We start from the raw sequence: 144179 nt of genomic DNA on the forward strand, positions 1-144179 counted from the left end.
CATTCCCATTCTAATGCCCAACCAAGAAGAAAACTTGGTGGCCACCTTCCACCTTCCTCTATCTTCTCTCCACTGCCTAGTCCAGCCTCCCACTCTCTCTAGGACCAGCCCTGAGTCGTTTGGGGGTTAACAGAGACCAAACACTTGGAAGCTATTGATCAAATGAATTAAAATATGCTTCCCAGAATTCCCCACTTATCCCCCCACACCCCTCCTCACACATACACAAAGAAAGGTCCAACTCTTTGAACAAAGGTTGCACTTGCAAAAAGCTTCTTCAGTCTTGGAGAAACAGACTTTTTCATTGAGCTCTCCCCTGCACTTAAAACAGAAGCCAGTAGAAAAGACCAACCTGAAGCAGAAGGATCTCACACTCCCTCTCCACCTTCCACCAGAAGGAGAGAACCCCCAGGTCCCAACCCATCTGGGCCCTGGAGACTCAATCTTCTTCTCAGCTCTCTCCATGGGACCTGAAGATTGGCAGGTCTGGGAAGAAGGGAGATGGGGAGTGTGAAGACCTCCCAGTGGTTGGGGAAAGGGGAAGCGCAATGGATGAGTGAATTTCACATCTGGCTAGCCTCTTTCCTCGAAGAACCAAGCTAGAAAGAGCGTGGAGAAGGGATGGGGAAGGGAAAGTGGATGAGGACTGCTCTTATTATGCTGGGAAACCTCAGTTTCACTGTAGAGTGAGGCCTCTGACACGTCTCTGATCTCTCTCTCTCTCATTTGTGAGCAAACAGAGTTCTCAAAGGAAGTGGTAACTGAACGATGTGGGATACTTTGAAAGCAGGCCTTCACCCTCCATCTCCAGGGGCTCCGCGGCCGCCTCCTCCCCGCTGTCTGAGCGCTGCCTCTCGGGCGCAGTAGCTGAGCTCCCAGAGTGGGACGGTCCTAGATCTTCATTGGGCGCCCCTTTCTCATCTCTCTGGCTCTGACTCCTCTTGGGGTGCTTAGTTCAAGGCTAGACAGCCTAGAAGACACCCACCAAGTGTGGGTGGGGAAGAAGCAGAGCAAGGGCAGTCCGACCCGATCTGCAGCCACACTCCTTGTCCTCTGGGTGAAACTGCAGACGGCACAGCGCTGGGAGGACACAAGGGCCACAGGGCGGGAGCTGTCCGTGGTTCTGGCCGGCGTTGACCCGTGGGTATTTAAGGGTTGGGGCAGCCCGCCTACCTTCTGCTAAACCGCAGGGAGGAGGAGTCGGGGGCTGCAGAACCTGGATTGGTTTTAATTAACCCACGCGCAGGCAAGGTCTGAGAGCCGCGTTTCTGCGCCCTTTGCAGCGCAAATCACTGCTGGAGAGAATCTGAAGGTTTCTTTTCGGGTTCTCCGTCAGTGCCATTTCTCTTTGAGGACTTAAAAAACTTTATTCGGATATGTCTCATGTTTTCTTTTCTCCTATTCCCCAGAATTTATCCACCACCGCCTCAGTTCTCTCCAGTTCTCTCCCCTGCCCCATAAGCAAATCTAGGCGGAAAAGCGCAAGGTGAGCGCTGCAGTAGCCAAATGGTCATTCCCAGCTTCACTCCTGATCTCTAAGCAGTCCTGCTGGCCTTGGGGATTCTGAGGCAAACTGGGGATGGGACTGGTTTTAAACCCACCGTCCCCGCCTGTATGTTGACGGGATGCCACTGTAAGTTCATCAAATATAAACTAAATTTTTGGAACGATGAGGGTTGAATCTCTTGAAATGAATGGAGCATGTTTCTGGTTCCAGCTAAGCTGGTTCTAAGCCAGGACTGATGCGTGGAAGGCGCTCCTTTTCAGGTTGGAGCGTTCCTGGGGAGGGAAGAGAAAAGGAGGTCGAGGAATCCAGCGGTGCTTAGGCAGAAAGACTAATATCCTAAATCAACTCCACAGGGTGGAGCAATAGAGGTTCTGCTGCATCGCCCTTGCAGTAATCATTTTAATGTGTCTAGTCTTTCACTAAGCCCAAATAAAATAGTTATTTTATTTTCAAATAAAAACTTGTGCAATTAAGCCCAAAAAGTGCAATAATTTAAGTTTTAAAACCTTGTATATTAATGGATTATCTTTCCCCCTCGTCAAACTACACACCTGGTGGCAGATTTTGGCAACTTTTTTTCTACAATCCTTTAATGAGTGGGGATGGAGCAATATTCCTGGGGCAATAGGCTGCTTTCTTTCACTTCCTCATGTTTGAAGGACTGGTTTGTCTTGCCCTATTTTGCAAGAATTTTTTATTCTGCCTCCAAATTGGCTTTTTCTGTAGGCTGCAATGTGCTCAAAGGGTGAAATGGCCACAGTGCCAGTGACTTTTGTGTTAAAAATTGTTCTCCACTTCTTGCTCCTGGAAACACAAAAAGCCTCCCAGATCTCACCAAAATTACCTTAAAATTGGGCAGCAAAGTGAAGTCATGCTTTCTTGTGCTGGTTCCTTAGTAAAACAACCTGTCTGTAGCATGATCTATTTTTTTTTAAATCAATGTTGTTTATGTTAATGTGTTAACTATTTCATAAAGCGTGCACTGCACAACACCCCCAGCTGAAAGAAGTGTCTTAATCTGTTCTCGCTGCTAAAAGGAACTGCCTGAGACTGGGTGATTTATGGAGGAAAGAGATTTAATTGACTCACAGTTCCGCATGGCTGGGGAGGACTCAGGAAATTAACAATCATGGCAGAAGGGGAAACAAACGCATCCTTCTTCACATGGTGGAAGAAGAAAGAAGTGCAGAGCAAAGTGGGGGAAAACCTGTTATAAAACTATTAGATTTCATGAGAACTCACTCACTATCATGGGAACAGCATGGGGGAACTGCCCCCATGATCTAATCACCTTCCATGAGATCCCTCCCCCAACTTGTGGGGATTACAATTTGGACTCAAAATGTGATTTGGTCAGGGACACAGAGACAGATCATTTCAAGAAATGTCTTTAGCAATAAAGCAAATGCTGACTTTTTGAAGGTTATGATCTACAAGTCTGGTAATGCTGCAGCTCCATGAGAGAAAGGAGGCTGCAAAATGAAGAACGATGTCAGAAAGGAGGGTGAAAGAATGAAGGTCTATTGCCTTAAGCTTCAGTGGGAAATTTCAATTTCAATCTCTAAAGTTGCCATTTTCAAGATAATTTTAGTTTCAAGTTGATGCAAATTTTATTATTTTATTGTTCATAACACATGCACATGTGTGTACATGTATGTGTGTGTGTGTGCATGTGCAGTGTTTGTTGAAAGGTTTAAATTCTACTTTAATTAAAATTCTTTTCTCAACTGGAAGCTTCTCTACAGTTGTCATCTCTTTGGAAAGAGTGGTCAATTGGGATTATGTTGCTGGACCAAGATGATCAGAGTAATAATAACCAACACTTATTAGAGCCCATTTGTGCTTTAAATAAGAATAATAAATATTTAAAATTGTTAGATAATATTGGAAGTGATTGAGAGCTTCCATATACACAATATGTTGTTCGATCTTTGTGACAACCTTATAAGATAGACATGCATCTTCTCCACCTTACAGATAAAAAATTGAGACTTGGGGAGATTAAGAGTCTATTTAAGTAGGTTCAGCTTGATGGAAAAACTGCCATTTGAATTGGGATCACCAGAGCAGTCTCCTGAAAGATGCTACATCTTTCTATCTCTATCCCAAATTGTAACATGTAGGAGTGTACTGCTTTTCAAAAAAAAATGGTAACTGATTTTTGTCTGTGTAAAATGTAAGACATTGGACATTGTCATTAAGGAGATAAATGACACACTTTTTCATTCTGTCTTTATGCAGCCAAAATTTATTCAAAGTTTCCTGTAAGCAAAATAATTGTCATAATCTTGTTTCCTGGTCTTTATACAAACTCATTCTCTTTCCGTGCCTGACTCTTGCTCCATAAAAAGATAGGTTTTCAGCCAGGCATGTTGGTTCCCAGCACTTTGGGAGGCGGAGGTGGGTGGATTACCTGAGGTCAGGAGTTCTAGACCAGCCTGACCAACATGGTGAAACCTCATCTCTACTAAATACAAAAAATTAGCCAGGAGTCATGGCACATACCAGCTACTTGGGTGGCTGAAGCAGGAGAATCATTTTAACCTGGGAGGCAGAGGTTTCAGTGAGACAAGATCGCACCACTGCACTGCAGCCTGGGCAATAAGAGCTAGACTCTGTCTCAAATAAATAAATAAATAAAGGCTTTCAGGATTACCACCCACTTCCCTGCCCTCAGTACTGGCAACAAATGTGGGTGCTGTCCTCGGTGCTAAGAATCTCCGCTCTGGAAGGCATGGATAGTCTGCTACTCTCTCTTTTTGCCCCAGGCTGAAGGGCTTGTCTTAGAAGGCACTTCACAGTCACAAAACCTCTATTGTGTAATTTCAGGCTGCACTCCATGCAGGAAAATTAGTAGTTATTTTTCACAAGAGTGACTTCAAAGACAGCCTCCTGCCTCCTTGGCTTTCCCAAGGACATTCTAGGAACAGAAAGTTTGGGAAAGTTTCTGCTTCCTCCTTTTTCACTCTCAAACTTGATTTATTTTGTTAGGCCAAGGAAACAGAGTTTATCTATCTTCTCAGATATGGGGAAGGTGGGCAGAAGCAGTATTTGGGTGCTGCCAGAGCTGGGAAGCCTTTCTAGACCAACAGTTACCTTTTGCAAGCAAAGTAGTTGTTCCAAGCTAATTTTTTGCTTTGGGATTATTCTGATGCCTGGTGACTCTCTAATGAACAGCTTTAAAATGTGTTCTACTCCAATATATGGCAGGGTGGGTCTTAGGGAAAGGGCCAGCTGATCTGTGCCTTTGCTGATGAAGTCCTCAACTTAGCCCTATCTATGGCCTCTGAGAGGTCGGAGGAATGGAGGGGAGTGGTGATAGAATGAATGACTTCTCAAAGAAATCCACACTTTTGAAAAGAGAGACATGAGGGAGAGACTCAAAGTTACAAATGAACATACATCTTAGTCCTTCCTTTCTAAATCCAAATTCCATCCTCCCCAGACCCCTCACAAGGAAAGATAAAAATTATCCCTTTGACACAACTCATTCACTTACCTTACATTTGCAGGGTAAGATTGTGGGACAAGACAGGTCCAGCTAACATTTGTTTGAGAACCCGTTGGGATAAAGAGACCTCAAAGAGGACTAAGTTTCTTTCTTTTAGCATAGATATTCCTTAATTTATGTCTGCCTCTAGGAATAGTAAATTAAAGGCATCCAAAGTATAGACAAATTTTAATAACGTCAATGAAAGATACTGATACACTTACTTCCTCTGGACATCATGTACCACCTAAGAATGATCTAAAGAAAAATAAGCACTGCAGTTCAAGCTTAATTGCTATTTATCTTTTATTCATTTAGGCAAATTAAAAAATTAACAGGCTGTAATGATTTCTTTAGTAATGTTTTCTTTTCTGGGAAACTTAAGAATCCCATCTCTCAGAGAAGAATATCTTTTTAAAAGAAAGTTTTAAAATTCACAAATACAAACTGTATATACTTATGGTGTATAATGTGGTGTGTATATATATATATATGTGCAATACATATATGCATATACATATATGTGCACACACATTATAAAATGATTAAATCAAGGTAATTAGCATATCCATCATGTAACATATTTATATTTTTGGGGAGTGAGAACATTAAAATCTACTCTTAGCAACTTTCAAGTTTCAAGCAATTTTACTTTTGAAACTTCACAGGAAATCTATTAAAAGGCAGTGACCATCTGTGTGTGTGTGTGTGTGTGTGTGTGCTTATGTGTATGTGTGTTTGTGTGTTGAGGTTGCATGCACACTTTACTGGGAAGAAGATACTTTAAACATATTTTTAATCTTTCCTTTGCAAAATACATTTTTATATACTTTCTTTTTTTTTTTTTTTTTTTTTTTTTTTTTTTTTGAGACGGAGTCTCGCTCTGTCACCCAGGCTGGAGTGCAGTGGCGCAATCTCGGCTCACTGCAAGCTCCGCCTCCCGGGTTCACGCCATTCTCCTGCCTCAGCCTCTCCGAGTAGCTGGGACTACAGGCGCCCGCCACCACGCCCGGCTAATTTTTATATACTTTCTTAATTTTGTTTCCTCGATGATTTTTTTTTTTTTTTTTGCAAATGTTAAGAGAAATCACTAAATGCTTTCTGAGCATTTCAGCCTGACTATGGACAACTGTGAAGTTTCACTGGTATAATTTTTTATCTTATCTTTATTTATCAACAAACATTTATTAAGCACTTACCATAGCGCAGTTATTATCCAAGCAGCATAAATACAAACTAGCCATAATCCAGTCTAAACTGGATATAAGGGGTAATATCTTTCTTTTAAAAAAAATGCAATTTTGTCTGGGCATGGTAGCTCACACTTGTAATCCCAGCACTTTGGGAGGCTGAGGCTGGTGAGCCAGTTGAGGTCAGGAGTTCAAGACCAGCCTGGCCAACATGGAGAAGCCCGTCTCTACTAAAAGTACAAAAATTAGCCAGGTGTGGCAGTGCATGCCTGTAATCCCAGCTACTTGGGAGGCTGAGGCAGGAGAATCGCTTAAGCCCAGGAAGCTGAGGTTGCAGTGAGTCGAGATCATGCCACTGCACTCCAGCCTGGGCAACAGAGCAAGACTCCGTCTCAAAAAAAAAATCACAATTTTGACTAATTTATAAATTTTCAATAACTTTTAGAAGAAAAAATTACAAATTTAGTTGTTTCTAAACTTTTCTTACACAATAGTTTATTTGTGATAAACAATCTTCACTACCTTCCTTGTGATGCAGCTCACTCAACAATTGTTTTAAAATAAATTATTGAGCATCTGTTATGTGCTAGGTGCTAACGGTTTCAGAGGTGAAAATAAAGTCAAGGTTTCTGTTTTTATAAAGCTGACATTTTATTGGTGGATTTTTTGAAACACAACAAAATTATATAACTTAGAAACCTACAGTTAAAATTCAGATTCCTACTTTCGGAAACTTATTAAACATCAATACCATGCACTTGGAATTTTTTATGTATTCATTTTGATTATACTCAGCAAGATCATCTGTCAGTAAAGACTGATACTATTTCTAAAATATTGCTCACTTACTAGAAATTAAACAAATAAAAACACTTACATACTGGAAATTTATTAAATCCCATTGCTATAGACTGGGCTTTTATATGTGGATAAAAAAGAGCTAAGAACTGAGTAGCACATTACCAAAACTACAAATATTATCCTGCATTCAGTATGTAACTTCCTGTGAAAATCATAACTTAACCAAAACTTCGCCTCCAAGCTCATTAAAACATCTTTACTGGACTAAAACTCACTCTTCAATATTGTCAAAAATATTATCTAATATTTAAGTTCCAGAGTCAATAATTAACTTTTCATGTGAAATAAAGAAACATCAGAATAATCCCTTTGCAGGGATTGTTTTGTGTTTATAGTAACACCAGAGAAAAAAGTCCATTTTCACTTTTAAAATCAGTGGGTTCTACAAAGGCATAAACATAGATACAGGCATAAAATTCCAACTTCAAAACAATGAAACTTCAGACACATTCAGTAAATTCCTCTTTCCTCCCAGCTGGCATATGTAAGCAGATATTGTAACACCCCATTAGTGGATCAGGGATAGCTATATAAAGACACATGTGAAGATTTGAATCATATTTCAAGGCTGCAATGGTCCTTGGTTTATAAAGTTTAACTCCCTCATTGTTAGAGTGACACTGAGGTCTAAAGAAGGGAAACAGCTTATCCACATTGATATCATTGGCAGTGGCAGACTGACCACCACGAGTCAGGTTTTCTCAAACTGAATGTACCTGATAGAATTTGGCTATGAATAATAAAAAAAAATTGGGGTACTTAAAAATACAGGTCTCTGGGCCTTATCTTCAGAGATTCAAATTGGGTGGAGCTGGGAAGGTACCCAGAATTTGCTGTTGATGATACTACAGCTGTTCTGAGAACTAAACTCAAAGAAACACTATGCAAATTCTTTAAGACTTAACTATTTCCAAAATAAAATGTAAAGTAGTATGAGAATTTCAAATCATAGCTTCAAAAACATTGTTTTTTTTCTCCCCACTGCTTCTCAGATATTCATGTTTTCATGGCAAACACACAATCAACAAAAGTCAAAGTCCGTTGACTGTCCAGGCATGACTTTGAGTGTCACAAGGAGCCCCTGCAAAAGGTTGGAGATATGAGCCTCTGGCCATCTTCTCATGTTACAAAATTATCTAGCTAATGTATTTTTAAGGCAGTGAGAGGAATATTTCATTCCAGGAAATAACTGAAACAGTGAAATTGTTTAAACTACTAATGTTTTATTACTAATACAAATACAAATTTCACATTTATACAGATTTGCTTTTCAATAATGTATTTACTTATTTATTCAGTGAACATTTCCTGAATATCTACCAACCAAGCCTTTAGTCAACATCTGCTGCATCATAAATGTCTTCAAAGTGTTTCCCAAAACAGACCTGATAATTAATTGGAAAATGATACTGGAAGTTATGGGGATTAGGTGCCGAGTTTTATTACCTTATACAGCAGTATTTATGATTACAATAAAACATACAAAAATGTTTTTATATTAATATAATACTAAAGAAGTTCAATTCTTGTAACTATGTTAATGGGCTTCTGACTTAAAGAAAATTTACTTAGGTACAATAACAAAGTAGTAATTGGAATCATAGTTAACTCAAATAGAAAATAAACTTCATAGGTTACGATTTATATTAAGCCCAATAATTCAATTCTAATGACAGTCTTGTGTTTTACATTTAGCCTTATATGCTCCCTTATGAATTCTCTGCAAAGCATATATGAAGCTTGAATGAAGCAGGTCCCAAATTTTAATTAACCTTGATGAAATGTGACAGATTACTGATTTAACTCAATTGAGAGTATGGGATTATCATCTCTAAATCAAAGATGACCTCAAAAGATTTACCATTATGCTTTTGAGTCTGTACTCATATCCTGTCATTTCAGATTATTTTGACTTATTTGTTGTTTCTCCATCTTGTTCTAAAAAGGATTTAAGGCTGTTATTTCAAATTAAGGTTTGCTTTTCAGACTTTTTCTGATGAAAGAAACAGTTGGATCTCCATCAACAGATTCACAGTTGACAGACCAAGTTCTGTCCATGGCTTCACTTTATTTTCTGGAGGGCACTGCAAAGGATTCCAATTTCACCTACAAAGAAAAACACCATCAAAATGGGCCACTTATATAATAAAAAACACTCTTCAAGTGTCCACAATGCAAAGCACTAGGAGATAAGTGGGCTTCTTGGATAAGCTGGATGCCACCCCAACTTTCAAGGAGCTTACAGCCTCATTATGGCATAAGTACTTGCATGTTTTAGAAAATGCCAGAGCCATTAATGTCATCAGCATCCCTTTTCCATAGGTCACTTCCCAGGGAAGGACTTAACAGGTCTCTCCCCAGGCAAATCATTAGCTGTTCCATTTCTCTTTTACATTACCATCTACAGATGCTTCAAGAAGCGAAATCATTGAACCTAATAGTATGGTTCACACAAAACTCTAGTGTCAGAATCACTTGAGGTCTATAAACTCCCAAGAGTTATCACAAATTTGGTAAATTTAGCCTTGGCTATGACTCAAAGCTATTAATTTTTAGATAGCTTTTCATTTGATTCTGATGCACATTCAAATTTTAGAATCTACGGTCTAAGCAGATAACTCAGTCTAGATGGCAAGATCTCTGGATGAAGGTGTGATGCAGCCTTCCATTTATGCCATGTCTTCACATACCAAGTAAATGAGATTGGAAAGGAGAATATTTTAAACATAAAGAACTGCATGGGCAAGGGTTAGGAGTCAGGAAAGAGCACAAGAACTAAAAATTGATCAGTGTTGCTGGAAGAGAGTATGAAGGGCTAGAGAGATAATCAGGTGATAAATGAGGTAACCCTGTGATATTCTTAAGAGAAATTATTATAATATTCTCATTAGGAAGGAAGAGTGGAAGGCCAACAGATGAACCACTGGACAGCTTATAAAGTGGATAGAACCAGGCAGAGTGATGCCAACTGGACACTTTGCATAGAAGGGATGGAGAGGCAAAGGAGAAAAAGGAACATGGCAGTGACAGGCCAAGTGTGGAAAGGTGGAATGATGGTGGGAGGTGGAGTAGAATCTAGGAAGATCAAAGGAAAAAGGACACAAGGGTAATTCTGACCTTTTTGTCAAGTTCTTCTCCATCAATGAACCTATGGCTTACATGGAGGTGCTTTTCTCCTTAATTAAATATTTCAATAAATTTATTATTTTTCCTGTGGCGATGGTAGGGAAAGACAGTCTTCTATTACTGAGAAACCGAGTGGCCTCGTAAGGTATAAGTTACTTACTGTTAATGGAATCAGCCAAAATCTTAAGCTGCTGGGTATTGTCCAAGACTTCAATCCTTTGGGTGTATGGGTCGTAGCGAACTGAGAAGGGCCGAGGGATTGTGGCAGCAAAGTTCCTAAGACCAAAACCACAGGCTTGAGTGAAGGGCACCATTTGGAGAAAAGTAATCTTAAGAGAGTTCTCAGTGGCATTTTACTTCTCTTTTAGGAACACGGACACCTCCCTATAGCAGGGTCTTCAACAGTCAGGGTTGAGGGGGGGAATGGAGTTTTAGTGAGTCTTCTTGGGAAGCCTTTGTGTGTGTGTATGTGTATGTACAAACACATATATCCACATATTTATTTAGTCACCTAGCTCCAAGAAGACAGAGATAGCTTACAATGAAAGCGCTGAATACAATAAAGCCACAAACTCCTATCATTAAATAAAATCAAGAGTAAGTAAAATGTAGCTAAAGAATGCTATATAGAGGAAAAAAAGCTCTGAAATGCTTGACAATCAATGCAGAGGGAAATAGCTCTCAACTGGTGAAGAAAGCACTATGTTAATAATGAAATTTAACATTGATGAAGTACCTTCTATGTACCAAGAACTATGTTAAGTTCTAACTGCCCAATGCTCTTTACAAATATCCTTCCTTATTTAACCTTCACAAAAACCTTAGGAGAAAGTCACCATTACTATACCCATTTTATGGATGAGGAAACAGGCTTGGGAAGGCTACGTGACTACTAAGGCCATACTGTCAGTAAGTTATGCAGCTGGGAAGGAACCCAGGCAGTCTGACTCTGGCCTGGACCCTTTGCTTTTGTGCCTTCCCAGTGCCTTACTCCTGGATCTGGGAGAAATCCACCATGAGGGCCTCTAAGAGGGACATCATGCAATACCATTAACAAGATGTTGCAAAGTAACCACAGATTTCTAAGTTGCCCTCTGGTGAACTTATAAGCTGCTGTACTGAAAATACAATGTTACAGGAGACAGTAGGGACCTCCAAGTTTGGCAAGAGTGGCTCCCCATGTTCCAAGTCAAGCTGCCTGGGCTGAAACCTGCCTCTGTCTATTATGGCCCTTGTGACCATGGACACAGGGGACCACTCTTCTGTACCCCAATTTCCTCTGTAAAATTGGGGCAATAATAGTACCTGCCCCAGGGGGTTGCAGCAAATGCTGTTATACTATGGAGTGAGTGCCCCATGAGTGTCAGTTGCTATCTTTCATGAAGAACAAATGGCCAAGTATATATTTCCACCTCTTCTTCTCTGAAAGGAGCTGTCTCAGCCCAGCTGGTGGCATGAGCCATGTGTTTTTTTTTTTTTTTTTTTTTATTATACTTTAGGGTTTTAGGGTACATGTGCACAATGTGCAGGTTTGTTACATATGTATCCATGTGCCATGTTGATTTCCTGCACCCATTAATTCGTCATTTAGCATTAGGTGTATCTCCTAATGCTGTCCCTCCCCCTTCCCCCCACCCCACAACAGTCCCCGGAGCGTGATGTTCCCCTTCCTGTGTCCATGAGTTCTCATTGTTCAATTCCCACCTATGAGTGAGAACATGCGGTGTTTGGTTTTTTGTCCTTGCGATAGTTTACTGAGAACGATGTTTTCCAGTTTCATCCATGTCCCTACAAAGGACACGAACTCATCATTTTTTATGGCTGCATAGTATTCCATGGTGTATATGTGCCACATTTTCTTAATCCAGTCTATCGTTGTTGGACATTTGGGTTGGTTCCAACTCTTTGCTATTGTGAATAGTGCCGCAATAAACATACGTGTGCATGTGTCTTTATAGCAGCATGATTTATAGTCCTTTGGGTATATACCCAGTAATGGGATGGCTGGGTCAAATGGTATTTCTAGATCGAGATCCCTGAGGAATCGCCACACTGACTTCCACAATGGTTGAACTAGTTTACAGTCCCACCAACAGTGTAAAAGTGTTCCTATTTCTCCACATCCTCTCCAGCACCTGTTGTTTCCTGATTTTTTAATGATGGCCATTCTAACTGGTGTGAGATGGTATCTCACTGTGGTTTTGATTTGCATTTCTCTGATGGCCAGTGATGAGGAGCATTTCTTCATGTGTTTTTTGGCTGCATAAATGTCTTCTTTTGAGAAGTGTCTGTTCATGTCCTCTGCCCACTTTTTGATGGGGTTGTTTGTTTTTTTCTTGTAAATTTGTTTGAGTTCATTGTAGATTCTGGATATTAGCCCTTTGTCAGATGAGTAGGTTGCAAAAATTTTCTCCCATTGTGTAGGTTGCCTGTTCACTCTGATGATAGTTTCTTTTGCTGTGCAGAAGCTCTTTAGTTTAATGAGATCCCATTTGTCGATTTTGGCTTTTGATGCCATTGCTTTTGGTGTTTTAGACATGAAGTCCTTGCCCACGCCTATGTCCTGAATGGTATTGCCTAGGTTTTCTTGTAGGATTTTAATGGTTTTAGGTCTAACATATAAGTCTTTAATCCATCTTGAATTAATTTTTGTATAAGGTGTAAGGAAGGGATCCAGTTGCAGCTTTCTACATATGGCTAGCCAGTTTTCCCAGCACCATTTATTAAATAGGGAATCCTTTCCCCATTTCTTGTTTTTGTCAGGTTTGTCAAAGATCAGATAGTTGTAGCTATGCGGCATCATTTCTGAGGGCTCTGTTCTGTTCCATTGATCTATGTCTCTGTTGTGGTACCAGTACCATGCTGTTTTGGTTACTGTAGCCTTGTAGTATAGTTTAAAGTCAGGTAGCGTGATGCCTCCAGCTTTGTTCTTTTGGCTTAGGATTGACTTGGCGATGCGGGCTCTTTTTTGGTTCCATATGAACTTTAAAGTAGTTTTTTCCAATTCTGTGAAGAAAGTCATTGGTAGCTTGATGGGGATGGCATTGAATCTATAAATTAGCTTGGGCAGTATGGCCATTTTCACGATATTGATTCTTCCAACCCATGAGCATGGAATGTTCTTCCATTTGTTTGTATCCTCTTTTATTTCATTGAGCAGTGGTTTGTAGTTCTCCTTGAAGAGGTCCTTCACGTCCCTTGTAAGTTGGATTCCTAGGTATTTTATTCTCTTTGAAGCAATTGTGAATGGGAGTTCACTCATGATTTGGCTCTCTGTTTGTCTGTTATTGGTGTACAAGAATGCTTGTGATTTTTGTACATTAATTTTGTATCCTGAGACTTTGCTGAAGTTGCTAATCAGCTTAAGGAGATTTTGGGCTGAGACAATGGGGTTTTCTAGATATACAATCATGTCATCTGCAAACAGGGACAATTTGACTTCCTCTTTTCCTAATTGAATACCCTTTATTTCCTTCTCTTGCCTGATTGCTCTGGCCAGAACTTCCAGCACTATGTTGAATAGTAGCGGTGAGAGAGGGCATCCCTGTCTTGTGCCAGTTTTCAGAGGGAATGCTTCCAGTTTTTGCCCATTCAGTATGATATTGGCTGTGGGTTTGTCGTAGATAGCTCTTATTATTTTGAGATACGTCCCATCAATACCTAATTTATTGAGAGTTTTTAGCATGAAGGGTTGTTGAATTTTGTCAAAGGCCTTTTCTGCATCTATTGAGATAATCATGTGGTTTTTGTCTTTGGTTCTGTTTATATGCTGGATTACATTTATTGATTTGCGTATGTTGAACCAGCCTTGCATCCCAGGGATGAAGCCCACTTGATCATGGTGGATAAGCTTTTTGATGTGCTGCTGGATTCGGTTTGCCAGTATTTTATTGAGGATTTTTGCATCAATGTTCATCAAGGATATTGGTCTGAAATTCTCTTTTTTGGTTATGTCTCTGCCAGGTTTTGGTATCAGGACGATGCTGGCTTCGTAAAATGTGTTAGGGAGGATTCCCTCTTTTTCTATCGATTGGAATAGTTTCAGAAGGAATGGTACCAGTTCCTCCTTGTACCTCTGGTAGAATTCAGCTGTGAATCCATCAGGTCCTGGACTCTTTTTGGTTGGTAAGCTATTGATTATTGCCACAATTTCAGAACCTGTTATTGGTCTATTCAGAGATTCAACTTCTTCCTGGTTTAGTCTTGGGAGGGTGTATTTGTCGAGGAATTTATCCATTTCTTCCAGATTTTCTAGTTTATTTGCATAGAGGTGTTTGTAGTATTCTCTGATGGTAGATTGTATTTCTGTGGGATCGGTGGTGATATCCCCTTTTTCATTTTTTATTGCATCTATTTGATTCTTCTCTCTTTTCTTCTTTATTAGTCTTGCTAGCGGTCCATCAATTTTGTTGATCTTTTCAAAAAACCAGCTCCTAGATTCATTAATTTTTTGAAGGGTTTTTTGTGTCTCTATTTCCTTCAGTTCTGCTCTGATTTTAGTTATTTCTAGCCTTCTGCTAGCTTTTGAATGTGTTTGCTCTTGCTTTTCTAGTTCTTTTAATTGTGATGTTAGGGTGTCAATTTTGGATCTTTCCTGCTTTCTCTTGTGGGCATTTAGTGCTATAAATTTCCCTCTACACACTGCTTTGAACGTGTCCCAGAGATTCTGGTATGTTGTGTCTTTGTTCTCGTTGGTTTCAAAGAACATCTTTATTTCTGCCTTCATTTCATTATGTACCCAATAGTCATTCAGGAGCAGGTTGTTCAGTTTCCATGTAGTTGAGCGGTTTTGACTGAGTTTCTTAATCCTGAGTTCTAGTTTGATTGCACTGTGGTCTGAGAGACAGTTTGTTATAATCTCTGTTCTTTTACATTTGCTGAGAAGAGCTTTACTTCCAACTATGTGGTCAATTTTGGAATAGGTGTGGTGTGGTGCTGAAAAAAATGTATATTCTGTTGATTTGGGGTGGAGAGTTCTGTAGATGTCTATTAGGTCCACTTTATGTAGAGCTGAGTTCAATTCCTGGATATCCTTGTTAACTTTCTGTCTCGTTGATCTGTCTAATGCTGACAGTGGGGTGTTAAAATCTCCCATTATTATTGTGTGGGAGTTTAAGTCCCTTTGTAGGTCACTGAGGACTTGCTTTATGAATCTGGGTGCTCCTGTGTTGGGTGCATATATATTTAGGATAGTTAGCTCTTCTTGTTGAATTGATCCCTTTACCATTATGTAATGGCCTTCTTTGTCTCTTTTGATCTTTGTTGGTTTAAAGTCTATTTTATCAGAGACTAGGATTGCAACCCCTGCCTTTTTTTGTTTTCCAGTTGCTTGATAGATCTTCCTCCATCCCTTTATTTTGAGTCTATGTGTGTCTCTGCACGTGAGATGGGTTTCCTGAATACAGCACACTGATGGGTCCTGACTCCTTATCCAGTTTGCCAGTCTGTGTCTTTTGATTGGAGCATTTAGCCCATTTACATTTAACGTTAATATTGTTATGTGTGAATCTGATCCTGTCATTATGATGTTAGTTGGTTATTTTGCTCATTAGTTGCTATAGTTTCTTCCTAGCCTCGATGGTCTTTACAATTTGGCATGTTTTTGCAGGGGCTGGTACCGGTTGTTCCTTTCCATGTTTAGTGCTTCCTTCAGGAGCTCTTTTAGGGCAGGCCTGGTGGTGACAAAATCACTCAGCGTTTGCTTGTCTGTAAAGTATTTTATTTCTCCTTCACTTATGAAGCTTAGTTTGGCGGGATAGGAAATTCTGGGTTGAAAATTCTTTTCTTTAAGAATGTTGAATATCGGCCCCCACTCTCTTCTGGCTTGTAGAGTTTCTGCTGAGAGATCAGCTGTTAGTCTGATGGGCTTCCCTTTGTGGGTAACCCGACCTTTCTCTCTGGCTGCCCTTAACATTTTTTCCTTCATTTCCACTTTGGTGAATCTGACAATTATGTGTCTTGGAGTTGCCCTTCTCGAGGAGTATCTTTGTGGCGTTCTCTGTATTTCCTGAATCTGAATGCTGGCCTGCCTTGCTAGATTGGGGAAGTTCTCCTGGATAATATCTTGCAGAGTGTTTTCCAACTTGGTTCCATTCTCCCCGTCATTTTCAGGTACACCAATCAGACGTAGGTTTGGTCTTTTCACATAGTCCCAAATTTCTTGGAGGCTTTGTTCATTTCTTTTTATTCTTTTTTCTCTAAACTTCCCTTCTCTCTTCATTTCATTCATTTCATCTTCTATCAGCGATACCCTTTCTTCCAGTTGATCGCATCTGCTACTGAGGCTTCTGCATTCTTCGCGTAGTTCTCGAAACTTGGCTTTCAGCTCCATCATCTCCTTTAAGCCCTTCTCTCCATTGGTTATTCTAGTTATCCATTCTTCTAATTTTTTTTCAAAGTTTTTAACTTCTTTGCTATTGTTTTGAATTTCCTCTCGTAGCTCAGAGTAGTTTGATCGTCTGAAGCCTTCTTCTCTCAACTCATCAAAGTCATCCTCCATCCAGCTTTGTTCCGTTGCTGGTGAGGAACTGCGTTCCTTTGGAGGAGGAGAGGTGCTCTGTTTTTTAGAGTTTCCAGTTTTTTTGGTCTGTTTTTTCCCCATCTTTGTGGTTTTGTCTACTTTTTGTCTTCGATGATGGTGATGTACAGATGGGTTTTTGGTGTGGATGCCCTTTCTGTTTGTTAATTTTCCTTCTACCAGACAAGACCCTCAGCTGCAGGTCTGTTGGAGTTTACTAGAGGTCCACTCCAGACCCTGTTTGGCTGGGTGTCAGCAGCGGTGGCTGCAGAACAGCGGATTTTCGTGAGACCACAAATTCAGCTGTCTGATAGTTCCTCTGAAAGTTTTGTCTCAGAGGAGTACCCGGTTGAATGAGGTGTCAGTCTGTCCCACTGGGGGGGTGCCTCCCAGTTAGGCTGCTCAGGGGTGAGGGACCCACTTTAGGAGGCAGTCTGTCCGTTCTCAGATCTCCAGCTGCGTGCTGGGAGAACCACTACTCTCTTCAAAGCTGTCAGTCAGACAGGGACATTTAAGGCTGTGGAGGTTCTCGCTGAGTTTTTGGTTGTCTGTGCCCTGCCCCCAGAGGTGGAGCCTACAGAGGCAGGCGGGCCTCCTTGAGCTGTGGTGGGCTCCACCCAGTTCGAGCTTCCTGGCTGCTTTGTTTACCTAAGCAAGCCTGGGCAATGGCGGGCGCCCCTCCCCCAGCCTCGTTGCTGCCTTGCAGCGTGATCTCAGACTGCTGTGCTAGCAATCAGCAAGACTCTGTGGGCATAGGACCCTCCGAGCCAGGTGCGGGACACAATCTCCTAGTGTGCCGTTTTCCAGGCCCGTTGGAAAAGCGCAGTATTAGGACGGGACTGACCCGATATTCCAGGTGCCGTCTGTTTTCCCTTTCTTTGACTAGGAAAGGGAACTCCCTGACCCCTTGCGCTTCCCGAGTGAGGCAATGCCTCGCCCTGCTTCGGCTCGCGCACAGTGCGCTTCACCGACTGTCCTGAACCCACTGTTAGGCACTCCCTAGTGAGATGAAACCGGTACCTCAAGCAGAAATGCAGAAATCACCCGTCTTCTGTGTCGCTGGGGCTGGGAGCTGGAGACCGGAGCTGTTCCTATTCGGCCATCTTGGCTCCACCCCCATCAAGATATGAGCCATGTGTTACACATCTGTGATTTTGCCTGCTCTGCACCTCTTCCTCCTTCTTCCCATAAAACAGCTCGTTTTTGCTTTGGGTGATTTACCCCTATGCCACTAGGTGCATATCAGTCCAGAAGTCAGTATTCGGTGCCAGCCCTCCTCTGGCAAGGAGTTAGCATGTGAACCATGCTCAGCCAATCACATCTCTGTCTACAACTTGAATCTTGAAACTCCAAGTGGTTAGAATTGGTTTCTCTTGGCTGGGATGCTTTGAGGGAATCCAAAGGGATGTGAAGATGCTTTGTTTTGAACCCTGTTCTTTAGCATTCTCTGATTCTCTGAGCCACTTCTCAGCAGAGAGGGGTTTTCATGGTTGTTTCCCTTGAGGCCTCGGTACTGACAGGCCTGTGTCCTGGCAAGCTTTTCCCTGCTGGGCTGGGACTGATCACTTGCTGGTTAGAGAGTTGTCTCCAGGAGGGCCCATCCAAATGTGATCTTGGTATGACAGGGTGCTCATCAGCACTGCCTCTAAGCCCCAGTGCCTGGGTCCAAATCTTGGGTCTTGGAGGGAGAGGGGGATGATGCTGGAAGGAGGCTAGGCCCCCAGTTTAGGAGAGAACTAAAACAGCAGAGCCAAAAGGACTTGAGAGCTCTGGACAGAGCTGGAGAAATAGTCATTTTAGGCCAAACCAAGTGGATTTGTGGGCCAGCATTTTACCTTTAATTATCTAAAGATATTAGACATAAATTAAGGAATATCTATTTTAAAAAAAAGAAACGTAGTCCTCTTTGAAGTCTCTTTATTCCAAAGGGTTCTCAAACAAATGTTAGCTGGACCTGTCTTGTCCCACAATCTTACCTTGCAAATGGAAGGTAAGTGAATGAGCTGTCAAAGGGATAATTTTTACCTTTCTTTGTGAGGGGTCTGGGGAGGATGGAATTTGGATTTAGAAAGGAAAGACTAAGATGTATGTTCATTTATGTCTTTGACTTTCTCCCTTATGTCTCTCTTTTCTCCCTCATGTCTCTCTTTTCAAAAGTGTGTATTTCTTTGAGAAGTCATTTATTCTATCACCACTCCCCTCCATTCCTCTGACCTCTCAGAGGCCACAGATAGGGTTGAAAGCTAACATACCCAGCTTCATAGACTCCCAAAGGCCTGTATGTACCATGCCTGTCATCCATCACTGATAAGATTTTTTTAAGTGGTAACGTACAGTGAGTATTAGGATATTCATGTCCAGGTGGACCCCCTGCCCTGTCTGTCTCCTGCTTGGGTGCAGGGACTGTGCATTCAGAGGCCCAACAGTCTCAGAGTCCCAGCACCACTCCATCAGCCTCTTGCTGAACTGCCTCTGACATTAATGCCTTCACCAATTATTTATTGAGTGCTTACTCTGTGTCAGGTATTGTTCCAGGGGCTGGAGGAAAAACAGAAAATAGAAAGAACAAAATTTCTACCCTCGTGGAGCTTACCTTATATAATATATTACAAGTTAATAAGTATTACAGAAGCACTGGTGGCAGGGATGAGTAGAAATAAGTTGGTTAGAGAAAGACATATAGAGATTAAATTTGGGAAAAGATACAAATGAGGAAGCATGTTTTGTAGATGTTTGGGAGAAGAAAGTGAAGAAAGGACTTCCTAGGTTATAAGACTTCTTTGATTTTGTGGGGAGACTTCTGTGGCCATTCTGTATGCAGGAGCGTTCAGTATCTTAACTTGGTGGTTGCGTTGAATAGGGACCAGGTGGCAGGGGTGTGTGCAAAGGTCAGCATGCCCAACTTTCCAACAGAGAATGGAAGAAAAGGAGGGTGGAGAACATGTGAGAGAAACTGTCTATGGTACAAAGTTGCTGTAGGCATTGGAATCCACTCTCCTGGCCAACCACCCACAGATGAGTGGCACCAGTCAGGAGTCCCCCAGAGCTAGTGGCTCACCTTTGTCACCACCTCACCTTACTTTCTCCTTGGCATCATTAAAACTCTCCGCCACGTAATACAGGGGCTGGAACTCCGTGACACTGTAACTTTGGATGGCTGTCTTCTCCAGCTCAAGGGGGAGGAGCTTTGGCTTGTCTGATAAGCAGTACTGTAGGCCCCAAGTGAAAAGTTATTATCACTGTTAAATCAGGATCAGTATTCCCTGCTGCATCCCATAGGCCATTTGTGCCCCTTCTCTCCTCTCACCCCGATTCCTTCTACATCACAGCCCAAATGCAGTGAGCCAAATTACTTTGCACATACTAGGTTCTACCCTTCATAGCTCATCTAAAACCTACAGCCAAGGGAGAAAGGAGTAATTCATTCCAATTACTTTCAAGTAAGGTGGTCAATAGATGACGTGGGAGCCAACCACACTTTCTGGCATGTGTTTGCATACTCACAAGGCTGCATGCATAGGTCAGCCTTGGAATCAGGAGGCCCCTTCTCCCCAGAGATATGTGTACTTGCAATTCCATTTCTATCTGTAACACCCACAGCCATAATCAAATCATAGCTGCTAAGGTACCAATCACTAGAAAATGAGTTCCCAGGTTGCATGTCAAAATGGTTACAAATAGGGTTTCAACAATATTGAAAGCAAAATGATGGTTTTCTGTACCCATCACTTTTAAATCCATCCTTGGTTCCTGTTAAGGTCATACCTGTAATTCACCAAAGGATGACAGGAGCCCAGCACCATATGCCTTTATGGAGTCTCCTTGTTTGCAGAGCCCAAACTCCACAGTAAACCAGTAAATCTGGAATGGAAAGTCAATCTGAGAGCACACTCTGTGATGATTAATTTTATGTGTCACCTTAACTGGATGAAGGGATGCCTGGATAGATAGTAAAGCATTATTTTGGGGTGTGTCTATGAGGGTGTTTCTGGAGGGGATTGGCATGTGAGTCAGTGGACTGAGTGGAGAAGATCTTTCCTCAATGTGGGCGGGAACCACCCAATGGGCTGGAATCCCAGATGGAAGAAAAAGGCAGAGGAAAGCCACATTCGTATTCTATCTCTCTTGGAACCAGGACACCCTGTTTCTCCTGCCCTTGGACATCAGAACTCCAGGCTCTCCGGCCTTTGGACTCTGGGACTCGCACCCAACCACCACCCAGGGGTTCTCAGGCCTTTGGTCTCAGACTGAGAGTTATACCATCAACTTCCATGGTTCTGAGGCTTTTGAACTTTGACTAATCTACACCGCTGACTTTTCAGGTTCTCCAGCTTGCAGGCAGCATATCGTGGGACCTCTCAGCCTCAATAACTGTGTAAGCCAATTCCCCTAATAAGTCCCCTCTCAGATTTCCCGCTCTCTCTCTCTCTCTCTCTCTCTCTACATATATATATATCTCACTGGTTCTTTCTCTCTGGGGATCTTTGACTAGTACACACCCCAAAGAAGGAGAAGGCAGCAACTGCCCCAGTGCCATGGACAGGATTGCCCAGGTAGAAGCCTGTGCAGGTTTGTTCTCTGAATCAGCATGACCTGTGATCACGTCTCTGTGTCTTGTGTCTCACTCTATCTAGTCACCTATTGAATCGAGTGTTGGCTGAATGTAAAGCACGTTGGAAAATATCAGGAGGTACTAAGAATCCCCAAAAGGAGGCCCCCAACAATTTGTTCTCTATATGACAGGAACTCCTCCATCTCTTTTGTTTTTTTCTCTGTGGTGTCAACTAGACTGAGATGTTCCTCAGATGCTCTGAAGCTGGTAGAGCTCATCAGGCACAATAGTGGGAGGTAGCAGATTAAGTAGTGGTAGAATCAATGAGGAGATTATCCCATCATCCGTGCTAAACTTGGGGATGTTTTTGAAGTCAACTACTGCATTTATCTCCCCAAATAACCAAGTATTTTTCTTTCAATAACTGACAGTTCGATATGTCCTAGAGAGTTGGCCCGAAAAAAAAGAATATTGGGGTTCTGGGGCTAAGAGGAACCCAGAGCTCAGTTAGCTGCTGGAGACAGTCACAGTTTTGGAGAATTAGGGGTAGGTTATTCGTTACATCTGTTTATTGGACTAGAAAATGTTAAACCTGGGAGGGCTGTCAGAGCTCAGTCAGTCTGACTTCCTCACATACAGGTGAGGAGTCTTCAGCCCAGGAAGGTAAGGCAACATGCATGTAGTTACACAGCAAATTAAGGGCAGCAAGAATCCAGGACTGTTCCCCAACCAATCAGTAACATTTTGTCAATCAGTAACAATTTTTTAGAGAAGTCAAATTGGTGATAAGTCATTTTAATATTGTTATGGCAGATAACATGATGCTTTGAGTTCCAAGTTTATTTTCTTTGTAGAAATAAGAAATTCTATCCAGCTCTGTAACTTCTTTGAAAGCCGCTCCTTGTGTCTCTGTAGCCTCTGGCATTTAAAAACTCATGTTCATAAAAATTTAAATCATTCAATTTAAACAGTTAAATTTTTAGTTGCTTTTGAGATGGGCAAGATATGAGCTATTGCATCCCATTTTTAGAGATGAGGAAGAAAAAGCCACTTGTTCAGGGCCTAAAAGCAGCTGTCAGTGAGGAAATAACCTTCTGGGAGATTTTAGCCTTTCTGATGGAACGAGTTCATAATCTTCTAAACTGATATATCTTAATAATAGATTTGCACTCATTGGCAGTCCATAATTCAATTATAAATGTTTATTTTTCAACTTCCAGGACAGGAAATGTGGCTAGTGGCTGGGGTGGGATGTACTAAAATTAGAAACGAGTATGAAGAAAAGAAATCACCTGCTATGCAGAATTGCTGCTTCTATAGCCCCAGTGGACAAGTGTCATCAGATATACTCAGGAGAGGAAAGTGTTCAGCAAGAAGGGGAAAGCCCACCCCCATTTCTCCCTCATGTCTGAGAAAGAAAAGATCCTAATGTATGCTCTGGTGTGAAAAGTAGAGATGTAAACATTCCATGTTCGAAGCTCTGGATCCAGATTACTTCATACACACACTTTATGCCAAGGGTTTTCAAGGGCTACTATTATAGCCTGTTGGTGGGTTCAAGATACTGCTTAAAATTTAAGAGATGTAAACATCTGCAGGTAGCTGATTTCAAAATCAAATTTATTAAGGAGAAATCTATCAAAATGTGAAGTTTCACTTGTGCAAATGTAACCCACTACATTCTGATTTTTTTCCCCAGATAAACCTGGCTTCCAGGGGAGTAGGAAAGTTTCAAAGACCTGAGGGCCATAGCCTATAGCACTCCCACCATCCACCCAGGGAGAGAAGGGACTTACCGTGGCGAGCTTTTCAATGTACTCATCAGGTGCACCCAGAGAGGCAAGGCCAATTTCCTGTAATTGGGGGAAAACAGAGTCACTGGAGTAGCTGGTGTCTGGCCGTCTTTAAGCTTCACCCACAGAACCAACCTGGTACTTGGCCATAAAAAGGTGATGGATGGCCAGATGCCTTCAGAACAGCCCACATAGACCCTGAGTGTGGTGTCAAGTCTTTCCTGCCCATATGTTATAGAATCGCAGATCTCCAGGGCAGGGGGACATTTTCACTCTCACTTGGCCCTTTGTTTTCACTTTATAAGTGAGGAAATTGAGGCACAGAGAAGGGAAGTGACTTGCTCATGGTCACAGGGTCGGTTAGTATCTAAATCTTCTTCTCTTGACTCCAGCTCAGTGATTATTCATCAGCAGAACATTCCTGGAGTGTTAAATGAGTCTTAATCATGTACCCTGGAAACATCACAGGAGAACTGCAGATAAGTGGTGACATTGGTCCAGGCATATATATAGCTGGAGAGTCTAACACGTCATAGATTAATTCTTACCACAGCTTCTGTTGCAGAATTCCTCTACTGTCTCTTTGTCTCTTTTACAGCACTTACTGCAGCCTGCCTTGTGTGTTTGTGTCTTTCCTACTGTATACATTAATTCATTCTCAAAATATTCATTAAGTTCATTCGATGTGCCAGGCAGTGTATAAAATCAGTAAAGATATCTTGTGAATTTTAGTGGAGACAGACAATAAATAATGAACATGTACATAACTATGTTAGAAGAATATAAGTTCTTTGGAAAGAAGAAACAAAAGGAGAAATAAGCAAGAGGGACTAAGAGCTCCAGGGGATCGAGGGGAGACTTCGACTTTAAATAGGGTTCCAGGGTAAGCATCATTGAGAAGGGGATATTTGAGCAGACTTGAAGGAAGTGGGGTTGTTGGTTATACTGACATCTGAGGGAAGCACACTGTTGACCAAGCATATAGCCAGTGCAAAAGCTTGTATTTCTTTCCCAAGAAAAGGCAATGTTGTTTGGGTCAAGAAACAGGGAGGAACCAATGTGGCTGGAGAAGAATTAGTGAGGGGGCAGTGGTAGGTGATATCAAAGAGGGATCCAGAGCCAGATCATGTAGAATATTTTTAGATGTTTTAGGGCTTGAGTTTTTCCTTTCAGTGAAACGGGAGCCATTGCAGGGTAATGAGCAGATAGATGGTCATGATCTCACTTGTGTTATCAAGCACTCCTTCTGGCTGCTATGTGAGAATACATGGTAGGAGTTGAGGGTAGAGGCAGGACACCAAGAGACGGTAGGGGTTGAGGGTAGAGAAGGACACCAGGAGACTGGAGGGTAGACAGGGAACCAGGAGACTGAAGGGGTTGAGGGTAGACAGGACACCAGGACACTGGAGAGGTGGAGGGTAGACAGGTCACCAGGAGACTGGAGAGGCTGAGTGTAGACGGGACACCAAGACACTGGAGAGGATGAAAGTAAACAGGACACCAGGACACTGGAGAGGCTGAGTGTGGACAGAACACATGGACACTGGAGAGGCTGAGTGTGGACGGGACACCAGGACACTGGAGAGGTTGAGGGTAAACGGGACACCAGGGGACTGGAGGTGGCCAGGGTAGAGACCACTAGAGGGGGCCGGTGAGGAGGCTACCGCCGTCACCGGGATGAGAAATGATAGTGGCTGAGACCAAATTGGTAGCAGTAGACATAATTGAAATGGTCAGACTCTACACATATTTTGAAGGTAGAACACACAGGATTTTCTGAAAGATTGGTTGTGGGCTTAAGAGAGAAAGGAGTTGGTAATGTCCCAAAGTGCTTATGGTTTGATCAGATGGAAGGGCGGAGTTCCTATGAACTGATGTAGAAAAAGCTGTGCTGGCGAAGGTTTGAGAAGGAAGATCCAGAACTCAGTTTTGGACAGGATGATAGAGATGTCTTATAGACATCCAAGGGGAGATGTTGAATAGGCAGTTCAATATGTAAGTCTGAATTTGGGGATGGAAGTCTTGGCTGCAGATGTAAAAATGTGTCCATCATCAGAGTAGCGATGGTATTTAAAGCCATGAAATTGAGTGAGATCACCAGAGGAGTGGGTTTAGACAGAGATGAAGACTATGATTAGACCCACTTTGAAGCAAGAAGCTACATGGTCTGCATCTCTATATCACTCCCTGGGCCAAGTCCAGAGCCTGGTTCGGATTAGGCTTATAAAATACTTTCTGATTTAGAGTGAACCAAATTCAAATTCTTGGCCTGGATCTGCTCTCGAAATTCAACTAGAAACCACTGATAAATCCAAGACCAAAATGGCGCCTTGTTCTCTTAGTCACCATTCTTTTTTTTTTTTTTGAGTCGGAGTCTCGCTCTGTCACCCAGGCTGGAGTGCAGTGGCGCAATCTCGGCTCACTGCAAGCTCCACCTCCCGGGTTCACGCCATTCTCCTGCCTCAGCCTCTCCGAGTAGCTGGGACTACAGGCGCCCGCCACCACGCCCGGCTTATTTTTTTTGTATTTTTAGTAGAGACAGGGTTTCACCGTGGTCTCGATCTCCTGACCTCGTGATCCGCCCGCCTCGGCCTCCCAAAGTGCTGGGATAGTCACCATTCTTCATGAGCCTAGAGCTTGCCTACAACAAGGGGGGGCCCAACATTCCCTGTGCTCCAGCCCCACTCCATCCTGTACTATAGTGGGAAGCAAGTCCTGCCTCTGATCAAAAAGGAATGTTCTCAGGAAACTTTCAACATGACTCGCTGTCTTGGAACTGTCCAGATCAAAGTTGGAACCATGTGACACTGATGCCCCAGGAGCTCCTGTTTGTTGACTTGAGCAACTGTCCACTCTTCTGTGGGGTTCCCCAAAGTGGAAATGGCTTAAGGAGGACTACCAGTTAGCATCTGACTTTGTAAACTAGCTTCTGGTGGTAAGAATAAAAGGTTCCTATTCTTCAAAGAAAAATCTGATTCTTTTTTGGCCATAGTAACAAATCCAGATTTTAAAACTGTCCCAAGCAATCAAAGATATCTTGGCAGCAGTAACCACACTTCTGAATGTCATTGGTGATGCTTCTACAGTTAAAGTTCAATTAATCCCTAAACACTTCCACTTCCAAAAGTCCAATGATCTTTGAACTCCATAATTCCCCAAACCTCACATAAAAGTAATTTTTCCTTTTGTTTAGAGAGGCTACATTTTACAAGTACAGTTTTCCCTCACTTAGCAAGCAATAAATTCCACATTTTGTTTGTTTGTTTCAAATATTTAGTGGTAGCTTCTTTATTTGAGAGTGGGAATGTTTATTTCTTCCAGCTGAGGGAAAATGCCCATTAAATTCACACACAATCCCATTATTCTGAAATCCCAGTACTTGGCTCAGAATTTGCTCATAGGTCATTCCATTTGATCCTCATGCTTCTTTGTGAGGAAGATGGCTGGTGGAGAGGGCTTCCGACTGATCCACATTTATTAAAACTGAAGCACAGGGTGGCTGATAATGTAACCCCAGGTCACACAGCTGGTTAGTGGCAGGGTTGGAGCCTCGGTACATCAGAACACCATTCAACCTTCTTATGATCTCAGCTACCAAACCATGGTTTTAGGCTGCCTCTCAGTGCCTGGAGAGAATTAGTAGCATTATTTTACTCAGCCCAAAACTTTCTCTTTTGGACAGGTGTGGTGGCTCTTGCCTGTAATCTTAGCACTTTGGAAGGCTGAGGTGGGAGAATTGAGGCCAAGAGTTTGAGGTCAGCCTGGGCAACACAGTGAGACTCTGTCTCTACAAAAATTAAAAAAATCAGCCAGGCATGAAAGCTTGTGTTTGTAGTCCCAGCCACTCAGGAGGCTGAGGTGGGAGGATTGCTTGAGCCCAGAAGTCTGAGGCTGCAGTGAACCATGATTATACCACTGCACTCCAGTCCAGCCTGGGTGACAGAGTGAGACCTTGCCTTAAAAAAAAAAAAAAAAAAAGAAAAAGAAAAAGAAAAGCTTTTGAGCTTGTTAACCACTGTGAAAGATGAATGAAATTCTAGGTTGCAGGGTTGCAGCTTTGATGATGGTGATAAGATATTCAGCTCATTTTTTTTTCTTTGTTAACTCTAAGTCAGGGTATCAGCATTGGATTCTTGGCAAATGTCACCTCACTTAATTCAAGCGTATACACAAATAACTGCCTGGCAAGGTAGAAAGTTGCAACGGCCCTGAAAATGTGAGGGGAATGTACTAAGAGATTGGAAGAAGGTGAGGTATTTCCTGCATGGGAATCAGGAAGGCTTTCATGGATGAAAGGCTCTAGCAGGAAAAATGAGATTAGTACATTGAAGAATGCTTGATCTCCAAAATGGGTATTTAGCTTCCCAGAACTACACACCCATTTCAGGTGGGATCATAGAACTGTACCTGGTTTCCACTCTTGCAGAGGGCATGAGGGCCCCTCCCTGGGCTCAGCTCATTTGAGAAATTCAGGTCACAGACCTATAATTAGAAGGCTAAAAAATCCATTCCTTACCTGGGAAAACTGGGCAAAGCTGCGATCTGAAAACAAGGGCACATGTCCCAACAGCTCATGGCAGATGTCACTGAAAGACAGAAAGCACAGAGAGCTTGGAGGGGAGGAGGTTTAAGCCAAGGCAGACTCAGTCTTTCTACGTAAGGAATGGGCAGAAAGAAAGGACATAACTCTTTCAGGCTTATGATCTATCACCCAGGAATAAGTGATATGCAGAGGTTGGGATCAGAAAAGGCAAGGTACAAGATAAAAAGAAGAAAAGGAAGGAAAAAAAAGAGACAGGTACAGGGCAGGGTACAGCAGCCAAGGGTCTTAAGAGTATGACCAGTAGGGTACAGGGCAGAAGAGCTAATATTCCTGTGGACATGCTCCCATATGCCTAAGTGAGCTATGAGTCATGAACACTTCTCATCCTGTCTTCTCCCTGGTATTGACTTCCCTGGGCAGATACAATATGCTCAGCGATTCCACTGGGAACTAAAACAAAAACAGTGCTGCTCTTCTCTTAGTCTGGAGGTGGACAGCAGTGAGGGAAGAAAACCTACATTTATTTAACACTTTATGTTCTCTGTCCATTTGGGACAGGTCTGTTTGGATTTGTAGCAATGAACTTTATGGGCAAGGAAAAACAATTTTGGATGTTCTAAAAATTTTTTATAAGTTGCATAAATTTTATCAGACTAAGGGGATAACGAAACACCCAAGTAAGAAGCATAATGGCTGCAATTCTCTACCGCTACCCAATACACAATCTAGGCAAAGAAAGATAAGAGTAATCTAGATGTATACTTAGGAGCTATTGAGATAGCTTGGCTGACACCCATTCCTGTTCTCATTTGCAACTTCGTAGCTTTGACTTTGGAACTTGATTGGGATCTCTCATTCTCACTGCCAAGGGAGTTCTGAATTATTGGATCACAGGATGCCCAAATCTCCAATCAGTCTGGTCTATCCACTTGGATGGAGCAAATCTCCAGGATAGATGAGTTGTTTTTAGTAATACCAGCAAACAATCTAGACAACTAGTCCTGTGGACCAGCCAGCAATGAACCCAAACCTCATTCCTGCAGCAGGAAAAGATGGCGCTCATTGTGCCTGGCAACTGGTAGCTGGAGGACAGTACTCACGGTTCAGGGGTATACATGGGCTTGGATCCATGTCTGATGTACTGTGTGCAGTGGAAGACTCGGAAGGCCAGGCCACCCAAGAAATCCCGAGAGGAAAGCAGGCCAGCCACAGGTCGAAGGCGGAAACCAGTGCAAGCTGGGATGCAAAGAAGAAAGAAAACTCAAAGCTCATCACCACTGAGTCAGAGGCACTAGGAGACCTTCAGGTAGTGGAGTAGTACACATAACTGCCCAGGGACATAGGCTTTGACAGTAGGCAGACTTGGCTTCAGATGTCTGCCTCACTGCTTTCTAGCTAGGTGATCTGGATCAAGTAAATTCCCATTTCTGAGCCTCAATTTCCTCATCTGCATAATGTGGATAGATACTTCTTAGAGATGTTCCAAGAATAAAAAGAGCTAATGAACACAAAGTACTTAGCACAGAGCCTAGCACACTGGAAACATGCAATAAATTTAGCTTTCATTACCATTTGTTAGGGTGGAACAATTATTCCCTACTTGTCCTGCTTCTAGAGTGAAGAGGGTATTTGTACCTCATTTCCCAGAAGGGAAGAGTATGGATAGAGTGCTTCCAGCTTCTGTACTGCACCTCACACAGTCCACCCCATGAGTAGCAGTGACCTGTCTGACTGGAGCATTTGGGAAGAGAACATGAATATTGTCAATTTAACTCTTTCTGTACTGTCCTTTCTCTCTTGATTGCTCACACAGGACCTCATTCCAGTCTGCTCTTGGCCATGCAATGGACTATGCTCCATGAATTGGCAGGTAAGTTTACCTAATTAAGGGGTAAAATATTAGCAAGTCCATTTGTGTGCACATCTATGTCACATTCTCTAAATCGCTCAATTTTAAAGCTGACCTCTGATCACCATCTCTATGGTTCCTCTACCTGTCTCTCAATTTGTTCCAAACTTTGGAGGATAAGGACAATGACAGTGATAATGGTAATAATAGCTAACACTATATATGACCTACTGTATGTAAGACACTCTTTTAAGCTACTTTAGATATGCTACTAATCCCCACAATAGCCCTATGAAGTAGACACTTTTATTATGCCCACTTTACAGATGGGAAAGCTGAGACAGATATGTTAAAGGTTTTATTCAAGGTCACAGCCACAGGCAATCTAGCTCAAAGTCTGTTCTCTTAATTACTATTATGTAGCTTCTCAACTGCAAGTATTACTGTTTTATTATTCTTATTATTGGCCATGGCAATGGAAGTAATTAGCTACAGAAGTCTTTGAGATCCCTTTGCCTCTTGCCCCCATGTTCTCTGTGTCTTCAGGCTGAAGCACACTCTGCTTGGACCCTTACTCCATTCTTTATCTAAGAAGCAAAGACTTTCTAATGGAAGGGACCCAAAAGGTCATCTAGCTCACCCCTAAACTGTCTGGGCTACATCTTCCCTTCCTGCCAAGTAATTTCCCTGGCTCATTGCCCCCACAGTGGTCCATCTCTGCACAGCTCTGATATATAGAAAATTTTGTAACCTGTAGTCTGTCTCCCCACTTCTGCTTATTCTACCTGCCACACAGTAGGTATTCAATATGTGCTAGTTCATTATTTTGTTTTTGCTAAATTACCATCCTCTTGGCAGAAAGAATAACACCCATTTCACCTGGATATACTGTACAGAGAGGCTTGCGACTCAATGTACTTATCTATTGAGCTACTCAATTTCAATTCAGTCCAAATTCACTGAATACCTGCTGTATATGCAAGACTGTGCTGGTTGTTTTCATATGCAGCACCTTACTTCATTCTCATAATTTCCCTATGGGAAAAGCTAAAGAGTTGATACAGTGTCCATTTGACAGATGACAAAACTGAGGCAGGTTTACTCAGCTGGAGAGGATCGAAGGCAGGATTCATACTAGATGCACAGACTCAGAGCTCAGGGCTCTTGGCACCATCCCCGAAAATAGCACATTTCTTACACAAACACACACTCCTAACTCATAACACAGCAGGAACTACAGGGCAAAAAAACAAACAAACAAAAAAACAAACAAACAAAAAAAAACAAACAAAAAAACTCAGTGAAGCGCCTTGGGCTTTAAGTGTGAAAGAAAATACTTTTCAGGGACAGGTACACAGCAAAATCCACAGCCTCAGGTGTTTGATTGAATGAAAGTGGATAAACACAGTAGAGGCTGGAGGGAAGGCAGAGTGCAGTGAAACTGAGTTCTTCCTGGAGGAATCAACCTGCATTTCTACAAGCACATGCTTTCATACTTGCCTCCACATACTTGTCTTTCCCTTCCCTCTCCTCTGCCTCAATCCTCCCCCAACTTTCTGCAGGGCCATTGACCCTGATGTGGACTTACTCTGCAGGAATTGAGAAACGTCTTCCAGCTGGGGAATGTTATCTTCGTGGAAGCCACAGTACTTTTCAAGAAGTGGAAAAATGTGATTGTACTCATAGCAAGCATGGGTTTTATACAAGGATTTCAGAGTCTTGAACACCGTGCCCCATGTTTTCTTTTCTTCCTCCATGTATTCCACTCGAGGGATTGGCTGCCCACTAGAATACAGGCACAAAATAGGTGTCTCAAGCAGGGCAGGGGCACAGCAGAATGCGGGTTAGGTTAGCAGAGGGAGTCGGGGACCAGAACCTGTGAGCTGCCATCACTTGCTACAGTGAATTTCATACATTATTTGAAAGAGAAAAATTCCACATCTTGATATAGGAAACATTATTGTTTTGATTTCCCACATGAAAGAGTGATTTGGTTAAGCAATGATACAGGCTGAAATGAGGATTTGCTCTCACTTTCAGGAAATCACTTGGTTTTTCTACTCTTCTAATTCTCTAATTGCTTACCTAGGGTAGAAATTCACTTACCTGCATGGGCAAGTCAGGTATCACAAAGTTGTAAAGTTGCAGAGATTGGCAATAAGGAGAATGGGGGCTGGCAGGAGAATACATTCCCTTTCTAAACCAGGGCATCTAAGTTCAGTTAAAGCAACACAGTGTATTTTTATGGTGTTAACTAAAGCAATTATACCAGTGGGCTAAACTGGATTTAATATGTAGGCCACGAATCTGAGATCCCCTTTGTTTGGTAGGCATGCACTTATTGGACTTGATATTTCTGCTCCTGGGAAGTTATAAAGGTATCTAAATACATGCTAAGTAAGATTACACATTGTATACATATATCAAAACATCATGTTGTACACCATAAATATGTACAATTTTTGTCAATTAAAAAACTAAATAAATAAGTTCTAGATCAAGGACAATAAATAAATATTGGAACAAAGGAGAGAAAATAAATATATAAATCCATGCTAAGGTATAAAATGCCTTATACCTTCTCTACACTGAGCTTGTTCAAGTACATATGCCAGGCCGCATAGATCCTGAATCTCTTGGGGAAGGGAAGGCTCACGTATCTGGATTCTAGTAAGCTCCCCAGGTGACTCTGATGCACACTATAGTTTAAAAGTCATTATTTTTAAAAGTCTGGGGAGCTCGAACTGGGTGGAGCCCACCACACTCAAGGAGGCCTGCCTGCCTCTGTAAACTCCACCTCTGGGGGCAGCGCATAGCCAAACAAAAGGCAGCAGAAACCTCTGCAGACTTAAATGTCCCTGTCTGACAGCTTTGAAGAGAGTAGTGGTTCTCCCAGCATGGAGTTTGAGATCTGAGAACAGACAGACTGCCTTCTCAAGTGGGTCCCTGACACCCGAGTAGCCTAACTGGGAGGCACCCCCCCGTAGGGGCAGACTGACACCTCACATGGCCAGGTACCCCTCTGAGACGAAGCTTCCAGAGGAATGATCAGGCAGCAATATTTGCTGTTCAGCAATATTCACTGTTCTGCAGCCTCCGCTGCTGATACCCAGGCAAACAGGGTCTGGAGTGGACCTCCAGCCAACTCCAACAGACCTGCAACTGAGGGTCCTGACTGTTAGAAGGAAAACTAGCAAACAGAAGGGACATCTACACCAAAACCCCATCTGTACGTCACCATCATCAAAGACCAAAGGTAGATAAAACCACAAAGATGGGGAAAAAACAGAGCAGAAAAGCTGAAAATTCTAAAAATCCAAGCACCTCTCCACCTCCAAAGGAACACAGCTCCTCGCCAGCAATGTAACAAAGCTGGACAGAGAATGACTTTGACGAGTTGAGAGAAGAAGGCTTCAGACAATAAAACTTCTCTGAGCTAAAGGAGGAAGTTCAAACCCATCACAAAGAAGCTAAAAACGTTGAAAAAAGATTAGATGAATGGCTAACTAGAATAAACACTGTAGAGAAGTCCTTAAATGACCTGATGGAGCTGAAAACCATGGCACAAGAACTACGGGACAAATGCACAAGCTTCAGTAGCCGATTCAATCAACTGGAAGAAAGGGTATCAGTGATAGAAGATCAAATGAATGCAATGAAGTGAGAAGTTAAGAGAAAAAAGAGTAAAAAGAAACAAACAAAGCCTCCAAGAAATATGGGACTATGTGAAAAGACCAAATCTACGTCTGATGGGTGTACCTGAAAGTGACAGAGAGAATGGAGCCAAGTTGGAAAACACACTTCAGGATATTATCCAGGAGAACTTCCCCAACCTAGGAAGGCAGGCCACCATTCAAATTCAGGAAATACAGAGAATGCTACAAAGATATTCCTCGAGAAGAGCAACTCCAAGACACATAATTGTCAGATTCACCAAAGTTGAAATGAAGGAAAAAATGTTAAGGGCAGCCAGAGAGAAAGGTCGGGTTACCCACAAAGGGAAGCCCATCAGAGTAACAGCTGACCTCTCGGCGGAAACTCTACAAGCCAGAAGAGAGTGGGGGCCAATATTCAACATTCTTAAAGAAAAGAAATTTCAACTCAGAATTTCATATCCAGCCAAACTAAGCTTCACAAGTGAGGGAGAAATAAAATCCTTTACAGACAAGCAAATGCTGAGAGATTTTGTCACCACCAGGCCTGCCCTAAAAGAGCTCCTGAAGGAAGCACTAAACATGGAAAGGAACAACCGGTACCAGCCACTGCAAAAACATGCCAAATTGTAAAGACCATTGATTCTGGGAAGAAACTGCATCAACTAATGAGCAAAATAACCAGCTAACATGATAATGACAGGATCGAATTCACACATAACAATATTAACCTTAAATGTAAATGGGCTAAATGCTCCATTTAAAAGACACAGACTGGCAAATTGGATAAAGAGTCAAGACCCATCAGTGTGCTGTATTCAAGAGACCCATCTCATGTGCAGAGACACACATAGGCCCAAAATAAAGGGATGGAGGAAGATCTACCCAGCAACTGGAAAACAAAAAAAGGCAGGGGTTGCAATCCTAGCCTCTGAGAAAACAGACTTTAAACCAACAAAGATCAAAAGAGACAAAGAAGGTCATTACATAATGGTAAAGGGATCAACTCAACAAGAAGAGCTAACTATCCTAAATATATATGCACCCAATACAGGAGCACCCAGATTCATAAAGCAAGTTCTTAGAGACCTACAAAGAGACTTAGACTCCCACACAATAGTAATGGAAGAACTTAACACCCCACTGTCAACATTAGACAGATCAACAAGAAAGAAAGTTAAAAAAGATATTCAGGAATTGAACTCAGCTCTGCACCAAGCAGACCTAATAGACATCGACAGAACTCTTTACCCAAAATCAACAGAATATACATTCTTCTCACCACATTGCACTTATTCCAAAATTGACCACATAGTTGGAAGTAAGGCACTCCTCAGCAAACGTAAAAGAACAGAAATTATAACAAACTCTCTCTCAGACCACAGTGCAATCAAACTAGAACTCAGGATTAAGAAACTCACTCAAAACCACTCAAATACATGGAAACTGAACAACCTGCTCCTGAATGACTACTGCGTACATAACGAAATGAAGGCAGAAATAAAGATGTTCTTTGAAACCAGTGAGAACAAAGACACAACATACCAGAATCTCTGGGACACATTTAAAGCTGTGAGTAGAGGGAAATTTATAGCACTAAATGCCCACGAGAGAAAGCAGGAAAGATCTAAAATTGACACCCTAACATCACAATTGAAAGAACTAGAGAAGCAAGAGCAAACACATTCAAAAGCCAGCAGAAGGCAAGAAATAACTGAGATCAGAGCAGAACTGAAGGAGATAGAGACACAAAAAAACCTTCAAAAATCAATGAATCCAGGAGTTGGTTTTTTGAAAAGATCAACAAAATCGATAGACTGATAGCAAAACTAATAAAGAAAAAAGAGAGAAGAATTAAATAGACACAATAAAAAATGATAAAGGGGATATCACCACCGATCTCACAGAAATACAAACTACCACCAGAGAATACTATAAACACCTCTATGCAAATAAACTAGAAAATCTAGAAGAAATAGATAAATTCCTGGACACATACACCCTACCAAGACTAAACTAGGAAGAAGTTGAATCCCCAAATAGACCAATAACAGGCTCTGAAATTGAGGCAATAATTAACAGACTACCCATCAAAAAAAGTCCAGGACCAGATGGATTCACAGCTGAATTCTACCAGAGGTACTAGGAGGAGCTTGTACCATTCCTTCTGAAATTATTCCAATCAACAGAAAAAGAGGGAATCCCCCCTAACTCATTTTATGAGGCAAGCATCATCCTGATACCAAAGCCTGGCAGAGACACAACAAAAAAGAGAATTTTAGACAAATATACCTGATGAACATCGATGCAAAAATAATAAAATACTGGCAAACTGAATCCAGCAGCACATCAAAAAGCTTATCCACCACAGTCAAGTAGGCTTCATCCCTGGGATGCAAGCCTGGTTCAACATACACAAATCAATAAATGTAATCCAGCATATAAATAGAACCAAAGACAAAAACCACATAATCATCTCAACAGATGCAGAAAAGGCCTTTGACAAAATTCAACAGCCTTCATGCTAAAAACTCTCAATAAATTAGGTATTGATGGGATGTATCTCAAAATATTAAGAGCTATTTATGATAAACCCATAGCCAATATCATACCGAATGGGCAAAAACTGGAAGCATTCTCTTTGAAAACTGGCACAAGACAGGGATGCCCTCTCTCACTACTCCTATTCAACATAGTGTTGAAAGTTCTGGACAGGGCAATCAGGCAGGAGAAAAAAATAAAGGGTATTCAGTTAGGAAAAGAGGAAGTCAAATTGTCCCTGTTTGCAGATGACATGATTGTATATTTAGAAAACCCCATCGTCTCAGCCCAAAATCTCCTTAAGCTGATAAACAACTTCAGCAAAGTCTCAGGATACAAAATCAATGTGCAAAAATCACAAGCATTCTTATACACCAATCACAGACAAACAGAGAGCCAAATCATGAGTGAACTCCCATTCACAATTGCTTCAAAGACAATAAAATACCTAGGAATCCAACTCACAAGGGATGTGAAGGACCTCTTCAAGGAGAACTACAAACCACTGTACAACGAAATAAAAGAGGATACAAACAAATGGAAGAACATTCCATGCTCATGGATAGGAAGAATCAATATCGTGAAAATGGCCATACTGCCCAAGATAATTTATAGATTTAATGCCATCCCCATGAAGCTACCAATGACTTTCTTCACAGAATTGGAAAAAACTACTTTAAAGCTCATATGGAATCAAAAAATAGCCTGCATTGCCAAGACAATCCTAAGGCAAAAGAACAAAGATGGAGGCATATGCTACCTGACTTCAAACTATACTACAAGGCTACAGTAACCAAAACAGTATGGTACTGGTACCAAAACAGAGATATAGACCAATGGAACAGTACAGAGCCCTCATTAATAATACCACACATCTACAACCATCTGATCTTTGACAAACCAGACAAAAACAAGAAACGGGGAAAGGATTCCCTATTTAATAAATGGTGCTGGGAAAACTGGCTAGCCATATGTAGAAAGCTGAAACTGGATCCCTTCCTTACACCTTATACAAAAATCAATTCAAGATGGATTAAAGACTTAAATGTTAGACCTAAAACCATAAAAACCCTAGAATAAAACTTAGGCAATACCATTCAGGACATAGGCATGGGCAAGTGCTTCATATCTAAACACCAAAAGCAACGGCAACAAAAGCCACAATTGACAAATGGGATCTAATTAAACTAAAGAGCTTCTGCACAGCAAAAGAAACTACCATCGGAGTGAACAGGCAACTTACAGAATGGGAGAAAATGTTTGCACTCTACTGATCTGACAAAGGGCTAATATCCAGAATCTACAAAGAACTCAAACAAATTTACAAGAAAAAAACAACCTCATAAAAAAATGGGCGACGGATATGAACAGACACTTCTCAAAAGAAGACATTTATGCAGCCAACAGACACATGAAAAAATGCTCATCATCGCTGGCCATCAGAGAAATGCAAATCAAAACCACAATGAGATACCATCTCACACCAGTTAGAATGGCCATCATTAAAAAGTCAGGAAACAACAGGTGCTGGAGAGGATATGGAGAAATAGGAACACTTTCACACTGTTGGTGGGACTGTAAACTGGTTCAACCATCGTGGAAGACAGTGTGGCAATTCTTCAAGGATCCAGAACTAGAAATACCATTTGACCCAGTCATCCCATTACTGGGTATATACCCAAAGGATTATAAATCATGCTGTTATAAAGACACATGCACACGTATGTTTATTGTGGCACTATTCACAATAGTAAAGACTTGGAACCAACCCAAATGTCCATCAATGACAGACTGGATTAAGAAAATTTGGCACATATACACCGTGGAATACTATGCAGCCATAAAAAAGGATGAGTTCATGTCCTTTGTAGGGACATGCATGAAGCTGGAAACCATCATTCTCAGCAAACTATCGCAAGGACAGAAAACCAAACAGCACATGTTCTCACTCATAGGTGGGAATTGAACAATGAGAATACTTGAACACAGGAAGGGGAACATCACACACCGGGGCCTATCGTGGGGTCAGGGGAGTGGGGAGGGATAGCATTAGGAGATATACCTAATGTAAATGACGAGTTAATGGGTGCAGCACACTAACATGGCACATGTGTACATATGTAAGAAACCTGCACGTTGTGCACATGTACCCTAGAACTTAAAGGATATATATATATTAAAAAAAAACAGTGTGGCAATTCCTCAAAGACCTAAAAACAGAAATACCATTTGACCCGGCAATCCCATTATGAGGTACATACCCAAAGGAATATAAATCATTCTATCATAAAGACACATGCACGCATATGTTCACTGCAGCACTATTCACAATAGCAAACACATGGAATCAACTTCGATGCCCATCAATGGTGGAATGGATAAAGAAAATGTTGTACATATACACCACGGAATACTATGCAGCCATAAAAAATGACATCATGTCCTTTGCAGGAACATGGGTGGAGCTGGAGGCCATTATCCTTAGCAAACTAATGGAAGAGAAAACAAAAGACCACATGTTCTCACTTGTAAGTGGGAGCTAAATGGTGAGAACATATAGACACATAGAGGGGAACAACACACACTGGGGCCTATTGAAGGGTGGAGGGTGGGAGGAGGGAGAGGATCAGGAAAAATAACTAATGGGTACTAGGCTTAATACCTGAGTGATGAAATAGTCTGTACAACAAAACCCCATGACACAAGTTAACCTATATGTAGATACCTGCCCATGTACCCTTGAACTTAAAATGAAAGCTAGATTAAAGACTTAAAAAAAAGTACTTTTTAAAACCACCTTGGAATGAACTGTGTTCTGAACAGCACAAACAGATGTAAACCAAACAAAGCCTGACTTCAAAGACCAGTGACCGTTCCCTAGGCTGCAGGCCTATTTCTTTAACACGAACACAGAGTCTGGGACAAAGTGAGACTGTTTATCTCAGAATTATGGATCATCATTAGGCTCCAGATTAGGTCTTTCTTGCCCTTTCAGAATTGTCCCTCATCCAAACACATTAGAGCACAGTCTTTGTTATTGTCTACAGACGAGTGACAGGGATTAGGCAAAAAGATAGCATTTTGCTTAAGTATTGAAAGCCAGACAAGTTCAGAAGGTCTTGTGGTAGCCAGCAATGATGGTGAAAAAAAAAAAAAAAATCAGGTAAGCTCTTGCCCAAGAACGCGCCATTATCGAGACTAAGCACTGATACAGGAGACGAACAGACTTTGGAAACAGAGACTGTTCAATCCTTGGCCCTGCCATTCCCTAGCTGTATCAGCTCAGGCAATTTAGTAAACCTCTCTGAGCCTCAATCTGTGCAGCTGCTACGTGGGCTAAACATAAGTAACTATTTATATGGTGTGGATAAATTTAAGTCTAATACTACGTATAAATTACCTAGTATTAGTACTGACAAATCCTAACAATTGGATAATTGATCATTACCATTATGACTGATTCTCATTTTAAAAGAAAGGCATCTGTTATTCCTGCAACAAATTTCAAGAGATGGTAACATCCTGAGCACCAAGATGTTCTGCTGGTTGACACCTGCTGTTCTAGGAACTCAACATGTGTTCCCCATTCATCAGTAAAGCACCTTTCTCCCCTCTCAGTCTGTGAGGTTCAGGTGAGGAGAGACTCCACTCCTACCTTCAGAAGTGGGCATATGACCAGGCTAAGCCAATTGAAATCCCTCATTCTCCTGCATTGTGCCTGGCTGAGAGATGGGCCTATGTCCTAATCAGAGTCAGTGGACTCAATGCCAGCACTGTGGTTGACTTTGTTGGAAATAGACAGGACCTCTAATTGAGATGGGGCATCAGCCTAGAGGTGCTAGGTTCCCTCTCCAAGAGAAATGAGGCCAATGTGTGAAAGCAAGGCCAAAGCAAAGGACACTAGAGTCAGAGAGGCAAATAATGAGACACTGAATCCTGGACCTGCCTGAGCCTAAACTACCCCCCTTAAACTCTTCATTTATAGTATCCAGTAGAGCTCTCCTTTATGTTTGAGTTGTTTTGCAGCTGAAATATAAGCTCCTATGATCCATTTTATCTATTCCTAGATAAAACTTAAAAGCCCAACCTCCACTCCAGTAATATCATCAAACCCTGCTGTAGCAGCCTTCTAGATGGTTCTAGACACAATTCCTGGCTCTCCAATTCACTATTTTGAATCTTTACTCTTATATGGTCTCTTGGATTCATTCATTCATTCAACAAATGTTAATTGAGCACTGCGACAAAACAGTCAATTACCCCTGCCCTCATGGAGTCCACATTTCTAGTAGAGGCAGACAGAAAGCCAACACAACTCCGTTAGATGGTGATAAATGCTATAGAGAAAAAAAGGGCAAAGGTATAGGGAGTTTCAGAGTGGGGTTTCAATTTTACATAGGGTGTAGAGAGGGCATGGCTGAGAAGGTGACATCTAAATGAAAACCTGAGGAGATGAGGCCTCGGTGCTTCACTCTGGAGTCTCCCGTTTAGCTTGAACATAACTATTTGAGATTCTGATTCTGCTTTTCTGCAGGTTAATCTGATTAGCACCAGTCCCTGAAGTCTAAAGCAGTGACAGCTGTATCCCCTTTATGCAGTTATTGGGGCTGCTCATCCCAAGCTTGATAGCAGTGGGTCAGCAGTCACTGCTTTCCTGGGAAAAGCAGGAGAATCTCAATTCTAACTCTGCCGCTTCCTAACTGAGTGAGACCTTGGTCAATTTTTAAAAAGCAAAATCACAAATGAAAGCACAAAAATGTTAAAAATGTGACACTAATCTGACCATGTAGAGGACACATGTTGACAAAATGAGGGTAGAAACAGAAAGGTGGAGTGTTGCCTTGTTTGACCTCAGTTGGAGATACACACCTCAGTAGAATCAAATTTTTTCTCCTCTCTGTGCAAGTCTGGGAATGACTGTGAAAGTGTACAGTGAGTATCGATTTTGGGGTCACAAATACACTTAACAAGTAGGCAAATTCACAAAATAGAATCTGCAAAAAAAAAAAACAAAGATGAACTATACTAGACCCTGAAGTAAGAGTCTATTTTGAAGAAGAAAGACTTGGTAAAAACAGCACCGAAAGCTTAAATGAGATGAGATAAAGTAAAGTCTGAAATAGGCTTTGAATTTTTTAAAAAGGCGAGCCCTTTACTAGCTACATGACCTTCGGCACATCAGTTAGTTAATCATGTGGGATTCATCTATAAAAGGTGAGAAATTGACTAAAAAATTTTAACGTACTTCTGAGAGTCCAGCCATCTATAGATGATTTTCAATAACCAATTTAACTGATTAACATCCAGGATTGTGAGGTGATTCACCAATTTCACTCTTCTTCATAAGGTTTCACATTTCTATGAGAAGGAGGCTGAGGAGGATCTGTCTCTGCTCTCCCCAAATCCCAGCAACCCAGAAGTAAGTGAGTGTACTTTCTAAGCACCTCCTCCTTGATTATATGAAGTGCGGTCTCTAGGCTCTAGGAGTCCCCAGACACTCAGAAGAGTGGCTAAAAATACCCTTAGAATTCAACAAACCTGAGTTTAAAACCTGATTATGTCACATACTAGCTACATGATGTTGGCAACTTACTTAGCCTTTGTAAGCTTTGATTTCCCCATCTGAAAAATGAGAAGTTATTATTATTGAGGCTAAACAAAATGATATATACAAAGCATTCACCAAAGCCCCCAGACACATAGCAAGAAGATAATAAGTATGATCTGTTATTGCTGACTATCTGAAGGGCTCTTGCCTGTACCCGCTTTGATGGTGTCCACCTGACTGTGCTGGGGCAAAGGTGGGGTCAGGAGAGGGAGGTCACCGTCTTCTGTGAATCCTGCTCAGCAGGATCCAAGGCCCAGGTGGGCTTAGATCTGACTAAAGACAGCACATTTTTGAATCCTTCTACTACCAAAACTCATTCAGAAAAAAACTTTCTCTCTTTTTCTGGAGGTTTTTCCATGTTGAAAGTAACTTTGTATTCAGTATAGAAAAGCCCATCATCTTCTCCATCTCCCTGAGATTCTATCAAAGCTGTCAAAGTACTATGCCATGAGCATTCTGGACAAATTTTACGTTTCTTCTTGTGCATGTCTTTTCTTAGTCCCTTAACTCAGTAACAGCACTTGTCAAAATACTAAGTTTCCCATGGTGGCATTTCTGTAATTCCTTAAGACTCAAAGGAGCAAAGCTGTTGTCTTCTCAAACATGTTTGATATTTGCATTTCCTTTTGGCTAAAATAGGGTAGGGGAGGAACACAGAACCACAGACAGGAAAAAAAAGAAAAAATCCTAAAATTGTCCTTCACAGCTGGGTCAGATCAGATAAAAGTAGAAAGCTGAAGTTTGGCTGGCCTGAAATCTTGAATGATTCATTATTTCAGTAAAGCAGCCAGCTCCTTCTTGAATGTAAATGATTCTCTTTTTCCTTCTTCCCTGTTTAATGTAGAGAAGACCGGAGGCTGTTTTATTCAGGACCAAGGCCTTTTCTAATTACTGCAGACACCACTGCGTAATTAGACAACAAAGCTTGGGAGAGAGCAGGGCCCCATCACAGTGGGTAATTTTGTTTTGTCTAGCAGCAATCGTTTTTTATCGTGTGTTATTAAAGGGAGGGTTTAAACACACCCACACACACACATACACGCACGCACGTGAACACATGCACACACAGAAGGCAGGACTCTTCATGCTGGTATCTTCCATCCTCAACTGGATGAGGGCAAGGGAGAAGCAGGCTGGGGGTGTGTTTTTCTCTCTTCCCCCCCAGCAAGCAAGGCAGACTTACTGGCGGTAGTTGTAGGCAATGTCAGCAAACTGCTTCCGTCTTGCACGGTACACAGGATCTTTAAAACCCTAGGAGAAAAGAGACACCTGATTTTTCAAGGCTTCATAGGAAGAGGTCTGGTACCTTTATGAATGCTTTGAATGGGGGCTCTCAAGCCATGACAGTGCATGTCTCCTTCCCTTGGTTATACTCTAAAACTAAAGTCTCAGTTAAACTTAGCTCTCCTATCAGATATTGTGAGTGACACCTTATTAATAACTCCTTTGATTTAGCATGAGTCTCCTTCCTGTGGATTCCAATGTGCATGATCTGTTCTTAAAGAAACCTCATCTACAGCATATCTGACTGACACACTTGCTAAATTAGGCAAAGTTCACAGGATGGATGTCTATGATGAAGATATACAATATCCATTTAATTCCTGATTAAGGTTTGTGTCTAGCTCTACCTTTTAATTTCTTGATAGACAAGCAGGCACTTGCTTATTGCTCTTGCAATTTTTAAAAATACCATTGATTAAATACATACTATGTGCCAGTTTGTGAGTACTAGGAATTGATTTTACATATAATTCTCACAACAAACTTGCAAGTTTGACGAGTATGATTATCCTGTTCTTTCCGGAATAAATGGTGGTTCAGAGAAGTGGAGCCATAGTGAAGGTGAGGCTGGGATTTGGATCACCATCAGTAATTGTCAGCGTTTACAATCTGGCAGGGGCCTAGCTAACTGAGAGTCTGTCTCAGGACCTAAAAAGGATGATAATGGCATCTCCTCTGAAGCTGACTCACAGGCAGCCTTTTCCCAATGATTTGTAAGCAGCACATTTCCGAGTGAAAAGAGGCTAAGTGTGTCTTTGAGTGTTTGGGGTGGAAATGGGATTCCAACTGATTGAAAGACAATTTTCCAAAAACAGTTGATTGCAGTCTAAATTTTGGTAAGACAAGAGACTGATGTCATTTCCGTAGAACTCTGCTGTGGTTCTTCCAAGCCTTTCCCAGTAAGCCATGCCATCCACCACTTTAGCGCACAATGTCTCTGCTCCACTGTCCCTCCAAACCAAGGCAGTAGTGAATTCAAAACAAAAGCTTATATCACAGAGTGTAATGTTTAAGGAGCCTTTTAAAAAGAGAAATATTCCCTGATTTTTAGATATTGTTTTTGTTTTGGTTGCTTGATTGGTTGAATTTCTGTTTTGGGAGAGTTCGCTCTCTCTCTCTCTCTCTCTCTCTATATATATATATATATATATATGTATATATATACATATATACACATATATATACATATATACATATATGTATATATACGTATATATATACATATATACATATATGTATATATATACGTATATATATACATATATACATATATGTATATATATACGTATATATATACATATATACATATATGTATATATATACGTATATATATACATATATACACCTATATATACATATATACATATATATACATATATACATATATATACATACATATATATACACATACAGATATATATATATATACACATACATATATATATATATATATACACATACATATATATATATATATATATATATATATATATATCAGGGCCTACCAGTAATTGTAAAGACACAGGGGACAATGTAATATAATGTAATTTCTTCTGAGAATCTGTGGCATTGATTCTGGCACACAGGAAAAAACTACAGACACTTGCTGGAAGAAAGGAAGGGAGGGAGGAAAGGAGTTAATTAGTTTATTTCCTGGAATATATTTTGAAAAATAGAAACATCCAAATGTTTCACACTTGAAAAGTGAAGTAAAACTACTACACATTTTTTTTTACTCCAAAGCTAAATCCCAGATAAATAATGTGATTACTCTGTGTAGAAAAGATTTTATAACATGGTTATTAAAAAGTATAACTCTTCCTTTCCCTAGAGCACTGAATGGTTTTTAATCATTAATTACAGATTAGAAAGCTTAGGAATCTGAGGACTTAAAACTACTGTTGTGCCTCGTTTCTATTGGGTGAAGATAAGTTGGTTTGAGGTGATGTGGTTAAAAAAAAATAAAACTGGGCACCATGATTTACTTTGCAAACATCAATAACACACCATTTTAGACACCTGTCTACTGGACTAAACAAAGAACATTTATTTGTCCACATCTCCATACTCGGGGCTCAAAATAAAAAGGTAATATTGGTCAGTCATTAAGGTTTGATTGTTATGGTCATTCTCACTTGCCCTTCTTATTTAATAGTAGTGAATAGCTTTTCTCCAGGCCCTAAGGATAATATGTAGACTTTTGACCCTGTAAGGCACCTTGGAGAAAGGTCCATTTCTATATTTTGGTCTAGACTTGAAGAATATAAAGCCCATGGAGCTATTTGCCTAAAGGCCCTGAACTATAGAACTAGCACCTCCATTTGGATTTTGTGGTCCTGCCTAGGCTGGCAAGTTGAGATTTGAGCACTGAAGTAGGAATCCAGGAAGAAAAGAGAATTCCTTCAATCTGTGGATTTCCACTTCATCATGCTGCTTCTAGGAATGAGATATCCATGAACAGTTCTTACCCCCATTTGCCTTTATTGTTTATCTTTCATGTACCTTGCCTAGGTGGTTTAAAGATTTTCCACTTGTGAAAATAAAAGCTAATGTAATACTGTATACCCAGTTGATATTATCAATTATGTCAATTATGTCATATATCAATTATGTCAGAGGAAATGTGTAAGTATATAAATGAAATTATTGAAGAAATACACCAAACTCTAACAAATGTTACCTCCAGGTAGTGGGAAAAATTAGTAACACTAACAGTTGTATTCTTGAAAACTATTTATGCTTTTCAAGTTTTCTAATGTGAGAATGGGTTTCTTTTAGAATAAGAAAAAAAATAGTATTAAATATCCATCTCAAATCATTTTAGTGAAGTAGCAGGAGATTCATGTGAGAATGTGAAAATGGGTTTCTTTTAGAATAAGAAATAAAGAAAATAGTATTAAACATCCATCTCAAATCATTTTAGTGAAGTAGCAGGAGATTCACACATTGGTATACAGGAACACACACACATATAATGCACTATACAGATCTTCCATGTGGGAAGGTTTCTAACCATGACCCTTTCCAGCTCCTGGTTTCTAAGAAGTTCATTATCGGCCTGCAAGGGGCCCCAACCAACCAGGTTGCAAGGAGTTTTGCTTTCTCAGTTACCAGTGGTCAGAGAGCTCTGTGGCCTGACGCCCAGCCTCTTGGGGATCTGGCCTTGCATTCCTTGGGCTACCAGATGACCACAGGGCCTCTGTAGCCGTCCATGTGGAGTACATTCTGAATCAAATCACAGTTGGTGATGACTGATCACCCTGTCTCAATTTAGACTAATAGCAGCAATTTCAGTAGCACTGCATGTAATTTATTTATAATCACCCTGTCTCAATTAAACTAATAGCAGCAATTTTAGTTGCACTGCATGTAACCAAGTATGTTTTGACAGGAAAATATATTGTTGGTGAAGGGGTGGTAAGGGGGAGGGGAGGGGATAGGAGAAGATGGGAGAAAGTCGAGAGAGTTCTACAGGATGCAAGTCATGACATCAACTGAAGTCTGCATGTATTGAGAGGTATAATTTGTGTGTGTGTGTGGGTTTAGGGGAGAGGGTAACTACATATATGGAAAAGTCTTGAGTATTCTTGTAGACTGAGATATTTATTTCATCATTTCCTAATATCATAGCTAAGGTTAAACCTCAGAAGTGCTCTCTTTAGGCTAGTGAGAACACAGGTTTTAAAGTCAGAAAAGCTGTGTTGGAATACTAATTCATTTATTCACTAGGAGCATGGCCTGGGAGTGGCCAGTTTATCTCTCAGAGCCTTAGTTTCCTCATCAGTAAAATGAGACTGTCAATCCTACCTGCTTCACAGTGTTGTATAGTTTAAGTCAGGTAATGTCGGCAGCACATTAAGCAAAATTCTGAGCACATCGTAGTTGCTCAAAGCATGATGCATTTGTGCAAAATGGCAGGAAATCCAAAGACAGAGAAGTCTGGCTCAGAATATAAAAAAGATATACTCTGGAATGGGTCAGTGATCCCCACCGGCCACAAGGGGCTTTTAAACCAACATCTAGAGAATTCTTACCTTGCTGTGTATATTTCAGCTAGGCCAATAAGAAGAGGCTTTTTGCATTTTTCATAATGTTTCATGACAACTGGGGGAAGGATGGAACACAGAAGACAAAAGTTTTAAGCTGGCATTTATTAAGTAGCTGCCATTCGCATCCTATAGACATTGGTCAAGGAGAACTTGCAAACAGTAGACTAGGGGAACACTGACCATGCCCAATCCCTTTGCTCACCCTACAATTGGCCAAGAAGCCTATTCTGGAAAAATGTATGTACCTAGTTGCCCAAGCCCATAAGCTAGCAGTTATTGTTTTACTTCCGCCTTCTTTCTTCCTTCACACCCAGCAATCAATTTCTGCCCATTCTACCATTCAAACATCTGAGTCTGTCTTTCCTACTTCATTCTCACTGCTGCACCTGCATTCGACCACCACCATTTCTTGCCTGACTATTGTAGCTGCTGTGTAAGTGGCCTCTCACTCCCTTCACTTCAGCCCAAATTATATTTATAAAGTGCAAGTCTGGTGAGGCCACTTGCCTCCTCAAAAGCCCTTCAATGGCTTCTCATTGCTATTAGACTATTGTCCAAAATATTTAGCATGGTCCACAAGGCTTTATTTACATGATCCAGCTCTGTCTATGTGTCCAGCCCTGTGCTGACTCACTCTGGCCTTCCTATGATGCTCCAGAGTGCACTGGTCTTGCTTTAATTCCTTAAACACACCATGCTCTTTCCCACATCAAGGCCTTCACACATGTTCTACCCTCTGAGTGAGACCCTCTTCCCCACTCGTTTAGACCAATAAGTCACTGTCTGTTCTTTCTGTCTTCCTGGATTTTTCCAAAGTTTATTGGTTTCTCCTAGTGTGCTGTATGTTTCTCTTTTCAGAGGGTCTCACATATGTTAATAATGATTAAACTCAGGAAACTCTTTTACGTATCACTGGATTTTCAGGGCATAGCACACTCAGCATATCCCCAAGTAGAAGCTATTCAAAAATTATGCAAAACAGGCCGGGTGCGGTGGCTCATGCCTGTAATCCCAGCACTTTGGGAGTCCAAGGTGTGCAGATCACCTGAGGTCAGGAGTTCAAGACGAGCCTGGCCAACATAGTGAAATCCTGTCTCTACTAAAAATACAAAATTAGTCAGGTGTGGTGGCGCATGCCTGTAATCCCAGCTACTCGGGAGGCTGAGGCAGGAGAATTGCTTAAACCTGGGAGGCAGAGGTTGCAGTGAGCTGAGATCATGCCATTGCACTCCAGCCTGGGTGACAAGAGCAAAACTCCATCTCAAAAAAAAAAAAAAAAAAAAAAAAAAAAAAATATATATATATATATATATATATATATATATGCAAAACCTAGGGCAAAAAATTACTGTGTGCCTTTTAAATGTCATATGAGATCATTGTCTCACAAGCTCACTCTGTGCTCTAAGGGGACATATATTTACTACTTATAAAGTTACAACCACTTCAAAGTAGATGCTGGCTTTTTAGAAGACCAATAAGTTGCAAAATATTCATTTGATGATCAAATTGTAAGTTGTTTCTGTCTAGTAGAAAGGATAAGACACAAGATTATGGCTTTATTGCCTTATGGAACATTAATCACTTGTGCATCCATCTTTGTGACCTTATTCTGGCTTTCTAGTTTCCAATGATCACATGTACTTCGGTCTCTTGTATCTTTTCTGCCCTATCTTTGTCATCTTGCTGGTTCCCTCAATAATGAGTTAAATGGATCTTTGACAGGTGTTCACTATATACCTGCATGAGAGTTATGTCTTTAACTTTTCACAAATTATGCTTGGATAGAGCAATTTAGTAAGAATGCAACAAGTCTTTGATGACTCAACTAGCTGACTGACTCTTAGAATGAACACTGACAGGGCCTCAGATGGAGAAAATTAGGTGGGCAAATGGAAAAGAAAAGGAGAAAAGTATTGAAAAATATAGTCTTGTTCTTGGGCAATTTGCTGGAGAACAAATTTCCTACAGGAGAGCAGGAAAACTTGATGTCCACACCTTGAAAGATTAAAAAGCAGTTTCAGGCCTGGCGCGGTGGCTCATGCCGGTAATCCCAGCACTTTGGGAAGCCGACGTGAGCAGATCACCTGAGGTCAGGAGTTTGAGACCAGCCTGGCCAACATGACGAAACCCCATCTCTACTAAAAATACAGAAATTAACTGGGTGTGGTGGCACATACCTGTAATCCCAGCTATGTGGGAGGCTGAGGCAGGAGAATCACTTGAGCCCAGGAGGTGGAGGTTGCAGTGAGCTGAGATTGCACCATTATACTCCAACCTGGGCAACAAGAGTGAAACTCCATTTAAAAAAAAATGTATTTTCAAAGACTTGGGTCAAGAAGTAGAAATATCCACAGAAGGACAGTTGTGTTGGCTGACATTTTCTTCATTAAGAAGCCCTCTCTATTGCAGATCTGTAGCCTAGACTCCAGTGCAGCTGCCAGGTAAACTGGAATAGGTAGCTCTGGAGTTGGGGTCTATGTGGCAGAGGCTGCTGGTGCTCCCCAAGATCTGTCCTCTCTCCTTTGTTCAGAGAACATTGCTAAACTATTTTCCCCCATCTCCTTTGCAGTTAGTAGTGGGCATGTGACTGAGCTCTACTCAATGGAATTTGATTGAAGGGATGTGAGTCATCTCCAGACATGGCCCATGAAAACTTCCCAGAAGCAATTCTCACTCTCTCTTCTCCCATCCACTGGCAGAATGAGTGGGCTCCAAGGAGTTGAAGGAGGGTACAGCCATTGGTGGAAGGAGCCTTGGTTCTGAAAGACCATGTGGAGCAGTTTCCTTACTGACCCACATTGGAAGTGAACTTTTATTGGGTTGGCCACAGAGATCTGGGGGTTGTTTGCTAAGCAGTTAGCCTGCTCTGGTTGCTAGAGGGATAGACTCAGATCTTCCTCTTTCTGGAAGTCCTCCCTAAGCATTCCAGCCCACAGCAACCTTAGAAATGATAGCACATGCTGTCTGACTCAGGAAACCTGGCATTCATGCACTTTTTTGAGTTATTATTTAACTAATTATTATCTAAACTGTATTCCATGGAAAACTACCACTCAAGATAATGTTGCTAGGTATTTCATTAAAAAGAGTTCCATGGGTAAGTTTAAGGAAACATTACATTTACTGGGTTTCATTTTTGCAGGATTTTCCAAAGTTTCTAATGAGATAATGGAATCTGCATACTTAAAGTAGGGCTACAGAGTACAGAGTTTCTCTCTTTGATCATGGGATATTTTTCATAAACTACAGTTTGGGAAACATGCATACGGCCCTTTCACTTGCATATATATATCTTGTGCCTCCCATGAGGTTATAAGTCATGAAGAAGTAAACTTATTGTGATCTGATACCCTGTACCCAAAGTATAAAACACAATGTGATAGTTAGTTGCCATCTCTGAGATAGTAACAGTGTGAAAAACTTAAGCCTGGGAAGAGACAGGAGGAAGGCTTTAGGGAGGCAACATATATGATTTAGACCTCAGATGAATAGAGGTTTTCAAGTGGGGAAATAACAGGTGGGTTGGCAAGAAAAACCATGTCAGGTAAAGGGAACAACATGGGCAGAAAGGGGAGTAAATTTTGGAAATGGAAATTAAATAGAACCAATTAGATTCTGCCTGCCAAGTTTGCAGTTGCTATTCCAGCTCCCTCCTGCACTGCTTTGAGAACAATCAACACCCCTTCTCTCTCTACTGTACAACCACAGGCCCCTGGAGGGCAGGGATCATGTCATCTATCACTTCAACCCCCTTTCTTTTATATAGCCTGAGACGTAGTTCACATACAGGTGATGCTACACAGCCCTCTCCCTCTGAGATTTCTCATCTGAAAATGAGATTTACAGCCCTCATAGGGTGGTGATAATATTCAAATTAAAAAAGGAATGCCAAGCATTTAGCATTGTGCCTGGCACACAGCCCATGCTCAAGAAGCATTAGCTCCTAATATCATTAGTTAAATAAAAGCTTTTGGAAAAAAGAAAGCAAGGTGGGAAAGGGGAAAGGAAGGAGACTGGGAAAGAAGGGGAAAGGAGGCAAGATGGTCACCGGGAAATCTAGCTTTCCTATTTCATTTTCCCACTTAGCTAAAACTGAAAGGCAGAGGCTGTTTTCCCTCTGTCTTGGAAACAATCCTTCCTTTACTTCATTTTTCAAAGTGACTGCTTTGGAGGACCTGATGAGAGATATTGGGTCACACATCCATGCATACTGCCAAGGGCCGGGTTCAGGGACGAAGAGATCACCCGGGATGCAACGGGACAGAGAGAACAGAGGATCCTTTTGAGAAGAACACCCACTGCCTGTGCCACTCCTTGTGCTGGTGTCTGTTTGCAGTCACACACTGAGGCCAGGCCTGTGGGCCCCGGGGTCTCTGGGAAAGCACGCTGGAGGGTTTGTTTTGTCCTTGGCCCACGTCCCTGGGATCTGATGAGAAACCAAAGGAACAGAGAGAGCCTGGCGCCTCGTCTTCAGGGAACTGTGTACCTGATATGTTGTATTTTTACAATAAAATTCATAACATTGAGAGGGCAGGGAGTCAAAGATGTGGCTTTTAAAGACCAATGCATTCCAGAGAGTTTTAAAGCCAGTGCCAGCTGCTTTAGAGGGGACTTGAGGATACAGGGAGAAAAATGTCCATCTCTTTGCATTGGCGTCTTCCACTGTCCCAAATGAAAAGGGAGTGAGACCAATGGGAAGAATGCCTATTTGGGGCAGGAAGACAGGAGTTAAGAGGAGAATAACGCCCTGGATGGAGTCAGAGCTGAACAGACAGCTTTTCTGAGAACCAGTATCTTTGGAGATGCTTTGCTGACAGAGTTGATGGCTAAGAGGCCCCAGACAGAGACCTGTTGAACGGGTACACAGAACAGAATCCTACCTGGAGCAACCTTGGCACCCTAGGGCTCCTGGGAGTAGGCTACATGGTATATAGGAGGATGGAATGGGGGTCAAAAGTCCCCACATTTACCTTTACTTTTCGGGGAGAGAGTATTTAAGTAATATATACTAGAAGACTTAAATTTAATTCCTATCCTTAGTTTAAATATAACTTAGTTTAATTTCACAACTAATATTCAAGGAAGCCATTGGAAGTTCACATGAAAATGCATAGGTGAGACTCAGACTTCCTACACGTTTGCAACTGGGTGCTGGTTAGTAAGTTGTGGCAGTTAATACACACAAATACACACACACACACACATATTTATGTGCATATATATATACACCATATATATATTCATATATACACCATATATATATATATATATATATATATATACATATATAGAGAGAGAGAGAGAGAAAGGAGGAAGGATGAAGCACACCCAAATATTAGTATTGATTTATTGATTATTTTAGAATAGTGTGATAAGAGGTGATTTTTTTTCTGTTTTGAAGTCTGGGAGATTGGAGGAAATTCACCTTTGTTTCTGTTGATATATGCTTTCTCATTATTTAAAAAATGCAGAACTGTCCAGAGAGAAAAATAGAAATAACTGAAATTATGGTTGCTTTTCATTTTCCTCCTCATGCCCCTCTGTGTTTTCAAGCCCACTATAATTTGTTTTACAATTTGAATTAGAAGAAGCATCAATCATTCATATTTCAAAAGGCCAGCTTGCCCCTGAAATAGCTTGCCTTTGGCCTCTGTAAAAGAGCCTGGATTTCTGCCACTAGCTAGGCCTTTGTCTTCAGGCACCATGAGCTGTCAGGATTCACAGTTTAGCATAGGGCCTTAGAAAAGTCATCAGGCTCCTTGGGCCTCACTAGTTCTGTAAGATGGAAGCATCTGCTTTGCCTCCTGAAAAGTGCCTTCGCGAACATTCTTTGCTGATTATAAAGACCCACATAAATGTGAGGAGAAAACAGACTCCTGTGGAAGTGTAGATGCTTCCTTTGGGTTCTGCTAAACCTTCACCGATGTAAATGGCTGCAAGTCATTTAAAGATGAAGGAGTCATTTGCCTGGCAGAGAATAAAGGGCAGGCAACAGGACGGTGGCCCTTCCCACCGATGGAGGCTATGAGACCTGGCCCTGAGCCACCGCAGCCTGGGCTGTTCCTCCCCAGACCCTCTGCCCCAGAGTAGAGGGAATGATGAAATATCCCCCACCCCAGTCCTCTACTCAAAAACCATTAAAGGACCTGCCCCCATGGCTGCAAGACACAGGCCCAGTCCGTGTTCCTCTTTCTGGTCCATTAGACCTTTTACAATCTGATCCCAACCCACTGCCCCAGCCACATCTCTCATTCTCATACTTAATGCACCAACCAGTCGTTCCCACAACATTGTGGATGCTTCCAAGACTCTCGCTATTCTCATATACTGTTCTTTCAGCCATAAGCCCTCTCCGTTCCTTATCTGACCAGCATCTCCTACTCAGTTTTTAAGATCCAGTTTCGACGTCGCCACTCCCCGCTGCCCCCTGCAGTTGGCAGAGTTGTTAGTACAGGTTGCTGTTTACCAAGCACTTGATTTAAACCTCCATAGATGTACACAGGCAGAAACAATGATGATTTGCATCTGTGTGTGTGTTTGTGCATACACAGATCTAGTATATAGAGACAATAGTTTCTGGAAAATGATTTATATTTGCTCCTACAAAAATAATGACCATGATAATGATGATGACAATAATGTCTTGCTAATTTTTCCCAGCCCTTGTGTAAATAGGAACACAATAAGTGTTTGTTGAACAAGTGAACAAGCACATTGCTCCAAGTAGAGGAGGTAGGAGGAAGGGAGGGGAGTGGAGGAGAGGCACTGAAATAATCTCATCCTACTGGCCGTGGACTCACGGGGTGGTCAGCATCCAGTTCCGCTCCATAGCTGAGAATCTGATTGGCAAATCTGTCCAGCTCTTGAATGGTTCTTGGGAACCACGGCACTGAAACACAGAGAAGGCAAAGTCCTGAGTACAGATTGGCAGGACGTGGCCAAAGGCCTTGCTGAGATCAGAAGTGGGGATCCCAGTCAATGGTGATGGCAAGTGGGCTGGCTTCCAGATAACCCCCAAATTACTATCATTCAAAAGTTAAACTCCATTTTCCTTAGAAACCAGTTTTAAAACCCATTCCCAAATACATTCTCTTTCCTGAAGATGTTCTCTGAATTATCTCAAAACTCATCTCCCTCCCACCCGTCAAGGTGGTTTTCTTTGATGGTTCTCTTTAGCAGCAGAATTTTTTTTTTCCCTTCTGTCACCCAGGCTGGAATACAGTTGCACGTGATCTCGGCTCACTGCAACCTCTGCCTCCTGGGTTCAAGCGACTCTCCTGCCTCAGCCTCCTGAGTAGCTGGGCTTACAGGTGCGCGCCACCATGCCTGGCTAATTTTTGTAGTTTTTGTAGAGGCAGAGTTTTACCATGTTGACCAGGCTGGTCTCAAAATTTGATCTCAGGTGACCCACCCCCTTGGCCTCCCAAAGTGCTGGGATTACAGGCATGAGCCACTGCGTCCGGCCATTAGCAGCAGAATATTACATATAGGCCCAAAATATAAATTATATAAAACCAGACTGTTCTACTGTAAATGAGTTCATGAGACCCCATCTTCCCATTATATGTTTCCCTCCCAAAGGCCCCAGGCACTGCAGCAAAATCTTTCAATCGCAAAGCCAGTTAGAAAGCCACTGTTGAAGCAGAGTGAACGGAGTCAGATAGTTGGGATCTGAAGATGCCTTGCAGCATCTAAAGGGTTTCAGACTTGATTCTGAGCCAGTGTAGTGGAGAAGTGATTGGGCTTGAGTGGGGTGGACTACAACACCTGGGTCTTGCAGAGAGAGGAGCCCAGGGAGAAGGGCAGGTGGCAGCACCGACGTCCCTGTGGGTTACAGGAAACAAGATACATTGCAGGTGAAATTTTCCCAGGAATGAACAGAGACAAGGGCATTTTGGACTGTAAGTTTCATGAGGGCAGAAACCATGGGTACTTTGTTGTACCGGGCATAAAGAGAAAAAGAAGGAAGGAAGGAAGAGGGAAGAGAGGGAGGGGAGAGAAGGATAGAAAGGAGGGAGAAAACAAGACAAGGAAGGAAGGAAGAAAGAAAGAGAGGGAAGAAAGGAGGGAAGTAATGGATTCACCCTGGTTATGTTAACATTTAAGGTATTGACAGCAGTAACCACCATCCAGAGTGCCTGCTTTGGTACAGTTGCTATTTCTGAGGTACCTCCAAAATAATGAAGGCATGATAACCCCTCTTGCACGGGTAAGAAACTGAGGCTCTAAAAGCTTAAATAGCTGATTTAAGATCACACCAGGAGTAAGAAAGTGGCAGATTCAAAAAGAATCCAGAGAGCCAGAATAGACATGGTGGGAACCCTGAAGTGAGTGCAAGGCTTCCAGAACTTCCCCTGAAATGAGGTTGAGGGGAAGATGCTGAACTTCCAATCAGCATGCGGTCTGGCTTAGAATCCGGGTTCCATCTGCCTACTTATCCTCTCTGTGTCTCAGTTCCTTCTCCGGGATACACAACTATAGGAAGAACAGCAAACGTGTTTTTGAAGCCTTCCTACGTGCCAAGCACTTCTGGTGGAGCATTTCTGGTGGAGTAGCTACTTGAATCTGAGGATTGCTGTAGGCAGTGATGAGAAACAAGCAAAGGGCGCCGCTCAGCGTCTGGCACGTAAAACATGACTTTCCATCTGACACCCGTTATTCGTGATTCTGACCTTAGATGGGGCAGGAAAGAGCATGTATGCCATCTAGTGGCCAATCTGGGGAAATTCCGTCCGTGATCCAAACAGGAGCCTCAGGAGGAGCAGCAGCTGCATTCCAGCAAAACAAGGAGAGCTGATTCCAGCAGTTCATAAAGGTCCATTTAGACCCTTGTTTCTGCAGAGCTGAGGAGCCTAGGCTCTCTATCACCCATGTTAGCAATAAAACTAACATTGAATGGTGTTCTAAATATTTTACCTGTGAGGGGGGTACTATTAATATTCCCATTTTAAAGATGAGGACACTGAGGTACAGAGAGGTTTAGTGCAAACTCAAATACACACACTGCTAAGGAACAGTGGAGTCAGGATTCAAATGCAGGTCCAGCTGACTCTCTGCCCTCTGGTCTTGATCGTCAATCCTCTTGCCACTCATGGGAAGGTGGCAGAGCATACTGATAAGGAGGGCTGGCTCTGAAGCCAGATTTCCTGCCCAGAAGTTTCCATGCCCCTAAAGCCCAGCCCTCTTTTCTAGATTGGCTCCCTATGGACAGCAGGAACAGAAGCAGATGCTGCAGCCGTCACTCCAGGTAACACTTCTGTCGTACTTGCTGTGTGTTGGACACTGCCCTAAATATTTCACATATGCTACCCCCTTCAATTTCTGCAACAGTCCTTTGAGGTAGGTATTATTATTATCGCATTTTACAGATGAACTGGGGAACAATGAGGGCAAGTCTCTTGATAGACCTCCTTGGTCCCAACTGCTGAAACTTTGGAGTCTCGAATGACTCAATACCATGCTCTGTTCATTTGGTGAGGAACGTGGCTTCCCGCCTTGTCACCTACACTCCTCCCCAAGCTCTCCTTCTTCCGCGGGTCCAGCATTTGCATTGTACACTGAACCTCTGTTGTCAGTGCCAAGAACGGGGGTTGTTTCCCACCCAGGTTTGCAAGGGCTTGAGAAAGGAATCAGCACTTTAGAGTCACCCAGGGCTCAAGATCTTCTAAAAGATCTTTCTTGCTTCTCCAGGACATTGCTACCGAGGGGTTTCAATGAATGGCACCCACCTGGACAAGGGGGCTTGACCCTTTCCTCTGTGTTCAGGACCATGGATAACCCCATCCCCGCACTGTGGATGTAGCCTGTCTCCACTCATTCATCATCTCTCTTTTGCCTAGGAGTCGTTCATAATTCTGGCAGTAACTGCTGCCCCCAGAAATAAGGCAGAACAAGTTCTTTCTTGCTGCACCCCCTTCTTACTTAGGGGACCTTTAGAATCACCAAAGGAGATTCCACAAATATGTACTGAGCACCTCCTGCATATCAAGCACAAAGCATTGTGGGGTGCATACAAGGGAGTCTCCATCCTTGTGGTGCTTACATTCTGGCAGGGGCAACACGAAATAAGCAATAAATAAATGTAAATACATGACAATGTCAGGAAATTCTTGAAGAAGAATAAAGCAGCATAAGGAAATGGAAAGTGATGGGGATGCTGTTTTTTAAATTCTTTTTTAAAAATTCCATCTTTATTGGGGTATAATTGAACAATAAAAATGTATATATATTTATAATATAAAATTACAATTGTATAAAATTATATAATTTATATATACATAATTATATTTGTATATATTGCATATATTTTATTATTTATTAATTTAATCTATTTATTTGAGACAGTCTTGCTCTGTCACCCAGGCAGGAGTGTAGTGGTGCGGTCTCGGCTCACTGCAACCTACGCCTCCCAGGTTCAAGCAATTTTCCTGCCTCAGCCTCCCAAGTAGCTGGGAATACAGGCGCGTGCCACCACACCCGGCTAATTTTTGTACTTTTAGTAGAGACAGGATTTTGCCATGTTGGCCAGGCTGGTCTCGAACTCCTGACCTCATGATCTGCCCACCTTGGCCTCCCAAAGTTCTGGAATCACAGGTGTGAGTCACTGCACCTGGCCTATTGCATATATTTTACATAACACTTATATGTATTTATATTATAAAATTATAAATACAATGTAATTATTTAATACATGCATATATCGTGGTTACCATGATCAAGTTAATGAACATATTCATCATCTCATGTAGTCATTTTTCCTGTGTGGGTATGGAGTGGGACAAGGACACTTCAGATCTCTCTGAGCAAATTTCAAGTACCCAGTAAAGTGTGATTAACAATAGTCACCATGCCGTACATTTGACCCCCAGTACTTGCTCATCTTATGACTGAAACTTTGTACCCTTGACCATCTCCCAATTTCTCTCATCACCCTACCCCCTGGCAACCACGATTCTACTCTCTGCCTCTATAAATTCAACATGTTTTGAATCGGATATAAGTGAGATCATTGCAGTATTTGTCTTTCTGTGTCTGGCTTATTTCACTTGGCATAGTGCCCTTAGGGTTCACCCATGTTGTCCCAAATGACAATGTTTCTTTTTTCATGGCTGAATCATATTCCATTGTGTGTGTGTCAGGGGGGTATCACATTTTCTTCATTCATCCACCTGTTGATAGATATGTAGGTTGTTTCCCTTGGCTGTTGTGAATAATACTGCAAGGAACAGGGGGTGCAGATATCTCTTTGACATACTGATTTCATTTCCTTTGAGTATACACTCAGACATGGGATTTCTGGAAAGTATGGTAGCTATATTTTAATTGTTTGAGGAACTTTCATGCTGTTTTCCATAATGGCTGTGCCAACTTACATCCCCACTAGCAGAGTACAAGGGTTCCCTCTTCTCCACACCCTTGCCAACACTTATCTCTTGTCTTTTTGATGTTAGAGACAACATGCTATTTACTATGACATCCTCTGCCTCTAGACCCCAGAGGGAAGACCCTGGTGACTTGACATTGCCTTGGCGTGGCTCAGTGAGATCTGGGATAGTCAGGATCTAGCCCTAGTCCAGAGTTGGTTTCCTATTTGTGTCATGAATAGTCAGTCCAGCAATGGTTAAGAGTCTTAAAATAGCCAGACAGCCCAGGTTTGAATCTTATCTCTGCATTTACTATCTATGAGCCCAGGAAAAGTTATTAAATCTCTTTGTGCCTCACTCTTCCTATCTTTGAAATGGTGATAATAGTAGTACTGGAAAGTATTGCTTTATAAGAACAACATGATGTTAAATGAGTTAATATGCGTGATTTATGGAAAACAATACTGGCACATAGTAGACAGTATTACTGCTCAGCTGTGAGTTACATATGTGTGTGTATGTATATATACACATACACATATACACACATACTATATATATCTGTATATATATATGCATATATATACACACTATATATATATATATCTATATCTATATATCTAATTTTTTTCTACTCTATCCTTAGCTTATCATAGCAAGGAGCAGAGTGGAAAGTTTTTCAGCAAGCCTAGAAAGTCTCTACCACTTATTTTGTTGTGTAACTGGCAAGTATCTTATCTCCTCGAGCCTTAGTTTCCTTATTCACAAAATGAATTAAAATGATCTCTCTGTATTATTGGATGAATTAAATGCTGCAGCAATATGACACATCTTAGCACAGTGGCCCATAATATGTGCTTTATCAGTGTTAACCATTAATACGACAAAGATTTTAATGATGATGATTAAAGGAGGAGGAGGAGGAGGAAGAAGAGGAGGAGGGAGGAGGGAGGAGGAAAGAACAGAGACTGGGATCAGGAAGCTAGTTCTCTGTCCAGCTTTGATATTAAGAGGTTTCTAATCTCAGGCTGCAGTTTCTGTAACATGTGGGTATTAGATTCATCGGCGCGGCAAACCCTTTTGAGTTGTATATTCAGAGACCTGTGGGATCCTCTGAAGGGCTGAGACTGGCCAGATGATACTTGAAAAGTCAGCTCCACTTCAATCAATGTGTCAACCTCATTTATTTTTCAGAAGTACAGTCACTATATTTGCTCAGCTCCCAAATGCACTGCCTCATTTCCCTTTCTCCTCCCTCCAGAGAAACAACGTTCTTTCCCACAGACCTCAGTCAGGGTGCACCACCTTGACTCGGGGCTGCGTGGGCTGGCTGGCGCCCAGTGAACGCCAGAGGGCAGCAGAACCAGCATATTTCCAGCACTGGGTGACTTTTTTTTTTTTTTTTTTCTTTTTTTCCTTCTCCAAAGGAAAATTCTTATTGGGCCACCTGGCTTCATTCACCCCTCTTGGTCGGAGAAACAAGACAAAATAAAACAAAACGAAAACAAAAAATTTGAAGAAGAACTTGAGAAAGTTGCCAAGACTCAGAGGATTCAAGTCTTTGTAAAAAGAAGACAAAGATCAAAACAGCTCACCACATCCCAGACCTCTGAGCTCTGCACCTTGTCGCAGAGGCTGTGAGGGACCCTGAGGTAGCACTGCGAGGCTGCAGGGTGCTCACCTGAGTCCAGGGGCTTTTGGTGGCTTCAGGACCCCATCATCTTCAAGAAAAAGTCCAAAACACAGCCAGGCTGGAGAAGTGGCAAAGCCTGGGGACTCATCATATGCACTTTGGAGGCAGACTGCCTAGCTCCAATCTCAACTTTGGAACTTTGTGCAAATTACTTAATCCCTCTGTTCCCTAGTTTCCCATTTATGAAATAGCTATAATAATAGTATGTCCTTCAGAGGGTTGATGGGAGGATTAAAATGAACTCATGTATGAAGAGTTCTTAGAATGGTGTCCGGCACACAGCAAGTGCTTCGAAGTATCTGGTAGTGGTATTATTATCGTTATAGAAGGACAAGTGAGAAAGGGTGAGAAGGCCTGGTGCTCACTTCCTCCAGGCAGCAGCCCAGCCCCACCTTTGATCTATTCCCTCATGTAAAGTTAATGCCCTTGGGTGCAGCCTATTTGTCTTCTAGGGTAGGATGAGGACCCAGGTCAGGCCTAACCATTAAGAGAAATTCACCAGCTGTCATGTTGGAAAGCAGGGACAAAGCCTGAGGAACAAGACCGGGGAGAGGCACCTGGGTGCTGGGTGTTGGCGACTGGGGGTCGATCCCTGATGTGGCTGACTTCCCAGCTTGCAGAGTTGCGAAGCAGGCAGTGTGAGGACCTCAGGAGAGACCACAGAGGACCCCAGACAAACTCAGTGCCGAGCCTTGACACATGTGCTGACTCTTTACACTGTGCGAAGGATGTGCACATCCTCGGTATGAAGCCAGCAGGTCTGAGTTCAAGTCTCATCTTTCCCATCCACACAACATGGAAGTCTGAGCAAACTACTTAATTCCTGCATCTCTCTGGCTTTGCATCTGTGAAATGGGCAAGGTGCTGAGCACTTGCCTGCCTCCTTCTTTGGGGTGAGAAGAAACTGACCCAAAACAGGTGCATCTGTGGCATCAGTCCTTGCACCTGAGCCTCATAATAAACTCCAGTGTTGCTTGTCTGACTAAGATAGTGGTCCCAGAGGCCACTAGAGGCCAAGCCAGTCCATGCTTGTGTCTCTAACCTCTGCATCTGGGCTCTTCTGATTTTTCCCAGGCAAAAAGGTAGGGCTACCCTTTTTCCTCTAAAGTTACATTTTCTTGAGTGCTTATTGTGCACCAGATACTGTGCTAAGTGCTTTACTTTCATCATCTCCTTTAATTCTCAAAACAGTCCCAGATGGTAGACATTATTGCCGTTCACTGATGAGCAAATAGGCTCAAAGAGATAAAGTGATTTGCTCAAGATCACTGAGCTAGCTGAGCTGAAAGAACAATTCTGCAGCCGATGCTCTTCACCAAAAAGCAATGCTGGGCTTAGAATAAAGGTGTGGTGGTGGTGAAGGGGTGCTTTTAAATTTTAGATTCCTTTTCTCCCACCTGGAGAAGGAAAGGAAGTGTGACAAACTAGAGCGCTAAAGGTGCTTGAAGAAGATCCCTAGGACAGCCTTGAGTCCGCCCCATCCTAAGCATCCCTGGATTTAGGGATAGTCACTTTTTAACCTAAGTGCTCTTCACATACCCCTTATGTTCTTTAGTGAAGGCTGCAGGTCCCTTCCCCCTACCCGGTCTCTCTCACAAAGCTGGAAATAGAGACTGACCCCAGTGACCCAGGCCTCCGTTTTGAAAAGTTAAATCAGATTAGCTCATTAATGGCCTTGCCAAATACCTCGGCCGGTGGGCTGGCCTCTGTGAGCCCCTCAACAGCCTCTCCGGCGGGCGGCTGGGCTCCGCGGTTAATGAATGACTTGGGCAGGCTGGGGCAACAGAGGCCCTCTGTGGAGCGGAGGCACCCGGTGGGGGCAGATCATTAATAAATATTGATTTGGCTCCAAAGGAAGCAGCCCACTGGAGAGCTGGCCCTGGACACCCACGTAGTGGTCCCATTAAGTCGGGGTCAACTGCTCAGCCAGGACGCCAAGGGGTGGCTGGCTTAGGAGCGCCACTGAGCAAAAGACCCCCCAGGCCTGGCCGGAGCCTGCTTCCTGGCCAGTGGGTCAGAGGAGGCCCATTCAATTTACAGCAGTTCAAGGTACAGGCTAAGTCCAATCTTACCCCCTCCCTACACCCGATGTTCACCAGCCCCAGGGGTTAGCCGGCAAGGCACCCGGGTTAGCCGGCAAGGCACCCAGGCTTGCCTCCAGCCTGTCTCAGAGAGAGCAATAAATCCTGGTTTCTTGGGTCTGAAATAGAAGGCTGTTTTCACCACCCCCTCCCTGGCTCCCGGATGTCTCCTCCTAGGCAATGGCCTCCAGCCCCGCAGAGAAGCAGTCCCTCTGTGCTGATCTCCACAGCTCCCACAAAGGGAGAAGAGATGGCATGCCAACATCCTGCAGGAGGAAGACTTTTGAGGGTTTTATTTTTCTCTTTTAAGTAGCTTCTACTTTCTTTCTGGAGAAGGAATGCTCTTCAGGAAGCTCTTGGCAAGAATGATGAGCCAAAGGCTGGCTGATGATGCCCAGCTTTACCCTCTGCCTCCTGGAGACAGCAGTGGTCAGAAGTCAGGAGTGGTGATTTTAGGACAAAGCATCTGTTCTCTGTTCACATGGAAAAATAAGAATCCCTGACCAGATGAATAAAAGGGATCTTACGCATGAAGTAAAGAGTGAAACTGTGCTTAATAAGCAGAGGGAGTGAGTGAATAGATATGAGTGAAATTATGAATAAATAAAATAATAACCTGTAGGGCTATTTATTCCAACCACCCACCTAAATTACAACTATCCTCCCAATATCCTTTTTAAGATATTATGTATCTCATAAACATTATCCATTGGCAGATTGGCCCCCATATCCCCAAATATCTAATTCTGTCTTCTGAGAGCTCACCATTGCATTGAGATCTGGTTACCTGTCACTAACAACCCTAGTTATGGTCAAGCAACATTGGGTCAAACAGAAGACATCTAAAGCCTCCTCCATGTATTGGTTATGGCAATCCAGGAGCACTTATTTGGCCCTGCTCCCCTTCTTCTCATCAACTGAACCCATGCCTGGGCTCAGTGCCTCGGTGCACCTCCTAAGACTACTGAGGCATGCCATCTTCTCTATCACTGCCATGTATTATGCCATGTAGCCACAACGTACTAGATTACAAAATGCATGGGTCTAGGCACCATGTCTGTCTTTTTCACTATTGCATCCTATCATGTGGCTGACACCGAGTGGGCACTCAATCAATATCGGTAGCATAAATGATCAACTGAATTAGGAGACAGATGTGAATGAGAGAGGAAGTTGGCAATGCTGACTCTGTGCTGTTTGAGAAGGAGTAGTAAGAGAAGGAAGAAAATCCCAACAGTCAAGATTTTTAAAAAGTAAGGGCCACATAATTCATAACATGCTAAGGAAAGAGAGAATTCCTGGGGGATATTTGTGTCAAATGCTACAAAAATGTCAAAGATGATGAAAAAAAAGAGGCTATTGGTTTTGAGTATTGTCAGAATGGTACAAGAGAAAGGAAGATGAGAAGAAAAAAGGGAAAGAAGAAAGAAGGAAGCAAGGAGGAAAGAGGATGGTGGAAGTAGGGAAGGAACGAGGAAGAAAGAAGGGAAGGAGAAAGAAAAGCTGCATGAAAAGCTGACCTTCTATCTCATATGCCAGTGCCATGTGCAATATACCACAAAGTCAAGTGGATGATGTTAAGCACAAAAAATATTTGGAAACGAGAGATCATTCACAGGGACCCTATACAATCCCACACATGAAGTTGTCTCCGTGGCTGCTAGGTAAGCCTGGCTTCAATGAGGTGGTGGCTGCCACCAACTCCTTATATATTATTATCGGCCTGGTCAGTGTCTATGTCCATGGAGCTGGTGGTGACAAGTCACCTGTTATTAGCTGGGGTTATAGATCATAGAGAGCTCTCCCTATTGAAACTTAAGGATGTCTAAGATCAAGGGCCTATTCAACTCAAGCAAGTTCAATTTGATCTTTCAAGCACCCTAATGCACAGGGTACTCCACATAATCCCCTCCATGAACCACAGGAATTGGGAGAGTGAGTCTTCGCTCCATTTCACAGATGAAGGAGAAGCGGTCATCCATCTGGAAGGGTGTCAGATGGAATTCAAACCTAGCTAGTAGTGTACAAAATGGAGACCCAAATCCTGGCTCTTGACTCTAAATTCATGGCCCTTAGTGCGTCACGACAATACTCCCTCAATCCAGCATGATGGCAAAGTGACATTTAGTTAGTCATTCCATATCCTTTTACTTCCTTCTTCAATTGAGAGAATACACCTGTCACACAGAGAAAATGTATTCCCAGTCTAATTTTTTCTACCTTTCACAATCTTTTGGACTGACCCAAATAGCATTTCACGGTTGCCTTTGTTTATCAAACTTCAGGAGTTTTGGGAGTTTGGACTTGCTCACCCCTAAGATTCATTGTGTATCTTTATGAGAGACTTAAGGGTAAGTTTACTTGTAACCTTTTGCATAGGCCCTACATGCTAGGCACTTTATGCAAATTATATCATATAATCCAAACAACCACACTGGTACCTGGATTTCTTCATTTGCAGACGAGAAAATTGAGGCCTAAAGAGAGAAAGCAACTTGGCCAAACAGCTACAGCCTAGGAATTGAACTGCAAAATCCATGCAACGTTTTAATTATACCTTTCTGACTTGTTTTCTAATATTGAAAACAAGAATAATACTATGTTTGCTTTAGCTGCCTGAGTTGGTTGTTGCAAAGCTTAAATGAGATAAACTAATGTGAAAGAATTTGGAAAACACTGTATGTGGCATATCACTGAGGGATTCCTCTTAGAATGAGAGCCTCCTTTTAATTTTGTAATCTTCCTGAGCTAGAAGCTCTGTGACCTGGCAAACTAGATGGACTGCAGAAATAGCATTTGCTCAGGATCTTCCTTTGCCAATGAATAGAGCTGCCTGTGACTGACTGCAGGGAGCGGACAGTCTACCAAGGACATGAAGGGACTCTGCTTCCCACTCCTGGGTTGGTGTCATCTCCCCTTGAATGGGCTGATCCTCTCAGCTGGAGTCTGCTTGTCTCAGTGAGGCAGTTTGCTGACATGAGTGACCTCTCCAGCTGCCAGGACTTAGTGCTACATCAGTGCATCCAGCAAGCATACAGGTAAAGATTGAGAAAGGCAGCCAATCCTGTGTGTTTTTGCAAATATGCAGGTATTTGGTCTCCTGCAGACACAGAGCCACATACATCTACAGCTGTGAAAGGCACACATGGAATGCACAAAGTGAAATGCACGGGAGAAGGTTTAGAACTGAGAAGAGGGCAATGGGAAGTTGGAGACAAAAAAGCCAAGCAGAGGAAAGGAGAGAGGAAAGAAAAGTGCAGGTGGTGGGAGTGGGGAAAAACTCTAACCAGATGGATTCCCTTCCAGCTCTAAGCGGCTTCTCTCTAAAAATTCTTAACTCTTTGGGAACCATAGCCACTTTGAAAAATCTTCTCTCCTAAAAAATAAGCATGCTAGCCAGTTTTCCCAGCACCATTTATTAAATAGGGAATCCTTTCCCCATTTCTTGTTTTTGTCAGGTTTGTCAAAGATCAGATAGTTGTAGCTATGCGGCATCATTTCTGAGGGCTCTGTTCTGTTCCATTGATCTATGTCTCTGTTGTGGTACCAGTACCATGCTGTTTTGGTTACTGTAGCCTTGTAGTATAGTTTAAAGTCAGGTAGCGTGATGCCTCCAGCTTTGTTCTTTTGGCTTAGGATTGACTTGGCGATGTGGGCTCTTTTTTGGTTCCATATGAACTTTAAAGTAGTTTTTTCCAATTCTGTGAAGAAAGTCATTGGTAGCTTGATGGGGATGGCATTGAATCTATAAATTACCTTGGGCAGTATGGCCATTTTCACGATATTGATTCTTCCAACCCATGAGCATGGAATGTTCTTCCATTTGTTTGTATCCTCTTTTATTTCATTGAGCAGTGGTTTGTAGTTCTCCTTGAAGAGGTCCATCACATCCCTTGTAAGTTGGATTCCTAGGTATTTTATTCTCTTTGAAGCAATTGTGAATGGGAATTCACTCATGATTTGGCTCTCTGTTTGTCTGTTATTGGTGTACAAGAATGCTTGTGATTTTTGTACATTAATTTTGTATCCTGAGACTTTGCTGAAGTTGCTAATCAGCTTAAGGAGATTTTGGAAAGCTGCAACTGGATCCCTTCCTTACACCTTATACAAAAATTAATTCAAGATGGATTAAGGACTTATATGTTAGACCTAAAACCATTAAAATCCTACAAGAAAACCTAGGCAATACCATTCAGGACATAGGCGTGGGCAAGGACTTCATGTCTAAAACACCAAAAGCAATGGCAACAAAAGCCAAAATCGACAAATGGGATCTCATTAAACTAAAGAGCTTCTGCACAGCAAAAGAAACTATCATCAGAGTGAACAGGCAACCTACACAATGGGAGAAAATTTTTGCAACCTACTCATCTGACAAAGGGCTAATATCCAGAATCTACAATGAACTCAAACAAATTTACAAGAAAAAAACAAACAACCCCATCAAAAAGTGGGCAGAGGACATGAACAGACACTTCTCAAAAGAAGACATTTATCCAGCCAAAAAACACATGAAGAAATGCTCCTCATCACTGGCCATCAGAGAAATGCAAATCAAAACCACAGTGAGATACCATCTCACACCAGTTAGAATGGCCATCATTAAAAAATCAGGAAACAACAGGTGCTGGAGAGGATGTGGAGAAATAGGAACACTTTTACACTGTTGGTGGGACTGTAAACTAGTTCAACCATTGTGGAAGTCAGTGTGGCGATTCCTCAGGGATCTCGAACTAGAAATACCATTTGACCCAGCCATCCCATTACTGGGTATATACCCAAAGGACTATAAATCATGCTGCTATAAAGACACATGCACACGTATGTTTATTGCGGCACTATTCACAATAGCAAAGAGTTGGAACCAACCCAAATGTCCAACAACGATAGACTGGATTAAGAAAATGTGGCACATATACACCATGGAATACTATGCAGCCATAAAAAATGATGAGTTCGTGTCCTTTGTAGGGACATGGATGAAACTGGAAAACATCATTCTCAGTAAACTATTGCAAGGACAAAAAACCAAACACCGCATGTTCTCACTCATAGGTGGGAATTGAACAATGAGAACTCATGGACACAGGAAGGGGAACATCACGCTCCGGGGACTGTTGTGGGGTGGGGGGAGGGGGGAGGGACAGCATTAGGAGATACACCTAATGCTAAATGACGAGTTAATGGGTGCAGGAAATCAACATGGCACATGGATACATATGTAACAAACCTGCACATTGTGCACATGTACCCTAAAACCCTAAAGTATAATTAAAAAAAATAAATAAATAAATAAATAAATAAATATTTTTCCAATCCTAAAAAAAAAAAAAAATAAATAAATAAAAATAAGCATGCACACCCGTGTACTACCTTGCCCACAATCCCAGGGGCTTTTCAGAGCCCTCTAAGGAATCCTATCCTCCCTTCAACCCCAATTGATCTGAAATGTCAGCTTTACTCAGCACTGTTCTTCAGGTCAGCAATGTTGAAGCAGAAGAAACTCAAGAAGGCAAGGAGGGGCAACAAGAGGGAAGGAATGACTATAATGATGTTGCTTTTGTCTTCTCACAGTAATCATAAGTGTCCCCAGGCAAGATAGATAGATAGATAGATAGATAGATAGATAGATAGATAGATGATAGATGATTGATAGATGGATAGATAGACAGATGATAGACAGGCATAGATGATAGATGATGGATAGATAGATAGATAGATAGATAGATGATAGATACATACATACATACATACATACATACATACATACATAGACAGGCAGATAGGTCTCTCTGCTTTCCACAGAACCAGTAGTTGTTCTGGCAATTTGAACTCACTTTTCTTCCCCGCCAGGACCCTTATAATCACCATAAATTAAACAAAACCCAATAGATATGTATCTGTTCTTGGAAAATAACTGCAAACATATTTCTCAAATGGTGATATTCCTAACCTCTGTCTACCCAAGACATTGTGTCTGTCTGCTTCTTTTGGCTGCAATCTGTCTCCACATAGGAATTTTCTAGCCCCCGCTAAATGTAATGTCATGCAGTCGTCTCAAAGGGAAAGGTAAAAGGATTAGTAGATTGATCGATGAAAGATATTAATGCTCTTTCATGTTGGGTTGAAGAAGGATTTGAAGTCATCAGGAAAGAGGGTAGCAGGAGAATAGACCTCAAGTATTCAAAAGACTCTCTGGATTAAAATCCTATTAAATTCACATCAGCTTCTCCAGGAGGCATTTGAGAAGGTTGGGGTTTCTTTACCATGTCGCTGTAATTAACCTTCTCTTAAGCTGTTTTGGGTGGAGAACTTTTGCAATTAAGAAACTGAAAAACTTATTTCTATCACCCACATGGCTTTTTGAATGGTTTAAAAACTAGAGTGGAAAGTGGTTTAGCATAATTGATTTGAGAGATTCAGATCTCCTACTTGAACCTGCTGTCAGACTCGCTTCTGAGATCTGAGCCCCTCAATAAAAAGGGCATTTTGTCCAGAGAAAGAATCAAAGGTTCAGATTTGCTACAATGCTTTTCTTCCTCTGACTGTTCTCCCACTGAGTCCTACAGAAAGGGCAACTTTGCAAAGGAGTGGTTGTTCCCCTTAAAAAGACCTGTTTCTTGGCCCAGACCCCACTTCACGGAAACTACCATAGAAACCCAAAGTCTTTCTTGGCAGATGCCAGGTCGTGGCATGTCAGCATCAGCTCTCTCATTACAGGTATGGTAAGGTCAGGAGGGGCAGCCACTACGGGATTGGGTGACCAATCATCTGAAGAAATAAGGGTCACAAAACACGTATTGTTTTAAAGGGTTGGTCTTAGCCGGTTTTCTTCCTTAGGGAAAATGTCATCCCACTTCAAATATCAACAACCTTGCCATTTTGAGCAAGGACGTGAGAAGCCCCACTAGGGAATTGAACCTGTGCTTCCTCCAGGCTCCAGTAAGCCCAACTTTTATTACACGATGCCTCTATGTGAAAACTTTAGCTTTTTAGGCCAGGCACTGTGGCTCACACTTGTAATCTCAGCACTTTGGAAGGCCGAGGTGGGCGGATCATCTGAGGTCAGGAGTGCGACATCAGCCTGACCAACATGGCGAAACCCCGTCTCTACTAAAAATATAAAAATTAGCCTGGCATGGTGGCATGTGCCTGTAATCCCAGCTACGTGGGGAGGCTGAGGCAGGAGAATTTATTGAACCCAGGAGGCGGAGGTTGCAGTGAGCAGAGATTGTGCCACCGTACTCCAGCCTGGGCGACAGAGTGAGGCTCCATCTCAAAAAAAAAGAAAACTAGCTTTTTTACTTTCATACTTCCTGGATCCTCAGAGCTCAACACAAGTGGAGAACAGGCTGAATCGCACCAACCCTGTCTTTGTCACGGCACCTGTCCCTCTATTCTACTTACCTGAGTGTGTCTTCTCCTTTGCCAGGCTGTGAGCTCCTTAAGAACAGGCAGTTTGACCCTTTCTCTCCTAGCACTGTGCCCGGCACAGAGCTGCTCTCAACACACCCTTGCCCGTGATTCCAAAGAACCCACTGTTTGCCTTAAGGCAAGTCACAGCCTCTGTTTTTACAATGAAAAATGAAGGGGTCTGTAGGGCTGCATGATCTCTCATGTCATTTTCCAGTTGCCAGACTCTCTGAAGAAGTAGCTGTGTACAGGCTGCATTTCGGTCGCTCTTGTGCCCATGCCAGTGTTTATAATAATAATGATGATAATGGTAAGAATAGAGAATAACTTTAAGTCCTTAATTAAACATGCTCTACTCTGTTCCCAGTGCTTCGCTTGTGTAATTTCACCAATCCTATAAGGCAGAGGCTCTTGTGACTCCCCTTTGATACAGTGGGAGACTGCAAGGGTCAATGATTTACTCAAAGTCACACCAAGTGTGGTCGCCGTGCTTCCTGAATCTGCACTCCTAACTCCCCCTCTATGTCCCCGCTAAGAACCTCCTTTCTGAGCCTCCAGTTCAGGCTGCCGGCTCTCCAGCTGGTTTACTATATATTCCCTGGCTCCTCCAGGGGCTGGCTGTCTGCCTGTCAATTGCTTTGATTTCCTTCCTCATGGCCCCAGCCGGCCCAGCCTCCACCTGCTCCAACCAGAGGCTGAATTGCCCCAGGATCTGGCAGGCCCTTTGTCTAAAGGGTCTGCAGCTCCTGTTGAGAGCAGGTGGCCGGAAAAAAGCAAGAGAGGGAAGTTATTGGGGAAGCAGCTTGGGAGGCTGACAAGAAGGCACATAGGACTGATCCAGGGAGGAATTCCAAGTGCCTGCCCTCCAGGGACCTGAGCCCATCTGCATGGCTGTCCACTCTCTGCAAGGCCAGAACACTGGGGTGGGCTTTCCTTGCCTTGGTTATACCTACAGGACAATGAAGGCAGAGACAAGTCTCCTAGAAAGGCGATGGAGCTACCTTTTAAGAAATGTTTCAGTGGCCTGCTTTATGGGGTGGATCTTGTCTCATTTTAAAGCATCTCTGCCTATTCAAATGCTTCTTTCAGCTATGGTGCCTGAACTCCTCTTGACCCAAAGTCTTTCCAAGTGTTTTGGAAAGAAACTTGATTTTACAGTAGAAAAAAATATAATTTTTTAAAGAAGTTAATCTCAGCAATAACATTGTTAGGTATTTACTTGAATCAGTTGAAAACTTATCTTCACACAAAAACCTGCACATAAATGTTTATTCACAGCTTTATTCATAATAATCAAAAATTGGAAGTAACCAAGAAGTCCTTCAATAGGTGAATGAATAAAAAACTGTGGTACATCCTGACAATGGAATATTATTCAGGAACAAAAAGAAATGAGCTATCAAGTCACAGAAAGACATGGAGGATGTGTAAATATGTATTGCTAAATGGAGGAAGCCAGTCTGAAAAGGCTACATACTGTATGATTTCAACTATGTGACATTCTTGAAAAAGCAAAACTATAGAGCTAGCAAAAAGAGCAGTGGTTGCTGGAAGGAGTGTGTAAAGAAGAAGGAATGAATAGCTGGAGCACAGGGCATTTTTAGGGCAATGAAACTATTCTGTATGACATTGAAATGGTAGATACATGACGTTACGCATTTGTCAAAACCAGTAAAACTGTAAAACACAAAGCATGATCCCAAATGTAAACTATGGACTTCAGTTAGTGATGATATATCAATATTGGCTCATTAATTCTAGAAAAAAATACCACACAAATGCAAGATGTTAATAGAAGAAACTGAGGTAGGGACGAAAGACCTGGGAACTCTCTGTACTTTCTGTGCAGTTTTTCTGTAAACCTAATACTGCTCTTTTAAAAAGTCTATTAAGGCCAGGCACAGTGGCTCACGCCTGTAATCCCAACACTTTGGGAGGCTGAGGTGGGTGGATCACCTGAGGTCGAGAGTTCGAGACCAGCTTGACAAACATGGTGAAACCCCATCTCTACGGAAAATACAAAAATTAGCCGGGCGTGGTAGGGCATGCTTGTAATCCCAGCTACTCGAGAGGTTGAGGCAGGAGAATTGCTTGAACCCAGGAGGCAGAGGTTGCGGTGAGCTGAGATCGTGCCATTGCACTCTAGCCTGGGCAACAAGAGCGAAATTCTGTCTAAAAAAATAAAAATAAAAACAAAAAATAAAATAAAAAGTCTATTAAAAAATGTTTCATTTGAATATGCTTGAGGCCCTAAAAAGCAGTCACCTTCCTCCTCTGTATTGCTTTCAGGCTAATCATAATCATAATAACAACCACATGCTATCATTTGTCCAGCCCTACAGTGCACCAGGCACTGTTCTAAGCACTGTTTATGTGTGACTTCATTTAATCCTCACAAAAGCCCTATGAAAAATTGAGGTCAGGGCAGTTAAAGCAATTTGTCAGGGGTATCAAACTCAATATGTGGAAGAAGTAGGACTTGAATCACAGTCTATTTAACTTCAAGCCCACACTTATAATTTCTACACTCTATCACCCTTTTCCTCCCCGGAGGATGAGTAGCATTTCAGTATGTAAATAATGGGACAATGCAAGTTTTGACAACTCCTATATTAGTCATTCACTCAGAAATATGTGCAGAGCACCTGTGTACCAAGCAGTGTGCTAAACTCTGAGGATACAAATATAGGTAAGAGAGTCTACCTGCTCACAAGGAGATTGTATGAGAAGAAGAAACAGATAAGAAGATGGAAAATGACAATGAAAGCGCTAGTAACAAGGAGCCAGGTAGCTCCAGCTCTGGAATTGGCATGTTATGGAAAGGACTTGGGGAGATCCCTCTGGCTGGAATGGAGAGATTCAAAAATCCATTCAACCGTCTTGAGTTGATTTTTGTATATGGTGAAAGGCAGTGGTCCAATTTCAATTTTCTGCATATGGCTTTCGAGTTATCCCAGCAGCATTTATTGACTAGGAATTCCCTTCCTTATTGCTTGTTTTCATGGGTTTTGTTGAAAATTAGATACTACTTATTGGGTATTATGCTGATTACCTGGGTGACAAAATTATCTGTACACCAAATTCCCATGACACACAATTTACCCATGTAACAAACCTGTACATATAACCCTGAATTTAAAATAAAAGTCCAAGGAAAAAAAAGAGAGAAAAATAAAAATAAATAAAAATTAAAAGCTTATAAAGTAAAAAAGAGAAAGAAAGAAAAAAGAAATAGCTATCTTTAGGAAGGCGAAAAATAACTAAAATTCATTATATGTCTAAAATATACCAGGCACGTGCCTGGGTCCCCAACCTACATCCACTCATTTAATCCCCCAAACAGTCTTCCAAGGCATTATTTCCAATACATATATATTATTTTGCTTCCGCAAAACAACAGCAATATATATTAAATATACATATATTTAAATATGCTGTTAAATATGTATATTGCTGTTATTTTACGAAGACAGTGTGGAGTTACTTATGTTGCAAAATTCCTCTAATTCTTACCTGTGTCTTTCTTCTTATCTCGTGAAAGCTCATGGACAGTGGCACCAATGTCATTCCTCAAGATCTTGATGATGTTTGTCAGAGCAGGCAGGCTACGTTTATCCAAATGGGTGAAAAATTCGTACTCATCTTTCTTTAAACGAGAAGGTCTAGATTCAATGTGGGTCAGGTTTATATCATTCTCCTAGAAGAGAGAATGGGGAGGGTGAGGGAGACAGTCACTGGAAATAATGCAGGCCAAAGATGCAGAACCAGAACAAGAAAACCTAACACAACAAAATGAAGAGTTCAAGAATACAATTATTTTTAGAAGAGTAGAAAAAAGTCCTTAAATTTGCAAAAGTTGTTTACTTTTTCTTCTTTAAAACCAAGTACTAAGTGGCAGGAGGTGGGGCAGTTAGTTCACATGTCACAATTTAATCACATGAAAATCTGCTAAAGGCCTAGAATTGTAAGATTTTGATTTGGTTAAAATATTTAGGACAGCGGCTACCAAAAATATTTACATAGGAAACCCCCCCACTTTCCAAACGAAATTCTATGGAATTACAATAAGTAAATAATATAGAAACAACATTGTTCTGCTTGAATAGGGGGTCAGACTTATTTGATTTATATCTAATACCTAATTTTATTGCTTTTTATCTAATACCTAATTTATTGCTTGTGAGACAATGTACTTTCATGTTTCTATTCCTCAGTTTTACCATCTGTAACTTGCTGGTCTTAATTATACCTGCTTCATAAGTTCATTGAGAGTGTTGGATGTTATGATACACGTGCACCACTTGGCACATAGTAAATGCTCAGTAAAAATTATCTAATGTAATTACCACTAATATATTTATATAGGCCTGGAACGGTGGCTCACGCCTGTAATCCCAGCACTTTGAGGGGCTGAGGCGGGCAGATTGCCTGAGGTCAGGAGTTGGAGACAAGTCTGGCCAACATAGTGAAACCCCGTCTCTACTAAAAACACAAAAGAATTAGCTAGGCATGGTGGTGTGTGCCTGTAATCCCAATCCCAGCTACTTGGGAGGCTGAGACAGGGAAATTGCTTGAACCAGGAAGGTGGAAGTTGCAGTGAGCCAAGATCGCGCCACTGCACTCCAGCCTGGGCAAAAGAGTGAGACTCTGTCGCAAAAAAAAAAAAAAAAAAAAAAAAATATATATATATATATAATTACTTTCCATTCAAGCTATTCAATAAATATATACATTTGTAGCACCCAACAGTGGCCAATCATCCTTCTAGTAGCTTGGCATCCATCAGTGAAAAAAAGATGCTTTCCTTTATAAAGCTTACATTCAAGTTGAGGGGATACAAACAACAAACAGAAACTCATTTGTGCATGTTATCATGAGAAGAGCTAAGGCAAAAATGCAACACAGAGCAGGGGGAAGCAAATGGGCATTCCTGAGGCAGGGTGAGGGCAGATTGCAGGACTAAATAGGGCAGGCACATGGGGCCTCATTGGGATGGCAAGATTTATGTACAGTCCTAAAGGAGTTGAGAGAAGTGAAGGCCGGAAGGTGGCAGCATGCCTAGCCTGTTGAAGAGACAGCCACAAGGTGGGTTGATGAGAGTGGAGGAGGTCAAGGGGAAAATAACAGGAGACAGTGTCAGAATAATCACAGGGTCATTGCAGGCCATTTTAAGAATTATGGTTTTGATTCTGAAAGAAATAGGGATCTTTGCAAGATTTTGAGCAGAGGAAGAATATGATCTCATAGGCTTAAAAGGACCAGTCTAACTTCTATGTTGAGAATAAACTTTAAGGGATGAGATAGACCAAGCAAGGCCTTCAAGAAGCCATTGCTGAAATGCAGACAAGACGTGAAGGTGGCTATGTCCATGTTAGTGGGAGTGGAAATGGTAAGAAGATATTACATTCAGGACATCTTCTATAATCTCCTCAAAAGGATCAAAATTATCCAAGGATATGAGAAGAGTTTGTGGGTAGGAAAATGGAAAAAAGTCCATCATATTCCATGCCACCCTCAGATTTGACTATTACTCTGGTGACTACGTGGCTAAATAAAGAGAATTTCAGGGATCCAACGGGAAGAAAAGAGCACATCATATCTCCCTGAGGAATATCATCTTTAAATCAAATATCATGGGCCAGGCTAGGTACTTGGACAATGCAAGGCTGAATAAGATATTTCCCGCTTTTACATTAGCCATTCCTGCCCTCATCAGACCATTTTTAATGGCTGCCTGATGATCTGCTGCATAGATGTGGTCATAAATTCTTTAACCAATACTCTGGTGATGGATATGTTGCTTCTTGTTTTTCTGCCACTAGAAATAACGGTCAGCATTATACATAAAGTTTTGCCTACTTGTCTAACTGATTTCTCAGAATAAATGCCTAGGGGTCAAATTGCTTAATCAGAAACTACCCTTTAAATATTCTTTATATATTGTCTCATTGCCTTCCAGAAAGACTATACTCATCTCTTCTATCTTTCCACTAGAGGATCCATGTTTCTCACCTGTACTGCCTTTAAGGATTTTCAGTATTCTTGACTTGACAGGTGAAAACAGCAAATAACTCATTGTTCAATTTTTTATTTAACTGCTGATGACACTAAACATTTTTCCTAGGTTTAGTGGCCATTTGCATTTCTTTTATGAATTATCAGTTCTTACCATTTTCTTATTATAGAGATTTTTTTTACTGATTTGTAATAGTTGTTTATATTTTCATATTAACTCTCATATATGTGTGTGTGAGTGTGTGTATATATATATATATATATATAAAATTCAAACTGACATTTATTCTTGACTATTCTTAAACACCTCAATGAAAAAACAATTTTTAAAATGCTCTCAAAAAATGTTGGAACATCACAAGTGTAAATAGTCTTAGAGCTTTTAAGGAATGTAGCTGTGATGCATTATCAGAAAAAAGGCAATAACTTCTTTCTCAAAGGCAATAACTGCCTGAGTATCAGAGTTTGCTTGATGTCTCAAATGTCCCTAATTGTAGAACCAAATTCCTTGGATTCGTCTGGATTACTATGGCATCTGCTGAGTGCTAGGTGCAAAATCACCAGACATAAATAAGAAGCACAATGTGGGTTGTATAATTTGTCCAAATGCATCCTCTAAAAAACATTAGGCTGGATGACTCAAGAGTTTTATTTACATCTGTCTTGTCCCTTTCCAAGAATGGGCTATGGGGGACTAGAGCTCATTTGTAATTATGCCACAGTTTTCTTGTAAAACCTGGACTCTTTACACTGGTTCTGAAGCAGAAATGAACTAAAAAATGAATGTTGGTCAGCAGCAACACTTGGCAAAGTCTATTAAAATACACTGAACCCCCAGTACAAAGATTTCAACTTGCAGTCATCAGTCAGTGTTTTCCTGCTGGAAGCACTTGCTAAGCATGGAAACATCCCACTCCCACATTCGTGCAAAGAGCTGGGAAGCTGCTTTCATTAAATGCCATAAAAATGTGAAAATAATGATTATTTACTACAGCTTCTCAATTTCAATGTCTTTAGATGGTGATATTTTAGCTCTTATGGTTATTACAAAAACAGTCATTTATTTTAGTTGGTCCTCTAACATAAATGCCCAGCAAATCATCTGTTACTTAGTCAGAAAGTACGTGATTTCCTTAGTAATGCTATTTATTATGGAGAAAACCAAGGAGTATTATATACACTTTATTAAAACAAATAAACATATAATAGGGGTTACTCCAATATTTAAATGGACAGAAAGTATCTGAAAATATAACTTAAATAACTCTAAAATTTCAAAAAATTAAAATTCACTGAACTTGTAGTTGAAGAGGTGTATCTTTTGCCTTGATTGTTAATGATGTAAGGTTCAAAAGAACTGTGGTGATGCCTTTTCATATTTAAGTATCACTTTATCGTATAGAATTCTTTTCTGTGACCATGCCAACAATCCTTTGAAAAGGTTAAGGGAGACATAAAAAAATAAAGTCAGAGATGAAGGTGCTTGGCCGTAAGTAGCTAGAGAGTGAGGCCCATTTTTTTTCTAATTTCAGAGTCACCAGTTTTTTAACCACACTGCCTTTCCTGCCAGGCATACATACAGTGAGCACTCCACAAATATCAACTTTTATTATTATTACTACCATTATGTCAAACACAAATAATTAAAACCTCTGGGTGTAGTAAATACAATAAGTAACCTCAAACAGGCTCATGGTGCAGCCATTATTTATGGCTCCAACTGCAGACAACACACCCCTGAGGGCTGTGGCTAGGGAAACCCACAGAGGGGCCCCCACTAGGGAGAGAGAGAACAATGGGGAGGTAATGCCAGAGAGACAGCGATAGGTCTGAAGCTTTCTCTGGCAAACAGAGATTACTTGTTAAACAAAGCAAAGAGCAATGTCATCCTTCTTGGCTCAGGAATAAAGAGAATGGGTAGGTTCCACCTACTATTTACCTAAGATGAAACTTCAAAAGACGACATAACCAATCCCTGCCTTACGTAGAGCTGAGAGCACAGCAAATCCAAGAACTGAGAATGGACACACCTCTGGCACGCTTATTTGTGGGAGAGTTTGGGAAGGGAGGGGAGCAGAGAAGAAGTTGTGGGAAGCAGACCATAGGATACAGTGCTCATCACTCATACCCCACCCCTGGAAGCATCCACGTCCACAGAGAAGCTTCTGGCTTTGAGGATAACAATAAAACAATTTATGATTTATGGCTCAGTTTTTCTAGTGCTAGAAATTTAACTTATGGGAAAATTCACATAGCGTTTCACCAAAACTTCTAAGCTAACTAAACTCCCATAATACAGGAATGATGAAGTGGACTGTGGTATAATCACACAATGGAAGATTAGGCAATCATTAAAAAGTGAGTAACAAAAACAACAACATGTATGAAAAAACGTGTCAGTAAGCACTTCAAGACACGAGTGCAGTGGCGGTCTCCAGATGAAGGGCTTAGGGATGATTTTGTTTCCTTCTTTCTCTTTTTTTAAAATCATAGTTCAACTTTCCTAGAAACATTTATTGCTTTTTTTTTTTTTTTTTTTTTTTTGAGACAGAGTCTTGCTCTGTCGTCCAGGCTGGAGTGCAGTGGTGTGATCTCAGCTCACTGCAAGCTCCGCCTCCCAGGTTCATGCCATTCTCCTGCCTCAGCCTCACGAGTAGCTGGGACTACAGGCGCCTGCCACCAAGTCTGGCTAATTTTTTGTATTTGTGGTAGATACGGGGTTTCACCATGTTAGCCAAGATGGTCTCATCTCCTGACCTTGTGATATGTCAGCCTCGGCCTCCCAAAGTGCTGGGATTACAGGCGTGAGTTGAAATTCTTAATAACAACTTTTGATTTGTGTTTGATAAGCAAAGTCCAATGGGACAATGAAGCACATGCTGGGTATTTGGAGACTCACCTCATGTGTAATCACACCATTTGCCCTCTCCTTACCTTCTCAGCCATGGTTCTAAGGGGCTTGCTTTCAAGCACGTTGGCCCTCTGGACCCACGCAGCCTTCCCCTCCCTGGTCTTACCTCGCCACCACTACTGCCCTTTGCCCAGAGTCATGACCAGGAGGAATGGGCTTTGGGGGGAAGCTCATATTCTGCTGCCACTCTCCCCCAACCCTGGGAGATCTGGCAGGGGATCTGGCGGGTGATTTGGCTTCAGGCAAGCTTCTTTTCCATTCTCCAACCAGAGGTTACAATTTCTTGGGGGATAGCTCATCACTGTGGTTGGTGCAGCAGGCCCATGGAAATGAAAGATGGATTTCCCCATCCTTGGTAGGGGCTTGGCTGTCAGCCCAGCCCTGGCTGGAGAGGGAACCCAGCAGTTAGAGGGCCAAGGTGCCCAGGGGAGGAGAGCACAACTAAATGGCAAATCCAAAACACCGTAACAGGACATGAGGAGACCACGCAAGAAAGGACAAAGTTATATATTTTAGTACTTTTAACAGCATTGTTTCCTGTTATTGAGGAAGAGACCCCACGTTTTCATTTTGCACTGGGCCCTGCAAGCCATGAAGCCCATTCTCTCTGGGGCAGTACTGAATAGCAGTTAAGAGTGTATGTAGGTTCTAGACTCAGAATGCCTGGGTTTAAGTGATTTCTTCAGTATTTACTAGCTGTTTGACCTTGGGCACATTTACCTAACCCCTTAAGCCTTGGTTTCTATCTCTGAAAAATGGGGGCAGAAATAGCTCCTACCTTATGCTATTTTCATAAGACTGAATAAGATCATGTCTATAAAGCTATCATTTACTGAGATAACCTCTCAGGCTCTGCCTTCCCTCCCCAGCTACTCAGAATATTTGCTTCCTCTTATAGATCCTAAAGGAGGCAGTTTCTCTTCCTTACAACTTCTATGTGTCCCCCATCTTCCTCCACACCCATAGTGCTGAGAACATCATAGGTTTTCACAAGATATCTAATCGTATCCAGTCATGCACCAAAAGGATTTGTTGATTGCATGCCCAAACACACTAAGTACTAACTATGTGTACAGCCCTGACCAATGTGCTACCCCTGCCTTCCAATCAGCTAGAGAGGTCACAGGAATCTTAGTATAAAGCAATGCATTTTCAGGTGGGACAAAATCCCAGCAAAAATATTAGCATAGTACTCTGGAGGAATCTGGATGAGGAAACCTATTTGGAGTTCTGTGAAGTTTGGCTGCCCAGCAAACACCCAAATCAACATTTCCTAAACTCTATTCCGAGATGTGAATACATGTTCTTAAAATAAAAAGGATCCACAGTCAAGTAAGTTTGGAAAGTGATACATACATTTCTCTCTTTAAACAACTTAGTATAATTAGTTTTAGAGACTCTAAAAGTCCTATAATAAAGAGATCAGGTAAAATAATATGCCCAAGTTCCCCAAGTTTATTAATTATGGAACCATTTTAATCATAAGACATTTACCAATGTCTTGAAGAACACTAGCTATTTTCTAAAATATAGTTTTGGGTTAAGCTGCTTGAAGAAACGGACGGTGTCTTGCATATTATTTTACACTTACACATAGAAGACAATCAATATTAACTTAGTGAATAAAATAATTAATATTTATTTCTTGTTTTGTCTCGTCTTTAACTGTAATCACATGTAACACATGTAATTACATGTTATGTGAAATGTAATCACATGTGTCACATATGATTATAGTTAATCATGCCTTATCACACATATGATTAGGCATTTTACAAAACACATTATTTCATTACAAAGTTCCTGTTGAAACTGACAAGGCACATATTATCAGCACTATATTATGAATGGAAAAACTGAAGCTCAGAGAGATTGAATGACTTAGCTAAGGTCACACAGTTGGTTAATGTAAGAACTTGAGCTCAAATTCAAATCTGCCTGTTCCAGATCCTGTGTGCTTTTCATTGCATCTAACTAGAAAAGAATATGGAAGTTTGCTACGACATTATCCAAGACAAACATGATTGTAGCACTGACCTCAAATAAGTGCAATACTTTGGCCAATGCACCAACTTCTTCTTTGAGTGAGAAGATCAGTGATATGGCACCATTTTGATTGGAGTTGTCTTCAACATAGCTTGTTTCCTACATAATAAGATGCATTTGGTTAAAACACTTTCCACAGTTTAGCAATTCATTCCTATTAAACCTCCATGGACAAAGCAAGCATGAACTCTTTCTTCTAGTTAAATCTTGCAATACAACGAGCTATATATATTCTATACAGAAATATGTAGTGTGGTAGAAAATAAGTAAGTCCAGGGCAATTAAATGATCAATGATGCTACTGGGTCAGTTATCAACTTAAGGAATCTTCAATTATTCATTGATGTCAGCATTCAATCCTGTAAATTCAATACCTTTTATTGAGCGCCTACTAGGTTCCAGGCACTATTTGGGCTCTGAGAAATTTAAAGATGAATAAGACAATGCTCTATCTTTTAGGAGCTCACAATCTAACTTAATAGACACATATATAACAAACTGAAAGATCATTAGAGGTGATATAATATGGTTTATAAAATGTCCCAGAAAGACATTGAGAAATACAGTGTGGAAAGTACGAAAAATGGAACATGCACAGGCTTTTGAATCCTAAGACCTAGATTGGAATCCTCTAGCTTTCATTTTCCAGGTGGACTACGTTGGGCAAATCACTCAGCTTTCTTAGTTTTCTCATCCGTGAAAGCATGCTCATAACAAGCTCTATCAAAACAGTATTCAGAGGATGAAAAAAGGAAAAGAACAGTTTAAAAAGAATATTGAGATATATATAAAAATGATGGAAATATTATAAATACACAAAAATGACCTCTTGACCTTTGGCAAAGATCTCAGGAAGCATTAACTTGCTCCCATATGCTGAGATCTAAGACATCAAATTGTTGAAAAAGAGTCACAAAATCCATGAAAGTACACAAATAACCTATCGGAAAATAAACTTAGTCTTAAACTAAATCTCAAAGAATGTCCAGGATCTAGCACTTACTACATGCATGTGACAGAAAACCAAGGCTGGGGTTAGGGCTGACGTTCCAGAGTTTGCTAAAACATTAGCCTAAGTTGAAAAATAATACATAAAATTCTATGTGTGTCCACAATAAGCAGCAGGTACCTAAAACTGGGAAGAAAAAAATTTGCAGAACAATTACTCTCTTGTAAGCAAGTTAATGAAATTAATGGAATGGATGTTACATCATCTCAATGAGAGAAGGCTGTGTTAGGAAACTCTTAGTGACTCAGAATAACAAGCCCTGCATGAATACTGATGACCCTTAGCAAAAAATTCTTTCAATTCAGAAAATTCAGATTTTTGCCAAAACATCCCATGAAACTGAGGTGTGAAGGAAAAAACAAATTTATCAGCAAGAGTGATTTTAGGGAGCTTCAAATGAAATGGAAGACTAAACTGTTAAATATCCCTATTTTGATCATGATGTTATCTTTCTAAAAAACTGTTAATGTACCATTTATTTACAGCCTATAATTTCTGGGTATTATAATAAGCACTTGATTTGGATTATCTCATGTAATTTGGCAACAACTTAAGAGGTAGGTTTTATTAGGCACCAAGTCCCCCCTTTTATTGATGACGAGATTAAGGCTTAGAGAGGTTAAGTGACTTGCCTATAGTTACACAGTTAGCAGTGGAGCCAGTATCTGAACCCAGGTCATTTGATCTCTGCATACTGTCCATGAATCACAATGTCTTGCAGCCTCTATTCCTCTTCCCCCTTTTAAACCCTGCCAGAGAGGTACAGATGAGCCTCTGACTTAAGTCTTCTTCCTACCAAAGAATACTGAGCCTTCTTCTTTCCAGTTTCCTTGAAATGACAAAAGATATTCCTGTTTCTAGTTCACTTGGCGGCACTCTTTTCTCCTGTTGGCTTCCAAGAAAAGTAAGATATTTCTGATACACGTCCACAGATGCTACCTTTGACTAGGGCAATTCAGACTTGAATGTACCTGGGCTTGAAGTTGAGTCACCCCCCAACCCCCACCCCACTCCAGTGTGTGTTCAGCCAATCACAAGTCTGATCTCGTCTTCTCCAGAAATGCCTCTGGGCATCAGGTCCTTTCTTCCCACTGCCATCACCTGAATCCATTTCTTAGTGGCCTGCATCGATCCAGCCTGACATTTTTGCTCGTGTCCTTCAACTTAGAATCCCTCAAACGCTCCATCCCCATGGCCTCTTGCTGATGTCTGGCAGTTTCTGTGGTACCGAATCTCTGGAGGCCCACCTACAGGAACCTCCTTTCCAGCCAAGCTGCTTTCTTTCTTGCCTTTTTAGCTCCTCATTAGAGTATTCACCAAGTTTCCCTTTCCAAGATCTCACCTTCCTTAAAGGCTCTTTTGGGTCTCACTTCTCTTAGGAAATGTTTGTTCCCCTCAGCCCAGGTGCACAATCACTTCTTTATCTGTGCTTTCCGCTTGGCATTTGATGCCCACATGGTACTTCATAATAATTGACTCACAGAAATTGATTTGTCCTTAGTGCTCATCTAGTTAAACTCCCTCACATTACAGATGGGGAAAACTTAGAGCCAAAGGGAGAAAATAACTCACCTGAGGCCACATAGGTAGTGGAGGCTGGTCAAGAACTCAGGCTCCTAATTATCAATTGTTCTATATAATTCCCTTTGCTATGGACATAATATGGGAATTTAGTCCTCTGTTTCTTGCAAAGTAAAAAGATTTACTCTGGTCCAGTCACCAGACAGTTAGTCAATACCACTCCTAACAGCCTATATTTCACCATGCTGATCCCCCTTCACTTGCTCCATTCTCTCCATACAGTTTGTAATCAGTGTTTCTCAATGAGTGTTCCTTGGATCTTGACTCCAAAATTACAGATGATTCCTTCTTATAATGCAGTTCCCTGGGCTTTACCTAAACCTATTGAATCAGATTGTCTTAGAATCTGCCATTTCAAAACCATCCCAGGTGATTCTTAACCATAGAAAATTTTGGAACCATTGATATATATACAGCCTATTTTTTTGAATTATAACTTTTCCCTAAATGTGTCTGCAAATTCACATTTACTATATAACAAGACACTACTTTTGTTATTAATACAATTTATGGATTCTCAATCTTCTAAGTGCTCTATAAAGAACTTTAAACCCTTATGCTTTCCTGATGAGATCCCTACCCCTAACCCCTTCCCACAGTTGTGGGGACCCTATTGCCAGCAGCACCAAAACTATGTGGAGGATGGAGCCAGGACCTGTTCTGAGATCACTGTGACTCTCACGCTGTTCCTCTGTACGATAAGTTCTGTCTCCTAAGAGCCATGCACCATTTTCATAAGAAGTTTTTTTTTTTAAGGATTCAAAAAAAAAATCAGTCCAAAATTCTGCAGTCTTTCTAGTTACATTAACGTTAACATTAACCATTCTTTTCTCTCCAGCCTCCCTATTCTCTACTGAGAACTCTTTTCTCTAATCCTACAGATGACAGGGGCCTGCAGACTCACATTATTTCCCCGGCCTGGGCTTTATGACTGAATCTCAAGAGTCCAGGAGCAGACTTCCTCCCATGGGTAAATATATAGGTCACATTAAAGAATGTATTCTGCAATTCTTCACCTCAAGAAAATGCCAACAAATCCTGGAGAATGGAATATACCTTGGGCATTATTTCCAAGTCACATTTAGTGTTCTTTCACATTCCATGCCCAGGGATAACTCTTGGTCATTTTCCTCTCTGCTTAGTTTCTGTCTGGCCTGGTCTGAGTAAGTTTCTGTCTGAATTCTCTTCATGCCTCATCTTCTTCCCAAAATGAAAGGAGGATAGTTACTCACAATTTTTCCATTTTGATACCTTGCTGAGAGCACTTTATAAATATTACAAAAGAAATCTAGAAGACTCCACATCCCATCCCAGATCATTAGGGACCAGCCCCTTCAGTGTACAGAAGAGTAAACAGACAACAGAGAGGGACAGTAACTTGTCCAAAGACACACAGCTAATTGGTGGCAGTTCTGGAGGCCAGATCCCCAATCCTCTAAAGCCATGGTCATTCGTTCCTGTGAAAGCCACCGAGGACAGATGTTCTCCCACTTAGAAACAATTGTTGAGGACATTTGTCTGTTGACTTCCTGGACATTCTCATCAGCTTCCAAAGAATTCAGACTTCTTACTGAGCTTATGAAACCAGGAAGCACCAGCAGTCTTCAGATCTCTTTCTCTGGAGGCCCAAATTCCCCTAACTGAGCAGCTCAGGCTGCCGTGGCTCACCTGTCCAAAGTCAGAGAGTTTCCTGCCCAAGCCTGGGTTTTCCAGGACCGCAGTGGACATGCTGGCTCCCCGGGAGTGAGGTCTCTGGCTTTTTAGGGCCTCAGGTACAGGCAGGTTTGCAAACAGCACGTGGGGCTGAAGGTTTTAACCTCGCACTAGGGAGGAGATGAGAGTTACAAAGGGTGTCTCTTGCGCGGTACATTTCCACACAGTAACGCCCCTCGTGGGCGTTGTCCTGACGCAGGAGGCCAGAGCAGCCTGCCCGATGCTCCAGGTCACCTGCCCAGGACGGGCCGGAGGGGAGGGGCTGAGGGAGGGTGTGGGGGACGCAGGAGTCACCACTTCGCTGCCCGCCCTGGGTAATGGGAAGAAGCCAGGGAGCGACGGGCCACCCAAGCCCCGTCGATTAGACAGGTTGAGGCACTTCCGGGACTCTCAGAAGCCTGGGAAGCGGGTTCTCTGCAATTGGACTAAGCCTGGTATAACAACTGTATGAATAATCCGCCCCCCTTACCCCCAGCTGAAAGTCAGGATTCTCATTTAGATTTTTGTTGTTGTTGTTTTCCCTTCTGTTAACCTCTAAGCACACTGCCTTGCTGTGCGCTGACTTCAGAAAACTACAGCTAGAGGGCACGTGAACGCTGAGCACAGCAGGTACAGAGCAGATGTAAGAGTGATCTGGGTTTACATTCAGCCTGGTGTTCTCCAGCTATTCGCACAACTGCTCCTGAGGCTCAGAAAGAGGGTGGTAGAGCCACCTTGCTGGAAGGTTTTAAGAATAGGAATAAAGAAATGCATTAAAATATAGTACAGTTCTTCCACATAAACACTCAGTAAATGGAAGATATTGTTTAAAAGCAAATCCACATAAATTTGACAATAATTACTGAGACCTGTACCGTGTGCTTGGTGGTGTTCTAGTCTTTGGGAATACAGCAATGAACAAAACAGACTCTGCCTCCCCAGCCATGCCGCCATTCTGGTGGGCAGAAAATAAATATATAAATAAGTTTAGGTAGGGCTAAGTCTTTTGAAGAAAGTAAAGTAGGGGGATGGTCTATGAGTGAGTTGGTGGGTTTTGGCCAGTGGTCTTCAAATAGTCAGGAATATGTCATTGACCACACTTTAAGAGAAGACTGAGGGTGAGGCATTACTGACCAGCAGGTAAAACAAAGTATAAAAGAATGCTGGAAAGCTGGTTCAGAGGTTCAGAAAGGATGTGAAAACTCAGGGGCCTCAAGCCTTGAGTGCCTGCTTAATATTTTCCCAAGAGAAATTAATGGGCTGTAAGAAAGTAAGCCAATAATAAAGGTTGCTGGAAGCCCATCCCTCTCCTCCCACTGTTCTTTGACCAAGCATCTGACAAAAAATAAATAAATAAATAAATATAAAACAAAACTCAGGTTTAGGATTCAAAACAAGTGGTTTAACTCTTGGTTCTACCACTGATTTGGTCAAGCCCATGCCTCAGTTTTTTTTTTTTTTTGTCCTTAAAATGAGAATTTTAAGGGGTATTTAGGATTCCTTAAGCCTCTATGATGTGCCAGGCTGTCTACTGTCTGCTAAGAATACAGATATAGCAAGTGCAATTTCTGTCCAAAAGGAACCATTAGGGGCCTGATGAATATTTCCCATAATAAGTTGGAAGCTCAATGTTGTTAAATATTGAAGGCGAAGATCTTGATTTCCATCTTCAGGAGAATCTGTATTCTTTATCTGACTCCGGTATTTTTCAGTGTAGTAGACATAAAACATGTTGTATTCCTCAGCCTCAGGATTTTCTTACAAACATCATTTCATCCCTTGATGCTACTTGAGGGCAATGAATGTGACAGCTCCAAAAATATTACAGGCATGCAATAAAGAAAAGCAAAGAATGGTATATACTTATTTGCACGCACACTCTGTCTTAGACACTGTGCCATGCTCTCCACGTGCATGGTTTCACTTCTTCTTAACAATCCCATGAATTATGCACTCCCTCTTAATAGGCAAGAAACTGAGGCCCAGGAAGTTTAAACAAATTCAATCTATGTTTCACCCAACACCAAGGCACTGCATTGGCTCTCAAATACTTTTGCTTTCCTGTTTGAAACGAGGACAACATAATTTTTAGGACAACAAAATGATAGCTTTTCTTTCTTCTCCCCATAACAGCTGAAAATGCAATTCTTTTTTCTAATGTTTAATTTTTGTAGGAACATAGCAGATGTATGCATTCATGGAGTATGTGCATTATTTTGATACAGGCATGAAATGTGTAATAATCACATCATTGAAAATGGGGCATCCATCCCCTCAAGCATTTATCTTTTGTGTTGCAAACAAGCCAATTATACTCTTTCAGGAGTTTTTAAATGTATAATTAAATTATTTTGACTATATTCACCCTGTTATACTATCAAATACTAGGTCTTATTCATTCTTTCTATATTTTTTTGTACCTATTAACGATCTCCACCTCCCCTCCAGGCCCCTACTACCCTTCCCCACCTCTGGTAATTAGCTCTCTACTCTCTAGCTCCGTGAATCAAATTGTTTTGATTTTTAGGCCCCACATATGAGTGAGAATGTGTGATGTTTGGCTTTCTGTGCCTGGCTTATTTCATTTGACATAATGACCTCCAGTTCTGTCCATGTTATTGCAAATAACAGGATCTCATTCTTTTTTATTGCTGAATAGTACTCCATTGTGTATTAAAATACCACATTTTTTTAAAACCCATGTTGATGGAGACTTGCGTTGCTTCCAGATCTTGGCTATTGTGAACAGTGCTGCACCAAACATAAGAGAACAGACATCTCTTTGATATACTGATTTCCCTTCTTATGGGTATATACCCAGCAGTGGGATCACTAGATCGTGTAGTAGCTCTATTTTTAGTTTTTTGAGGAACTGCCGAACTGTTCTCCATAGTGGTTGTACAAAAATGGAATTTTTAATCCTATCTCACATAAAAATGCCCTAAATCTAGGCTGAGAGGAAAGCACATCATTGCTACCTCAGAGAAGAAAAACTAGTCGCTTCTTTAAAAAAAATTATTCTGGCAAAAAGGAAAAATCTATTTATGCACTAAGATAAAAATAAGAGACTGCTTGTGCCATAAACTTGCAGATGATTTTCAAGCTACCTTTTTGTTCAATTTGGTTGGAATGCAATGTGCTGCTATAATGAGAGCAGTGCTGGGTGCTAAGGAAATTGAGGAAAAAAAGGCACTCTAGAAGAAGGATCCACAGTCAGTCAGTAGACCACTGAGGTATTTTTTAACGTTGCACAGAGGTGGGGAACATGTCGCAAGATGAGAAATTGTGTACTTGGCAAACGTAGAGCTGACCTTCACTGATTTGGAAGTTGAAGATTACCCAACCATTGCAGGTTTATCAGTTCTTTCTTGTTTATCTTCATGTGCAGAAGGTTGAGTTAATCATAATCCATGAGTTCATGGCACAGAAACAGAACCTACATGACCCTTCTCTGGCTTTTTTATTCATTCTCTTTTATCATAATTCCTCACTCTCATTGCCTTTCCCCAGAGGCAACTTCTCTAATATGGTGTTTAGCCTTGAACTTGTAAAATACGTAGAAATGTTTGTGCATATATGTATTTTTCATGGATACGTGATGTGGCACTATAGATTTACTATTATCTATGGATGTACTATAGATTTCGTAGTTTCTTTTTTCTTTCAACTGTGTTCTTAGGATCTAGCCATGCTGCTGAATATATATACCTAGTTCTTTGCTTTTCTAATTGGTTCAGAATATCCCAGTGTATATCTGCCACATTTGAATTCTTGATTTTCCAATTGTGGACATCTAAGTCATTTCTAATTTTTCACCACCCCAAACAATACTGTGATAAATTTCCTTATCTTTCTTTTCTTATAGGCCTGGGGTAGAAATTTTCTGGGATAGAAGAGTGGGGCTATTATGAATCACAGGGAACATGCACTCTTACTTTAACAAAGTGCTGCCAGATTGCCCTTCAGAGTGGCTTGGACCAGTCTACACACCAACCAGCAGGCAAAAGAGTTCCTATTGGTGGGTATACCTAATATGTGGTATTCTCCAAAGGTCAGAATTTTTGCCAATCTGATCAGCATAAGCTGGTGTCTTGTTGTTTTTAATTTGAATTTCTCTCATAACTCATGAGTTTGAGCATCTCTTTATATACTTATACCTCTTGGATTTCCCATGCTATGAATAGTTTATCATCATATTCTCTACCCATTTTCTACTAGGATTCCTGTCTTGTAGATTTGTTGCAATAATTTCTGTTAGCTCTGTGTCCAAATATTAGTTAGCTCTGTGCCCTTCTCAGTCACTGAACACATTGCCTCCCAATGTATCACTGTCAGTTAATTGTCAACTGGTGTCCTTCCTTGATTAAACAATAAAACAAGTAATTTTGAAATAATAAGTCCATCCTTTTAAAAATTTGTGTGGTTTGTACTATATTGTTTAAGAAGTCCTTCCCCATCCCAAAGTTCCAAAGAGGTGCTCTTCTCTCTATCATCTAGATCTTTCATATCTAGATCTTTAATCTACCTGCATTGTAGATATACCTGTACATGCCTTGGGGATTTCTTAGAGGCTTTTCAACATGGTCCCCCAGTCCAGGTAATACCACCTAACTTAAAGAGGCCCATCCCACAATCAATTGTCTTTTTGGATTTTCTCACCATAGAGCCTATTTTAACTTTCTGCTAGATATAGAGGTCAAATTTTCTTTCTCTGATTTGAAAGTTATCCCTTATATTTTAATTTTTTTGCTATATTTTTATTTTTTTGCTCCAAGTTATATAATTTTTTCCTTTTAGATATAATTTTTTCATTTACTTTTGAGGAGGTGAGCACTCATATGGCTCAAACATCAAAATGTAAAACCTAGTGAAAATTATTTCACATTCCCCTGTTCATCAGGCACCTGATTCTCTTCTCCAAAGATAACCAATGTTGTCAGTTTCTTCTAGAGATTTTTAAGCAAATATTTATGATAGTGTATATGTATATGTTCCTTCCCTCCTTTTCTTACACAAATAGTAGCATACTATACATGATTCTAAATCTTGCCTTTTTTTTTTTTTTTTTTTTTTTTTGAGATGAAGTCTTGCTCTGTTGCCAGGCTGGAATACAGTGGTGTGATCTCGGCTCACTGCAACCTCCACCTCCCAAGTTCAAGTGATTCCCCCACCTCAGCATCCTTAGTAGCTGGGGCTACAGGTGCGCACCACCATGCCCAGCTAATTTTTTGTATTTTAGCAGAGACAGTGTTTCACCATGTTGGCCAGGTTAGTCTCGATCTCCTGAACTCATGATCCACCCACCTCAGCCTTCCAAAGTGCTGGGATTACAGGCGTGAGTCACCGCGCCCTGCCCTAAACCTTGCCATTTTAAACTTTAAACTTAATGATATCTCTTGAGGTCATGCTGTTTACTACATGAAGACCTTATTTATTCTTTTGTAATGGCTCCATTGTATTTTTATGTGGATTATCATAATTTATTTCATCAGTACTCTGTTGGTAAGTATTAACATTTATGTTGTTTCTAATTTTTCACTATTACAAGTAATGCTCTAATGAAGAACTTCGTATGTATCATTTCACACATATGTCAGAAGATATCTATGTGAAATAATACATTAAGTTGAATGTATGAGTCAAAGGACATGAGAATGTATCATTTTAGTAGATACTGACAAATTACCCTCTAGAAGGATGACCATATAATTTATTATCCATGTTGGAATGTTTTGATAGTGAAAGGAGGTACTAGTTATAATTACACAGAAAAAAAAACAGATATAAATTGGACTGTCTCTGTTAAATGGTTATGTATGGTCTATCAATCCATATGAGTTCTACCAACTTACACGTTACCAACAAAATATAAGAATGTCCACTTTCCCTATAGTTTTCAACCCAATGTGACATTGTATACTTCACCACCGGGCAAATATCAACAAGTAAGTTCAGATTTACAGAAAGACCAGACATCACTTGAGTAAATCGAGAGGTCTGCTGAGTCAAGATTCACAGCAAAAAGATCATCAGTATCACCTACGAACAAGCAGGATATGTTTACAGCAGGGGGTACACACTTGTGGATGATAATGCCTGCGTGAATGAGAGATATGCTAGACCTTATGGAAGCTCAGCTCCTCCTTCACACACAGCTTGATGAGCATGAGACTAAAGCAGTTCTGGACAGGGACTTGACTGTATACAACACACTTGGTTTCAGCATAACACGTTAATCACACATTGCACAGTTTGGTGAAATGGATATAGCACAGGGTACGCTTATGCCTGAACAAATTTCTCATTAATCATATTCAAGCTCTTCATGCTAATGTAAACTGCTTGAACCAAGAACATTTATAAATTTATTGCTGTGGGACCAGAACAAATGTTAGGTACCCAGGCATGTGGCCTATAGACCATCCATGAGAACTTACCAAAATTTTTGATTCTCACCATTCTAGAGGGGGAAAAACCTATTATAGTTTAAATTAGAATGTACCTTATTTTGAGCAATGTTTTACATGTTTAAAAGTAATTTCTATTGTCATTTCTGTGAACTGTCTATACCTAAGATGTCTAAATTCTGATTATTTCTCTAATGGGATATTTTGTACCTGTCTTGGGGATTTCCCAGAGGCTTTTCAACATGGTCTCACAGTCCAGGTAGTACCACCTGACTTAAAGAGGTCCATCCTACAATCAATTGTCTTTTGGGGTTATCTCACCATGCAGCCTATTTTAAGAAAAACATACCTTTGTCCTGCTGATGGTGGAGTCCAGCGTCTTCTCTGGACTTCTTCTCTGTCTATGCTCAATATTCAAAGAAGTTATCCAGTCTCTTGCCTTTGTACATGAGTTAGGCAGTTTCTACACCTGCAAAGTCCAGAGGACATAGGCCAAGCTCTCTGGTAGGTTCTTTTTAACCTCCCTAACTTGGTGTAAGGTAAAGAGGAGGGAACCCTTCTCCCCTTCCAGTGGAAGCGAAAGAGAAATGTCACAGCACATTGACACATCTCTAGTGAAATTCTCTTTCCAGCCATTTGTTTTAGTCTTCTGGTTTGTCCTTATAAATCCTTACAGTGAGTATTGAATCTAATGCTGCAAAATGGGATTCTCCATCTCTTAGCATGCATGTCCTGTATAGAAAGTCCCAAACTCCAAAGCAGCAAAAACAAAACAATCACATTCAATGTACTATTAGCAGCAACTAGACTGATGGGTTTTTTTTAATTAAGCTATTTCCTTAAATATTTAACCAGTTTTATGCATTTGTACAGAATTTAGGAAATGGGGATGTTAGAGACAATTTCCATGGCATTTCTACATGTCTTGGACTACCTTTTCAAGGATATATGCACAGCAAAGAGTTTTAGAGGCTAGTCTGTCCCTTTGGGCCAGACAGCAGAATTATTTATTGACCAGTAAAATAATTAGAGAGAACATCTCCATCTCTGAAGACATTCCATAATAATAAAGTCTTCAACCTCTCACCAGAAGAAAGCTTGTTTCCTTGCCAAGGTAAAGATAATGCCTATCTTTGAAGAGGAGGATGAGGAAGTTGCCATCAGCTTCTGTATGGATCAGAATGTCCTAAGCTCAGTGTTCCTCGGCTGTGAAACTGTATGCTCAGCATCCACCTGGATCCACTCTGCAGTACCCGTGGACCTGGGGGACAAGGAGAATCAATGAAAATATGGACCTCATGTTGCCTATTGTGCCCTGAACAATAAACTGTGTAAATTCATTTGGATTCCTGGTTTACTCATTTACCAATGTTATGAAAGTGTGGAAAGTCTGCCTAGAAGTTACACTGATGTTCAGGAATTGCTTGGCAACTTGATAGGAAAGAAAGGGACCTGTGGCATATACAGCTAAGTTCTCCATTTTCTTTCCTTTCTCATGGAAATGGAAACTCAATATTAGTTTTCCCCAATCCGTCATAGAAAAAAAACTGCCTTTCCCAGCCTTTCCCAGCCTTTCTTGCAGCTGAGTTTAACTACAGGTCTAATATTTGGCCAAAGAAATGCAAGGAGAAGTAGTCTGTGCAATATCTAAGTAGTGCCCATAGAGGAGGCACACCCCTCTCCTTTTATTTTCTCCTTCTTGCAGGATGGAATGCAGATATGCTGACTGGAGCAGGAGCAGCCATATTGGATTATAAGGCTAATTTAGGAATGGAGACATGTTTTTCAGAGCAAAGGAGGAAAGGTTCAAGATAGAAGAAGCATTTGTGGTTATTGATACCATAAAGCATCACTTCAGCAGCCTTAGACTGCTGACTTAGAATTTGATGAGAAAAATTAACTTCTACTTTGTTTAAACTCATCTTTTTTTGACGTTTCTGTCACTCACAGTCAAATCTAATCACAACAATCTAAGACACATGGATTGATATTTAAGATGGATTTACTTGTCCTAAAACTATTCTTTCTTCATCAGACTTCAGAGAAAAATGCAATGTCTCATTGCAAACACAAAGGAGACTTCCTAAAATGTCAGCATGGCTCACAAACTTCTTCAGAACCTTGTTTCTATGGCATCCTTCTTTTTGTTCTAACTTTTCCCTCACAGACAACCCAGAAATCTAAAGATCAGCCAAAGCCCAAATAAACCCAATGCAATTAAGGTATGAAGTCATGGTTTTCATCAAAATAAGATTTCAGGCAGGCTATTCCAGGAATTCTTAGCATAATTTAGACTTTACATTGAGTCATAATAAAGTCAGTTAGTAAATCAAGTGCATTTGATCCAAGTTTAAGTACAAACCAATATATATACAATATACATTATATGTATGATCTCAAGACTCTGAAGCCATTGCATTAGCATCCCTTCTCGGCAACATCAGAGTGAGATCACTGAGGTGCTGTCATTCATGCACACATTTATTCAACAAACGTTTGTTGAAGATGTACTAAGTGCCCAGCACTGTTTGTGATAAACAGGACAGTCTACTCAAAGTAATTTCACATCTTATTAGGAAACATGAACATTAAATAAATAGACAAAAAAGGCAAGATAAACTCAGTACTTACAGTGACCAAGAAGACATTGAGTTTTAAAAAGAGGTAAGAGACTATTTGGGGGATACTGGTTTAAGTTGGGTGCTGAGGGAAGATCTATTCAACAAGGTAATGTTTGAGCCGAGAACTGAATTATGGAAAGGCACCAAATGCAAAGAGCTGGGGTAAGGGATTTCTGGTAGAGGAAACATCTATACAAAATCTCTAATATATGAGTAAATGGGACTTTTTTGAGGAGCATACATAAGCCAGTTGTGGTGGGGGTAAAGAGAGTGAAAAGGAGAGAGGCGTAAACTGAGTCTGGAGAAGTAGGCAGGACAAATTCATGTAACTGGTTCATAGCCAGTTGTGAGCTAAAAGTATTCGGTTGGTGCAAAAGTAATTGCAGTTTTTGCCATTAAAAAGATGCAAAAACCACAATTACTTTTGCACCAACCTGATAGTTCACATAGACATTCCAGAGACTATTTTTCAAGAACTTATCAATAATTTTGTGAGCATATTTCTAAACAGAACCACAATTAAAAACTAAATTATGTAAATTTGTGATTGAATCAATTGTATTAAAAACAAAGGTAATAAATACTCCAAGAAGATTACTTCTAATTATGTTACCGCGTTTTATTACTATCTATGCTTTTAATGTTATTTTACGTCCATCGTATCTATGTGGCAGAAATATGACATAATATGCTACTGTACCTCTCTTCCCAATTCTGTGTTCAGTCACATGATGTTGGTAGCTTGAAGTCAGTCATAGAGTGAGTCTTTACACCATGATAATTAGCAAACGCTGTTTGGGTGGGTGGGTTGCTAAATATTTACCACAACCCCACTGACTATTACTATGGTAGCAAAGTCACAAATAGGACTGGATTGAAGTCTGATGGCTCAGAGGACAGAGCAACAATGTCATTAGGAATAGAAGACACTTATGGGCAGAGAAGGCTCAGCCATTGATAACAGAGAAAGGGACATCAAATCCAAGGTTATCAGGGTATGCTTGGTCTCAAGAAAAATTCAAGGTGAAAGCTAGGGGAGGCTGCCAAAATGGAAGGCTTAGGAGTAAGGATCAACACTCACCTGGTCAATTCATACACTACATGTTCAAAAAAGTTTTTTTGTTTTTTTTTTTTTTTCTGACTCATTGCCCCTAGTCAGAGGTGGGCACCCTTCCTTGGCCCAGATACTGCCTGGCAGTTTTCTCTGCAAACTCACACACTCTCTTGTGATTTTGCTTCCACTCTTCTGTCTCCTCTCCTGGACTAAGAACTCTCAGGACACAGATCAAATATTAGTATTTCTAAATCCTCAGGACTAAGCATGGTGCCTGATGCACATTATGTGTTCAATGCTTACTAGTATAATCAGAAATGTAGAAAAATATGCACAAGTATGTTCAGGGCAACATGATTCCAGATAGCGTGGGGAGAAATGAAATCTTCAGCACAGGGAGAATAATTAATTACAGTTTATTCAAATAATAGCTGCAGCCACAAAAAAAATTAAGATTATAAAAGTGTGATATTTTACAATTTACACAATTAAGCTATGAATAATTACTGATAAAAGATATAAAGCCTTATATTCCTCATTATGTAGGTACGTCAAGAAGCACACACCTCAACCCTATGCCAAAAAGCAAACAAACAAACAAAAATCAAAAAACAAAACCTAGAAAGAGGCAGTGTTTTGTTTAGATTGTGGAATCAGGAGTGATATTTTGTCACATTTATTCTTTCTCACTTACATGTATGTAAGGAAGTACAGTTGCAAGGAAAAATATAGTTTGCCTAAAACTATATTGGATTTCTAGTTGAACATAAATGAAATATCCTTCAGCTTTATGCTTTCTATTTCATTCCTTCTGGAAAGAGAAAGAAACAAAAATTAATTCAGCACTCAGTTATTCAGTACCAGGCACACTGGAAAGGTTATCTCACTTGATACTTTCTACAGTCCAATGAGATATGCTTTTATAAACATTAAAAATTTTTTTAATGTTTAATATATGTGGGTACATTATAGTTGTATATATTTGTGGGGTACATGAGATATTTTGATAGAATCATACAGTGAGTCATAATCACATCAGGGTAAATGGAGTATCTGTCACCTCAAGCATTTATCCTTTCTTTGTGTTACAAACAATCCGATTATACTTTTACTTATTTTTAAATGTACAATAAATTACTGTTGACTGATAGGTTTTTAGTATTCTCATTGTGTGGATGAGGAGTCTGAGATATTGTAGTCTTCTGGGATACAAAGCAAAATATCAGGTATGGTGATGTCAGGGCTGGAGAAAGTCCCCACTATCTTTTCCCTCTGGTTCTCAAGGGAAGCAAAATGTTTGGTGGAAGGGGCGTGGTCTAAACATTCCTATCCACTTAGAGACCCCTGACCCTTGCAGGGACTTGGTAGGTTTGACCATTTGAAAGCATGAGTTTTGGAGACTGCAGTCATTACTCACCTAATAAAAAATTTTGGAGGCACATATTCTGAGGTACACAGTCCATCAGGCCATGGGGTGCTCAGTTTCCTGCTAAGACACAGACCTGATCGTGGATATAAATTCTTTTGCTTATTCCTCTGTGTCTGTCTCACCAGGGGAAAAATGTGGCTGAGGTCTAGGGCTAAGGAGACACTTGGGGGACTAGACGTGAGATTCATCCACCCAATCTAAAAATATTTGTTCAGCTTTTGCCGCAAGAGAGCCACTGTTTTAGGTTCCATGGTTATAACTGCCTTCCTGAGTTTATGTTTCTTTTAGGAAATGGAGATTGATATGGTTTGGCTGTGCCACCACCCAAATTGGGGTGTTCTCATGCCCCCATGCTGCTATTCTCATGGTAATAAATGAGTTTTCAGGATATCTGATGGTTTTATAAAGGGCTTTTTTCTCTTTTGCTCAGCACTTTTCCTTCCTGCCACCATGTGAAAAAGGATGTGTTTGCTTCCCCTTCCACCATGATTGTCAGTTTCCTGAGGCCTCCTCAGCCCTGCAGAACTGTGGGTCAATTAAACCTCTTTCCTTTATAAATTACCTGGTCTTGAGTATGTCTTTATTAGCAGCATGAGAACAGACTAATACAGACATTAGTGAAATCACAGGAATAAATTCAAATTTGTAATCTTAACAAGTGCCATGAAGGAGATATACATAATGCTCTGAGAACTTTTCCCTAGGAAGTTTTCGCAATCTCAGAGAGCAAAGTAGAAATATCTAGATGAAAAGGGAAGGGAAGAACCTGGAAACTTCCAGAACCTTCCAGGCAGAAGGAATAGCATGAGCAAAGGTCATGTTGCAGAAGCAATGGGGAACTTGGTTGAAGATGCGAGTGGAAAGCTCCTTGGGGTAGACCAGGTCAACCATGGCAAGGAACTTTTATCTTTATCCTGAGAGGTGGAGTGCCCTTGAAGTGTATAATCAGAGGTGGCTCCATTAGATGTGCATTTTGACAAGACCACTCTGGCTGCAAGGTGGAGAGTGGAATGGAGGGGATCAAAAGCAGTTAATAGGTGATTGCACTTGTCCAGGTGAGAAATGGCCATGATGCCTTGAACTAAAGTGGTACTGAGGGTGGAGATGAAGAAAATAGGATAAATTTGAGAAAAATTTAGAAATTTTAAAAAGAGGAGTCAGTTTAGATATGAGCCAGCATGAGAAACAGGTCAAAGATGACTCCTAGGCTGCTAAGTAGATGGAGAGAATGCCATTCTCAGAGATAGCTCCATCTCTGCTTTTGAAGGAACAAAGAGATCTATTGAGTTGTGCTCTTCAGTCTAATCATTGAGAAGATCCCTGTGGAACTGGGACTCATTGAGATATTAAGTTAGGGACCTTCTATTATGTGTTATGTTTCTAAAAACTATTTTTCTATTTGTATTTTACATTTTGATTTACAGAGTATTTTCAAATATATTATCTGTAAGGTATAGATTGCTATCCCCATTTTGAAAATGAGGAAATAAAGTGAGTAGTTAAGTAACTTGCTCAAAGTCACACAGGCTATCTGAGTCCAAATTCAATGCTCTTTTTATTTTATTTCTGCCATTCATTCATTCAGTATGTGTTTACCACCTACTCAGAGGCAGCAGAGGCAGATTCATCATGTAGCCAATGAACTAAAGCTTTAGAGCCTCACATCTACATAAGCTCTGAGGCTCTTAGAGGAACCCTAGAAATGAGTTTGTCTGGTTACATATTTTCATCTTTTTTTTTTAATTTGCCAAAGATAGTTAAACCACAGTTAGGTATGACTGCCATCTCTTCCCACATTAACATCCTCTCCATCGTGCTTCTCCTCATGGCCAGTGGCCACAGACATCTTTGAGATCCAGATAAGAGCAAGGTAGGATGAAAATTAATTTGTGTATAGTTAGTGGTTATATTGACATCTTTTTGCACCTACCTTTATAAGAGTTGTTTTGCTGGCTGTCTAAGCGTAAGAAGAGATTCCAGGAACACCCCTGCTGTCCACTGTGCTGAGTTACTGGGTCTTAAGGTCTTGAGAAGAAGTTTGGAGAGCATGTTATATGGGGTCTAGTTCTCTTTAATCCCTGATCAAAACAGAATTTCTCTCCTTGTCAGGAATATACTTGATAATAAAGCAAAAACACATACCCTTTCTTCCCCATTTCTGTTGAGAATTGTGTGAAATCAATTTATGAGAATTCCTGTGTTTGTAAGGCACAAATCTTTAGTAGTTCTACGACTACACATTGCAGTATATTTGGGTGTGAAGTGATATGTCTTATGTATATATCTGGAATAATTTATCTGGAATTTGTGGCATTTTGCCAGCCTTCAATAAGGTGGAATTTACTTGGGTTTTTGTTCTAAAGACATATTCATTTTTATATCAAATTTTATATTCAAAATTTTGTATTCCTTTCCTTAAATAGAGCCCCAAAGTTTTATAAGCCACAGGCTTCCAAAATTTATATGTACTCCCACACAGGAACTATGTGAATCAGACAAAATAACCTGCTCCCCCACAACTTAAAGCTAATGAGAGGGAAATGGCAGCGGGGTGGGTAGGTGTTAGAGGCTGGCTGTGTGGGGCCAAGTGCTGTGGGAAAGCACCACAGATGCCCCTGACTGCCTTAAGGGTTGATGATGATGGTTAGGAAAGGAAGATGATTCCCAAGTGGAAAGGAGAGGTAAGGATGTCTTAGGTAGAAAGACTAGCCAAAGCCTCACATAGACATAGTTTTAATCCTCACTACCTGATCTAAGGTCCATGAATTGTTTCTTATGCAAAGCTCTGATGACTTCATTTTGCACGCTCTCCTTTCATTGCTACTTCCCTCAATCTCCTTGCCTACCTTCCCTGGGGAGAGTCAGTTGCCCCTTCCATTGGTCTCGGTCAGCACCCTGTTGACATTCTGGTTTTGCATTCAGCCTTTTTCCTTGCCCTCTTGCAAAAAAGAATATTATGTTAACTCCCTCAATACAGAGACTGAGTCTTTTTTCAATTTTTGCATCCTAGAACCCATCACATTGTTGGTACATAGTAGGTATCCAATAAATGTTGATGCAGTAATATTTATTGAGCTCCTATCATCTGGCAGCCCCTGTACTAGACACCAAAAAGCCACTGGTAAATGAAGCAGACACAGCTCCTGCCATCCTGGGGCTTACATTCTAGTGTCTGTTGAAAGAATAAATGAATGGTGGTGTGTGTGCTGAACAAGCTCAGAAAAAGTGAGGTTAGGAAAGGGCTTTGAGGTAGTCAGAGTCTGTCTCCTCCAATCCCCCTTCCATTGCTTCAGACTTATCATCTGTGTTACCTCTCTGCTTAAAAATCTCCCAGGACATCCCAACCAAACCATTTGTCTGTCATTTAAGGCTTCCCAAAGCCAAGCCCACCCTGCCCAACCATCCCAAACCCTTAGGACCCACCAGTACAGGGCCTCTGCTCTTCCCACTGTGCCCTTCTTATACTTACAGCTTATGAGAAGGAAATGGCACAAGACTTTGACAAGTTAACAACCATGATTATGTGAAACCATCAATATCAACTACAATGAACATTTATTAAATGCCTGATATTCAATAAATAAGCACCAAACTCTGTGGGCTTCTTGGAGAGAAGACCCAATTGCTTGAGGCTAGGAAGATATTCACATAAAAAGATAGCTGGTGATCCTGGAGAGCCCATGCCAAGGAATAAATGAGGCTACATAGATGACAAGAGGAGAAGGACAGTTTTTCTGAGACCATTAAATTAAGTGTTTTGCATGCCACTTCCTGTATTACATATACATATATCTTACATTATGTAAGCAGCTTTGGTACCACCAACTCAATTCACTTCTTCAACAAGTGTATATAGAACATCTGCCTTTTTTGAGACACCACAATGAGTGCTGAGTTCATGAAAGGAGGCAAAGCAGGTTTTTCACTCCTATGGAAACTTCAAAGGCAGTGGGTTCTTATAAGAACAATGGGAGGCTACTGAAAGGTTTTTCATGATTTTAATTTTTGTGAGTATGTAGTAGGTGTATATTTATGGAGTACATGATATATTTTGATACAAGCATGCAATGCTTTATAGTCACGTTACACATTGCATGCTTATACTCATGGAAAATAGGGTATCCTGTACCTCAAGCATTTATTCTTTCTTTGTGTTACAAACAATCCAATTATGCTCTTTTATTTTAACATGTACAAGAAATTATCATTGACTATAGTCACCCTGTTGTGCTGTCAAATACTAGATGTTTTTCATTCTATATCATTATATTTTTGTACCATTAACCATCTACGCTTTCACCACCACACTATCCTTCTCAGCCTCTGGTACTCATTGTTCTTCTCTCTGTCTCCAAAAATTCAATGTTTTTAATTTTTAGCCTCCATAAATAAGTGAGAACATGCAAAGTTTGTCTTTCTGTTCCTGGCTTATTTCATTTAACATAATGACCTCCAGTCCATCCATGTTTTTTCAAACAACAGGATCTCATTCTTTTTATGGCTGAATAGTACTCCATTGTGTATAAGTACCACATTTTGCGTATCTATTCACTTGTTAATAGGCATAGGTTGCTTGCAAATTTTGCCTATTGTGAATAGTGCTGCAATAAACATGGGCATGCAGATTTCTCTTCAACATACTAATTTCCTTTATTTGGGGTATATACCCAGCAGTGGGATTGCTGGATCATATTGTAGCTCTATTTTCAATTTTTGAGGAACCTCCAAACTGTTCTCTATAGCGGTTGTACTAATTTACATTCTCACAAACAGCATACAAGGGTTCCCCTTTGCCTGTCTTTTGGATATAAGCCATTTTAACTGGGGTGAGATGATATTTCATTGCAGTTTTGATTAGCATTTCTCTGATGATCAATGATATCAAGCATCTTTTCATATACCTGTTTTCCATTTATATGTTTTCTTTTCACAATGTTTATTCAGATTTTTTGCCCATTTTTCAATTGGATTATTAGAATTTTTCCCATACAATTGTTTGAACTTTTTATATATTTCAGTTATTAATTGGTTGTCAGATGTAGAGTTTGCAAATATTTTCTCCCATTCTGTGGGTTGTCTCTTCACTTTGTTGTTTCTTTTGTGGTGCAAAAGCATTTTTAACTTGATGTGATCCCATTTGTTCATTTTTGCTTTGGTTGACTGTGCTTGTGGGATATTACTCAAGAGATCTTTGCCCAGTTCAATATTCTGAAGAGTTTCCCCAATGTTTTCTTTCAGTATTTTCATAGTTTTAGGTCTTAAATTTTGATTTGATTTTTTAATATGATGAGAGATAGGAATGTTGGTTCATTCCTCTGCATATGGGTTTCCAGTTTTCCCAGCATCATTGATTGAAGAGACTGTCTTTTCCCAAGTGTATGTTCTTGGCACCTTGGTTAAAAACGAGTTCACTGTAGATGTATGGATTTGTTTGTGTGTTCTTTATTCTCTTCCATTGCTCTATGTGTCTGTGTTTATGCCAGCACCATCCTGTTTTGGTTACTATAGCTCTGTATTATAATTTGAAGCCAGGTAATGCAATTCCTCCAGTTTTGTTCTTTTTGATCAGAATAGCTTTGGATATTCTGGGTGTTTCATGGTTCCTTAAATTTTAGGATTTTTTTTTCTGTTTCTGTGAAGAATGTCATTGATATTTTGATAGGGATTGCATTGAATCTGTATGTTGCTTTGGGTAGTATGTACATTTTAACATATTATTTTTTCCAGTCTATGAATATGGAATATCTTTCTATTTTTTTTGCATCCTCTTCAATTTCTTTCATCAATGTCTTATAGTTTTCATTGTAGAGAGCTTTCACTTCTTAGGTTAACTCCTAGGTATTTTATTTTATTTGTGGATATTGTAAATGGGATTATGTTCTCGATTTCTTTTTCAGATTGCTGCTGGCATATAGAAATGCTAGTGATTTTCTATGTTAATTTTGTATCCTGAAACTTCACTGAATTTGTTTAGCCAGTTCTGTTATTTGGTTAAGTATTTAGGTTTTTCCAAATATAAGATCATATCATCTACAAATAAGGATAATTTGACTTTCTCCTTTCCAAATTGGATGCCTTTTATTTCTTTCTCTTGTCTGATTGCTCTAACTAGAACATCAGTGGTTAAAGTAGGCATCCTTGTTATTTTCCAGGTCTTTGAGGAAAGGCTTTCAGTCTTTCCCCATTCAGCATGACCCTAGTTGTGGGTCTGTCATATATGGCTTTTATTGTGTTGAGGTATGTTCCTTCTATACCCAGTTTTTTGAGAGTTTTTATCATGAAGGGATGTTGAATTTTACCCAATGCTTTTTCAGCATCAGTTGAAATGATCTTATGGTTTTTGTCCTTCATTCTGTTGATATGATGTGTCACTTTGATTGATATGTAAATGTTGAACCATCCTTGTATCCTGGGATAAATCTCACATGGTCTTGATGAATGATCTTTTAAATGTGATGTTGAATTTCTTTTGCTAGTATTTTGTTAAGGATTTTTGCATCAATGTTCTTTAGGAATACTGGCCTGTAGTTTCCTTGATTCGTGTGTCTTTATCTGGTTTTGGTATCAGGGTAATAATGGCCTTGTAGATGAGTTTGGAAGTACTCCCTTCACCTCTATTTGTCAGAATAGTTTGAGTAGTATTGGTATTATCTCTTCTTTAAATGTTTGGTGAAATTTAGCAATGAAGCCATTGGGTACCAGGCTTTTTTTTTTGCTGGAAGACTTCATTATGACTTAGGTCATGTTACTTGTTATCAGTCTGTTCAGGTTTTGGATTTCTTCATGGTTCAATATTGGTAGGTTTTATGTATCTAGGAATGTATCCATTTCTTCTAGGTTTTCCAATTTAGTGGTATACAGTTGCTCATTGTAGCCTCTAATGATCCTCTAAATTCCTGTGGTATTGGTTGTAATGTTTCCTTTTTCATATCAGATTTTATTTAATTTGATCTTCTCCCTTTTTTTTCTTAGTCTGGCTAAAGGTTTGCTGATTTTGTTTACCTTTTGAAAAAATCAACTTATGTTGACCTGTTGTATTTTTTTGTTTGTTTTATTTCTTTCTACTCTGATCTTTATTTTTTTTCCTTCTATTAATTTTGGGTTTTGTTTGATCTTGTTTTTCTTGTTCCTTAAGATGCATTGTTAGCTTGTTTATTTGAATTTTTTTATTTTTTGATGTGGATGCTTATAGGTATAAAATTTTCTTTTAGTACTGCTTTCACTGTAACCCAAAGGTTTTGCTTTGTTGTCTTTCCATTATCAATGGTTTCGGCAAATATTTCAATTTCTATTTTAATTTATTCATTGACCCACTGGTCATTCAGGAGCGTATTGTTTAATTTCCATGTGTTTGTGTAGTTTCCAAAATTCCTCCTGTTCCTGATTTCTAGTTTTCTTCCATTATGGTCAGAGAACATACTTAACATAATCTCAATTTTTGAACTTTTAAAGACGCTTTTGTGACCTAAAATATGGTCTATTCTTGAGAATGATCCATGAGCTGTGGAGAATAATGTATATTCTGCAGCCATTGAATGAAATGTTCTTTAAATATCTATTAGATTCATGTGGTCTATAGTGCAGATCACGTTGATGTTTCTTTGTTAATTTTCTGTCTCAGTGATCTGCTCAATGCTGAAAGTGAGGGTTGATGTCTCTAAGTATTATTGTATGGGAATCTACCTCTCTCTTTAGCTCTAATAATATTTGCTTTGTATATCTGGGTACTCCATCATTGGGTGCATATATATTTACAATTATTATATTGTCTTGATGAATTTACCGCTTTATTATTATATAATGATCTTCTTTGTCTCTTTTAATAGTTTCTATCTTGAAATATATTTTGTCTAAATGTAACTACTCCTTCTCTTTTTCGGTTTCCATTGGCATGAAGTATGTTTTTCTATTTCTTTATTTTTAGTCTATGTGTGTCTTTATAGGTGAAGTGTGTTTCTTGTAGGCAACAGATCATTGAGACTTATTTTTTCTTTCCATTTAGACAGCCTATGTCTTTCGATTGGAGAGTGATATGGTTTGGCTGAGTCCCCACTCAAATCTCATCTTGAATTGTAGCTCTCATAATTCCCACATGTAGTGGGAGGGAACTGCTGGGAGGTAATTTAATTATTGGGGGTAGTTACCCTCATGCTATTCTTGTGATAGAGTGAGTTCTCAGGAGATCTGATGATTTTATAAGGGGCTTTTCCCTCTCTTGCTTGGCACTCCTTCTGCTGCCACCATGTGAAGAAGGATGTGTTTGCTTATTCTTCATTATTGTAAGTTTCCCGAGGCCTCCCCAGCCCTGCAGACCTGTGAGTTAATTAAATCTCTTTCCTTTGTAAATTACTCAGTCTCAAGCATGTCTTTATTAGCAGTGTGAGAAAGAACTAATACTGAGAGTTTAGTCTATTTATATTCAATGCTATTATTAAGTAAGTACTTATTCCTGCCATTTCTGTTGCTTATTTTTCTGGTTGTTTTGTGGTCTTTTTCTTCTTTCCCTCCTTTCTGTCTTTCTTTTAGTGAAAGTGGTTTTCTGTGGTGGTATGTTATAATTTCTTGCTTTTTACTTTTTTTTGTATCTGTTGTATGGTTTTTTATTTGAGGATACCAATGAGGCTTCCACATAATATCTTATAGCCTATTAATTTAATCCAATGACAATTTAACACTGATTGCATAAACAAACAAGCAAAGAGAAAACTAATTTTAAAACTCTGCAGTTTAACTTTGTTGCCCTGATTAACTTTTTATTATTTCTATTTATATACTATTGTACTTTCAATGTATTGACAAGTTGTTGTAGTTATTATTTTTTATTTACTCATCTTTTTGTCATTCTACTCAAGATATGAGTAATTTATACACTATATTGACAATGTTGTTATATTATATTTTTCTCTGTGCTTAGTATTACCAGTAAGTTTTTCACCTTCAGATTATTTCTTAATGCTCATTAACATCATTTTCTTTCAGATTAAAAAACTCCCTTTAGCATTTCATGTAGGATAAGTTTGGTTTTGATAAAATCCCTCAGGTTTTGTTTGCCTGGGGAAACCTTTATTTCTCCTTCATGTTTGAAGAACTTTTTGGCTGGATATACCATTCTAGGATAAACATTTTTTTCCAGAGGGGAGGTGCCAAGATGGCTGACTGGAAGCAGCTACTGTGCACCGCTCTCATGGAATGGAGATAAAGTTGTGAGTAAACACGATAAATTTTCCTTAGTACTGCTCTTCAACAAGATTGTCCAGGAAGCCGTGTTGGAATTCATCAAGGAAGCAACAGTGAACCACAGAGAGCAGAGAGGAATGAGGCAGGACAGCTGCCCACCAAGGATTGGCATGGAAGCAAGGGAGTCTCCCCACCATGGGGAAGGGGTGAGTGAGCAAGAGGCCCTAGTGACCACACTATTCCCATAGATCTTTGCAATTCTGGGCACAGGATATTCCCTGTGACCCTCCCCACAACTCCTCCCTCCCAGACCTCCAAAGTGACATGGACAACTGCCTAGAGTCTGGGCAGAGCTACCACTCAGGCTCACATGGATCCCCAAGGGTCTTGGATCCCTGAGCACCCTGACACCACCTGCTGTAAGTGTGTATTTCACCAATAAGGAATACCAGGCTCTCTTGCTAACCCCCAGGATAGGGTTTGTGTCCACAGTGCTGAGGAAGGGACAGATTGCAAGCCTCACCTCTGCTTCATATCTTCAGGCAAAGCCCACTGGCCCTGGACCCTAGAACAGCCACCCTACTCCCACCTAAGCACTTGGGCCAGTAGCAGTTCTGCATTTCTCTGGGACAGAACTCCCAGAGGTAAATGACAGACCCTCAGTTGCTGCTGCATGCTGTCTGCTGTCTTGGCCCTCACCTCTACTTCCCTCAGGCTAGGGAGGTAGTGAAGAGCCCAAATACTGTCTCAAGCCTCCAATATGCCGTAGTAGATGCCATACAGAAAAGGAGCCAGATTATTCTTGACACTGGTCCCTGCCCCTGCTACACTTCACTCAGCAGGGCCTCCCAACCTGGGCTCCCACCACAGCCACCTTCTCACTTCAGTTGGTGGTGGCTGTGCATTTCTGTGAGGTGGAATACCCAGAGACAACTAACGGGCTCTCTGCCATTGCCACGGCAGCATATCAACTCTTTCTGCCCTTGAGCTGGGGAACTCACAAAGACCCTGATTGCTTTGCTCACATATCCAACATGCCTCAGCCACTATACAGAGAGAAGCCCAGTCTCTCTTCCCTGTGAGCTCCTGACACCCTGCTCTTCATCAGGCAGAAACCCCCACTTGGGTCTGCAGAGTAACTATCCCACCTCCAGCTGAACGTTTCCACTGACAGCCCTGTGTCTCTCTCAAGTAGAGTTCCCCCAAGCAACTGACAGCCTCTCTGCCATTACCACTGCTGTCTTCTGGCTGAGAAAGGAACAACAAAGAGCCTGAGTGCTTTACTCGCATTTCCAGCACACCACAGAAGACCTATGGAAAAGAGGCCAGACTGTCTTCCCCCAGAGCCTTCTACACACCTTGTTCTTCACTGGGCAGGGCCCCCTGGCTTAGGCCTGCAACACTGCTGTCCCACCTTCAGCTAAATGTTCCCATTGGCAGCAGCTCTGTGTTTCTCCAGGGCAGAGCTCCCAGAAGCAACTGACAACCCCTCTGGCACTACCACTGCCATAGTACCTGCCCTTGCTGCTCTTGGGCTGGGGAGTGAACAAAGACCCTGATCGTTTTGCTCACAGCTTCATCATGCAGCTTCCATATAGACAGGAGCCCAGTCTCTCTTCACTGTGAGACCCTGACTCCCTGCTTTTCTTAACCATGCAGGGCCCCCAGTTTGGGACTACAAAGCAGCCACCCCACCTGTAGGTGATGATTCCAACTGGCAATGGTTGTGCATTTCTCTGGGGTGGAGCTCCCAGGTACAAGTGACAGGCCTTCTGCCATTGCCACTGCCAAGGTCTCTGCCCCTGCAGACCTTAAGCTAGGGAGGAAACAAAAGCCCAAGCTTGCCCCAGGGCTGCAGTGTGCAGCCTGGGAGTGCCAAGCCAAGATCTGTGGCCAGCACTTGATTGGGAGAGGAGCCTGCACTGTCAGAGCACTGAGAGGATGGAGGCAAGCAGGAGGAAATACAGAGGAGCCATGCAACTGAGAACCTATCTAATGGCCCTTATGTTTAAGTGCCATCTACTGAACTGCAGCTGAAATTACAACAGCAAAAATACTTTGCTAATACACCCCACTGTGAAACCATGAGCAAGAATTCAGCCACAAAGACAGACCCTGCACAAAGACTGGCCCTCTGAAAACGTCTAGAAATGAAGCCAACTGACTGCTCAAATGATACCACAGTTAAAGAACATCATCCCACACAGATGAGAAAGAACCAGCATGACAACTCTGACAATTCTAAAAGCCAAAGCTTCTCATCTCCAAAAGACCACATTAGCTTTCCAGTGATGCTTCTTAAGGAGAATGAAATGACTGAAATGACAGACATAAAATTCAGAATCTAGATGGCAATGAATATCATAGACATTCAGAAGAAAGCTGAAACCCAATCCAAAGAATCTAAGGAATTCAGTAAAAGATTCAAGAGATGAAATTCAAAATATCCATTTTAAGAAAGAACCAAACTGATCTAATAGAGCTGAATGACTCACTACAAGAATTTCATAACACAATATTAACAGCAGAATCAACTGAGCTGAGGAAATAATTCAGAGCTCAAAGACTGGTTCTTTGAATAAGTTCAGTGGGACAAAAATAAAGAAAAACAAAATTTTTAAAATAAGCAAAACCTCTGAGAAATGTGGGATTATGTAAAGAGACCTAACCTATGAGTCACTGGCATCCCTGAAAGAGAGGAAGAGAGAGCAAGCAACTTGGGAAACATATTTGAAAATATCGTCCACAAAAATTTTCCCAATCTTGTTAGGTTGACATTCATATTCAGAAAATTCACAGAACCTCTGATATACTATACAAGATGACCATCCCCAAGACACATAGTCATCAGAATCTCCAAGGTCAGTGAGGAAAAAATATATATTAAAGGCAGCTGGAGAGAAAGGGCAGGTCACTTGCAAACGAAACCCTATCAGGGTAACAGCTGACCTTTCAGCAGAAGCCCTACAAACCAGAAGAAATTGGGGATCTATATTCAGCATTCCTAAAGAAAATAAATTCCAACCAAGAATTTTATATTCAGACAAACTAAGCTTCAGAAGTAAAGGAGAAATAAAACTCTTTTCAGACAAGCAAATGCTAATGGAATTCATTACCAACAAACCTGCCTTACAACAGATCTTTAAGGAGTGCTAAACATGGAAACAAAAAACCATTACTGGCCACGACAATAAGTACATAGACCATTGACACTGTAAAGCAACTACACAATTTACATAACAACCAGCTAATAACACAATAATAGGATCAAATCTGAACATTTCCATATTAAACTAGCATGTAAGTAGGCTAAATCCCTCCAATTAAAAGACACAGATAGCAAGCTGGATACAGAAGCAAGACCAAACTATATGCTGTCTTCAAGAGAACCATCTGACATGAATGACATCCATAGGCTAAAAGTAAAAAGATGGAGAAATCAAGCAAATGGAAAACAAAAAAGAGCAGGGATAGATATTGTTACTTCAGGCAAAACAGACTTTAAACCAACAATGATAAAAAATAATGAAGTAGAGGCTCACATAATAATAGAGAGTTCAATTCAACCAGAAGACTTAACTATCCTAACTATATGTGCACCCCGCACTGGAACACCCAGATTCATAAATTCTTAGAGGTCTACAAAAAGACTTAGAAAGCCACACAAAAATAGTGGGAAACTATCACAAAGCAAATCCACAGTGATCAAGTAGACTATATTCCTGGGATGCAATGTTGATTCAACACAGGAAAACCAATAAATGTGATTTATCACAAAAACAGAACTAAAAACAAAAACCACATGATCTTCTCAATAGATGCAGAAAAGGCTTTGGATAAAACTCAACATCCCTTCATGTTAAAAACCCTCAACAAACTAGGCATCAAAGGAACACACCTCAAAATAATACGAGCCATCTATGATCAACCCACAGCCAACATCATACTGAATAGCAAAAACTGGAAGCTTGAGAACTGGAACAAGACAAGGAGGCCTACTCTCACCACTCCTATTCAACATAGTACTAGAAGTCCTATCCAGAGTAATCTGGCAAGAGAAAGAAATAAAAGACATCCAAATAGGAGAGGATGTTATATCTTTCGTAGATGTTAGGATCCTCTTGGTATAGGATCCTCTCTCTTTGTAGATGTTATCATCCTATACCAAGAAAAAAACCCCATTGTATCTGCTCTAAGGCATCTAGATCTGATAAACAACTTCATCAAAGTTTCAGAATAAAAAAAATCAATGTATAAAAATTAGTAGCATTTCTGTACACAATAACATCCAAGCTGGGAGTCAAATTAAGAACACAATCACATTCACAATAGCCACAAAAATAATAAAATACCTGGGAATACAGCCAAGTTTTTCACAGAATAAGAAGATAAAATTCTAAAATTCAAATGAAACCAAAAAAGAACCTAGGTATTCAAAACAATCCTAAGCAAAAAGAACAAAGTCAGAGGCATCACACTACCCAACTTCAAACCATACCACAAGGCTAAAGTAACCAAAACAGCATGGCACTGTTACAAAAACAGACACATAGACCAATGGAACAGGTTAGAGAACTCAGAAATAAAGTTGCACATCTATAATTACTTGATTTTCAACAAAGCTGACAATAATAAGCAATTGGGAAGGGAATCCCTATTCAATAAATGGTGCTGGGATAGAGGACTAGCCATATGCTGAAGATTGAAACTGTACTCCTTCCTTTCATCATATACAAAAGTCAACTCAAGATGATTAAAAGACCTAAAACTTTAAAAACCTAAAATTTGTAAAACCTAAAACTTTAAGAACCCTAGAAGAAAATCTAGGAAATACCATTCTGGACATCAGCCCTGACAAAAATTTCATGAAGAAAACACAAAAGCAATTGTAACAAAAAGAAAAATTGACAAGTGGGACTTAATTAAACTAAAGAGCTTCTGCACAGCAAAATAAAGTATCAACAGAGAAAAAAGAAGACCTACAAAATGGGAGAAAATATTTGCAAACTATGCATCCAACAAAGGTCTAATATTCAGATTCTGTGAGGAACTTAAACTAATACACAAAAAACAAACAACCACATTAAAAATGAGCAAAGGACATGAACAGACACTTCTCAAGAGAAGACATACACACACCCAACAAGCATATGAAAAAATGCTCAACATCACTAATCATTACAGCAATGCAAATCAAAACTGCAGTGAGATACCATCTCACACGAATCAGAATGGCGATCATGAAAAAAATAAAAATGTAGCAGATGTTGGCGAGGTTGTGGAGAAAAGGATATGTTTATACACTGCTGGTGGGAAAGTAAATTAGTTTAGCCACTGTGGAAAGCTGTTTGGAGATGTCTCAAAGGACTTAAAACAGAACTACCATTCGACCCAGCATTATATTATATACCCAAAGGAATATAAATCATTCTACCATAAAGATACACACGTGGACAAGTTTGCTGCAGCATTATTAACAATAGCAAAGACATGTAATCAACCTAGATGCCCATCAATGGTAGACTGGATAAACAAAATGTACGACATATACACCATGGAATATTATGTCATAAAAATGAATGAAATCATGTCATTTGCAGCATCATGGATAGAGCTGGAGGCCATTATCCTAAGTGAATTCATGCAAGAATAGAAAACCAAATAAACATTGAGTGAAGATAGACACAAAAAAACAGAACAATAGATACTGAGTCCTTCTTGAGGTTGGAGGGTGGGAGAAGGGTGAGGATTGAAAAATTACCTATCAGATACTATGTTCACTACCTGGGTGACAAAATAATTGGTACACCAAACCCCTGTGATATACAATTTATCCATGTAACAAACCTGTACGTGTATTCCCTGAACCTAAAATAAAAGTTGGAAAGAAAAAATAGTTTTTTCCCTTCAGCACTTTAAATATGCCATGCTACTTCCTCCATGCCTATAAGGTTTCCACTGAAACGTCTACTGTCAGATGTATTGGAGATCCATTGCACATTTTTTGTTTCTTTTCTCTTGCTGCTTTCAGCATCCTTCCTTTATCCTTGACCTTTTTGGATTATTAAATGTCTTCAGGTAGTCCTAATTGGGTTAAATCTGCTTAATGTTCTATAATCTTCTTGTACTTGAATATTGATATTGTTCTTTACGTTCAGCAAGTTCTGTTATTATGCCTTTGAAAAACTTTCTACCCCCATCTCTCTCTCTACCTTCTCTTTAAGGTCAACAACTCTTAGGTTTGCTCTTTTAAGGCCATTTTCTAGATCTTGTAGGCATGCTTCATTGTTTTTACTCTTCTGTCTCCTTTGTGTATTTTCAAATAGCCTGTCTTCAAGCTCACTAATTCTTTCTTCTGCTTCATCAATTATCTTATGACTGTAATACATTCTTCAGTATGTCTATTGCACTTTTCAGCTTCAGAATTTCTGCTTAATTCTTTTTAATTATTTTAAATGCTGTTGAATGTATCCAATAGAATTCTGAATTCCTTCTCTATGTTATCTTGAATTATGTTGATTTTTCTCAAAGCAGCTATTCTGAATTCCCTGTCTGAAATGTCACATATCTCTATCTCTGCAGCATTGGTTCCTGGTGTCTTATTTAGTTCATTTGGTGAGGTCGTGTTTTTCTAGATGGTCTTGATACTTGGCCATCTAGTTCATTGGTGTCTGGGCATTGAAGAGTTAGTATTTCATATAGTTCTCACTATCTGCGCTTGTTTGTAGTAGTCCTTTTTGGAAAGGATTTCCAGGTATTCTAATAAATTTGGATATTGTAATCCAAGTTTTTGATCATTGCAGCTGTATTTGCAACAGGGGAAACTCCAAACCATGTAATATTGTGGCTTCTTGCAAGCTTACAGAGGTACCACCTTGGTGGTGTTGGATAAGGTCCAGAAGAATTATCTGGATTACCAGGCAGAGACTCTTGTTCTTTCTCCTTACTTCCTCCCAGATGAGAAGAGTCTCTCACTCTGTGCTGAGCTGTCTGGAGCTGGGGGAGCAGAGCAGTGACACAAGCACCCCTGTGGTCACCACCACTAGGATTTCACTGAGTCAGATCTGAAGCCAGCACAGCACTGAATCTAGCCCAAGACCTGTGGCAACTACTGCCTGGCTACTGCCTATGTTCACTCAAGGCCCTAGGGCTCTACAATCAGTAGGTGGCAAAGCCAGCCAGGGTGACACATTCTCCCCAGCCCCAGGCTGGTCCAGAGATGGAAGCCCATACTGCAAGGAGGGTATTAAACACCTAACTCTTCAACATCCAGGTGCCATAGCCTGGAGTTGGAAACCTTAGGAGCCTACCTGATGCTCTCTTTTACTGTGGCTGAGCTGGCACCCAAGCCACAAGACAGAGTTCTTCCCATTCTTCCTTCCCCTTTCCACAAACAGAGGGATCTCTCACCCTGGCTACCACTGCCCCAGGCCTACAGGGAGTACTGCCAGGCTATCACTGATCTTCACTCAAGGGCTAAGGGGTCTTTGGGCAGCTTGTTGTGAATGCTGCAAGGTCTAGGACTCTCTCTTCAGAGGAGTGGGCCCTCTCTGGCCCAGGGCAGTCCAGAAATGCCATCCAAGAGGCAAGGCCTGGAATTGGGAACCCAAGAGCCTGCCTGCTATTTTACTCCACTGCGGCCAACCTCATACCCAAGCTCCAAGACCAAGTCCCCTTTATTCTTCCTCCTCTGTTTCTCAAGCAGAAGGAGTCTCTCCTCATAGCCATCACAGCTAGGAATATGCTGGGTCACACCTGAAGCCAGCAGGTCTGAGTCTAACCCAAGGCCCATGGAATATACCACCTGGTTACTGTTGCTGATCATTCAGGGCCCAAGAGTTCTTTCCATGACTGGGTCCTTCACTTCAAGGCAGTGGGGTCTCTTCTGTCCCAGGGTGTGTCTAGAAATGTTGTCTGGGAGCTAGAACCTGGAATAGGGGCTTCAGGACTCTGCCCAGCACCCTATTCTACTGTGGCTGAGCTGATATTCAAGTTGCAAGACAAAGCCCTCTTTATTCCTCTCTCTCCTTTCCTCAAACAGAGGGAAGGAGTCTCTCCTGGAGCTGTGAGCTGTGCTGCCAGGGGTTGGAAGAGGGGTGAGACAAGCACTCCCTTGGCCAGCCTGGCTGGGGATTCACTAGGTCATGTGCCCCACAAGTCCACTGGCTCTGAGCCCAGCATAGCATCAGGACTTGCCTGGGAATTGCAGTCTTTGTGGCCCAGACTGCCTTTTGAGTTTAATTAGTACCCAAGGGCTGTTTAGCCCATGTTGGTGAGACTTGCAGGAACTAAACATTTGAACACTAGGATAGGCAGTTCTCGTCTGGCTAGGCCTGGTCTAAATGCTCCCTCTGTGGGTGCTGACTGAGTTCTGCCTGGTGTTGCTTTCCACTGTGGCAGGGCAGACAATGCCAAGTCCCACAATCCCTTTGCTGTCCCTTAACGAAGCACACAGATTCTCTCTCCATGCCATGCGTCCACTGCTGTGGGAGTGTTGGGGTGATGGGGGAGGAGTTGCATCAGCAATTCAAGACTGTCTTTTCTACCTTCTTAGGTGTCCCTTTCAGTGATATAAAACTAAAATAGTGTACTGTGATCACTCACCTGAATTTTGGTTCTTAGGAAGATGCTTTTTTGTGTGGATAGTCACACAATTTGGTGTTCCTGTGGGGAGAATGATAGGTGAAGGCTTCTATTCAGCCATCCTGTTCCCCTGTTCTGAAAGGTTTTGTAGAGGAGCAATAGGGTATGTGATACTTTGTAAAGATCACTTTGTCTGGGGCTGTAATATAAAAAGTTCCTTTTTTTTACATTCTGATGCCTTTTATACGTGTGACTGTGACATTTAGTTAGATCATTCTGGTGGCGGTGAAGAAAAGGTATTTGAGGGAGATTAAACTAAAAGCATGAATACCAGCTGGGACAATACTGAAGTAAAGCAATGATATAGTAATAGGGAGGAAGAAAATGGTTTAAATTCAGATGGATTTTTCATTATGTACATTTGTTTATATTATATACATACTAAATGTGTGTGTTTGTGTGTGTATATGTGTGTGTGTGTCTGTGTGTGTGTATAATTGTTAAGACTTGGTGGTTGTGGAGTGGCTGTGAGAGAGTGGTGAGAGTGTGGCATGACCCCAGGATTTTGGTTTGACTGTGTAGGTGGATGGTGCTAAACCCTGAAATATAGAACACAAAAGGAGGGAACGAGTTGAGGGAGTAAGCATGATCTCAGTTTCAAATATGTTGCCCTTGATAAATCCATGGAATATTCCAGTAGCAATGTTGATCACACCAGTTTCAGATCCCAGGGAGGTCGGTCCAGAATGAAGAATTTGAGAGTCATCAGCAGAAGAGGTGGAAGCTAAACTCTAAGGGCAGCATATGTCATCAAGGAACTTGGCACTGGGGGTGAGAAACTAAAAAAACTAAGTACTGAGAAACAAAGGATTGGAAGGATAAGAACCATGGTAGTCAAAGGAGGAGAGAATCTCAACAAGAGATGAGTGATCGACAGGGCCAGATGCATTGAGATAATCAAATAAAGTAGGACCTGATGTATCTTTTAGCAAAATAGATTCAGGGGTGTAGCAAAATAGAGTCAGGGGTGACTGTATTAGTCTGGGTTCTCCAGAAAAACAGAACCAGGAAGAGATTAGATGTAGATGGACATGTATTTCAAGAAATTAGCTCATGTGGTTATGGAGGCTGAGTCCCAAGATCTGCAGTTGACAAACTGTGGACCCTGACTACAGTTCCAGTATGAGTCTGAGTCCAAAGTTAGGAGAAGACTAGTGCCCCAGCTCTAAGACAGGCAGAGAGAGTAAGTTCTCCCTCACTCATCCTCAGTCCCTCAACAGATTGGATGAGGCCTGCCCACAACCTTTACTCAGTCCCCCTCATCCGGAAAGACTCCCACAGACACACTCTGGGTACTCCAGAGGGAAGAGCAAGAAATAAATGAAACTGTGGGTGTTGACTAATGTTCAAAAAATTTGGCAGAGGGCTAAAGGTGGTCACAAGGTCAAAGAGTGTATCGGCCTTTTTTTTTTTAGGATGCGAAGGTACGCATTTTATAAGTTATAGGTTTATGAGTTAATCAATCAAACTTTCCTGAGTTGGAGGGAGACCAGATTGGGAAGAAACAGAGCTCAGGAAAGGAGGTTGGAGAGAGGTAGGGCAGAAGTGAGGATGAGGAAGAATCAGAGGATGAGGCTACACGTGGGAATGGAAAGTTAAGATTTCCAAAGTGAGGCTCTTCTGGGTAAAGACAAAGCCCAAGATGCAGACTTGAAATGGGGTGGCTGAAGAGGAATGGAGGTTAAGGCTACTGGAGTGGAGAAAGTCAAGGAAGCGAAAGGCTCCGGGGCTGGGTAGGTTGTTCCTGTGGCTCTTTTCTTCCCACTGCAAATTTCTGACCATTCTTCAGGGTCAGTATCAAAGGCCATCTTTGTAATAACTTAACTGAGCCTCTTCTCCCCCTCAAGTCACTAGGGCATCCTCTTACCCAAATAAAGTATTAACATATTTACATGGCTAGTTTAACTTCTTTATCAGAATATATTAGTTCTTCATGAGTCTGAGTAATGGAGACTGTCTTATCACCCAGAATACCTCTAGAGAAATAGTTCTTTATCTTTAGTATACAAAAGGACTACCAAGTAGCTTGTTAAAAGAGCCAATTTGCCAGATTCTGATTTGGTGGGTCTGGGATAAAGCTTCAGAATCTGAATATTAACAAACATCTCAGATATCTCTAATGGGAGCATCAGGGGAGAACGTCATTAAGTCCACACGATGCTCTATGGTTGAACCAAATTGCATGGAGAAGAATTAAGTAGTCCTGAATGAATCAAGTTGCCTATGTTCACAGTCCCAGCTGCAGTTTGCGAAATAACCGGCAGGTGGCGAAAGACCCACACAACTCGCAGAAATTACAGCTTCTCGGGGTCCCAATTTCTAGACCCAAAACTGCCCAGGAGTAGAGGAGAATCCTATTTCCCGAGCAATGCTGTCGGCGACAATGGTGAGCTTCATCCGTTTGCATGTGCATCCTGATGTGCCAATGGCGGATCTCTTGCCCTAGTCCCCAGGGCTAAAGTCATGCTGACCCCATGACATTGCCTTCTGGCTACCGAGAGCCATAATCCTGGCACCAGCAAGGACTGGTCTCACTGATGACATCATTTGCCTCCTGAAGATTCCTGTGGCAGAAGGGCAGTGGGAGAAGAACAGCAAAACAAGTTTGTCTGTTCAAAGAGAGGAATGGTTGCCTCTAGAGGATCATGTGGTCCATGCCTGTATTCTCTATTTAGTCCGAATCAGAGGGGAGGCATCTTGCTCAACCCTCTCATTTTATAGAGCCTGAGAGACGATGAGCAACTTGCCAGAGGTCACAGAGGTAGAAAGTTCCAGGATTTTCTGGGATCTGTCTCTTTAAGTGACTTGCCTTTTCATTGCACCTAACAGTAACGTGTCAAAGGGTGTGTGTATGTTGAAATCATTAGTGTCTGCTCATGAATTGTTATATAGGAGAAGCTTAGAGGTGACCATCTGGTTGGGGAAGAGGGGCTGGATGACACTAGGATGTGTTTGTATAACAAGTCCACCACTTTTACCTAGATTGTGTATTTATTTGGGGTGGGAGATGGAGGAAGGTGGGAGTCCAAAGAGAAGGGAGCGTGTGGAAGAAGATTCTTCATGGTTGCCCCCACTGCATGTTTTAATGGACTTTCTTATACATCTCCTTTAATGTTTACTAAGTCGCAAATGTATTGAAGGCACTCATTGTGTCTTGTTCCTGATTATGTTTCATAGTTATTTGATGAATCAATGAGCATGTCAACCTTGATCATTTTTAGATCTGAACAGCATTTTCTAACATCTTAGATGATTAGCATATACCTCCTGTTATCTATTTCTGTCTGTTTGTACTTATTTAACACCTATCCAGTGTTTACTATGTGCACTGTTGTCAGCATTTTACAAATATCAACTTATTTAATCTTGTCTTTGTTGCTGTTTCCTAAAGAGTCCATGACAGTGAATATCTACTATTAGAAATCCTTCTCTTCCTCTCTTCCCCTGCCCGTGTTGCAAATACTTGGCCTGGGGAATAGTGGTGGGGAGGGATGAAATAGTTAACTAGCTGACCTGGGGCGCACAGTTTCCCTGGCAGATGCTGCGCTCAGGCTGCGGCTGCTTCCTCCTGAATCTATTAGGAGTACACTTTCCCTTTGCCCTCGGGGCCAGCGTCCAGGTTTGCCCCGGTGGTGGAGACAGCTCCAGCCACGAAGCTGATTTATAGGCAGAGCATTCCCAGGCCGCACCGCAAGGAGTCGGGCTGAGCTTGGACTTTGGGAAGGTGGTGATGGACACAGGACACGTGGCCACACAATGGGGACACACGACTGACCTCAGTCACTTCGGTAAACTGCCCTTGCTTTCCGGAGGCGGCAGGAACGTTTCAGGAGCTCCAAGGCTCTAGGCGCCTGCATTCCTCGCCCCAGCCTGTAGTCCCCTAACCCTGTTGAACGCAAGAGCATCCAAGGGCGCACAAGTCCCCAAGAGCTCTCAGAGGTCCCTGACCCTGAGCGTTAAAGCACTTCCTCGTGGATGAGACCCTTGGTGCGTTCCACCCGCTTGGGGGCTGAGACTGGCCAGGACGCACTCAGAATGAACTTTCCGCGCAGGTCAGATATAGGCACCCAGGGGTTTTGTGACGTCACAATGCCGTCGGGCCCGGTGAAAGGCAAAGGAAGGGTCAAAAACGGATAGTGTGTGTGTTGTGTGGCTGAAGTGGGGGCGTGTGAGAAGAGGGAAGTCCGAGGAATGGGGGAAGGGTTTTGGGGACATGAATTTGAGAAGGAGCAATCAAGTTTGTGCGTGGGGGGGGGAAGCAGGATTTTTTCTTCTTCCCTTCTATATGCAAACTGTCACTTCGGGTTAGCGTGAGCCCTTATCTGGCTCATTAGCATGAGCTGTGGCTAACACGCTTAAACCCTCTAATTATTTATTATGCCGTCACGGGGCGGGTTGCAACCCCACCCCGGGTCGCACTTTCGGGAACCTGCAGAGCTGGGCACCGCACGGGGGCCAGGGCACAGCGCCTGGCCCGGCTGCGAGCTACCAGGGAGACCCCTTACGGCTCAGGAGCCCCACGGGGCACTGTTCTGAGGGTCAACGAAGCAGAGTTGTTGGGGGTCTATCTGGAATGGCTTCTCACTAACATTCATCCCCCGGGTAGTAGTACTGCACTCGCCTGGTGAATCTACATAGCGCCCTAACTTCTCCATTAACAACTCCAAAGACGGAAGTTGGAGCCAAGAGGAACAGACTTCGCAAAAATAAAAACAGAAGCCAAACCTGGTGCAAAGGGTTGGGAATTGGGCTGAGTAGCATGTTGAGTACACCTTCCAGAAGAACCCTGGGGAGAACCTAAAGTTTGCTGGAGCCCTCTTCCCCACCCCCGAGTTCCAAGAGGATCCACAAAGTGGGGGTGGGAGATTTGATGGCCTGAAATCCGGTCACTCACGTCCACGGTTCTATTCAGAAAACAGTTTCAAAATAAGTTAACCTCTGTAGGGAGTTTTTCCCCCCTCCCCTTCTAATTGTCCCCCCTTTCCCCCTCCTTCTTCTCATTTGAGTCTGTTTTATGTTCCCCTGCGTTGTGCCAACTATTTTATCTTTATTCCTTCTCTTTCTCTCTTGCCATTCATTCCTTTTTGTGTGTGTGTGGCTTCTCGGGCTGATGTGCGGCTCGTTACCACCCACTGCACACTTGCTCCTGTAGCTGAGGTGTTTCTATACAAACTCCAGCGTCCAGTTGTCATATTAATTATTACACTGAGTAATGACTGAAATGGTCAAAATAAGGGGAGACTCAAGAGCGCTTTTTCTTGCGGCTCAAAGATTCAGCAAGGAAGCCATGCAACAAAGCACTAATTGGTCCTCAGAAGCACTCTGACAAGGCATGGAAGATAGGTTTCATAGAGCCCTTCGATTGCGAAGGGGGAGAGCTCTGAATGGACTCCACGCTTCTTTTCTAAACTCTCTTGCTGAGCAAAAAATGGACCTCTGTTTGAATACTGCCCTGATCCTTGAATACTATACCCAGCAGAGAAAAAAATGCACCATTTATTGTAAGTTTTTTTTTCTTCTCCAGCTATTCAGGGGTTCTCTGTGAAGAATCAGCTGGTTTTGTTTACCGTGAAAGACCTTTACTTTATTTTCATTCTTGGAGGAGGTGGGGAGGAGGAGGGAAGGAAAGCCATGTGCCTAGACAGAGAGGAGCTGGCCTACTGTAACAAAATAGAGTGTAACAAATCCTACAAAAGTTTAGAATGTATTGATTCTTTGGAGAGCTATATAGATTAACGACTTTCTTTATGCTCATCCAAGGAAGGTATTTAATCATAATGTAAATGGGGCTTTAGAAAAATATAAAGACTTAGCGTTACTTCTCCTTATTTGGAGAACTTCAAAAGGACTTGTGAGGGTGGCTGCAAATTACCTCCTCACTCCACCCCACATTCCCTCCTTATCCCAAAAGCCACAATAAAATATAGTTTGTGCTTTTTTTGTTTTGTTTTTTCAAACTTTTTTCTTTTTAAAGCATATTGAAAAAGTGAATAGATTTGTTAGAAGGCTGAATTCCTTAATGCAGGTGCAAGCCTGGCTGCTGTGACCAGGAAGCTGAGCCAAGCCAAATACATGGTTTGTGCTATTCTGCCCCAAGGCTGGTGCAGAGTCAGTGCAGGCTGGGCAGCAATCCTTTCTGAAATTACCTTGGGTAGGGTATTCTTAGAGGCAGTAGATTGTGCAGTAATGTTTTTTTCATTTTCCCTGGGTAGGAGTGTCTAGCACAGCCTTAGAGCAGCACACACCCCAGCAGGACGGAGGCCCTGTATTAATTATAGCTCCTGGAAGATGAATATTGGCTGTGAATGCCAAGCACACTCACTTTTCTCAAAGCATCCATTGCTTCTGGAACTCAAGTCACCCCCAAATTGAGGATTACACTTAAAATCCTGTAACAAAATCCAGAATCCAAGACTTGTGTTTATCTTTGTACTCCCTTTGCCCCTGATTCAGAATCTAACTAAAGTTAAAAATATAACTTTATTAAATTATTTGTCCAATGAAAATCCTAGTTTCACTTTTAATATCAATCCCTCTCCCCAAAGAGAAAGCATAAATTGGTTTTCAAAGAGATGAGTCATATCTTCTTTTTACAGAGAGACAACACACAATCAAGAGAACATATATAGGTCTTGAGCTTCAGCAAAGGTGGTACTGGCCTGGCCTTCAGCTGTGAATGGAAATTAAGGTGGCAGGAGACTCAGCACAGGGTCTCTGATCTCAGGGCAGCAGACCCCTGTGGCAACTAGGAAAGCCATCTTCCCCTACAGATCCTGATGCTGAATGAAGATGAAGTCTAATCTGAAGTATGGTTCAGCTCCAGAGTGTTCTGATATAGGAAAGGGGCATGAAGGTGCAGAAATTAAGTCCCTTATTGTATTGGAGGAGAAAGAGAAGCCTTTTCACCTTTCTGCAATGTCTGTACTCTGGGTGATACTCACCAAAGGGGATCAGTGCTTTGCCCTTCCCACTCCCCCACTCCCATGACAAGACAGAACACTGTTTGAATGCTGCTATTTGAAAAAGCGAAAAGACAATCTCTGATATGTGGAGATACTTGCAAAGCAAATTACCCAACAACATCTGATTTAATTCTCATAACACCCTTGACATACAGGCAAAGGGAGTACTACCACCTCATTTATGAATGAAGGTATCAAACCCTTTTGTGAGTTGTTTACTTCTCCCTTCATGTGAAGATAAATGGGACATTGTTCAAGTGTCTTAGCCAACTAAAGCCCTAAGGACTTGCTCAGAATCAGGCCTAATGTGTGGCAAGAGAGCCACAGAAAGCAGGGCCCAGTGGCTCTGCTGAAGCCCCTTGCATGTGGAGGCCACAGAACATCTCTATAGTCTGTCTTACTTGCTACCGTTCATGTCTAAAAATCGGGTTACTATCTCCATCATCTTAATATGCCAGCATCACCACCATTTCTCAAAAATGACAGGAATGACTCACCCCTAGGTGCTGGGACAGTGAGACAGAGTGGCACTGGATCTCCATTGGCTGGAGTGATGATCACAGAGTGGTTTCAGGAAGCCAAGTGCTGAGGCTCCTCCTGCCACACACCCTTTCCTGGGTGGGTTGTGTGAGCATGACTTCCTTATTAATTCCTTTCTCTTTAGACCTGGGCTAGAGTGCTCTAATTACATCTCATTGAAATCTCACAACTCTTGGAGGTAGATACTATAATTATTGGCATAGGTGAAATAGAGACCCCCAGAGTGTCTCAGGGTCACACAGCTCTCAGGTAACAGGGCCTAGATACCAAGTCAAATCAGCCTGCTTTATCTGGAATTCTATGGGCCTAGGAGAGCAGAACATGTGGCCAGTTCTCTCAAGTCGGGAGGAGGGATTATAATCTAGGTCACAGAGTCAGAGGCAGCGTTCTAATTTTGGCTCCTGAGCCTCCCATCTTTGGCTTCACACTGGTGAAAACAACCAGAAAGCCAATATCAATGGAAAACTCTTTTGGTAGAATCCCCAAGGATAGAAATGCAAACCTCTAAAGAAAAATTATAGACTGTTCTACCCTAGGGTTGGAGGAGAAAGTGGAGATGATAGTGTTGAGGTGCAAACTCCAGGTTTACTTGAGTAGGGGGAGGAGAACGCCTCGGTTCTTGGAAGGCTTTGCAAAGCATGTAAGGAAGAAAACTTAGCATACTAGGGTTAGAAGAGTGAGGACAGGCTCGGGGCTGGCATAGGGAGAATAGGGACAAATGTTCTGGCGGTTTTGGCCAGAAGGATCCCAGCAACAACTGTCTTTTCTCCTGGCCTGAGGCCAATGAGTAAGGCCACTACAAGACAAGGCTTCTCCACTACAATGCACTTCCATTTGGGCACCCATTCCATGGTGTGTGTAGGGGCGGGGGGAGGAGGAGAGGAGGTTCTGTCCTCTACATCCCTGGTATTGAGATCACTGTGTATGCATTCTGGAAAAGGAAACTGAGAACACGTGCTGGCTACCAGCAAATTTTCTAAGCTGTTAGATACAAGTTTCAAAATTAACTAGTGTACATCCCTTCTGTGTAGATCAGAAAACTGAGGCCAGTAGAGGCAGAGGGACTTGTTCAAGATTATAAGGCACCATTGTGGTACAGCTCAGACTCTGGACCTTTGTGAAGTGAGTCCAAGTTGGTAGGGAGTCTTGGGCTCATGTTTCAGCTTAATGTAAAAGAAAACACATCTAGGTGCTTCCATGTTTGCGACACTCCCTCCCATCCCCAACACTCAACTATTTGGCTGAAATAGAGTGAATGGAGCATTCGGACACAGCTGGGTCATGTGGGAGATGGGTAAGGAGTGCCTGAATAATTCCTATTTCTGCAAGTGGTCTGAGGCTCACTCTGGCTGGGAGGTGCAGGGTGCCCAGGCTGTGTTGTGACTCTGCTTTTGGGTGCTCACCTCCTATACTTCCAGAGACCTCTTAGGCCCTTTCCTTGGTCGGGGATGTGGAGAAAGGCCTGAGGTGTGAGTCCCACGGGGTTCAGCCAGTCCTGTGAGGCCATCAAGCCACAGGTTACTGTGGGGAGAAGGGGCTGTGTGGCTGGGAAAGATTACAGAATTGACCTCTGTTGGCACGATTTGGTCCTATACCTCTGAAGCCTACCTATTCTGCAAAGATGAAACTGAGGCAGAGAAGAGAGGTGATTCACTTCGGGAGCCGCCCATCCTTACTGCCCACCATCATCACTATTGTTCCAGAAACACTCAGCCAGCCCACATACCAAGAGCAGCTCCGTGGGTCATCCCACTGGCCCTTTAGAAAGATCCACCTCCACAAAGGGGAGTTCAATTAGAACCAATTATCCGGATAATTCACCACAATCATTCCTGTACCCAGATCTCGGATTATTTCTACTGGAAAATCAAATGGATGATTGCCCTCCACTTCATTCTGCCTATGTAGACACGACCCGAGACATGCCCCAGCCTCTCTCCGGACCAGAGCCTTAAAGAGATGGGGCCTATTGCTCGGTCTGCTTTCTCCGCAGCGCCGCGTCCCCAGACGTCCTGAAGCTGGACGGGGTTCTGGCCAAAGAGCGCCAGGGCCAAGGGCCCAGGAAGGGCGCCTGGGCAGGCGCTGTCCAAGCGGTCGAGAGACGGCTGCAAGCGCCTCCCCCGCCCTCGCGGCGCCAGCACGCGGCCCCGCCGGGCTCGGCTCCCAGTCGCCTGCCACCGGCCCGCCGGGCACACGCCTGGGGCGGGATGGTGGCTGCGCCAAGGCCGCCGAGGTGCCCGCGGCGGCGCCGAACAACCAGGAAGCTCCACCAGTGCCCTAAGCGCCATCACTCAACCCCCGCCCAGCATCTTACTTCTCCGAGGGTCTGGGAATATCCCAGAGCACTCCCTTCTTTATGATATCCCCTAAGCTGGTCCGGAAATAATCCTTACGGGGAGGGGGTGGCGGTAGGGGGCGATGGTACAGGGGGCCAGAGGTCATCCTAGGGGGACGTCCCTGCCATATACACCCACCTACAGGACGGCTCACAACCACTCCTCAGTGTCGCTTCCCCTCGGCCCCCTACACACCTGCTCAGTTGTGGGGAGCACATCCTAGTTTTTAGAGCTGAATGGGACATTAGAGACCATGTTCTGTGGCTGCAGACGAGGAAGCGAAGGCTCAGAGAGGATGCCACTTCGAGGAGCCACAGAACATTGAGAGGACGCCTTGGGACTAGAACCCACGTTTTCACATAGTCCAGCACTATTTTTTCCCTGTTCTGGACGGAGTCCCTCCCCCACCCATGTTTCTAAACTTCAATCGTAATTTGCTCCAATTCCTAGGGTCACTGAAGAACCCTAAGAGAACAACAGTGAGGAGAGGGAGAAAACAGGAGAAGTCGAGCCCCACTCCCTCCTCACCTCCACACCGTTCCTGTGCCATTTTTTCTGCCCAAACCCTTCCCTGCGCTTTGCTTCAAGTTCTTAGCAGAATCTAAGAGAGCTTCACCCCAAATCTTTCCACCTATACACCTCAATTCCTAGAGCCATTTGTCCCTCCTGTGATGCCCCCCATCCCCTTCCTAAAGCCACCCCCGGCTGCAGCCCGCCCCGAGCGCGCCGCCTGTTTATTCAGCCGGGAGTCCGGCACGCGCCAGGCGCACGCACTGCAACAACAAACCCAGCTGAATGGAGAGTTTGCAAGGAGCGGGAGAAAGGAACGGGAGGGGGGAGAGGAGAGGAGGAGGGGGAGTTTAGGGAGTGGGTGGGAGGAGGAGGTAAGAGGAGGGGGGAGTGGGGGCTGCAGCCGCTCGCTGCAGCAGCGGGGAGTGGGGGGCGAGGCGGGGCCAGGGCTGCGCGTGGGGCTGGGTGTCCCATTGAAAAGGCGGACGCACTCCGGCAGCCCAGCACTCTCTCACTTCTGGCCAGGGAACGTGGAAGGCGCACCGACAGGGATCCGGCCAGGGAGGGCGAGTGAAAGAAGGAAATCAGAAAGAAAGGGAGTTAACAAAATAATAAAAACAGCCTGAGCCACGGCTGGAGAGACCGAGACCCGGCGCAAGAGAGCGCAGCCTTAGTAGGAGAGGAACGCGAGACGCGGCAGAGCGCGCTCAGCACTGACTTTTGCTGCTGCTTCTGCTTTTTTTTTTTTTCTTAGAAACAAGAAGGCGCCAGCGGCAGCCTCACACGCGAGCGCCACGCGAGGCTCCCGAAGCCAACCCGCGAAGGGAGGAGGGGAGGGAGGAGGAGGCGGCGTGCAGGGAGGAGAAAAAGCATTTTCACCTTCTTTGCTCCCACTCTAAGAAGTCTCCCGGGGATTTTGTATATATTTTTTAACTTCCTTCAGGGCTCCCGCTTCATATTTCCTCTTCTTTCCCTCTCTGTTCCTGCACCCAAGTCCTCTCTGTGTCCCCCTCGCGGACCCCGCACCTCGCGTCCCGGATCGCTCTGATTCCGCGACTCCTTGGCCGCCGCTGCGCATGGAAAGCTCTGCCAAGATGGAGAGCGGCGGCGCCGGCCAGCAGCCCCAGCCGCAGCCCCAGCAGCCCTTCCTGCCGCCCGCAGCCTGTTTCTTTGCCACGGCCGCAGCCGCGGCGGCCGCAGCAGCCGCAGCGGCAGCGCAAAGCGCGCAGCAGCAGCAGCAGCAGCAGCAGCAGCAGCAGGCGCCGCAGCTGAGACCGGCGGCCGACGGCCAGCCCTCAGGGGGCGGTCACAAGTCAGCGCCCAAGCAAGTCAAGCGACAGCGCTCGTCTTCGCCCGAACTGATGCGCTGCAAACGCCGGCTCAACTTCAGCGGCTTTGGCTACAGCCTGCCGCAGCAGCAGCCGGCCGCCGTGGCGCGCCGCAATGAGCGCGAGCGCAACCGCGTCAAGTTGGTCAACCTGGGCTTTGCCACCCTTCGGGAGCACGTCCCCAACGGCGCGGCCAACAAGAAGATGAGTAAGGTGGAAACACTGCGCTCGGCCGTCGAATACATCCGCGCCCTGCAGCAGCTGCTGGACGAGCATGACGCGGTGAGCGCCGCCTTCCAGGCTGGCGTCCTGTCGCCCACCATCTCCCCCAACTACTCCAACGACTTGAACTCCATGGCCGGCTCGCCGGTCTCATCCTACTCGTCGGACGAGGGCTCTTACGACCCGCTCAGCCCCGAGGAGCAGGAGCTGCTCGACTTCACCAACTGGTTCTGAGGGGCTCGGCCTGGTCAGGCCCTGGTGCGAATGGACTTTGGAAGCAGGTAGGTTGCATTTTGGGGCGGGCAGGTGGGTATTCTTGCCTTCGTCCTCCCTCTGAGTGTCTGTGGAAGTGGGGATGTCTCCAAGGAGATAAGGGGATTTTTATTTAAAGGATTTGTGAAAGTTGGTCGATTTCAAGTCCTAGTTTGTTAGTTTCAGCATTGGCCTCTGAAAATGGCTTTGCCCAGGTCTCCAAGGAGTGAAGGGTAGTAGTGAGGTGCAGAGATACTGGTGAACCGAATACTGGGACATGTCAAAAGAGATGTCTACCTGACAGACTCTTTTCCCAGACCTCCATCTCCCTCTACCACTAGCCTACACGTTCAAATTAACCTCTCCTGCTCTTTTCCTTATGTTATAGGGTGATCGCACAACCTGCAACTTTAGTGCTTTCTTGTCAGTGGCGTTGGGAGGGGGAGAAAAGGAAAAGAAAAAAAAGAAGAAGAAGAAGAAAAGAGAAGAAGAGAAAAACGAAAACAGTCAACCAACCCCAACGCCAACTAAGCGAGGCATGCCTGAGAGACATGGCTTTCAGAACACGGGAAGCGCTCAGAACAGTATCTTTGCACTCCAATCATTCACGGAGATATGAAGAGCAACTGGGACCTGAGTCAACGCGCAAAATGCAGCTTGTGTGCAAAAGCAGTGGGCTCCTGGCAGAAGGGAGCAGCACACGCATTATAGTAACTCCCACCACCTCTAACACGCACAGCTGAAAGCTCTTGCTCGGGTCCGTTCACCTCCCCGCCCTCTCTCAAAGTGCAGTTCTTAGCCCTCTAGAAACGAGTTGGTGTCTTTCGTCTCAGTAGCCCCCACCCCAGTAAGCTGTAGACATTGGTTTACAGTGAAACTATGCTATTCTCAGCCATTTGAAACCCTGCTTCTCCTCCAGGGCCGGATTCCCAAACCCCATGGCTTCCCTCACACTGTCTCTTCTACCATTTTCATTATAGAATGCTTCCAATCTTTTGTGAATTTTTTATTATAAAAAATCTATTTGTATCTATCCTAACCAGTTTGGGGATATATTAAGATATTTTTGTACATAAGAGAGAAAGAGAGAGAAAAATTTATAGAAGTTTTGTACAAATGGCTTAAAATGTGTATATCTTGATACTTTAACATGTAATGCTATTACCTCTGCATATTTTAGATGTGTAGTTCACCTTACAACTGCCATTTTCCCTATGTGGTTTTGTAAAGAACTCTCCTCATAGGTGAGATCAAGAGGCCACCAGTTGTACTTCAGCACCAATGTGTCTTACTTTATAGAAATGTTGTTAATGTATTAATGATGTTATTAAATACTGTTCAAGAAGAACAAAGTTTATGCAGCTACTGTCCAAACTCAAAGTGGCAGCCAGTTGGTTTTGATAGGTTGCCTTTTGGAGATTTCTATTACTGCCTTTTTTTTTCTTACTGTTTTATTACAAACTTACAAAAATATGTATAACCCTGTTTTATACAAACTAGTTTCGTAATAAAACTTTTTTCCTTTTTTTAAAATGAAAATAATCAGCTGACTCTAAGCTTTCTTTGACTCTGATGTCCCGGTCCACTTTTATGAAAATGTCAAAGGGAAGAGGTGGATGGAGAAGAAAATGTTGCAAAACATGCTAAGTGGCAGAAATGACAATGATAAGTGCTATGGCCAGTCCCATCCAAATGTTTACTTTATGATGAATGAGTGTGTGTGTGTGTGTGTGTGTGTACATGTATATCTGTTTTCTTTCTATCCTATGCTGCAAATGTACACGCCCACCCAAAGAATAGATGGTGACTAATGGCTGCATTATCCTTTGATCAAAATTTAAAATCCCCCAAAAAAGTGAATCAGAAAGAGAGGGTCCTCCACCATTTTCCAATTCTCAACTCCATTCTGAGTTTCTCCCTGTGAAACTATGGTAGGGCTGGATGAAATAATGGAGACTAGGTCTGGGTAGGGAGGATGGTGGTTCTGGGATGGGGGTTGGAGAGGCATCCCTCTCCACATACAAACTCCTAGTGGTGAGTATGTTTCTCTTCCCTCACTTCCAGGCATACATTTTCTACTCATTTTCTCCAATACACATACTTGCTATATTGATTTTAAGTAAGAGGCACATATGATATGAGTTCATTCCAAACGGATTGAGATTTTAATTAAAAAAACGCATTAGAAATGTGTGGTCGCTTTGAGACACTGGTCTAAGCTTGTGACTCTATCCGAATAGCGTGAGCTGCGTGTAAAAGTACCCAATTACCAAGATTCAAAAAGAAATTGGTGGGTTTTTGGCTGGCTTGCTTCTTGTCAGTTAGCAAGGACGTGATTAGAATCCTACTCGGCCTCTCGCCGGCTCCTCGCTCGCCGCCTGCATTACTTGCAGATTCAGTTTGCGTGTCTCCAGCCAAGCGGAAAGCCGAGCGCAAAATGCATCTTACAAAACCCAACAAAGAACGGGTAGCCAGCACGTCTTCCAGAGTTAAAAATCTAGTCTGTGTTGGTACATCTATACCATTTAGTGGCACAGAATAATCATTTTTTAAAGCCACGATGCGCGGAGCACGCCACAGCGTCTGATGTCATTTTGCTAAATGACCCTCTATAGAATGCACATTGAGGCTTCAGTCCCTTTCAAAGAGATGAGCGTAATTAAGGAAAAAAAAATCAGTAAATTCCTCATCGCCATAAATAATCGGACTTTCTGCCAGCAGTGGGCCAATTTAGAGCTTACTTGAGAGAAGTAATGCTTTTGTGATGCCTGCTTTTATTTTTATCTTCTCATTTGGAGGACCAGAGATGGGCTCCACCCCCACTCTCCATTTCTCTTTCCTTTAATTTAGCTCCTTTGCAAGTTTCCAGATAAGGTATGCAAAGAAAGTGTAGCAAGTCATTTATGGCTATGAATATAACATTAGGATAATGTTTCAGCCCCCATAAAAGGGGATTTTTTTTCCCTTCTCCTGTAAGGACAGGTGTTCTTTACTCACTTCTGAATGGGAAATATCCAGTCTTGTTAAACTCGAGGCAAAGTTAGTCGTTGTTTGCCACAATGCAAACTCGAAAAATTCACAAAAACACACACAATTTTGCCGAAGCTAGGAAAGGGCAAAGCAAGGATTGGGCAAAATCTCATTACATCTGCTCTAATCGCTTAGCAACACAAAGCCGGGGCTTGTGCGGCGGAGGGAAGCCATTCACAGAGCTCTGACAGGCCGCATTCAGCGCGCGTTAGTCAGCTCCATAAATCACCGCTGCCCATTGGCTGCGCGGCGGGCTTTGGAGCGGCCCTGGGCTGTCAGCGAAATACAAAATGTAGACCCCAGAGGCTAGCAATAGTAGCCTCTCCCCCGTCTTAGCCCCCACCCACTTTTCTTTTTTCTTTCTTTCTTTTCTTTCTTTCTTTCTTTCTTTCTTTCTTTCTTTCTTTCTTTCTCTTTCTTTCTTTCTTTCTTTCTTTCTTTCTTTCTTCTTTCTTTCTTCTTTCTTTCTTTCTTCTTTCTTTCTCTTTTTTCTTTCTTTCTTTCTTCCTTCCTTTCTCTTTCTTTTTTCCTTTTTTTCTTCTGTCTTTCTTTCTTTTTTTCTTTTTCTTTTTTGAGAGAAAGAGAGAGGAGGGGAATGCTGGGGTAGAAAACTGCGTTGACTTCATTGACTGAGAAATCTTACCTATTCAACAAAGGCTTGGAGACCACCGAGTTAAAACAGAAGACACGCCCGAAATCGACGAGGAGGAGCGGAGAGTGCGGGAGAGAAAGAAAATACAGACCTGCTGCGGGCTGCAGAGCTGTTGAATGGCACACATCATCAGAGGCTGGGAGAAAGCTATTGGTGCACAGGTTTCACCTCTCTGACACAGTTCTTTTAACATTTTAAATTGAGAGTAGGAGGAGATGCATCAAGAAGAATCTATCTCAAGTTCACATCAGGCAGGACCCACCAAGGAAGAGAGAAGAAACTATTCTGTGGTTTGCAAAGAACTTCAAAGGAGTAAGACTGAGATGTCTTAAGAAAGAGCAATAGAACCTGCCTTTCCACTTCACTATTCTTGCAGTGCTGGGGATGTTTAAACACAGAAGTAACAGCCCAGTTCCTTGATATACACAGCAGCTAGTGAAGCCACGTAAATGAGTTAAGAAAAGGCTTGATGGCAGAGATTACAAGCTATATGTAAATGTTATCCCCTGCTGTTGTTGCTATTCTTATCTTCCAGTCCTGTATCTCATTTTCCTGGGGACTGGTCAGATGCATCTAGATCACAGCCCAAATTAGATTCTTACCCACAAACCACGTAGAAAAAGCCTGATAGTAGATGTGGAATCAAGGGAGATTTTTCTAAGAAGCCCAGTTTGCCTTACCTCAAGTGCCACCTCCTCCAGGAAGCTTTTCCTGACCACTCTCTTTAAAGCAGCTCTCCATCTGCTACAATCACTGTCCATTAACCCTGTTTTTCCTTCCTGGCATTTACCACTATCTGAAAATGCTGTATCTTTGTTTGGTTATATGATTATTGTCAATTATCCCCTACTACGTTGTAACCTCCCTGAAGCTAGAGACCTTACTTGTCTTGTCTTGTCTCCCCCGCCCCTGGGAAGATAGGTATTTGTTGACTAAATGGACAAATGGGGATGGTTTTCTCTGCTTCGCTGAAAGTTGTGTTTCTCATTCTTCATTTCCCCTCCACTTGCACTCTCCACCCTTCTCTGCTCTTCTCTCTGTCTCAGGAGGCAGGCTTATCTTTATGGAATTAATCACAAGAGTTGTGTGACTTTCTGGCTTCCTCTTGGGTTTGACCAGTGGGAGACACCAGCAGGAGTTGGCAAAGTAGGAGGGGAGATAGGTTGGGATATTTTTATCCCTGCTGCATCCCTGCCTAGGCCCTATTGCTTTGACAGTGGCTCTACTCCTTGTCCTAAGGCTAGGGCACTTGTCAGGAGGCTTCTCTCCCACAGATACAGCTCTTGCTGAAGTCTAGTAACAACCCGCTTCTCTTGCCCCTTAATTAAGGCCCAGAGCTGGTAACAGCTCTCCCTTGTTCCTCGTCTCTGGGTGCAGCATCATTTTTGTTAACCTCACCAATATCTCTGTCTTTCTGTTAAACTTTTTCATTTACCCTTGGGCCATCATCTCTCTTGCCGACTCTGTCTGCTACACAGGCCATTTCCCCATAGGATCTCATGGATATACTAGTTTTGTGTAAGATTTTTCAGGGACTCTTGGGGTTACGAGTAAGAAAAATCCTAGAGTATGGGTGGGCCCAACTCCATACAACATGTAATTCTAGAAACATCGCTTCATCTTTTTGAGCCAGGAGTGAAGTCAATTACAGTTTTCTGTTCTGGAAAAATGAGAAAAATGATACCTTCCTTTGCATAGATCACCAGACGAACAGAAAATGAAAGGGCTTTAGAGCAACCAATGACTATATCAATGCAAGAGATATGCGCTTGTTAAGATCTTTCTGAACCAGGTAGTGGGGTGGTACTGGGGACTTGCCGTTAAGATCAGCAAAGCTGTTGCTGCTATTGGAAGCCACCCCTACTTTCTTTCCCCTATTCATTCGCTCTGCAATTTATGCACTCATTTCAAAGGGGAAGGACAAAGTATTAAATCTGGTCAACATTTCTAGAACTTAGTTGTGTTAATTTGTATTTTCTAGAGAGTGCTCTCCAAGAAGCATCAGTTATTGCTACTTCTTTAAAAAACAACAACAACACCACTGTGGATGCTTTTGTGGTGTAATAATCGTCCGCAACCTCAGGTCCTTTTACTTATTGCTGAAAAGCCTCTGAATTCCTTTCTCCCTCTCTCCACTCCTGAGCCAAGAAATAGTTCTTTTCGGACTTCCGGAGAAGCTCCAGGTTATCCGGAGTCAACGGTAAGGAGGGAAGTGGATTCGCTGACACTAAGGTTGTTTACCCGCTGCGAAAGCGAATGGCTTGGATCTAGCGCAGGTCGAAGTTATATTCCTTCTTCCTTTGTATGCAAGATTAGGTTGTTACAAAAGAGGGTGTGTAGGTTAATGGCAGGAAGCAAGTTGCAGCGCGGAGCGCGGGTCCTGAGCGCGTGTCAGGCTTAATGATTTATTCAAGCTGCAGCGCATCCGGGCGTTGATTGGCTGCAGGCATGCGTCCGCTGTCAGCTGCGCGCGCCGGGAACTCTGCAGGCTACCTGATGCTGGGAGGAGGAAGAGGAGGCGTGGGGACCCGAGGGGAGAGGTGTGAAAAGGAGGAACAGGTAGGAGTAGGGGGTGAGAGAGAGAAACAGAGATAGATTAAGAGAGACATAGAGGAGATGGGAAAAGAAAAAGTAGAGAGAGACCGAGAGAAAGGAGGAGAGAAGGCAAGGAAGGAGGGAGAAGACAGAAGGGAAGAGAAACTCGAGCGTAGGTTGCCGGGGTGGGAGAGAGGAGGGAGGAAAAGATGGAGAAAGCAGACGAGAAAAACAAGAGGGAGAAAGAATAAAGGAGAGGCGAGGATAGGGGAATAAATGACAGAGAGCAAAGAGAGAGGTTGGAGACAGGAGTGGGACGCGCTCCCAGAACGTCCCGCGTGCGCCCCCCTCTAGGCAGCCAGCGGGCGGCCGCTTACAAAGCCGCCTTTGATGCTCTGGCTACCAGGGCTATTTTGGGGACGAGATGGGGGAAAGCCGCCAACCCACACTCCTTGGAGCGAGTCACTTTCTGTAAAGTGCGTTGGAGAGGACTGGGCCCTGGGTCCGGGCTGTCGAAGCAGGAAGTGGATGTAGGGGACAAAAGCTCTGCACCTGCCAAATGCGAGACCTTAGAGAGAGCCTCCCTCCCCCTCGTCGCTCCCTGCTCCCCCGCGGGCCCGGGAAGCCTGCACTACCGGGCTCAGCGCAGCCAGCCCCACCGCCTCCGGACTCGACCCCAGCATAGCCCCGCCCTCCGCATCGTCTCTGAACCAAACTACTTATGCCTGCCTTTCTTTGGATCTGTCTTTCTCTGTCATCTGAGTCACTTTCTCTCTCGCCTCTCTTTTCTTTCTTCCTTTTCTTCTTCCTTCCCCTCTTCTTTCTCACTCATTTGTTCTTTCTTTTTTGTCATCATTATTTACAATTAACAAAACCCTAGACGCTTCTAGATTGGAGCTCTGCTCAGCCGGTGGACTCTTTGGAAAGAGGGAGGATAGTGGGGAGAAAGAGCAGAAGAAAGGTATTGCTGGGGGAAGAGAGTGACATTTGAAAATCGAATGAAAAAACCAGCCCACTGTGTGCATTTGCCTGGATGAAGTTCTTGAGCCTGCAGGGTCAGCAGTCAGAGGGCGGCTGCTTCTGTTGGGGGAATTGGAAATTCTGTCAATAACCACCCCTCTCCTGAAGACCAGACAGAAGTAAAGCTGGCATGTCCTTCCCCCAGCCACCCCCCTCCAGTACACACAGCTTTTAGGTTCCTCCAGCTATCTCTCTTTACTAGGAAAAACAGTCTGTCTCCATTGTCCAGGTGCCAGCAGGGCCTTTGGCAAAAGGGAGGCCAGCCAGCCTTCTGATCAAACTCAAAGGTTAGTTAAAAGACAAAAACAGCTGAAAGTCTTCATGAATAATGTTGGGCCAGCACCCCCCTCCTCCACTCCACCCCCCCAAACCCCACCCCCCCAACTCAGTGTAGTGCAAGCCATGCTGAATGCCCTACCACTTGGTTATGCTGCTCGCCTAAGTCAGAATTTCACAGAAAGGCCGAAAAGAAAAGCTCCCACAATTAGGGGTCGCCTGTCAGAAAACATTAACGCCTTCCTCTCCCAGCCTGTCAGGCCTGCTGCAGATACAAACCGCCATGGCGAATTGGCCCTCCACCCCATGAAGTGCCTCCCAGCCAAAGGAGCAGGGATTTGCAAGCCAAAGGAGATGAAGCCTGCCCTAGTGCAGTTTCCGCAGTGTCCTGATGCACCGAGATGCCCCCAGCTTCTGCTTTCTGAGGCTTGGCTGTGTTGGATGCCTGGGAAAGGTCATAAAAGATAGTACTGCAGATGGGCAGATGAATGACCACCCAGACCGGGGCAGTATAGCAGGACCTTTTCCTACAATGGAAATGGGTAAAACATATACACATGGCTACATCCTTATCTCGTGTTTGCTGAGCATTTTTCAAGTGCCAGGGATCTTATATTGTTAATGATCAGAGCAATCCTTCAAGGTGGTGTATTACTATATTTATCTTATAGGTGAATAAAAATGAGAGTCTGTAACAGCTAAGTAGTGGCAGACAGGATTGGACCTCAGATTTGCCTGACTCCAAATTTCATTCGCCTTCCACCATAATCCAGCCCTTAGTTTCTCCAATAAGATCCAGACACCAACTCTATGCTTCCTTGCTTCTGAAAGCATTGCCAATACTTGAGCGTGTTCTTTGCCATCTTCTTTGTATTACCAAGAATATTCTTTTAGAACATTATCTGGCATGTCCTTGACACTCATAAACTTGTGGAAGGAAGGGAAGAGGAAGATACAAAGAAAGGAAAAAAAGGAGGAAGGGAGGAATTCCTTAGAAAGGTCCTTTTGGTTTTCTTTGAACATTATTTTGTTCTGGAAGATATTTAACTTTGCATGAAGAGATCTGGTTGGGATTCTTATGTACCATCAGTTAGTTCGGGAGTGGAACCTTTGTTTTCTCATCTGCATAAGTAGAGATAATAATAACTACCTTCTATGGTAATGATAAAGATAGAATAAGATTAACTTTGCAAAAGTTCCTAGCATGATATCCAACACATGCTCAAGAAAATCCAGTTGAAAATGAAATAGGTATTAGTCTTTTATTTTTGTGTACCAAGAAAATATATATCACACATGCCTTACATCTGTGAAACAAAAATGCTATGCCATAGCTAAGTCCTCAGGGAATTTTTAATACTGTTGTTCTGTGGTGTTCATGCCACCAAGATAGAAGGAGGTAAAGCAGAGATCATGTTCACAGGTCTAAACTTGTGGAAAGAAGGAAAAAGGAAAGACTGCCTTGTGTTGTGGAAGAGTTTCAGGGTTCCAAGCAGTGAGCCGTCATCTTCCAGCAAGAGCAGAATGATGTGGGCGTTACTTCTCCCTGATGAAGCAGGTAGGAAATTATCACCCCATTTTGTGGAACAGAAAAATGAAGCCCCAAGATGTGACTACGTTGCTAGGAAAAAATAAACACTGGAAGTTAAAATTAGCCACTGAGATTCCTTCCAGGAGACATATCTTCTGAGCTTTCCAGAGTGATTCAGAACTTTGGTTTCCTCGGGACTTAGAAGGAACATTTTCACAAAACCATTCATATTCATGGGATAGTCATTATTTCCATTGCATGGGACACTAGTGAAATTATTAAAATTTGCTTCAGTTTTCAACCTTCCAAGAATTGCTGTCACTGTCTCCCTGTGCTTCTACCCACCGATCAGCTCATTCAGTTCCAAAACACCAATTTTTTAAAAGTGGAGAAAAAAAAAAAGAAAAACTGCTGTTGATAATCCCAGTAATGTTTGATAATCCTGCAAAAGTTGGTCAGCTTCTTGGTCATTAGTTTTTCACTGAGTCCTTGTATGATGTTTTCATTTCTGGAGAGCAGGGATGATCTTCCATATGTCCCTCTTTGTCTTTCCCACATTTCTGGTTTTTTTTTTTCCTTCTCTGGGCAACCTTCTTTATCTTCCAGAAGACGGATTATGTTTTTGAGATATAATAATTACCTCATGGACCGTTGGCCAAAAATAATGGAGGCCAAAGATGTAAACACAAGGTCTACTTTTCAGATATTTTATGAAAATATTACATTGTCTAAATATGTTCAGAATGCAATAGTATTTGATACATAGGACAGATTTAGAAACAATCATAAGCCTGCCCCACATAAGCAAATAATATCGGACTGCTGAAATAAAAACTGTAGAGTTGGTATAACCACAGAGATGTAGCCAATGGTGGTTCATGTAAACTAATGATGATATTTTTTCCCTTGAAAATCCATGAAAATATAATACCAAATATCTCAGCCTTGGGAGGATGATCTGGCTAGACTAGTCCAGGTTCAGCATTCAGACCACTCATGTCTCCACTTCCTGAGGACATGGAAGCTGTGTTTGGAAGAGAGAGCAACACGTGTAGGGCGTGTTCTTTCTCCTGTTGGGGTGGCCAGGAAGAGGCCTGCTTTACATCCATCTCCTCTTTCTCAGGAACGTCCCTGTTTCACTGGGACACAGAAATGAGGGGGATTTATTTTGTGGTGTCTAAACAGGGTATACATTTCAACGAACAGCTAATTTGTTGCTGGAGATCCCCTATAGATGAAAACAGACATGCTATTCTAATTCTAGGGATTTTTGTAAGGCAAAAAAAAAAAAAATCAGACAAGTTGAAAAGATACAGAGCCAGGAGTGTTTGTTGTAGTATTTTTTTTTTTAAGATAATGGTGAAAAAGCCAAAACAACCCGAAACTTTAATCTTGAGTATTGGTTCAAATAAATACTGTATTTGCAGGCAGGTCACAGCAGCTCATGCTTGAGATCTCAGCACTTTAGGAGGCTGAGGCAGGAGGGTTGCTTGAGTGCGGGAGTTTGCGACTAGCCTGGGAAAGATGGTGAGATCCTGTCTCTACAAAAATTAGCTGAAGGTGCTGGTGCACACCTGTGGTCCCAGCTACTCAGGAAGCTGAGGTGGGAGGATCACTTAAGCCTAGGATGTTGAGGCTACAGCGAGCCACTATGATGCTACTGAACTCCAGGCTGGGTGGTAGAGCTAGAGACCCTGTCTCAATAAATAGATAAATAGATTAATATTTGCAAGCTCATATAATAGTATATTGTGCAGAATTTTAAATGGTGATGCAGATTTATGTTTATTACCATAGAAATATATCTGTGATATACATAAATGAAAAGAAGAAAATAGCCGTCACCTATAATTCTATCAACCAGAGAATATTAGTCAACATTTGATTATCTATCATCTATCTTTCATCTATTTATTTTTATAAAATAGCATCAGATCTTTCGCTTTTCTACTTAAAATATGAATATTAATTAGTTTAGTTATTTATTCAACAAATGTTTTCCCAGGTCCTGTTTTAAGCCCTCAAGATACAGTAGTGAAAAAGACCAATATGGTCCCAGACCTTACAGTTTATGTCATCCCATAAGACAGAAACTCAAACATCTAGCAGTTACATGTTTCTGTATCATTAGTCTTCTACAACATGATTTAAAATGTTAAAATGTTGGTTGAAGGTACAATAACATCTTAACAAATCTGTGTATTTTTAAACAAGAGAATTTCTTTTTTTAAAATACGTTGCCCTTAGTGAATAAATTCTATGACGAAAAACATTATAACCAAACAATTACACACTTCCGTGATTATATCCTCAGGACAGAGCTACAGAAAGAGGCTTGCCTTGCCCGAGGAAATGTGTCTTTTGGAGGCTTTTTGCTTAATATTTCTTAATTGCCTTCAGAAAGATTCAATCAGTTATGATTCCATGGTCAGTGATATGAGTATAAATTTCTGCATGGTCTCACTAAGTTTTATTATATTTTAAATCAACAAATTTACCAATTGGTAAGTTTTCTTAAAAGTGATTTCTCAGATTTAAAATTCTGCTTACATCACTAGTGACACTCAATTTTTCTTTTCTTATGTATTTGTAGCAATGATTATCATACGCTGGACTAAGACTGGTAGCATTATAATAAATGGAGAGAGGTTTGCTTAAAATACATATTTCTGGAGATTCTAATTAACTGAGGTTGCTCTGATAGAAGGCTAGTTTGTAGACAATCGTTTTTAATTTTAGCCTTTCTGGGGAGATAAATCAGATAGAAAACTTTAGAAATAACAATTGTGGATAAGATAAAGCCTCTAATTCCATAAAGAGGGCTTATTCTAAATTTACTTCTCCCAAGTTACACGGGTTGAATGTCCCCAGTGGTAATCTACTGGAGGTGAATGCAGAGGATTACTTTGGACTCTGATTCCCCCAGTGGTCTTGCTTCTCCTTTCCAGTCTCTTCCCGTTTACGCTGACCTCTCAGCCCTGCCCCCCACCTGCTGCTAGCCCGGAGAAGAAAGCCATTTCCATTGGCCTTGGCTGCCTGGGGAGATCTATATTACTCTGGGGAAGACAAGAGCTGCCCCCATCTTGGTAAAGTGTGAAATTCGGTTTTGATTGCAAAGGGAAGCCATTTCAATGGGATTACACCGTGACCATGTAGATTAAACTCAGCCATATGGCCTAGGGACACTTATTCCTACTGTCAGGTAACAGTGCATTGCTAATGACCTGGCAATGACATTTTCAAATGAAAAATAAAGCCACCTGGATGGGAATAAAGGAGGCAAATAAATGACAAGACGCTGGTAAGCATTAACAGAGCTCTGGACTGTGCTGGTTTTGAAGAGGGGATGCAATTTGCTTAATTTATAAGTAAAACCAGTAAGCGTGATGCTATAAAAGGACTTCTGCCTGCTTGGCATAGTGGAAAGAGATTCCTTGTTTTTATCAAAAGAGATCCCAGTGTTGACCTAATGAGATTGCTCAACCTCACTTAACCTCAGTTTCTTCACCTGTTAAGTGGGCGTAAACACACTTTGCAGGGTTGTCACAAGACAAAAACAGTTACATGAAGGTGATTTGTAAACTGCCGACTGATGTACAAATGAAAAAAATAGGTGGTTTTATCAGTCAGAGCTCTCAGTTACAAGCAACAGAAATAGACTTTGGTCAATTTAAACAAAAAAGAAAGTTACAGAAGGAGCTTTGGGTAGTTCATAAAATTACTAAAAAGGCTAATTCCAGAATCAGAACATGGACTAGAAAAGGTGCGGCTGAGAAGTAGCCAAAACCATCATTAAAACCATTTCCCACAATAGTTGGATAAGGCTGCAACCACCACTGCTTCTGATCTCTGGTTCCCACTGTTTGTACTGATGCCATCCCCAGGTCTAGACATTGGATGTCCTGCTGGTGCAGATGGTGCCACAGCCTGGAAATTGGTTTGCCATAGCCCCAGGTACCACTGGGACAAAAACAGATTATCTTCTGTCCCTGCTTCTTTGTGCCACTAGTCGTCAGGTCCACATCTATGGTGAGAGCTTCAGAATGGTTGAGCCATAGACGCAAGGGAGGCCGGGAAAGTGAGTGGCCTTGTCTGCTTTTAAACTTTTCTCAAAATGCTTAAGAATACCCAAGGGAAGTGTACTTAGATACTGGGCAGGCAAAAATAAAACAAAACAACAAACAAGAAAATACAATTGTCTTTTAGATCAGGAATCTGCAAACTATTTTGTAAAGGGTGACATAGTAAATATTTTCAGCTTCATGAGCAACTACTCAATTCCACAACTGTAGTGCAAGAGCAGCGAGGAACAATATGTAAATGAATGAGTGTGGCTGTGCTCCAATAAAATTTTACCTACAACAATAGGATTTGATTCCAGATTGTACTTTGCTGATTCTTGCTCTAGAGTGATGATGATGGTGACAACTAGGTGAACTTTAAAACTGTCCTTCAAGGAGTGGCTGGAAATAGATGCTGGCAGAGATACTAGCAATTCACTCAACTGTGCACTAGCAAGATGTTTTCTCTCATTCGGTTATGTTGCCCCTGGTAACTGTTGGTTTTGTTGTGAAAACTGTTTCCCAGTTAGGGAGTTAACAATATGTAAACTATTTGCATTTAAACATAATTTCAGTTCAGATCTGGGCATTAGTTGAGACCTCCTCTAGGTGGGGAGTGTAGCAGAACAAAGAGGGAGAAGAAGTGCCTTCTCCTACCTTATGCCTTCCTGCATGGCCACCCAGGCTCTGCTCTGAGGCTCCCAAGTGCTCCTCTTCTCAGCCCTGATGCATTATTACACCTTTTGGGGCAAGTTTCATATTTCCTTGCCATGGATGGTAGCACAAGGGCACTTCATCTACCCCAGGAATCTGGGTATTACCTTCTTCCTGAGGGCATGTCATGCCACACTGGTGAAATTCAGCAGAAACTTCTTATGGTTTCCATGTGATGTTCCCATAGACTGGTTTAGTTGACCTGGGAAGGAGGAAGAATTAATCTAATGATGAATCATCACATGTAAATGTTTGCTGTCAAAATGATAGAAATAACTCTTTGATGGAAAAAGACACTTTCCTTCTCTCCATCATTTATTTAACCCATAGGAATTGTGGTTCTAAAGTATGTCATGTCTACACTGGGCAATAGGGCTAGAGATGTATAAAATGTGGCCTCTGTCCTGGAAGACATACAATTAGTTTTGTTCCTCTTTGTAGTCAAGATTTTTTACTGGAAGCAGTCATTTATTATATCTGTAGCTCCCAAGCATACTAAATGTTGCAGGGAAATGAGCTTATTCATCACTAAACGAAAGAGGTCAGTCATCATATTTATCAGAAATAGGTTGATGGTGCAGAAAACCCAACCTATGATAGTAAAACCAAATTACGGAGGCACCCCTCCTTTCCTTCCTTCCTTCTTTCCTTCCTTCCTTCCTTCTTTCCGTCGTCCGTCCTTCCTTCCTCCCTCCCTCCCCCCCTCCCTCCCTTCCTTCCTTCTTTCCTTCCTTCCTTCTTTCCTTCCTTCCTTCTTTCCTTCCTTCCTTCCTTCCCTTCCTTTCTTCATGCCTTTCTTTTCTTCTTTTCTCTCTTCCTTTGTTCCTTCCTTCCTTCCTCACCTTCCTTCCTCCCATGGCCTCCCTCTTTTCCTCCCTTCTTTCTTCTTTCATTCCTTTCCTCCCTCCTTCCTCTCTCTTCCTTCCTCAATCTCTCCCTCCTCTCCCTTCCTTCCTTTCTTTCTTCCTTCCATCCTTCCCCCTTCCTCTTTCCCTTCCTTCCTTCATTCCTTTCTCAGTCCCTCCTCTATCTACTTTCTGCCTCCCGTTCTCTGTTCTCTCCCTCTCTCCAGCTTCCCTCCTTCCCTCTCTCTTTCCCTCCCTTTTTCCTTCCTTCCTTCCTTTGTTCCTTTCCTGCCTGTCTTCTTTCTCTCCTTATTTCTCTCTTCTCCTCCCTCTGTCTGTCTCTCTTATTCTTTTCCTCTCTCCTTCACTTCCTTCCACTCTTCCTCCCTCCCCTCTTTCCTTTCTTCCTTTTTCCCCGAGCAAGAAGTCTGGATGTAGGAATGTACTGAGGTTACTATGATGGCTCTCAGTGCTTTCAGGGTCACAGGTGCTAACTAGCTTTCCACCCAGCCATCCTTAGTGTTTAACCTGTTGCCTTGTGGTCCCAGGATGACTGCCCCATCTCCAGATAATGTCTGCTTTCTAGGCAAGAAGGGGAAGGATAAAGAGAAAAAGAGCAGGCCAGCTGAAAGCTGCTGTCTTCTAAAATGTGGCTAGAGTTTTATTTTTTAAGCCAGGAATGTCACTGCTTAAAACGCAAGGGGGATTCTGTGAGTAAGGAAGAGGGGCACAGTGGGTATGGGGTTTCAGAGAGACTTGGGCTCTGTCTATTGTAGATTTTACTCCAAGGGCCATTTTTAACGAATTTGTGGGTCCCACCCATGAGCTGGGCATTTGCTCCCAATACTTATCCTCCTTAATTGTCTGAACTTTTAAGTTTTCTGAACAGTAGGGTCAGATTTCTCAACATGGTGTCATCAATTTCATTTATGGAATCCCTGAATGTTTAAAAGTAGAAGTACTTTAGAGGTCTCCTTCTTCAACCCCCTGAGCTACAGACAGTGGAAACAGAGGCTCAGAAATATTAAATGACTTAGGCTGGGTGCGATGGCTCAAGCCTGTAATCCCAACACTTTGGGAGGCCAAGGCGGGCAAATGACGAAGTAAGGAGTTCAAGACCAGCCTGGCCAAAATGGTGAAACCCCATCTCTACTAAAAATACAAAAAATTAGCTGATCGTGGTGGTGGGTGCCTGTAATCCTAGCTACTTGTGAGGCTGAGGCAGGAGAAGTGCTTGAACCTGGGAGGCGGAGGTTGCAGTGAGCCCAGATCGTGCCACTGCACTCCAGCCTGGGTGAGAGTGAGACTGTGTCTCAAAAAAAAAAAAAAAAAAAAAAAAATTAAACGACTCGCCCAAGATGATACCACTCATAACTGGGAGATTCAAGATTAAAAAACATGGAGAGAATGACAAGTATGTTCCCTCAAAAGGCCATTTTCTCAATTAGATTTCAAGATTGCAAAAATTTCAAACCATCAAGGCCAGGCAGAATCTTCCCTATTTAGTTCCTTTCATTACTGGGATCTACATTTTAGCTGACAGCACTGGCATTGGTGTTTCAACTACATTTCCAGCCTTTCCTATTTTTTTCCATTCCTAGAACCTCTAAGGGCCTCAATCTAGCTCTCGTTAAGTGCTTCTTAGGCTCTGAAAAAAAAATGTTGGTTGAAAGAGCATGCCCAACTTGTTTTCCAAATCTTGGTTTGTGATATTGTCACCCCCCCCCCCCGCAATATTTTCAACCAGAAACCCAAGAATAGTTTGTACCCTTCCTCATCTTCTTCTACCAGATCCTAGTGAGCATCAATAAATCTAAAAGATTCTATATGATGTCTTAAAAGTCTAGAAAACTGGGAAATATTAGAGTGATTTGTTGAACTATTTCCCCCAATTAATGATTAGACCCATAAAGCTTTAAATTTAGAGATATTTTGCCTGTAAAGATGTCCTGAGGTTGGAGGAAACTTCTGAGAATGTTATTTGAAAATGTAACTGATGCACAATTTAGACATAATTTTTTTCTGTTTCCAAACCTTTTATATGCCCTTTTCATTTCAGCTCCTGCCTTCTCAACCCCATGGATTTTGCCTTTGTTCAGGACCTGATCATTTCTCCCTGGACCTTCACCTTCTAAATACTGTTCTTATTCTTGTCACTCCAATCCATCCTCCACTCTGTGGCCACTAGAGTACTTTTAAGATAATACACAGACCACACCACTGCCACCAAAGTGATCTTTAAAAAGTATGATCGTATATCTCCTGTTTAAAACACTTCTATCATTTCCCCCATTGCCCATGATAGCAGTTACTTTTTTCACCCCACAAACATTCATGGAGCTCTTACAATGTGCCAGCGCTATGCTAGGCAAAGTCAACGTGATGCTGAATACGGCAGATGTGCTGGGTATTCACCTGGAACTTCTGCTCTAATGGATGCTTGATAAGAGATTTGATGACCTAGCCTCTGTCTTCAGCCCCACCCAGATCTCCAGTCACCCTGTTGACCTTTATCCCCCAGCAATGCCAAACTGCTTGTCCTCTCTGCACACATTCTGCTTTGTCTCATCTTGGTATCTTTGCATATGACCTCTTTGTTTCTCTGGTGTCTCAGTCGTCACTTCCTCCAGGAGGCCTTCCTTGATCCCACTTTACACAGATTAATCACTTTTCTCTGGAACTTTTGCACACAGTTGGCCCTCCATAGCCATGGGTGCTACATCCATGGATTCAGCCAATTTCAGATTGAACATATCTGAAAAAAAATTACATCTGTACTGAACATGGACAGATTTTTTTCTTGTCATTATTCCCTGAATGATATAACAACTATTTATGTATCATTTACCTTGTATTAAGTATTATAAGTGATCTAGACATGATTTAAAGTAGAAGGGGGGATGTATATAGGTTTTATGCAAATACTATGCCATTTTATATCAGGGATTGTAGTATATCAGCACCTGTGGACTTTGGTATCTCAGGGGTTCCTGAAACCAATCCACCACAGACACCAAGGGATGACCGTATTCTGCTGTTATGTAGTTGCCCTCATTACAATATTCTATTTATTTGTGCATAGTCCTTCCTTTTTTTCCTAGAGTGAAAAAGCTTATCAAAACAAAAGAACTTTGAATTGTGTTTAGAATTCAGAAGAATTCCTGGAATCACTTTTATTAAGTAGACTCTGCTATATCAAAAAGAGAAAGGATGAAAATTTTCATATTGACCACCAGGAGTTACAATGAGCATTCTGTAGCTCTGAGAACAATAGCGCTAAAGAAAAATAACCAGGAAACTCCATGATGCTTTATCTCACTCAGCTATAACAATTTGTGAATCCTCATTAATTGTCTAACAATGTTTCTCGAATCTTGAAAGTAACTGAAATAAAAGGGTTCATTAGTGTGTGCTTCATAATGGGAGAAACTCAATTTTCAGAACACAAGAAGGGAACTATTCTTTTTGTTCTCTTTAGGTGTCAGGAGGTCTAGGGAACAGAAAGAACAGTCTACAGCAAAATGTAAATGGATTTGGGACTTTTTTCTCAATCTAAAAAATCTTGGTAGCAAGAAAATGGGGGTGGAGAGAGAAAAATCTAAGCAAAACTGATTCATGTGGGAAAGCAGAAACTTGTGTGTCTATTCTCTTGTTTTTTTTCTCC

General features: G+C 41.9%; 2 protein-coding genes across 2 annotated transcripts; one reads left to right on the forward strand and one right to left on the reverse strand.

Annotated features, from left to right (window-relative positions):
- Positions 1-8254: 8254 nt before the first annotated feature.
- On the reverse strand, positions 8255-95247 carry PAH (phenylalanine hydroxylase). The gene is made up of 16 exons (XM_055237621.2): positions 95147-95247; positions 91865-92038; positions 91127-91246; positions 84347-84501; positions 80080-80187; positions 72630-72813; positions 53367-53455; positions 42414-42481; positions 31017-31213; positions 28680-28815; positions 27553-27622; positions 23040-23096; positions 20457-20552; positions 19767-19900; positions 10335-10450; positions 8255-9154 (listed from the first exon to the last, which is right to left on the reverse strand). The coding sequence occupies exons 4-16, from the start codon at positions 84404-84406 to the stop codon at positions 9111-9113; spliced, it is 1359 nt and encodes a 452-aa protein (XP_055093596.1). The 5' UTR covers positions 84407-84501; positions 91127-91246; positions 91865-92038; positions 95147-95247; the 3' UTR covers positions 8255-9110.
- A 29878-nt stretch (positions 95248-125125) lies between these two features.
- Positions 125126-127393, forward strand: ASCL1 (achaete-scute family bHLH transcription factor 1). Its single transcript, XM_055237624.2, has 2 exons — positions 125126-125880; positions 126240-127393. The coding sequence occupies exon 1, from the start codon at positions 125126-125128 to the stop codon at positions 125831-125833; it is 708 nt and encodes a 235-aa protein (XP_055093599.1). The 3' UTR covers positions 125834-125880; positions 126240-127393.
- Positions 127394-144179: the final 16786 nt, after the last annotated feature.

Source organism: Symphalangus syndactylus, chromosome 13, assembly GCF_028878055.3.
Source record: "Symphalangus syndactylus isolate Jambi chromosome 13, NHGRI_mSymSyn1-v2.1_pri, whole genome shotgun sequence".
NCBI classification, from domain to species: Eukaryota; Metazoa; Chordata; class Mammalia; order Primates; family Hylobatidae; genus Symphalangus; species Symphalangus syndactylus.

Bases quoted from the DNA above. Each gene is read 5' to 3' on its own strand.
- PAH (XM_055237621.2), bottom strand. From the start codon at position 84,406: ATGTCCACTGCGGTCCTGGAAAACCCAGGCTTGGGCAGGAAACTCTCT. The intron at 72,814-80,079 runs GTCAGTGCTACA...TCTCTCTTCTAG, and splicing joins AAGTATTGCACTTATTTGAG to GAGAATGATATAAACCTGAC. The intron at 42,482-53,366 runs GTGAGTCCACGG...CTTTTCTCCTAG, and splicing joins AACTGGATGCTGACCACCCC to GGTTTTAAAGATCCTGTGTA.
- ASCL1 (XM_055237624.2), top strand. From the start codon at position 125,126: ATGGAAAGCTCTGCCAAGATGGAGAGCGGCGGCGCCGGCCAGCAGCCC.